We start from the raw sequence: 144,179 nt of genomic DNA, 5'->3' as shown, positions 1-144,179 counted from the left end.
GATTAAGCTAACTAATTCACTCATAAATAAAAAGGAACGACTGATTTTGCAAAAGTAAAACATTTGACTTTGAAATGTAAAGTTAAAGTCTCAGCAAATGTGAAATACTTCAGGAAGTACAGATACATGACAAAGCTACAGTGTTACTGTCCACTTTGTTACTGTCCACCACTGGGTAACAGTGCTAGCTATGTGAGCCAGACAGTTTCCGTTGTGTTCCAAAGCAGTGTGCCAGAAAGGTGTTTACTCTACTCTTCATAGACGACGAGTTCAAACGATCACCAGACTCTCCAGTTCCTGTATGCAATCAGATTTCAATTCAATGCTATTTTAAAAATTGACTGTCCCAAAGGAGCTCAACAGAAGTAAATAGATTATTTTACATCATTTGGCAGATTCCCTCATACAGACTGATTTACATTTATCTCATTCATACAATGAGCAGCTATGGGGTAAGGGGCCTTGCTCAGGTGAGCCTGGGATTTGAACACACAACCTTTAGAGCCAAAGTTCAATGCCTTAAATTTTAAGCTACCACCTCCCTTGTTATAGAAATTATAGAAATTTGATTATATATTATTTTATAAATTAGTCCAATTTAGTTTATCCAATAAGGATAATTCACAATTTTATACTTTTTCTAGGTCTCATTGAGCATGTTTTGGATGGAAGGTCAGATTGTTCCAAAGCCTGATCTCTTCTCTTTTGTGCACGTGTGAAACCAAATTTTTGTGAAAACAAAATTTTTCCAAGCTCATTACATTTTAATACTATTTCATTTTTAACTCTGAACTAATGGTGTATTTGTTAAATGCCCAATTTGGGGATACACACATTTTTAAGATTATGTTATTTGTTTTAATGAGTAATTAACATTAGTTATGAATGGACTCATATGGAGTATGTGATGGGAATGAAGGGCATTACTAAGAACTTTTGTCCACCAGTGTCCCCTGCAAATCAGATGACCTTTTTGTCTTTGTTCTCTGCCCTGAATCTTTATGTACTTGCAACCTTTAGACTGCCTCATTAACAGCTACAGATACTGATATAATTTATTTAAGCTTATAAGGGCTCAGTGTAATAGTATTGAGCTCTAACAACACTGTTGTTAGAGCTCAATATATCTACAAACAAAGGCCAACCTAATTCCATTCAGCAAAACAAAATTTTAAGCAGCATTTTGTATCATCTGTACATCTTTTTTTTTTGTATCATCTGTACATCTGTTTTGTACATCTGTTGTATCTGTGAAACCAAGATGTTGCCACAGTGTCCTTGCAACCTACAAGTGTGCAAATCAACGCAACAGAATCAAACTTGTTTCCATTCACAATGCGAAGCCATTTCCATTCAACCATAAGCGCATTCACATACAAGTCGTATTCAAAATCAAACTGGACATGTATACAAATCAGCTACCAAAGAAGGCACCTATGTCCTCCAACCAAGTCCATAAACATTTAAACAATGACACAATGTTGCCTTAATGCATTTGGATTCCAAAATAAAAAATTGCACTAGAATTTCAGATTTAATTTGAGGGGTTTGGGGGAAAACACTGTTGTATTGACTGTCCATCCAATTTAATAGGCTAGTAGTAATTTGAGAAACATAATCATATAATTCTTTATATTATATAATTTTTTTCATTTCTGAATGAGAATTCTGAATTGACATGGCAACTCAAATGAAAATTTTTACAACACCTTGTATGTGATGTTTTGTTAGAAGCGTATTTGCATATTATAATTACCCTATATTACTTTACTATATTAATGTTTTATAGGAAATGCAACACATAGAAATTCCCAAGAAAATGTAGACAATTATGAGAAAATCTTTGGCTTTTGTTTTTTTCTGTTATTGGTTTCCATTGATTTGCTATAGAATTTTAAATACAGCATCGAATTCTAAATATATTTTTATTTCTCGCAGTATTCACAAATCCCTGAATAAAAAACACTATGGCTATTGTAGATAGTTTATTTTAGTCACATTTTATTAATTAAGAGAAATCACTCATCCTGGAGGGACACGTCAGCACTCCACAAGACACGCCATTTTCATCTAAAAACGCTCATCCACACTTAAACGTCTGAAAAATGCTTACACCACTGTACTGTGCACGTGACCCTTCGACCTGCATCATTTCCACCTGACGTTTATTTACTTTCCGACTCTTTGAAACGTTGCGGCAATGACTAAAAATGCAAGCCTCTGTTTTCACAGTCCACACTGGGACGCCAAAACGGCATTTTCAAATCATATCCAGTGTTTCCAAAAAAGCCATGTTTTCGTTGACTGAAAACGCTGTCACAGTGTGCACGGAAGGCTCCAACGGAGATAAAAAAAATAGTCCCTTTCATATGAAAGCCTTTTTTTCCCCTCTTTCGCGTTCTGGTTTCTGATCTCGGTATGATTTCTTGTTCACATTCTTGCTTTCCCTAGTTCATGTTGTTGGTCATTTGCCTGACCTCAGCCTGTTTCTCGTTTCCAATTGGGATTTCTTTGCCTGTTTATTTTAAATAAATGTTCTGTGCACTTGCTTCCACTTTCACTGTCATGTTCACTTCCATTACATGACTGTTTAATTGATCCTGCTATATTATGCTTCTATTTTTACTTATGCAAACCTTTTGTATGAGAAATGTGCTAATAAATGTCCCTTGCCTTATTAATACTTGATAGTTTTTGCAAGGATTAACGAAGGATCTTGTCGTTGTGTCTTGCATTTTAGTAACTATAGCTATTGCGAGTCAAGTGACAAAATATATGGATTATTGACAAGGAAAAACATGGAAAACTATTTCATTGTTTTGTGAAAGTTTAAATGCACCTGATACAAAATTCCACTACTCCACAATAGCCTGAAGAGCCGAGGTACATACTACTTTACTGAGCTAAAGATGGTTTGAGATTGTTACCTTTCCCCCAGCTCATGATGTCATCAAGATTGCTGGGCACCCCCTTCCAGAGGGAGGCACTTCTTGGGTAGTCCGCATCTGGATGCGATACTATTTCCCCCTGATTCTCTGTGAACCTCCAAAAATGATCACCACTAAATAGATACGTGTGGCCATTATGGGCCCAAACGAATGCTGCGTCCACTCGATCCACCATCCTCCCATCGGGAGTTCTCATGCTCCATTCAGACAAAGGCCGTGGGTAACCAGGCAATGCCACAGTGTCCTTGAAAATCCAGTACTGTGAACCTGAGAAGTGAAAAAAAACATCTCTTTTCCATTAAAAGTCAATCAGAATATAACACATCTGAACCATACATTTCATTCAGTTCAATTCATTTTTATTTGTATAGCGCTTTTAACAATGGACATTGTCTCAAAGCAGCTTTACACAGATAGCACAGAGTTACAGATTTGCACTGGAAATTTACCTTTCACAATACATGCAATTAGATACCATTAGCAATCAAAAATTTAAAGACAACAGATTAAAAAGTGATCATCTCCAGGGAATTTAACACACAAAAGAATCTAGAGTCTATAAAGAAATTTAGCATAGTAAACAGTAAAGGTAAAGAGGCAAATAAAAAAAACAACACATTGTCTCCATCTAGTGTCTAAAGTTTATATTGTCCAAGGCCCTAGGAACTGCCCAGGATAGTGTCAGTGGAAATCCTGAATTATTTCTGGCTCAAGAATGTTCTGTGCAGCATAACCCCCTCAGTCCACTAAGAACTGGATGTGCTCACAGGCTACATGAGAGTCCAGTAGGCAGTGAATAGTGAAGCCAGACTGGCCAAGTAGGAGCCAGTTGAAGAGAAAAGATCTGGTGATGGGTTTGAGATGGGTAGCCTGCAAGGTGGGACACATCCACATGGACTGAAGAAGAAAAGACTGTAGATTGGTTGGACCGAGCCTTTGCAACACAATGAAAGGCTAGAGGAACTGGGGGGCCCAGTTTACAAAACTTGGAGGGTCCCAGGTGGAGAGTCAAACCCTTTGTCCACAACAAAGAGTTGGGTCATGTCTGTGTCACTTGTAGGTTAAAAAATGGGTTAGACAAATTTAACACAAGTGCATTGTCGTTTGAGCCTCATATAAATGAACCGGGAGATAAATCTCTTACCCAGAGAAGTTTAAGGAACCTCTGCTGAGCTGAAATCACCAGTTATAGCCCAGTATGTGCTGTACATTCAAATAAGAATGTATAGGCAAGTCCCTGCCTGCCATGGTCTTCCTGGGGGGCCACCTAGAGACTTCCATTATATACAGTGAGCTTCAAGAACTTTCACTTCTTTATCTTAACATACAAGGGAATCCTCAGGAGGCACTTCATGACCTAACAGACTGACATCTTAAAAAATTAGAAGTACATCATCTAAATAGAAAAAGAAACCACTGGAGAATTTTTCAGGCCAAACAGCACGATCAGGCTTCATGCAGATTTCCACTCATCTCCATCCTTGATATGCAGGTGGTAGGCATTCCTGAGGTCTAATTTGGTGTACAGACTGGCTCTCTTAGTAGTTTAAAAGCAGTGGCCATGAATGGAAGAGGGTAGCAAGTCTGGATAGTCATCTTGGTAGTAGGACTCCCATCTTTTTTTCTTACCACAAAATTATCCTGCCAGTCTAGAAGGTTGATTCCACCAGCAAAAAATATATTTTGGTGTTGCATACAGAGAGAGAGAGAAAAGATTTGTTCCCCCTTTGGGACCTGGGAGCAGGTCAATAGAGCCCTTAGGGTAGTGAGGAGAGTGCACATTTGTGCACAATTTCAGGCTCATTAGTTGCAGTGAAGAGAAATCACAATGCTACAGCGCACAAAGACATTTTAGACAATTGAGTGTTTGAACAATGAGGCAACAGTTAAAATAAGATGAACTTATGAGTGTATTGTGAAGGTGTCCGCATGCATTTTGCTCCACAGTATATTATGTAGATTTTTGTCAAATGTGACCAAATCTAAAATGTGACTTTAATGTCCATGAATTAAGCTATTTATGACAATGCTTTTGGAAAAACTTAAACTGCCTCAGCATAAAAAATGCTTTCATTTTAAATTTGGAAGATAACAAAGATTTTAAAAGTGTGGAACTGGGATGTATCTCAGTATGTTTTATTGCAGAAATCCTCTCTCATAGCTCCCTTGTCCAAGGTGCTGACTGTAAACTGCTAAAGAACTTGTGTCTCCATGATGTCCTGCAATTGATATTACATCCAGGTTAAATTATTGTCTTGTTCGGTTTCCCAGGATAGACAGAAGTTGGGGAAGTGGCAGCTCAGTGGCTCTTTGTTATGACCAGAAGAACAGGGGCATGTTACTCTGCAATCTTGCTGACTCTGCAATCTGACCCTGGTTGCCCACATTGCTGAGATATGTGAAGAATAACCATGTGGGATCAATAAAGTATTCTAGATAAAAAATTTAAACTTGAGATCCTGCTGTTGTTGGTCGCTGCTTGTGTATTATTTCATAGTCTTTATTGTTGAAAAATAGTAGAATATATATGAAAGAAAAGAAAATAATTCAGGTGGTAGCTCTGAGTTACTGATCGGACGGTTGGGGGTTCAAGCCCTATTATCGCCAAGCTGGCACTCTTGTAACCTTGAGCAAGGCCCTTAATTCTCTGTGCTCCAGGGGTGCTGTATCATGGTTAACCATGTGCTCTTACCACAGCTTTCTAACATTGCTAAATGTCCTAAAATGAATCCTAATATTAACAGTAAAACCAGAAATTGACTTGAAATGTCATATTATGGCATTTTAAAACACCGATTTCTCAACATTCTTACACACATACATTCTTACACATTATCACTGTACCGCTCTCACTGACCTATAAAGAAGATGATGCGACTGTCAATCTTTCGCTCATAAACAGCGTCTATCTTGTTTGCGTCGGGTGGCAGTCCAACCCAGAAGTTTTTGATGAAAGCAGGGGCGAGGGACACCAAAGATCCAGATCGCTGCACTCGCCAGAAATAAGGTCCTGACATAAAAGCGCAAATTAACTGTAACTGTGAATTTATTCGAACGCTATTTAAAAAAAAAAAACTTTAAATCCAAAAAACACACCTTTAAAAAAGAAGACATCGCCTCTGATGTTGGCGACTGCATCAAATCCTCCCTCACAGCGATCCTGGTAACCAGGGTTGGGCCTGGAAAAAAAAAAAATTCATACTTAATGATTTTACTTCTTGATTGTACCTTATGCATATAAGTCATAGTTACCATTTTGCCTTTCTAGAGAATAAACCATTACGTCTCAAATGCCCAAAGAATGCGTTTCTCAGTTGGTAGCTTAGTGGTTAAGATATTGTACTTCTGATCAGAAGGTTTGAGTTCAAGTCCCAGCTCCGCCAACCTAACACCGGCTGGGCCCCTTTAGCAAGCAGTGCTGCTTTCTTTATATGAACGATAAAATTGCAAGTTGCTCTGGGAGTCTGCTGGAATTTGTAGGCTTAGAGGTATAAAGCACAGTGAGTTTTATTGAAGCCTCATGGCTCCATTGTCCTGGCTTTGATCCTGACCCCAGGTTCAAGTCTTTCTACATGTTAGATCTAGGAGAAGCTGGATGGCAAAAATTACTAGCATACCACACAGGATCCATAACTGCCCGACAACCCGTGTTCCTGAGATAGACTCCATATTCAGTCCCAACCTTACTAGCCCCCCTAAACCCTACTATCCCTCCAAACCTTACTAGCCCTTTGCCCAAACCTTACTAACCACCCAAACTTTACTAGCCTCCCCAAACATTACTAGCCTCTTCCCTGAACCTTGCTTGCCCCTACCCCAAACCTTAGTAGCACCCCAAATTTTTCTAGCCCAAAACATTACTAGACACTTCCCCACACCTTTCTAGCCCACCCTTGCATTTTGTTAGTGTGGATCTATTGTGTAGATTCATGACATTTTATTGATTAAATGGTAATGAAATATTGTGTTATTGTCCTGTTTTCACTTGTTTGTTGCAATAAATTCAACACCGATGCATGGCTCAGTTTCCTGAAGATCACATTTTTGGACATATACTGCATGGGTTTCAAATATGAAACTCCAGAACACTTTCGCTATTGATGTGTTAGTGCATGAATCTTGTCTTAAAAATGCAGACAGTCTATCGTCTAGACAGTTACCAGACACCAAAAACAAGAGAGACACAGGAAAGGCGTGAGCTCTCGTATTCAGTTGTCATTACCGTGCAGTATTTACAGGAAGTCCCCGCCTTTTGATTCAGTTGCAAGTTGAATGCAACGTTACAGTTTCTTTTTCCAAGGACTTATTTAATTCTTTCCAGGACTTATTTAATGTGTAATTTTTATATTTTAAAAATGTATCTTTTAAAATCAATATTTTTATGATTCACTTACTGTACAGTCCCTTTGGTTGATGGAATTTTGGGCAGCTCAGGGACACCTGGAGTTAAATCACCACTAGGGGGAGGTGTTGCTCTGTTTGCTTTGATTCCTACAAGAAAATACATGCTCATCATCATCATCATCATCATCAATTCACTAATGGCTTGTCGTAAGTCATGATTATTCCCAGAGAACTAAAATTTAACAAATCGGATAAGCAAAAACGAAAAAGATTTCCAGCTTTTCTTGAAAATTCCATCTTGTGAATTTAAGTGTATCTGCAACCAAATCTGTATCTGTGTATCTGCAGCTATCGACTATTATAGTAATCAAGTATTCCATAGATTAATTGAGTAATCGGATAAGAAGTACTTTTTCTTAATTGAAGAGAAATAGTAAATGAACAAGAGAAAATAAGGCGGGCCTCTTAAAATGAACTAGTAGTTTGTTTCCTTTTAAAAAAGATGTAATGCTGAAATACAAGAATATCTGTGAAAATTAAACCCATTTAGTGCATTTAATTGCAATATTACTTCAAAATGCAAATACAAACATATAAACAAAAAAATCATAAATAAAAAAATTAAAATCTATTTCAAATTACTTTAAAAATGGTAAACGCAGGGTGTTTTCTCAATGTTTTAGTTTGAAAAATGATCCCAAACTTTGGAATCTTTCTGTCGTTTTTATTAGCCTGAATCTTATCCTCACACCATGCTGTTTTCCTCCATTGCTCCATTTTTCATTCTACAGCACATTTTGTGCAGTGGGTGTGTCAGTAATAATGGTCTGTGGCGAAACACAGTGCGCCGTGTGTAGTTAAATAGTCTAAACGAAGCATCGAGACAAATTATTTGTTTTTTTGTATTCCAATTACTCGAGGAATTGTTTTAGCCCTTATTAAATCCACACAAATATATTTGAGCTTGTGCAGTTTGTTACAGATGCGGTTCATGAGCTCTGACTAGTGCACGCTCTGACCATCCAATCAAAGACCGTGAAAATGCTGATGGTATTGGATACCTGCAAGATGGCCTCGGAGTCAGCAAATTGAAATCTGATTGGTTAAAGCAACAGTTTACATGATTTATAAGCAATTAGACACCTGCAGTGTTTACAGTGAAGTCTCAAGGCAGGAAGATACCTTTGACCCCGGAAACATATGATGTGACAGCTGAAATCTGATTGGATAGAAACTCTAACCGAAACATACACGCGGAAGTAAGAAACACCAGAGAAAAAAGCTATAAAATGAAGAGAATAAACTATTGGAATAATTTAACACATATTCATGGACCAAAATATATTAAAACATAAGCCAGTAATTCTGATAGACTTCAGCCAGAAGAGAAGGCCTTGCTAGCCCTGACGTCCCATCACTCCCCTTTAGCATCTATTAAATATATTTTAATGGGCAAACAGTGAATGAATAATACAAAATAATAAGAATAATCAGATCTAAATAATGCTTAGTCAACTTTTTAATATGATGACTTCCAAGAATTAAGTATCCTGAAGAAATATGTCCATGTTCACTAATCTGAGCTAATCTGAGCTAATCTAAACACATTTTCATCTATTCTAATCTATAAACCCTTCGGATTTATTGGCACCCTCGACTTATTTTTTCATGAATGAATATGGTATCACTAATATCAGCCCAAACATAATGCTATTATTTTCCAAATGTAGCTCTAATTAGCATATTTTTTTGCTAGTTAATATTGTTTGAGTGAACTTTTTTGGGATATTTTGAGTAATCAATAGGAGCATATTATACTATGATCATTTGTGTCATAATCCATAGATTTGACAGGTAGTGAATGAAATTGAAGAATAATAGTGATTGAAACACACAGAAATCCAAATGCTTTAAAATGTTCTCACCATACAGCGTCTGGATGGCGAGCAGGTCATCCATGGGAAGTGTGTATCTGCTAATGTCTCCCACCGGTCCTTGGTAGTACGGGCGCATGATCGAGGGACTAGCCGACGAGTGAGAAAGACCTAACGCATGGCCAAACTCGTGCACAGCTACAGTAAAGAGATCGGTTCCTTCTCCATCTGGCCGGCCGTACGTCCATGTCTCCTCATCATCGAAGTGGGTGTCCCCGTTGATGTCAGCCTGGCCAGGGAAGAAGGCATGAGCGAGTGTGCCTCCCTTCCCATCGAAAGGATAGCCGTCGTCATGGAGGGAGCGTTCGAAGGAAATTCGGATTTCGGCACGATCGGCCTCGTTTATGGGGACCGAGACGAATTCGAGGTTGGTGCTGTTGCTCCAGACTTTGAGGGCATAGTACATAATCGATTGCACATGTTCCCTTTTGAGTAAGGAAGGATTGGGGTAGCTCAGGACACTAAGAAAATAAGGAGTAAAGAAGTTACAGGTCCATTCACTGGCAGCAATGAGTCACCTTGTACAGATGGTCCCTGATTTACGGTGGTTTGATTATTCGACCTTACAATGACGATATGACAAAATTCGAAATAATATATAATATATGTATATATTATATACAGTAAAGTTTATACATTATGGTAGAGTAAATTGCTTTGTTTTGCAAAAGTATAAAGTATTTTGTAATTTATAAACAAATAACAGTATAATGCCCCATACTGATCATAATCATCAAGCCCTTCAGAGGGCCCAATGAATCATTCCACTCAGCTACACACTTTGGAGAACATTTACAATAAACGCTGTCTGCAAAGGGCGAAGGGCATCAACAAAGATACCTCTCACCCCAACCATGGACTGTTCACCCTTCTCCCATCGGGCAGACGCTACAGGTATGTCAGAGCCGCACAAGCTTTTTTTCTGTGGATGTTCTAATTCAATACTGCAATGTCACTTACTGTGTATTTTGCACTGCTTATCCAATACACTTTTTTTTTTGCACCATCCATAACTCACATTTGCACTACTGTACATTCCACCCATATCTACACTGTATATACAGTACAATATCATACATACTTACATACTTGTACATAACTATATCAGTGACTATATGTCAGTATATCATCTTCTGACATGCCTGTCTATGCATAATCTTTGCACAATACAATTATATATTACTATATATACCATATATTATTACCCACCTGCTGTACATTAATCACCCTCATCCCTGTATATATGGACCTCATACAATATTTATCTACTGTTATTTATTGTAAATAGGCCACTTATGCACTTCTGGTTAGATGCTAACTGCATTTCATTGGCTCTGTACATGTACTTTGCACAATGGCAATAATGTTGAATCTAATCTAATCTAATCTAATCTAATCTAATTTAATCTAATCTAATCTAATCATTCTTTAAGTCTCCGTGGGAATGGCTAGGCCTTATCTCGACTACGATGGGGTCATTGGAACACATATCCATTGTAAGTCGGAGACTACCTGTAATTATATAAGTATCTTGTACTATATACAAGGTGGCAGAATGGGAAATTTTTGAACTAGCAGTTGGCCATTGGTGTTGTATTTGGTGTTTTAAAGCCCAAATGTAGCTTTTGTCTCTTTCTCTCTCAACAGAGGATGTCCGGCTCCACCCTCCACTCGCACACCGCCCACTGTCACATATATATACTGTAACATTTATATATACGTTTGTACTGTAAATTGCTTTGTTTTGCTAAATTCTGTATTATAAAGAAATGATGGTAGGATGGTAGGACAGTGGTATTCTACCGTATCCTACAGTATTTACGTCATGAGTTTTTAAAAGTTACAATCCGGTCATCAGAACGCATCTCCATCGTAAGTCAAGGACAATCTATACTATATTCAATGAAATCGAATGAAAGTGAAATGTTTGATGTGACACTGAAAATGCGACATACTAGACGTGAAAGAACAAACCTCCATTTCAGACTAGTCGTTTCCCAACTGGACCCGGAGAGAGCATAGCGCTTCTTCCTCCTTCTCAGCATGTCCTCTGTGCCGACAATGTCCGGCAGTGAGCATCTAGGCAGCGACATCTGTTTTAGTGTGTCCCCATCTGGTTGGAGAAAGAGAACGAGAGAGAGAAAGAGAGAAAGAGGAGAGAGAGAAGAAAGTACGGAGTAAAGAAAGTACGGATCAATATATGGACTGCAGTAATGGAAACCCCTAATGCACTGCTGACAGAGCGCACTAAAAGCATGGGGCTAGACTAACGGATTATGAATGAAGCATTTCCACTCACAATGCGATTCCCTATCAACCGCAGCGCATTTCAAAAAACATCTTAGACAGTTTAAGGGAATCATAGAATACCAGGAAACTGGCGAGATGTTTAATGTTGAATAAACACTGTTTTCGTTCTTTAAGCAAAAGTGATTCAAATGACAAATAAATATCACGCTGCCGTGTACAGCATGCACATTTTTACCAAGTTTGCCCGTTTCCTTCAGGCCTGCGAACCTCTGCATCTGTCTGATGGCTTTCTCCATGCCTTCTTTGGTCTGCAATCTCCCTGTCCGTGGATCAGGAAGAGGGAGATACCCATATCTGCTCAGCCAATCCTGTGTAAGACATGAATCCAAGATGATTTTAAATAATATAATATCAAATACACATTACAGGGTTTATTCTTATTCCCAGAGTTCTGATCAATTACTTTCTTTATTTGTAAGTTCTATGGTAAGAACGATTGATCCAGGTATTTTACCACATTCTATATGATATAATCACAAGTTTCTACTGCACAAAACAAACAGCACTCAGCTTCCTCTTTTAACATTTAATGAGGCTAGAAACTATCAAGCATGCAGCGCCTTTTATATATCTTACATTTTATATACTTGTTCCTTGCCTCAGGTCTTTAATGGATTAAATTCTTGGGGCTAATAATTGCTTCAGGCAAAAGGATTAAATACTTAGATAATGGATTTTGTTTTGTAAGAACTGAAGTTGTAGAAAGAGGATGAGGTTAAACAAAAACCCATTATTTTTATGTAAATAATGGATTTGGACAAAAATGGATCTGATTTGGTGTGAGCTCAGTGTTCAAGGTTCTGGTTACTGATCAGAAAGTCAGGGGTTTAAGACCCAGTATTTCCAAGCTGCAACCATTGGGCCCTTAAACAAGGCCCTTAACCCTATGTGCTCCAGTGCGGCACTTTCCTGGCTGACCCCAACTTCCTAATATCACCAAGTTATACAAGGAAAGAATTTCACTGCACTGTAGGGAAAATGCACCTTTACCTATAATTTAGGGGGTTAAAAATACTGCAACAATCGTTTAAAAACTACATCCAAAAGTACATCCAATAGACGCTTCATTGATAAACAATTTAACAGCCAGGCCCATGGCATGTTTCCTCCTTATTTCAAACACAGCATTTGGTGATACTTATGAGTTTCAGAAATCAGTCATTGACTGTAAAGGATCTGATTCAATGTATTAGAAATAAGCCATATTTGTAATTATATTATTTTGTCCAATTACTTTCGAGCCTTAAAAATGGGGGTACTACAGTATGTAAAAATGGTTCCTTTCCTGATGAATGCAATATTTTAGGATTTTTTTAACCCCTTTACTAAAAACAAGCCCAACCACGTCTAGTTTAAAATCCAGGAAAGAAGAACCGTTCAAAACCAAAAAAAGAAAAGAAGGTGAATAAATGCAGTCAATATCATTCCGTTCCATACGTCAATTCCTTCTTTTCTATGTAGAACATGGTGACCATTGATGTACAGCAGAACACAACAGAAATGCCATTCACCAATGCACTTAAAAACACTGAAACATGCCTTTAAAGATACTATAAATATGAAAATATTCATGGAAAACCACCAACCATGTGTGCATCCTTCCCTGTACAATCCCTTTATTCAACTCATTTTTATTTGGAGATGCGTTTAAACAACAGACATCATCCTAAAGCAACCTTACAGTAGTAAGGAAGTAACTAGATTACTAATATAACATTAAATGTATAAATTAGGCAATATAAATGTATTCATAATGAGTGAGGAAGTGGTGACAAGGGCAAGGAAAAACTCCCTGAGATGGTATGCGGAAAAAACCTCAAGGAACCGGAAACAAAAGGAAACCAAAACACATCTGGCTGATACACACAGTATGTAGTAGATTGAATCACACATGACTTTAAGGCCAAAAGTATACGGACACCCAACCATCCAACCTACAGTATGCAGGTTCTTCCTCCATCAGTTGCTATAAACTTTGAAGCAAACCAACTATCTTTCTATGCTCTACAGCATTACAAAAAGAGCCAACAGCACTTCCAGCTTGATAATGCCTCTGTTCACAAAGTAAGGTTTACAAAGACACGTTTTGGCAAGTGGAAGTTTGGAAGAACTCCAATGAATTGCAATGAACCCTGACCTCAACTGCACTTAACCACTTTTGGACGAATTGGAACCCACTAAATCCCACCTTTCTGAATTTCTTAGATCTTCTAGGATGTGTAGAAGTCATTAAAACAGCAAAGAAAAGGTGTGGAGAATTGAGTGTTCAAATACATATCATATGGTGTCCACAAACTCAGTAGGTGTCCAACAACTTTGGGAATGAGATTGTACATATTGGTTGGTGTAGTTTTTTTTTTCTTTCCAAATTTGTTGAAAAAATAATTAACAATAAATCTGATTCAATGAAATAAAACCAAAGTTTTTCTTGGTAAAAAAAACAAAACAGAAGTTGTTTACAATTCACAAGGGTTTATTTTTTTTTGCAACCATTCATTTTCTGGTAATTTTACATGATCAGTTTTACATCAACATTCTGACCACTTCCAGCTTGGTTTCCTTATGTTCATTATTTGATGGGCTAAATATAGTTTCATTAGAGTCTAACTTTTTGTTTCAATTATTTGAGTTTTTCTGTGAAAAGAGAACACATTTATCAATATACAGTATATTTCAGTGTGTTTATATGATATTATGTCATATCTAGTGATTCATACCGTATAGAAAAATCATATGTATTTTCGATGTGCTGCATTTCACTATAGTATACCCTGAAATTGCACCTGTGAACTCAAGAAAAGATCATAATTTGCCATCGAGTGAGCATAACAATCACAATCACTGGAAAGTAGGGAAGTAGTGCATCTCCGTGACTGAGGCCGATGCGACTCGCATCTCGACGCATAGCTAACGATACGATACAATTCACCCCGTTACGATGCGGTGCGATCCGATTCCGATTCAATTGAACAAAATGCGATACGCTGCAATGGAAAACAAATATGATGCTACGCAATTCAATATTGAAAAACTAATCAAAACAGTTTACTTTTATTTCTTTTCTTCAAACAAACAGCAAATCATCAGTTGACATACTGTAGGTGCCTTCTGGCTTGTAACGCATCGCCCTTTCACAAAACAGGCGTTTGTGGTGCAAAAAAGAATAAAAGATGAAATAGATGTTTATTTCCTGTTCTGTCTCCAGCAGCTAAGAGAAGGTGCTTGAGAAATGCCGGAGTAGTTCAACACGTGCGCTCACTGTCTGAACTCTGAATCTGCATTTGTGAGTTTTCTCATTATTATAAATCACATTAGAACAGGAGATTTTTTTTGCTGTGGAAGTGCATAACTCACTTTAGACACAAGTCATGGACTGTAGTATTTTTTCTTTTATTGTTTTTAGACTGATTTTAGATTCTACTTCAGCACTTGTAACAACTGTAGGAAACAACAGATATCCTGAGAACCATAAACCGCAACCCCAATCATCACCTACATAAGCACACAAACAAATCAGAACTATTTTCCAACAAAATACTTGGGTCAAATGGAACACAAATAGAGCAGGTTTGCACCAATTCAGCTCGTCATGTTTGCAGGAACGAGGGTTAAATATATGCTTCCAAGACCCCCATCACAAAGTGAAATACTGTACCGGGGGTGGGGCATCGTGGTATACAGAGCGGTGTAGTTCTGCAAAGAGTGTTTCGATGATTATACAAATGACCACTGATGTTCAAGGGCTTATCAGAAAGGAACTTGGAACTGAATATGGGAAGATAATGGACATTACGCAACACCCCCACATATACAGGCACAATTACAAAAGAAAGCATTGCATGGTCTAGACAAACTCCTGACTTGCAGCCTATTGAAGATTTCTACAAGATTTTCAATCTGAGGGTTCATCAGATGGACCTGTGGAAACTCGGGGGAATGATTCGTCTGGAGGAATGGGCTGAAATTGTCAACAGCAACTTTGCAACAACGCTTATTTGTCTAAATTCTTATTTTTTTTCTTACAAGCTGATTTGTAGTTAAAACTCATAACAGGTCCAAGCATAAAAGGATTCTAGACTCCTCATTGTTATTATAGCTTCCCATCTTTTTTTCTTTTGTTTTGTTTATGGCAGCCCATAGAACATTTAAAATTTGGCACGTTGATTAAAAAGGACTGCCAAGACTCTAGCCCCACCACAGGGTCAAATTTGGAAGCACAGTTCAGTCATACCTTTTACACCAGGGGTCACCAGCCTTTTTAAAACTAAGAGCTACTTCTTGGGTACCATTAATGTGAAGGGCTACCAGTTTAATACACACAGTTTTCAGTTTGATCTGATATAACAAATTTGCTCAATTTACCTTTTATTATATGTTATTATTAATAATTAATGATATTCATCTATGTGATCATGTTAATGATTTCTCATAATAATTATCAACAATGATTTACCAAAGTAGGAAACAGCTATTTTTAGAAAAGGCCTGCGGGCTACTCATGTGGTCCTTGCGGGCTACCTTGGTACTACCCGCGGGCACCACGTTGGTGACCCCTGGTTATAACAACTTCAGGCACTTGGAAAAAACTTTATCAGCATCTTTAGGACTAGTGTGTGACCTCCAACAAACTTCATACCACCACTCATTAGTGAAAAGCTACAATAACTGGCTACAAATGTTTACATCTCATTGCTCTTATTGCTCCTCGTACTGATATTTTATCTGATCTTTACCAAACATGGCTCACTTTAACTCATCTCTACTTCCTGCTCCCCATTTGTTCCTCCATTAGTCCGAGAATTTCACCAGGTTCATTAGAGCATCACTGAATATGTAGATTTGAAATGGAGATACTGTAGGTTCTGAAAATACATTAAACCCTTTATACATCCATCAATGAGTACATGATCGATTTACTACTGCGAAACACTGCAGACCAGTAAAGCGATTTTCAACAATTAACCCAAAAGTAGTTTTGTGGCCATTGCAATCATTCAGAAATGATCTTTCATCATCAGCGTGAAATATTATAGACCTCAATGTTTTATAATCACATTTCATTCTTTCTTTCTTTCTTTCTTTCTTTTTCTTTCTTTCTTTCTTTCTTTCTTTCTTTCTTTCTTTCTTTCTTTCTTTCTTTCTTTCTTTCTTTTCATTTCTCACTTGCAAACAATTCTTTCTTTCTATCATTAATTCATTAATTCATTCTTACTTTCTTTTTTATTTCTGACTTGCAAACATTCTTTCTTTCTTTCTTTCTTTCTTTCTTTCTTTCTTTCTTTCTTTCTTTCTTTCTTTTTTCTTTCTTTCTTTCTTTCTTTCTTTCTTTCTTTCTTTCTTTCTTTCTTTTTCTTAATTTCTTTATTTCTTTTCTTTCTTTCTTTTCATTTCTGACTTGCAAACATTCTTTCTTTCTTTCTTTCTTTCTTTCTTTCTTTCTTTCTTTCTTTCTTTTTCTTTCTTTCTTTCTTTCTTTCTTTTCATTTCTCATTTGCAAACAATTCTTTCTTTCTTTCTTTCTTTCTTTCTTTCTTTCTTTCTTTCTCTTTTTATTCTTTCTTTCTTTCTTTCTTTCTTTCTTTCTTTCTTTCTTTCTTTCTTTCTTTCTTTCTTTCTTTTCATTTCTAACTTGCAAACAATTCTTTCTTTCTTTCTTTCTTTCTTTCTTTCTTTCTTTCTTTCTTTCTTTCTTTCTTTTCATTTCTAACTAGCAAACAATTCTTTCTTTCTTTCTCTTTTCATTCTTTCTTTCTTTCTTCTTTCTTTCTTTCTTTCTTTCTTTCTTTCTTTCTTTTTCTTTCTTTCTTTTCATTTCTCATTTGCAAACAATTCTTTCTTTCTTCTTTCTTTCTTTCTTTCTTTCTTTCTTTTTATTCTTTCTTTCTTTCTTTCTTTCTTTCTCTTTCTTTCTTTCTTTCTTTTCATTTCTCACTTGCAAAAATTCTTTCTTTCTTTCTTTCTTTCTTTCTTTCTTTCTTTCTTTCTTTCTTTCTTTCTTTCTTTCTTTTCTTTCTTTCTTTCTTTCTTTCTTTCTTTCTTTCTTTCTTTCTTTCTTTCTTTCTTTCTTTCATTCAGGGACAAACTTACTTATAAAGAACATATTCAATTTTTATCACCACATTATTTGTGTAAAGCTGCTTTAAAACAATGCTCATTGTTAAAAGCGCTATACAAATAAAAATGAATTTCTTTCTTTCTTTCTTTCTTTCTTTCTTTCTTTCTTTCTTTCTTTCTTTCTTTCTTTCAAAATAAAATAAACACGCGAACGCGACACACATCTCTTCTTGTCGCGTGTGTGTGTGTGTAATCACTCACCATACCGCGGGAGTACTGGTCGGGCGCGGGCGCGGGTGCGGGTGCGGCTCTTCCCGGAACGGCGAGCGCCATCACCGCGCTACTCAAGTAAAACACAGCCAAGTTCTCCATCCCTCAACTCGCACTTTATTCCTAAGAGAAATAATCAGGGTTGGTCAGATTGGAGCTCGTACACTATCTCCTCCTCTACCATCCACCAGCGCATGGAAAGCCTTTAAAAGGTTGAAAAGTGCATGGATAATAAAGCAATAATAATGAGCAGAATGAGATGGAAGGAGAAGTCACCAGTTGTTTGAAAATTCGTAAGGAAAAGATCTGGAGATGAATTTGTGAGCTCATACCCGTTATGTTTGATGCCTCCAGCTCTTCCTCCAACGACGAGGCAGAGCAGATCAATAGGAAGAGTGTTTCTGTGTGTGTGTGTGTGTGTGTGTGTGTGTGTGTGTGGAGAATAGGGGGGTGGGTAGGTAATGTCTTTTTATATCTTAGTGGAAACAAAAAGTGTTGGGGAGATTTTTGGGGGTTTGCCTTTGTTTATTTATTTAATTGTTTATTTAACTGGTGAAAATTTGTATTAAATTCTTTTGTATTATTTTTGAAAGAAAAAAAATAGCAAAATGTCGTTTTTAGATAGTGAGGTTCGGATGTGGCTGGAGATGAGGTGTAGCTGGAGGTCAGTTGATAAGGAGCATCAGTTGATTCCTAACTGAATTTATGATTATGTCAATGAAATGTCCTTACATGAATTGAAAGCATTTTTATGTGTGTGTGTGTGTGTGTGTGTGTGTGTGTGTGTGTGTGTGTGTGTGGAGGAGGAGATGGTGGAGGTAAGGGTTGGTGTGGTTGCAGGAAATAGAGATGCTTTTTCATCAGTTATGACTGATCATGCTTAATTCTTTCAAGTTATCATTACATGTAATCTGGCATCCCGGGAAACGCATACATTTCACTTTTAAGGTGATTTTATTAGAGTGAAAATACACTATATTCTGTTAAACCAAAACCCAGGGTGTCAACTTCCTTTTGGGTGGATGCTCTTAACTGTCACAAATCAATGTCAAAACCTGCCGTTTCTACATCTTTCCTGACTACGTTTCACAGATTATAAAAACATACCTCACTGGTTGCCAAATAAGGCTTTATAACAAAAAAGCTACACTTTAGATTGAAATGAATCTGGATTAATTTATTCTGTATTAATCTTAAATCAATATACACACGTAGGTTTAAAATTTTGGGTGGGCAGAAAGTCAAAAAAAAAAAGAAGAAGAAGAATGGAGAACATTTCTGCCATATTTGTTCACAGCTCTTGATGAAACTCATTGGAACAGATTTAGTATTAAAACGTTTCAGAATAACTGAGCTCATGGTGTTAGCGAATGTCTTGCGAAACACTGACATTATTCTAACCTCATTGTGGTTTTCTATGTATAAACGCCACTGTTGTAAAGCCCTGTGTAGATTCACACTTACGTCATGGGAGACAGACACATATCCATTATGTTATCTACATCTAAACTTGACAAGGTATCTACAGCACACGATTAGATCTTGGAAGTGCATGTTACGTGCTTCATTTACCCCAATGTAATGGACGTTCAGGATGAATGACCTCCTACTGTAATCAAGACTCAAAATCATTTTCTACATATGCTTTTTTCTTCTATTATTGGATATTTAAAGGCTCGGTCATAGAGTTGGTGTTGAATCTGTAATGATCTCAGATGTCGAACTAATTTATTGAGCCCCAGCAGACTGTTGAAGACTGTAGAAAGGACATTACTCATAATCTCACACTGCACTGCTCATTATATCCAGTGTTTGTAATATTTTAATGGTTTATAATCACAGTCTTTGTGTCACCCAAATGAGAATGGATTCCCCTTTTTCAGTAAGTTTTCTTCCTTAAACCATCTGTGGGAGATTTTTCTTGCCATAGCCACCCCAGGTTTTCTCATCGGGCATAAATACATATTTGAATATAAGTGAATTTTGTTCTATAATTCTCATATTGTGTAAAGCTTCTTTGAGACAACGTCCATTGTGAAAGGTTTAGAAATAAACTTGAACTTGATCTTGAATGTGTGTATGTTATTTCCACCAATACACTACATATACAACATAGAGGACATATAGAGTGGACAGAAAGTCTAAGTCAATTAAACTCAATTTTCTTTGTAGAAAGCATTTAAAAGTGGACATTGTCTCAAAGCAGCTTTACATAATAAAACATAACAATATAACTTTATACATTTCGAAATCAGTTCATATAAGTTTATCTAATATAAATGTATCTTTAATGAATGATCTAGTGGCAAGAAATACATTTCCTGAGATGGTAAAAAGAAAAACCTTGAGAAAAAACACCCTCAAAAGGGAACCTGTGCTAATCTGGGTGACACCAAATGTCCATTCATTACAGTTCCATCATTGTTATAGGTTATTAGATGTTCACTAATGGATGCTTATATTACACATCATTTGGACTTCAGCTTAATTGTGTTCAAATTAGTCTTCTTATTAAGAATAGAATATTATCTGATTACTGTGGGCTGGTAAATGAAAGCGAATCATACACATGTTTGACATTTCTCTTGAAACTGGAACTATACTGTTGATGTGATGTGCTTTGCTTAATATAACACAACTGTCTCATTTTTTTTCTTCAGATATTTATGCAAACAAAGTGCATGGTGTAGCAGTTCTGACTGTTCCAGAACACTTATAAAATCATGTAGGCTGTATGAGGATGACCATGTGAAAGAAACAGTATAATATCTCACTGTAATTCATAGTGTAGATTAATTTCAGGATTTCAGGATGTCCCGGTGACATCATGGTCCCAAACGGGCATCCTGTATCAATTCAGATATCAAATCAAAGTTCATGATAGATAGATAGATAGATAGATAGATAGATAGATAGATAGATAGATAGATAGATAGATAGATAGACAGACAGACAGACAGACAGACAGACAGACAGACAGACAGACAGACAGACAAACAGACAGACAGACAGACAGACAGACAGGTGGAAAAGAGGTCTACATTGCCCACACTGACCATGGACTGATAGCCAAAAAATTCCACCAGCTTCTCAATCCTGTCACAAAAGTTGCACAGAATAGAAGTGAATATGGCAACCCAGTTTCCATTGTGATTTTCCATTATGCAGACTTTTTTGAGAATAGGGTCAATTAGCAAATTAATCAAACATTAAACAATAGTCAGGAACTAAAATCAAATAAATAGGAACACTATATACTGTATATGTAGCAGACTGGCATTAAATAGAAAATAAATAAGGAAAAAAAAGTTTTTTATTTGGTATTCTGCATAGATCTTATATTTATAGAGACCTGTAATGTGTTTCTGTATGTTCACACATTTTTTTTACTGCATATTTATATTGATTAAAAAGGGTAGTGTGCAATACAATACATGTGTCACGCCTCTTATTTTACTTCCATGATGTCACAAGTATATATAGCGCTGTATGTGTATGTATTTACATATATAGTTAAACCTCACTCCTCACCTTTTCTTGTAATTTTCCTGTTTGGTTACATGACTGCTTTTAAGTTTGATTCAGTTATATTGAGAACCAGACCAGGAAGCCAACATAAACAGGATCCTAACTCAGCCTTTGACACACATCCACTCACCCCATATAAAAGCACAGGAAGTAACCTGTAGGTGGTCAGGAAGTATATATATCTGGAGCTACATGTTTGCATCACTTCACAAAGACAACAGTTATGCACGATTTCTACTTTTCTTCACATTTCTTTTGCGGGTATTTTGCGGGTAATATAATGTGTATATTGTGGGAACAATTAAAAAATATAAAAATATAGAAGAAAAAGTTTTGGATTTGTCATTAAAACGAGTTCATTTTAGGATTTACGTTCCAGGTTGTTCTGAAGTAAGTTTTGCTATATGTCATAAAATCCATGCATCAGATCTTTAACACCTCCACCAATTAACTATATTTTGGGATGTGGTCCTGCGTCACTAGTTACACATTGGAAAACCAGCAGAAGTGTAAAGAGTACCTGAAAATCATACATGAGTAAAAGTATAGGTCCTTACTGGAAAGTGTATTCCATTACAAGTTTAAAAGTCTCCAATTCCAACATGAACTGAGTGAAATTCTTCAAGCATCTGATTTAAACTGTACTTGTATTTGACTCAAATCATGCACTAGATGCACTAGACCTCGATTTGTGATGTGTTATTCCAAATTGTACACCCCAACAGATCGACCCAACAGCGTTCTCAACATGCCAGAATAAAACAAAGTCGGTCAAAAAGAAAATGACAAAGTAGTAAATCCATCTTTTTAAAAAGAGACCTTTAGTTTACAAATCAAATTACAGGATCATTTTACAAAGTATTTTATCCCCTTAGTATTTAATAGACAAATAAAATGAAAATATGTTGATAAAGTAAAACCAAATATTCAGAGCTGAATGTGATTTGATGGGTCTCTCAGTTTTAGAAAGACATTTTTATTCAACTTCAACAAAAGCTGGTTCTCCAAAGTTTTTTTTTTGGATTCAACTTTATTGTCATTCCACATGTACAAGTACAATGCAACGAAATGCAGTTTGTGTCTAACCAGAGTGCAATAACAGCAAGTGCAGGATATACAGTTTTTGCATGATTTACACAAATTAAATAGAATGGAATATAGACTATAAACAGTAATTTACAGATGTATATGTACTATGAATATGCAGATGAATATATATGTACTATGAATATAATATACAGGTAGAGGTAGAGGAGTGTAGAGCCTTAATGAAATCTTCAACAGAGTTGCAAAATGTAATTGTTAACGATCATTAAATTATAAATGTAGTTGAGTAGAGAGTAAATGTTGCTTATATCTGTGATACTCAGTAAAACTTTTAAATAGCTAAAAGTACAGTAAAAACTACAGTTACTCAAAAACTTCACACCACTGAAAACTAGTTGGTAAAAGAGAAATGGTAGGTCAGTGGATGTATTGACTGAAATGTCATGGGTTCAAATCACAGCACTACCATGCTGCCACTGTTGGGCCCTTGAGCAAGGCCCTTAACACTCAATTTTCTCAACTGATAGATAACAGTAAGTTACTATGGATAAGTGCATCTGCCCAATGCTGTAAATGTAAATAAATGCATTGTATGCATTTTCCTCTGTTTGACAGACTCTGTTTTTTCTATGTTTGCCCTAAAGAAAGGGAACGTGTTTAACAGCTATAATAAATATAATAACTTTTCTTAATAATCTTTTAAAGCAACCTTTTCTGCCTTTATTATCATTTTTTTATTTTTTTATTTATTTTTTTCTGTTTCTTCATTGATGTTCTCAAAGCTTACGGATGTAAGCAACATAGCAAAGCTATGAAGCAGGATTACGCAAAATAGTCTTGCATAATATAACAGGAAATGCATGCATGTGAGTTAGTCAGATGAGAACCGAGTGCACGTACGTCTCTGCGTGTAACTCATACGGTATCACGGGACGTTCATGATAATGTAGATTTGTAATTAAAACTATGAGTCCAGTTTTAGAGTAACGTTAAATCCCTTAACAATCGAACACTAAGGCAACAACTGTATATGAAGAGGATGAAATTTTCTTGGAGCATTAAACGGACATGTTTTCAACTAAATTAACTGATAAATGTAAAAAGAGGAAGTTATACAGCAGCACTGCAGCAAAGACTTCAGTGCTGATAGAAAGCTTGTATCCTCTGTCCTGTCTTCTCCACTGTCCAGCTTTCAGATCCAGTCTAATAATGTTATAGAGGGGGATGTGAGAGACAGAGAGAGAGAGAGAGAGAGAGAGAGAGAGAGAGAGAGAGAGGAAAGAGGGTATTGATTATTATGGTCAAGTGTCTGTATGTATGTGTGTGTGCGTGTGTGTGTGTGTGTGTGTGTGTGTGTGTGTGTGTGTGTGTGTTGGGGGAGAGAGAGAGAGAGAGAGAGAGAGAGAGTTAAAGATGATCAATTGTATGTGTGTTTTATGGGGAATATATGTTTATGTATTTGAGTGTGTGTTTGTATGTGTTTGAGAGAAAGAGAGACAGAATGAGTTTATGATGGTCAAGTATATATATATACATGTGTGTGTGTGTGAGTGTGTGTGTGTGTGTGTGTGTGTGTGTATGTGTGTGTGTGTGTATGTGTGTGTTATGAGGGAGAAAGAGAGAGAGAGAGAGAGAGAGAGAGAGAGAGAGAGAGAGAGAGAGTGAGAGTTTACGATGGTCAAGTGTATATATACATGTGTGTGTGTGTGTGTGTGTGTGTGTGTGTGTGTGTGTGTGTGTGTGTGAGACAAAGAGTTTATGATGACCAACCAGCATCATATCATCTTCTGCAATACAATCCCCCAGTACAAGCAAGAAGAAAAGCGATAGCATTAAACAGCTCTCTCTCTGGCTGCTGTTTTGACTTTAACCCTATTAATCAATACGCCATTTATTCTGGAATATTCTGTTATTGTCTTGTTTCTTTATTAAAAACAAACAGTGTATTTTACTCCAACTGTTTGGCTGTTTTGTTTTCATATTTAAAGAAATCTCTGTAAGCCAATAACACCTACTGATTGATCAGGGTTTACAATAATATAGAAATAAAACTTGGATATATTTTAGGAGGTCAGTGTGCAGCTTGTATAACAGTACAGATTTACTGGCCTGAAAGTAACTCCATATACAGCCATTATTCTTTAAATAGCTGGCAACAAAAGTAAGTACACCCTAAGTAATAACAGATGTATGTCATGTAACCAGGCAAAGCCACATGTCCTATTTATCATGTTCATGTTTTTGTCTGCTTTACAGGACCGAAATTTGTGTATCTTGTATTAGAGCAGTTACAATTTGTTGCTTTGAGTACAATTCTCTCATACTGATCACTGGATGTTCAACATGGCACTTCATGGTAAAGACTCTCTGAAGATTTAAGAATTTGAAATGTTGCTCTACACAAAGATGGCCGAGGCTATAAGAAGATCAGTAACAGCGCGGAACTCATGCACACACACTCAACTGTGTGACTGATCTGTACAACCCGGACTCAACACACACTCGTGCGTAAATAAGCTTCAGTTAGTCCAGAATGCAGCAGCAAGGGTCCTCACTAGATCTAGGAAATTCGACCACATCACCCCTGTTTTAATCAGTCTACACTGCTCCCAATCAAATCTCGCATTGATTATAAAATATTACTACTGACGTATAAAGCACTTAACGGTCTCGCACCACAGTATCTGAGTGAACTTCTGTACCAGTATGATCCTCCACGCCTACTTAGATCAAAAGGTGCTGGCTATCTGTTGGTTCCTCAAATAATGAAGACTACAGCAGGGGGCAGATCTTTCTCTTATAAAGCCCCACAGTTATGGAACAGCCTTCCAATCAGTGTTCGGGACTCGGACACAGTCTCAGTGTTCAAGTCGAGGTTGAAAACTTATTTATTTAGTCAAGCCTTTTATCAGTAGATTTTTCTTAGGTAAAGGCTCAGATCTGGAGGGAGCATGGATATAGAGTGTTTGGTGAACTGGTATATTTGTATGCTGTCGTCCCTCACATTCACACGTTCACTCAGGTTTGTTGACGGTGGTGTGGTGGGTCGTCTCTTATCCCAGAGATCCCTCATGTCTGTGTTACCTTCTGGTTCTCCCTTTTAGTTATGCTGCCATAGCGAGTCTTGCCGGAGTCCAAACTGCACAGTGACATTAACTTTCATACACCAATAGTTACACTTAATAATCCATATCCTTCTCTCTCTCTCTCTCTCTCTCTCTCTCTCTCTCTCTCTCTCTCTCTCGGTCGAGTTAAACATGCTCCTGAGGCTCCAGTGACCACTGTTCCTGCCCCTCTCCCTCCATGGATCTTCACACTTCTGTGCAGCTCGGACGGTCTCTCATCAACACCTTGGGTGGTTCCATATAATTCCGGAGTAGAACGGGTGCTTTTGAGGACGGATTGGACTGTAGTCGGTGTCGGCGGTCTGCTGCACTGACTCGGGAGTGCAGTTTGCTTCTGATCATCATCACTGTACCCCGCAACTTTGCATATATGCTTCAAATGGACATTTGGTGCAACCCAGATGAGGATGGGTTCCCTCTTGAGTCTGGTTCCTCTCAAGGTTTCTTCCTTATGCCATCTCGGGGAGTTTTTCCTTGCCACAGTTGCTCATCAGGGACAAACATACTTACAAAGAACATATTTACATTTAATCACCGCATTATCTGTGTAAAGCTGCTTTGAGACAATGTTCATTGTTAAAAGCGCTATACAAATAAAAATGAATTGAATTGAATTGAAATCGTGCTCACTTCACACATCCATGTCTTCAGTACCACCCCTATTATTACCTTATTACCTCATTATTACAAACTGTTTACATGCTGTTTTTGCACATCTTTTTGACTTCTGCTATTGCTGTTTTGCACAAACTATTTTGTTTACATTTTGTTTAATTTTGTGTAATATACAGCAGGTTTACTGGTGGTGCTATTTTGTGTTTTGTGTATTTATCCTACTCTGTCTTGTGTTGTCTTACACTGTCTTGTGTTGTGTTATACTGTCTTGTGTTGTCTTACACTGTCTTGTGTTGTCTTACACTGTCTTGTGTTGTGTTATACTGTCTTGTGTTGTTTACACTGTCTTGTGTTGTCTTACACTGTCTTGTGTTGTGTTATACTGTCTTGTGTTGTCTTACTCTGTCTTGTGTTGTCTTACACTGTCTTGTGTTGTCTTACACTGTCTTGTGTTGTCTTACACTGTCTTGTTTTGTGTTATACTGTCTTGTGTTGTCTGACTCTGTCTTGTGTTGTCTGACTCTGTCTTGTGTTGTCTTACACTGTTTTGTGTTGTCTTACACTGTCTTGTGTTGTGTTATACTGTCTTGTGTTGTGTTACACTGACTTGTGTTGTCTTACACTGTCTTGTGTTGTGTTACACTGACTTGTGTTGTCTTACACTGTCTTGTGTTGTGTTACACTGACTTGTGTTGTCTTACACTGTCTTGTGTTGTCTTACACTGTCTTGTGTTGTGTTATACTGTCTTGTGTTGTCTTATACTGTCTTGTGTTGTGTTATACTGTCTTGTGTTGCCTTACACTGTCTTGTGTTGTGTTACACCGTCTTGTGTTGTCTTACACTGTCTTGTGTTGCCTTACACTGTCTTGTGTTGTGTTACACTGTCTTGTGTTGTCTTACACTGTCTTGTGTTGCCTTACACTGTCTTGTGTTGTGTTATACTGTTTTGTGTTGTGTTACACTGTCTTGTGTTGTCTTACACTGTCTTGTGTTGTCTTACACTGTCTTGTGTTGTCTTACACTGTCATGTGTTTTGTTACACTGTCTTGTGTTGTCTTATACTGTCTTGTGTTGTCTTACACTGTCTTGTGTTGTGTTATACTGTCTTGTGTTGTGTTACACTGTCTTGTGTTATCTTACACTGTCTTGTGTTGTGTTACACTGTCTTGTGTTGTCTTACACTGTCTTGTGTTATCTTACACTGTCTTGTGTTGTGTTACACTGTCTTGTGTTGTGTTATACTGTCTTGTGTTGTCTTACACTGTCTTGTGTTGTCTTACACTGTCTTGTGTTGTCTTACACTGTCTGTCTTGCACTGTTTGCACCAGGTTGCACACGATGCACTTTATGTGGCGAGGACACTTACTAGTCTTTAGCTCTGTGTTTTCTGTTATGTTGTTAAATGTAGCACCAGGGTTCTGGAGGAACGTTTTTTTATTTCACTGTGTACTGCGTCAGCTATATATGGTTGAAATTACCAAAAGCTTCTTGACTTGATTTGACTTGACTCGAACTTAATTACAGTAAAGTGGCCAGTTTCATACAGAGGTTTTCCAAGACAGGTCCCACTCGGAACAGACCTCGCAAGGGTCCATATAAAAGGTGAGTCCTCGTGCTGTGCATCAGGTGCAAAAGCTGCCAGCTTTGCTTTAAAGGTTGCAGAAGCGGAAGGTCTGCTTGACAGTGTCGAGTCGATTTGTATGGCCGTCGTTCCAGAAGGAAGCCTCTTTTGAAGCTGGCTCACAAGAAAGCCTACAAACAGTTTACTGAAGACAACCTGTCCAAGAGCATGAATTACTGGAACCATGTCCTGTGGTCTGATTAGACTAAGATAAACTTGTTTGGTTTAGATGTTTTCCAGCATGTGTGTCGACGCCCTGTTGAGGAGCACCATAAAAATTGTGTCTCGCCTACAGTCAAGCATGGTGGTGGTAGCATCATGGTCTGGGGCTGCATTAGTGCTGCTGGTACTGTGGAGCTGCAGTTCATTGAGTGAAACATGGATTCCAACATTCTGAAGTAGAACATGATGCCCTCCCAACAGAAACTGTACAAAATGGCAGTTTTCAACATAATAACAACCCTGAACACATGAGGATGAGTATAGATTCTTTTTTTTAGTCTGATTCCTCTCAAGCTTTCTCCCTCATGATGTTTGAGGGAGTTTTTCCTCACCACAGTTACCACAGGCTCGATAATTAGGAATACTATTATAAGGAACAAACTTTTAGGAAGTAAACTAGTTTTTTCAAACTTCTTTATCTCTGTAAAGCTGCTTTAAGACAACGTCCCATGTCTAAAGCATTTTACAAATAAAACTGAATCATCGCAGTGTCCTCATTATCCTCATGATATTCTCACATTGTCTGTGCAGAATATGATTCCGGAAACCATCCAAGTTCGGTCATGGATCAAGTCAAATGTCACAGATTCAGGGAACTTGAATAGTTTTCCAAGATGATTAACATCCAGATGTTAGCATAACGTAGGACAAAAAAGTCCCAAAACATTATCGTAACGTTACAACACACAAAAACATGTTTTTTCAACGTTTTGACGATTCCACATACATTTTTATTAAAGGGTTCAGTGCATCCACAAAATAGGTTTACTGCAGGAAAAAATACATCGTTTTTTTTCGATCCTTAGACAAACAAACAATTTGCATCGCATTCTTGCCCTCCAACACACACACACACACACACACACACACACACACACACACACACATACAGTATGTACACATTCACAGACTTAATGAGGAAATACTAAAAGGAGTACACAGATCTGAAATTCTAGCCTTTACACATGGGTACACATGGCGTAAAACATGAACACTTTGTATTTTCTGTAATCAAATTACAGACAAAATGGTAATATTCAGGAGGGGAAATAAAGCTGCAATAAGAAACTTTGGAGTGACAATTCGGGATGCGTAATTGTCAGCGATTGTCATCGGCTTGATTTGTACTGATCACTGATAGTCCTTCGCTCTAGTGCAAGTATTTCAATGGATGTCAGCTTCTGACACAATGGCTCCGTTCCAGCGTTGTTTTTACAGCGCTTGTTGACTTCCTCTCACTGTATCGGTATGGTGGAATCCCCCTTATATGAATTTTAATCTACTGTATATTAACAAAAAAAACACACACTACATGCACTATATGTGGAAAAAATATTCATGGGAAAATGTGTGAAAGATTTTTTTATAAAGTGTTTAAAAAAACGTAAATTGACATATCCAGTTAGAAATTTATCAAAGTTTAGTTTCACAGTATTTTTTCCACTGAATTGGAGCATGAAAAATTTCCTAATTAAGTAATTATTCCGGTAAAGAAGTAACTACTTTTGTAAGCGAGATTGGATTTCCTTTTTGGGATCTTTGTGTAACACGTCTCTCAGTCCGTAGATAAAAATTTAATTCACTAATAAATGTATATAAGCCATCATTCTAATTAGGCTTAATAAAAGATGGTGTTCTAATGAATCCTGAATCTATGAAATGCTTCAATTAGAATCTGTTTTCTTAATGATTAATAGTATAAATATCAAACAGCCGAATTGAAAGAAAGACTAAATACCCCATAGCACATTACAACCGGTTCTTGGAGTTGACAATGCAATATAGTTTATGACTAATATTATTACTATTATAACACGTCTGCATCAAACTTGAATGCGAATTCATAATTTGTCTCCCTGTGAACTCTATACTATACTGAGTTATCAGCACGGCCGAGGTTTCACGCGTAAGCTTTCAGCTCAAGCTTTTGTTTCTGGTCCCATCGCTTCTTCACACACTTGTGACTCGCTTGTTCCTCACTGCAGTCGAGCCCAATACTGGCCCAAGTTCTGTCCCATGTTCTGCTCATTCCCTGGGACCTGGACCGGAACTGAAATGCCAGGAGAGATCAAACCTGCAACACAAAGCATTAATCAGCTCACTTTGGCTGTGTATTGACTGGGACATGTACAGAATCGCCAAAGCGAATACAGATGTCCGTAGAATCATGTGAAAAATTAATCACTATGAATTCTATGGTTTTATGTATCAAAACATAATAAAAACCCTTAGCAGGTCTTTGAATTAGATAAGTAGAGCCTCATATGATCAACAGCACATGACAAATAACATGTCTTTATTTATTTTTAGTCAAATGGTGACATCATACATGAAAAAACAAACAACAGCTTTACTGCTTCCTTAGGCTTTAAGAGGCTAAGTAGCAGAGGCTACTGCCAATCAAATGGCCATGATTAATAAATCATCATGAAGTGTGACCACCACTACAAAGGCCCAGGTGTGTCTCAGAAGAGGACACCCCAAGAAATTGTAAAAAAACAAAACAAAGATTTACATCTTAGACTCTACAAGCTTTAGTTAGCATGGAAGGGTTGCCAGTAGAAAGCATCTTATCTGTAAAAAAGAACATGGCAGCAAAGCATAGGTCTGCATAGTTGCATCTGAACAAACCACATGACTTCTGGAACGTTTGGGCAGACAAGACCAAAGTGGAGATGTTTTTTCATAATGCGGAGAGAAACATTTGTCAAAAACCAAACACATCATATCAGAACAATTAAATCAAGACACCTCATAACAACTGTCATGGTGGTAGAGGAGAGATGATTTGGGTTTATTTTGCATCCAATGGACCTGGGTACTCATGGCAATCACCGAGTTGACCATTACACCAGCAAATCTACAACACAACGACTAAAAAAGAATTGCAACGACCCAGTCAAAGTCCAGACCTCAAACCAAATGAAATGCTGGTGCAGGACCTTGAGAGAACTGTGCATAAACAAATAACTGCAAAACTAAAATGATTCATAGCTCTGAATGCCAAGATCAGGCTTCCTTCTGTGAAAAAGAGCCTTGGGAACATTTGTTGTATAAAAGGGTAAACCAACTTAAAGACCAGAGAGTTGTCTAGGGGAGAAAAGCAAGCCATTTTGAAAAGAAGTAAAGAGGAACTTAGACGCATTGCAGGAGCAATAAATAAAGCCAATACAACAATATGGAATGTGCTAAAAAGGATAGAAACCTTTGGCATACCAACGATAAGATATTAAACAGGTAGTTCAGAAAGAAAAGAAAACTAGTCGATGACAAAAAACATTGTGATAGCTGTAAAGAAAAAAACAAGGGTGCAAACCACTTTAGCAGTAAAAATTGCAAATCCAGATTAGAATTCGTGAAGTAATACAGAGATCAGCCACAAGCATTTTTAAACCAGGATGAACCTTTACCAATGTGAAGGAAAAGTCAAAGTATGGAGAGGGAAATTATGTGCTTATGATCCAAAACTTACAAACTCTTCAGTCAAGCATGGTGGAAATGGTTCCGTTCAATTCAATGGAATATTGATGTATCCCATGGTGTCCCTAGAGACTGGGACTGGGGTGTGTCCCAAAATGTTCTTTGGGACTGGGGGTAGCCCATGATAGACTGGGGTGTGTTCCATGGTGTCCCATGATAGACTGGGGTGTCCAGACATTAGAATATTAATCATCTTCAGCTGCTTCTGGGAGCACTAATCTTTACCGATGATGTACCTCATGATGCTAGCAGAAGAATTAATTTGTAAGTCAATATCATCAATTTGCATCATATTAACTGGAAGAGACTTCATTATGCAGCGAAACGATGACTCAAAACACACTGCCGTCTTAACAAAGGACTGGAAAAACTGTACTGGTTTGGAACTGTCCAAGTCATTCTCCATACAAGAAGTCTGAGAACTTACCCCAACCCCATAACCCTTTAGCCCAGAACAAAACATCACCTGAAAGAAGCCTGGAGCATCACCAAAAAGTAAGGAAGAGTTCCATGTCGGTTGATTCACAGGCATGATGCAGTAATTGCAAGCTAAAGATATGCAACAAATATTCAGTGTTATTTACTGAGAGTACTGTTCCAATACTTTTGCACACCTAAATAATGGCTGGTCAGCCACCAAAGGTACCACAATCTAAGTTGTTTAGCACATCTACTGTAGATGAAAAAAAATATCCAGCATGGAAAGCTGAAATTCTGATCTCGGAAATTAGTCTAAAAGCATTTTCAATACAAATAGATCAGTCTTCCCATTTCAATAGTTTTGGAGAAGACTGCAGATATGAAATGGAAAGGGGGAATCTGGATCTTAGAAGGTCACAAGCTCAAATCCCAGCACTACAAACTGCCACTGCTGGGCCCTTGAGCAAGGCCCTTAACCCTCGGCTGCTCAGTTGTACGTCGCTGTGGATAAGGACCATTGCTAAATGCTGTTAAATTAAATATATATTTAAAAAAATTATAAGTATAGGTTTATGTTCATTATAGATATACATTTTATTATTAAGATCTTAGACTTCTGGTCAGAATGTCATAAGTTCAAATCCCAGCACCACCTGGCTGCCACTTGAAGAACACACTTTACCCTCAACTGCTCAGTTTGTATAAATGAGATAATTGTAAGTTGCTTAGGATTAGTGGATAAATGTAAATGCAAAAGTGAAGGTCTTACCTGTGCTGGTGTTTCCAGGAGGTGGGCCTGGGAGGTGAGGGGAGGGGTAAGAAGAAGGCTCAAAGGATTGTGGGGCAGAAGGGGAAGGGGGCAGCATGCAAGGATATGAAGGGGCCGACTGACCAGACCATTCAAATTCATGCCATAAAACAGAAAGTCACCATAAAACATAACCGGAGTGAATATTAAGGAAAGGAGAGTGGGGTAGAGAAAAGAATTTTTTGTTTTGTAAGTATGAGAGAATGATTCATTAAGAATATACAGTCATTTATTACTAGAAACACCAGAGGGCAGCATTACCTTTTATTAATCAAGCAATAAAGCTGCTAAACATTGTATGCATGTATAATAAAAAGAAGAAGAAGAAGAAGAAGAAGAAGAAGAAGAAAAGAATTTCCTTGTCCATGCCAAATTTGGTTTTAAATAATGTCGTTCAAAATTTGTTTTCTCATTAGAGCCAAAAAAAATGTCAAAAAAAAAAAAGGGCATCATATGTCACATATGTAATATATTTTATATATTTTTTTTCTTGTAAAGATTATGTTCTGGTGTGGCATGGATATTATCTCCATATTAACTGTATTCATATTAATATTAACCATATTCATTACTTTTTTCTGCCCGATTCAATGGATTTGACTTATTTCTTGAATTTTCAATGATATGCTATGAAATGTAAAAAAATAAAACACATTATATATCTACAGTCCTGTAAAATGAAAGCACACCCCCATTAAATTCCATGGTTTTCCGTATCAGGATATAATAAAAAACTATCTGGTCTATAGTGGGTCTTAGAATTTGGTAGGTGGGTGTACTTTCTTTTTTACATGAGCATATGTCAAAATGCACAACATGAATGATAAACAATGGTACCTGTACTCCAGAATAGACAGAGAGGGAACTGTAACTGCTGAGAGTTGTCTCACTTTGATTGATCATGGAGCCTAAATGGGGACACACAAAATATAATACAATATTTATAGAGTTTGGATCAAGCTGAGAAGAAATATCAGTGTTCGTGGATAAATAAATATTGAATCTTACTAATTTGCTGTGAATTTGTGTGAACATGGTGTCCCATGATAGACTGGGGTTTGTTCAATGGTGGCCCATGAGACTGGGACTGTGGTGTGTCTCATGGTGTCCCATGATAGACTGGAGTGTGTTCCATGGTGGCCAATGATAGACTGGGGTGTGTTTCATGGTGGCCCATGATAGACTGGTGTGTGTTCCATGGTGTCCCATCGGCTAGGACTGAGGTATGTCCCTTGTTGTCCCTTGAGACTGGGACTGGGGTGTGTCTCATAATGTGTTTATGGGGTGTGTTTATGTTGCCCCATAATAGACTGGGGCATGTCCCATGATAGAATGGGGTGTGTTCTACGGTGTCCCATGGGCTGGGACTAATGTGTATCCCATGGTGTCCCTTGAGACTGGGACTGGGGTGTATCCATGGGATCCTTTAGTAGACTGGGGTGTGTTCCATGATGTCCCATGGGCTAGGATTGGGGTGTATTCCATGGTGTCCTATGAGAGACTGTGGTGTATCCTATGGGACTGGGGTGTGTCCCATGGTGTGCCCTGATAGACTGGGGTGTGTCCTGTGGGACTAGGTGTGAGGTGTGTCCCATGAGACAAGGACTGGGGTGTGTCCCATGGTGTCCTATGATAAACTAGGATGTATTCCATGATAACTGCGGTGTGTCCATTACATCGTTCCCAAAATATGCTTTGTGACCCTGACCAGGACACTTTAATGGTGTGCTGAAAAAATACACACCTGCACTGGTGCTGTGCTGCTGATAGAGGGCAGAGCTAAAGGAAGTGCTAAGCGGAGTATGTGTTTGGGCGCATGAAGTTCCGCCACCTGATTTCCTCTGGTTTCGCAGCTTCTCTTCCCGTCTCCATTTGGCTCTTCGGTTCGAAAACCACACCTGTCACAAAATCATAATGTGCAGAGACACAGATGTGGGACATGGAACCCATGAGCTGTTGTCTGTTGTAGAGGTAAAGCATACATACAGTAGTTATACTACATGTACATACAGTTTTATGAGAACCTTTGGCCTTTAGGCATTATTCTGTCTGAATTCTGTTACCATGACATTGACTCTGACTGACTTTGAAACCTGATAAGGATTAGGATTAAAGGAAATGCAAGGACAGAACTTACTTGGATCCGTGCTTCTGGGAGGTCTATTTTATTCGCTAGACGTTCTCGCGCAAAGACGTCAGGATAGTGTGTCCTCTCAAACTCTGCAGAAGAAAAGAAATGAAGGACAGATGCAAGAATGAACAAAATCCAGGGAAAAACATATGGCACACATAGCCTTATCTATCTAAGGTCCTCAGTGTACAGTTTACACACATTATGTATTTATTTGTGTTAATGTTAAAAGGTAGTGTTGGATTAGTTGTGAGTTTGTGGTGTAAACTCAAATCCTGCCCATAGTCATCACTCCCAATAAAAATCACAGCATCTTCAACACTACCCCCTCCAGCTCCACCTCCTGTCTTCCTTCTTCAGATAAAAATTTGATGGTCAGGTTGGAAAATTTGGCGAACGTTCATATGTCTGGTGAGACCTGCTATGGTTTACAGACCAGTGACAGATTTGAAGATGCTGTAATTTTCATCAGGAGTGATGAGAGAATTGCACTATGAACCCTAGTCTGGGCATCTATGATATAGATAATGCCCAGGAGGCCCAAGAGGAAAACACAGGAAAGGACGGAACATTGTATCTAGAGACACGCGTAAACAATGAGTGAACAAACACAGGTAGAGAAATCATAGAAAACTGAAATTTATCTTAAAATGAATTAAAAATTGTGAATCCAATAATGAATAATGGTTAGAAATTGCAAGAGTTACAAGAAAGCATCCTATTTTAAATATTAAATTAAAATATAATTATAAAACTATTTATGTTTCTATTTATGTGTAATGAACGTTGTCATCGTTTTGTGTCTATAAAACCAGTTTCACTCCAGGTATACAAGGATGTTACTGGATGCACATTTGGCTCCAGTATACAGTATGCATGAAGGCCTGACATTTCAGTGACGTGTCTCTTAAAGTTAAGTGATACCTAGTAATTAAAAAAGACTAATCTTTAAATTGGGTAAGGAAATCAATCCCTCAGATGCCTGAAATTTTCTGTATTTGTTTTTTTTTTTGTAGTTCTCGATTCTTTCTTGTTGCCATATCGAGCCAAAAGCTTGGAAATGTTTAATAAATTATGAGGATGGGTTCCCTTTTGAATCTGGTTACTTCCGCATGCTATCTCCAAGAGCCACTGGCTCACTCATTAAACATATACATTCTTTTATAACCTCTTTATCCCAGTAAAGCTGCTTTAAAACAAATAAAAAATAATTGAATCATTAAAATGTTGCATAGGTGGGTAGGTGGACCATAGTTGGCCTCACACCACTTGGTTTATTCTCACCAAAAAGAAGTCTTTCCTATCTTTTTGTTAACATTACAGCACTATAAATGGTAACCACCAATGTGTGGTGGATAATACCTGTTACTGTGCCTGTTCGTAATATTCATAACTGCCCTATACAAATTCTAGTGTTGTAACATGGACAAAGAAAATAAGGCCTTTTGAGCATGTACTAGAGCTGAAACACATTCCAGAAGTGTATTATGGGTCTATGGCTGGACCTCAAGCGCTACTGATTGAGTATGTACATACCTTAATTGCAGAAACTCGTTGTTAGCATTATTGCTAATGCAGGACATCTAAAGTATTTCTTGACAGTACATAGCCATCTTTGGTGCGATAAGGTCAAGGCACATATTAGTTCATTCTTGCCTTTAATCTCTTCTAGACCAAGTCATATGGCATCTGCACCAGAGCTTGGAGAGGTTTGGTCAGGCACATCTAGAGCTTTCACAAGTGGCCAGTTAGTTCAATGTCAATGGTAGTTCTTAGTCTACTTTCGACTTTTAGCAACTAGCTACAGCATTCTGACCAACAAGACTACTTTTAATTTTACTAGTAACCAGAAAAACACTCTCAAATGACAAAATTTGGCCTCTCCAGCCAGAAGTAGAAATTGCATGTAGTGTTTATCTCTTTTTGAATCCAGTGCATTGGCCATTTCCAAGTCTCCTCACCTTTCTACAGATAAAAAACTTTATTTCGTGTTCTCCCATCAGGGGTCGCCACAGCGGATCATCCGCATGTTTGATTTGGCACATGTTTTTATGCTGGATGCCCTTCCTAACACAACCATCCCCATTTATCCGGGCTTGGGACCAGCACTAAGGCTTGTGCAACCCTAATGGCTGGGGTTGGTTCCCTTACAGGGGATCGAAACCGGGCCACAGTGGTGAGAGCGCCGCATCCTAACCACTAGACCACCAGGGAGCCCCATCAAATTTCTACAGATACCCTATGGTAAATCCTATTTATTGTCAATAGGCCACTTATGCACTCCTGGAAAACTGCATTTGATTAAAAATTTATTTTGCACAATGACAATAAAGTTGAATCTAATCTAATCTTATATAGATAAATCTAATCTAATGGTGTATGTGTCTGCCACTGCAGTCTGCCACACTAATGTAAAATCATCTTTTTAGGATAATCGCTCTGAACATTTGTCATGTTAAATGTCACCATTGCTTTACTATCACATTGAAAAATAATGGTCTGGCTCAAGTGTTGAATATTCCATCAAATTTGCTTGCACAAATACTCCTAATAGCCACAATGCTAATACAACCCTCCTTAAAAAAAAAAAAATGGTGACTTCTACCTTTCTCCAAAGCCTCAATCTGCTCCTGCGTAAAGCTGGTCCTGTTCCTCTGCAGTTTTCTCTTCAGCTGCAGTCGCAGCTGCGATTCTTCACCGTCGTCCCTCTCCATCTGCACTCGTCCTCCTCCTGTCCCCATGCCTGTGTCTGTGTCCACCATGCAGCCATCGGAGACTACCAGGAAGAGCATTCGATTTTAAACTTCTAGACCTTTCGCTCTAATGTGCATGAGTCATTATTTTTTATACTATACCCTTGTAAGGTGGACAGACCAAAATTGCAAGTATAGAGTTTAAATATATAAATTGAATACATATTGTATTTTGTACATCGTATGCTGTGGCACTGTGTTTGAAAAAGTGGGTAACACTACAAATATTACTATTATTATTACTAATAAAAGTATTACAGTTTTTCTCAGTTGCTTTGGATCATTTCTCAAATCATTCGGAATAGTTGCATTTTAAAAAACAACTTGTACAAACAGCAAAACACAATAGATTTCGTGCAAAAGTCTGTACTTTTCTAAAAATCCTTAGTTTATATCTAGTTTCATCATTGGTTGATCTTGATTCCGTACAATCGCCTTCATAGTGATATTTAAGATTCATCTGCACAATTCATCAATTCACAAAAAAAAAGTTAAAATAAAAATTTAAGCTCGGCTTTTTGACAACTGTTTTATCTTTTTGTATTACAGTTTTTTCAGCTTCTTTGAAGCATTGGTTGAATCATCCTTAATATTTGCAAACCAGTAAGTGCATTTCTCAAAACAATGTGTACAAACAGTGCAACACATTGGATTTCTTGCAAAAGCCTGTACTTTATTTGAAATCCTTAGTTCATCTATCAAAAGAAAGTGTTTGTGTCAATGAACATGTCAATGCCATCAGAATGAAAAGACATATAAAGATCGTCAAAATGGTTGTCATGCTGTCAGTATGATGGTGCACAATTTTAGCATTTCTTGATATAAACCACGGTTTGGATTACATCGACTGAAAATACCCAACGATGTATTTATTCTGTATGGCTGTCAGGCGGAAGAAGGTGCCAGAAACCGAAGTGAAAGCCACAAAGGTTTTTTAATGAAGCGCAAAAGGGCAAGGCAGAAAACGGCAAACCAAACGAAACTCCAGGTTTACTAACCCTGGTGAAAGCACTAACTAGACAGTTCCAAAGAACTATACAGAGTCTCGCAAACAAAGATAATCCAAACTAGTAACAGGTGCAGCTTGGGTAGTCTGACTATGTTCCTTAGCCTAAGCTGTAGAACGGACAATGAGCTGGTGGGGGAACTGAGGTTATGTAGCGTGAAGACTGATGGGTGCCAGGTGTAGATGATTAGTAGGTAGGAGAACTGCTTGGAGTGATAAGTGGGTTAGGTGAGGGTGTGGATGGTGGATCCCTGAGAATGGCATCTATGTATCTATGAATGTGATGCTAAGATGTTTTGGGGGTTAAATCTATTTAGGTAAAACCAGTATAATATATTTTGATCAACATGAAACAAACAACTGATGATGTAGGAAACAGCAGACAATTGTACACAATCCATTTAATTAATGTACTAAAGCATTTGCAATTTGACCAAAGCAACGAGAATTGTATTTATGATGTGCACATGTGACTAAATGATGTGGAGGTTGAACTAGAAATTTGTTATCGGAGTGTACCGTACTACACAAATGCTCTTGTTTTCGTCACCTGTACTGTGATGGGTGCCAGTGGTGTTCTGCTGATGGTACCAGTCATTGGGCATGTTCCAATTCGAGCTACTCTGCAAATTCAGCATCGTTAATGTTTCGTACATCATATGCTCCAACCTTTAACCTGGAGAAGAACACAGAGAGGAGCGTGTAAGCGACAAACCCTTGACCTCTAACTACTGCGGATCAGTAATGAGAGAGAAAGACAGAAGGAAAGAGAGAAACAGACAGAAGAAAAGAGAGGGACAGACAGAATGAAAGAGAGAGAAGGCACGAAGCTTCACGTTTGGCATTTAAAATAATTAGCATCAACCTGACAGATTTAATTTGAAAACCATAGTGGGTTCGTTCTCGTCCATATTTGAGAGATTTGTGACTAAAAAGAAGTGAACCATTTAAAGTACTCGATGTGGATACGCCTTCATAGAACCATTTTTAAAAAATGTAGTTTAATTCAATTCATGATGTAAGTAAATTTTACAAGGTTGTAAAAATGGAACTGTAAATGCAATTGTAATTCTTGTTTGAAAATTAAAAAAAAAAATGTTTTTGCCAGAATAAATCATTCTACAGTCTAATAAACTCAAAAACATGTAAAAATAAAAAATAAAAAAAGGGTGTGCATGCCATTGCACAATCTGGTTTAGTAAAACAGGTCAGAAAGTCTTATTAAAATGGGTCTCATAGAAAACAAACAAAAAAATAGATAAAAAAAACAAAAACAATACAAGTTCAAACAAACTCACCGAATGTCGATTTACACACAAAATGGACTGATATGTGGTGCTGAAGTCATCACTCTTCCTAAAACACACAGGAGGATTTTCCTGCGTGTTCAGTTTGTTGACAATGGACTGTATGTTTCTAAGGATGAGGGTGAGAGAGCGGGGTGACAAACGACAGAGAGAGAGAGAAAGAGAGAGAGAGAGAGAGAGAGAGAGAGAGAGAGAGATGGAGAGAGTTAGACGGAGTGGAAGAGAGTGAGATGGAGGGAGGGCTCCGGAGAGAATTGCGTCTGCGGGCACTTATGTCCTCCCAGCGAGAGAGACAGGGAGAGAGGGAGAAAGGGAGTGGGAAAGATAGAGAGAGAAAAAGAGAGAGAGTAGGTGACACAGCGAGTCAACATCAGTGTCAAGTTTAAACTTAATGTCACAGAGGGGAGGAAGGGAAGAGAAAGAGGAGCAATGGAAAGACGAGAGATAATGGAGAGATTGAGGGAGGGGAAAAAAGTATATGAATAATATAAATGTATAAAAAAAATGGAGATTGTGAAAATAAGTTCAAAATGAATATTTAACCTTTTTACTAATCAATTAGGTACAGTACTCTCGCATCGTGTTCCCAGTGTGGCGGAAAACAAATCAGAAGGGTCCAGATGAATAACATCGCAATCGAGTATCATGATATTTGTATGATTGTTTTAATCACATGTCCTTTGGAGGGCACCATGTGCATTGTCACTAATATCAACACTAGCCATGGTTCCTGGACCCTGCTTTTTTTGTTTGCTGGTTTCTCCTGTGTGTCTTCAATGTTCCTTCTCTTTATAGATCCTTTTTAAACGCTTCTCGTTCTAGAAAGCTGATCCTCCCATTATAAGCCTTATATGAATGCCGGAAATCTGCACGTCGACAAGCCTGTTAAGCTGACCTACGTCTCCAGTTGCTGGTTTTAACGCTATTCACGCTTTTACAATGAAAAATAGAGGGAACATACACTACATTGCCAAAAGTATTGGCTCACCTGACCTTTCCTGCTAAATGTGGTTCTTTTCCAAACTGTTACTACAAAGCTGGAGGCACTAAATTGTACTTTGTCTTTAGATGCGCTATAATAAAAATTATGCATTCACTTGAACTTGAAAACCCGAACCTGTTCCAGCATGGCACTGCCCCTGTGCACAAAGTGAGCTCCTTGAAGATCTTATTTACATGCTTTGGAGAGGAAGATCTTGAGTTGTCTGCTATAGAGGTCTGATCTCATCCCTACTGAACACCTTTGGGAGGAATGTGAACGCTGACTGCACCCCAGGTCTCCTCACCTATATCAGTACCTGCCTTTTATAGTACCCTTGTGGCTGATGAACTCAAATATTCAAAGGCGCACTCAAAATCTAACAGAACATCTTTCCAGAAAAGTTGAGGGAATTATGAAAATTGTAAGACTAAATATGGAATGCAGTGCTCAGAAATCACATACCATACTTATGACCAGGTGACCCAATACTTTGGCAATATAGTGTAGAAACCAGCAACCAGTGTACCTCTCCCATTTTTCTCAGATCTGCCTGGTTTGTCTCCACCGCCCTGCCTCTGGACGAGGTTCTCTTTGAATGGAAGCCACCCTATGCAGCTGGGAATGGTCCCAGATCAATGGCCAGGGGATCCATCAGATTAGGGAAGCTTTGAGAATGGATTTGGACTGTAATTAATACCAACAGTATTCTACAATGGCTCAGGATCACAGGCTGCATTTAAGAGCCCATCAATGCACACCTTAACAACAATGGAAATGTAATTAATGGATATTTTTTATTGAGGATGAGAATGGGGTCCTTTTTAGAATCTGGTTTATCTCAAGGTTTCTTCCTCATGAAGTCTCAGGGAGTTTTTCCTTGCCACAGTCACCACTGACTCCAGTGCTCGCATTGAGGTAAGTCTCCAGTTGTTGTGTAATTCATATACTTTTTACTAAAATGATCTTGGGGACCCCCTAAGTCTATTTTTTTATTGTCATCGGGGGGTCCTTTGAAGTACTTTGCGCTGTCCCAGAAATTCTGCAATTTCTGGAAACAAAAAATCCTCATGCATATTTGTTTCTCCTGGATTTTCTTCCCAGGTGGCGACTCTTTTCGGAAACAAAAGGACGTCTCAAAGATCTTGCGAAGACACGACTCTATTGTTAAAAACGTATCGGTCAATGGTGGTGTGTGTTGCAGGTGCATTTTCCCATTCACGCTCTCCACATTGTGCAATACAATAAAACATGCGCTCAATAACACTTTTACTAATTTAAATCTGTATTTTGTTGTGCAATAATACGCTATTTATTATCTTTATTAAAAATATGCAATAACTTTTTTATTTTATTCTTCTTTATTTGTTTTTTAATTTATTTTCACCTTAGAAAATGTGCAACTGGAAGTCTCTGTCACCAAAACAAATACCTTGTAAGTGCAAACATACTTGGAAATAAACCTCTTTCTGATTCTGATTCTGATTCTAATTGTCATGGTGTAAGATCAGGTCCTCAGATTTACTTTGAGGTCAAAGGATTTTAGTGCAAAAATCACTGCAGTTATTTACAGTCAATCCATGAGAAGAAAAATCTATCCAGTTCTTTTCTATCTGAGCATAAAATAAGTATGTTTTTGACTATGAGCATAGCAAAATTCAAGCTACTTTTAAAGGCGCTATGAAAAATAAAGATTCTTCTTCTTCTTCTTCTTCTTCTTCTTCTTATTATTATTATTATTATTATTATTATACATACAAACACAACAGACTGTAGAAAAAAAGTTGTGACTCGCCCCAAAAGACAAGAATATCTATTTATTGTATGTTTAAAAACAAATATCTGTGTCTTAAATGTATAAATTAAATGATATTTCACTGTTTTTCACACAATAAATGCAGCCGGACATCTGAGGGCATCTTTATGAGCGAATAAATAAAACAAATAAATACGAATAAAATGAAAGGGGGTGCCACGTTATTTTAGATCCACTCGACTTGTTTCCTGTCTCGCTCGATTCCTCATGCTGTTACACACATACAGTACAGGCACTCACCGCTGTCTGGAATGAACTGTTTCTTTTTAGTGCACTAACCATGAGCTGTGTATTAGATGTGTAGTATGGTTAAATACTGGCTTATTTCAGGCACATAATATAAAATAAAAAAAAAATTGCAATTTTAATTTATATATATATATATATATATATATATATATATATATATATATATATATATATATATATATATATATATATATATACTGTTAAGCACAGTTCCTCCTGTGCTTAATAATAATAATAATAATAATAATAATAATAATAATAATAATAATAATCATAATCATAATAATCATAATAATGTTTTATTTGCTGTTTCATTTTGGACAATATGCAGCCTTTGTGTGTGCTTGTTTGACTGTGTAAATGTGTGTATGCCTGTGTATCTCCTCACAGAGCTTCATATAGCTGTAGGGCATGTAATTTTTTTTGGATCTCGTTAGTTCATTCCTGTCACCCTCTTTTTCTCTTGCTTCATCTCTTTCTATTCCTCTTTGCCTCTCTCTCTTTCTCTCTATCTCACACACACACACACACACACACACACACACACACACACACACACACACACACACAAAACACACCATCCTTCTTTCTCTTGGTCACTTGTTTTATTCCTATTGTTTCTCTATTTATCCTGCAGTCAATTTATTCTTTTGTTGTTGTTGTTGTGCTCATAACCACCATTTTGTTTCATTTGGTTTTTCACGCAATCCCTCTTTTTTCCATTCCTCACGATCCCTTTCGTTTTATTAATTGTTCTTTCATTGCATCATACGCTTTTCGTGTCTTTCCATCCTGCATTCTTTCATTTCCGAACTTTTGCATGTGTGTTTGTTTGAATGTTGGGAGAGGTTGAGCAGAAAGGAAGGGGGTGGGTCTGGGTATTAGGGGTGGAAGAGGGCAATCACCATGGCAACACTGCCATGACAAATATTCATCAAATCTTTAAAATGAAAAGAACTAAGGAAAATATCTCATCAGGTACTGTGAAAACGTGACTTTGAACGAATAAGCTGTGCCTTTACAACAGGCTGGGTCGTGTTTTGTGTTTTACAATATGTATTTGATTTTTGAAGATTCAGGACATCAGCTCATGTCTTGAAAAAGCATGTCTTGTCCCTTTTCGTAGACGGTTTCGCAACTTTTTGTCATTTCCCTTTCCGGAAAATGTTCTTCCTGCTGTTGTTTCTCTATCCTATTCTCCCTTTTTGCTTCCTCTTCCATGATTGTGTTGCCGCAGGCGACACAGTTGTGCATCGTCCCTCGCCTTCCCCTTCACCCCACTAATCCCCCCTGTCCCTGTCACCTTCAATTGGGTTGTGAAAGAAGATGCTGAGCCTGGGGCTGACAGAGAGAGAGAAGGGAGAGAGAGAGAGAGAGAGAGAGAGAGAGAGAGAGAGAGAGAGAGAGAGAGAGAGAGAGGAAGAAAGGTATATATATATATATATATATATATATATATATATATATATATATATATATATATATATATATATATATATCCTTTAATTGTGCATACAAAATATACAAAAAGGGAAATTAAAAAGACAAATTTTTACTCTATGCCTTTTTGATCTGAACATGCACATCTAGTACTTGCACCTGAAACCTGAAAAAAAGGTAAATAAATAAAGCGAGGTGTTTCTAAATTACAAGAGAAGAGAAGGGATGAGAGAGAGACATATAGAAGGAGAAAAACACGGCATGTACTGTGCTGATCTACAAAATAGAACATGGTTGGGAAGACTTTCATCAACATAACTAGTGAAGATAGCTAACAATTGAGATACAGGGTCATTATAAGGGGCCTTCAGCATCCCCATGAACATATTCTACATTCTAAATTGATTTTAGGAAATTGGTTCAACATTGACTAATAATTGGGTCCTGGATGCTAATGTTCCTTGCTTGTTCATTGTGCCATCTGCTACCGCTGACCGAGTCCGATGACTTCAAAGATGAAGACGACTTGCATATTCCTGCAAGATTAAAAATTTGTATTTGTCATCAAAATAGTTATACACCAGTCAGGCACAACATTAGGACATTATTACATTATAAGCACTGAAGTGAATAACTCTGATTATCTATTCATCATGGCACCTAGTTAGTGGGTGGCAGCAAATAAACATTTTATCCTTGAAATTGATGTGTTAGAATCAGGAAAAATGGGCAAGCATAAATATTTGAGCGAGTGTGACTAGTGCCAAATTGTGATGACGACTGGGTAAGAGCTTCTTCAAAACTGCAGCTCTTGTGGGCTGTTCATAGTCCGCAATAGTCAGTAGCTATTAAAAGTGCTCCAAGGAAGGAAGAGTGGTGAACCCGAGACATTGATGTAGGTGAGGAGCGAAGGCTGGGCCGTGTGGTCCGATCCAACAGACGAGTTTCTGTAGCACAAATTGCTGAAGATGTTAATGCTGTTAATGCTTAATTTGTCAGGGCTGTTCAGGCAGCAAATACACAACAAACACAATATTAGACACAATGTTCTGCTCAAATGTGTACCTGATCGACCATTTAGAAATTTGTGCATTAGATTGAAGGAACAATAAATATAAAAGAAAATATATATTAATATATGAAAAATTTGAAAAGAAGAAAACAATATGTTCAATACAGATAGAGTGGTATTTAATAAATAGTGCAAATATATTTAGATAAGATAAAAGGTAAAGAGGTATATTTAATTAAACCCCCATTGCAAAACTTTACCCATTTTTCCTTTGAGGTAGAGGGTAGAACGGAAAAACAAATGCTCAGAGAGCGCTTTTAACAATGGACAATGTCTCAAAGCAGCGTTACAGAGATAAAGCAGCAATAAAACAGTGTATAAGTTTGTTTCGTGTAATTGTAAGTTGTATCCTGAATGATTGAGTCAGTGGAGACCGTGGCCTTGAAAAACTTCCCTAGATGGCCTGTGGAAGAAATCTCAAGAGGAATCAGATTTAAAATGGGACCCCTCCTCATCCTCAACACCGAATGTCCATTCTTTACAGTTCTATTATTATTGAGGTGTACTGCTTAGTAATAGATGCTGAAATGCAAAACTGTTCATGCAAACGGTGGTCCTGAACCATTGTATCAGACTGTTGATATTAATTACAGTCTCAAGATTCTTGACTTTTCATCAAATCATCAACTTCATGGCTCTTTAGGCTGTTGATGTTGAACCATCCCCAGCTGCACAGAGTGTCTCCAATGGAATGGAACTCCATCCAGAGGTAGGGCATTAAAATGAATCAGGCAGATCTGAAGAGAGGAAAGAGACAGGAACATTGATCTCTGGTCACACCTGGATATGGTTATGTGGAACCAACGTCAAAAGAATTTTGAGTTTAATTCAAATATAGGTTTATGGCCAAATTAGACTTTTCTTCTCATCGAAATAAAATGTACACAATATGGCCAACACATGATCATCACAACACATGTTCTTCTGAACATTTCAGACTTGGTCCACCTCTTGCATGATATAATAGAATCAACGCTTATGTTAATTCTATAACTTCTGCGTAGCTTTTTTACGATTTTGAACTATGGCTGTGAGGATTTGTGTTGTGTTGTGATATGTTATATTTACGTAGTAACAGTGGTGTTTAGAGAACACACTCATGAAACAGTTTAGCGGGGAAAGGCCATCTATATATCAAATATTGGTCACAATTTATTGCCGAATTTCTAAATAATAAAAGTATCGCTATATACAGTTTAATGCATAAAACTCATATAATTCTTGGTGCAGAAGTAAAGTTATATTCTAAAATCTATGTTTTTATACTTATAACCCCTATGTTAAGCTTGGTTATACATTCTATCAATTTCACCACTAAGTATCTATACATGATAAGTGTTAGATTACAATTACTACTGAGATTAATAATGCTGAAATTAATGCTGAATACTAAGTAATGCTAGATGATACTGCTAAGTAAAGCTAAGCTAAATTCATAGCTCAAAGATTTCTCAACATCATCCTATACAAACAAAAAACAACACATCTCTGCACAGTGTTGGGTAAGAAACGCTCTGCCCCATAGCAGAGGATGAAACGTGTCTTTCTACTTGTCTCCAGATTTTTTATGAGGTCTACTAACCTAGACCTGACCTCTCAGATCAGCCCATTCTTAGATTCGCAGATATGGAAACGTTTTTCCACAGACAGAATCACGGGTCAGTAGAATTTGCAGTTGTAGCACAACATGTCTTTTACTCAGTGGTAAATTGCTTTTTAAAGCCTGTAATTTGGCCTCTGGTACAACCGAGACTCAGGTTATGCACTCGGTATTGTGCATGACAAGGACTTGTGATTGTAATAATGGCACCTTAAAGACAAAATGATTGAAAATAAATAGGTTCTTTATGGGTTAAATGCTACAAGTGTAGCTTAGGTCAGACACACTCCTGATTCTATGCAGAGATTTTGTGCTAGTTTGTCCAGAGTTACATTTTCTGGTAAAAGAAAACAATGCCACCTGCAGCCACATTGACTTTTCATAATTTAGTACTAATTAAATATCAAAGCAAAGTTGGGTCCAGGTTTTGCTGACCACTGCAATGTCTGTAAAAGTCCCTTGGGTCCAAGGTTTGAAAGATCTGCTATTAAACAACACAAGGAAGGGGTAAAACAGCACTCTCTTCTGTCAGTAGCATGCAAAGCTTCAACAAGCAAACTAGGTGGTAGGTTAATAGTTAAGGCATTAGACCTTGGAGCTGAAGGTCATAAGTTAAAATCTCAGCCACACCAAGATTCCAATCCTGTGCCCTTGAGCAAGACCCTTAAACCCCATAGACATTTACATTTACATTTGCGGCATTTAGCAGACGCCCTTATCCAGAGCGACGTCCAAAAGTGCTTTAAATCTCTAGTAATGAATAAATCTACACTGGTACGCGAGATTACAAACTTAATATAAATATAACTCGAATTCTACAAACTTGGAAAGTGCTAATTTAGGTATTTCAGGAAGATGTAGGTTTTCAGTCGTCGTTTGAAGATAATCAGGGACTCTGCTGTACGGACATCTAGGGGAAGTTCATTCCACCACCTCGGTGCCAGAACAGAGAAGAGCCTTGAAGTGTACTTACCTCTCATTCTGAGAGAAGGTGGTACCAGTCGAGCAGTGCTGGAGGATCTCAGACAGCGTGGTGCAGTGCGAGATGTGATGAGGTCACTGAAGTAAGATGGTGCTGGTCCATTTTTGGCCTTGTAGGCAAGCATCATTGTTTTGAATCTGATACGTGCAGCTACTGGAAGCCAGTGAAGGGAGCGCAGCAGTGGGGTGGTGTGGGAAAACTTGGGCTGATTGAACACAAGTCGTGCCGCTGTGTTTTGGATCATTTGCAGTGGATGAATAGCGTTCAGGGGAAGACCTGCCAGCAGAGAGTTGCAGTAGTCAAGTCTTGAAATGACAAGAGACTGAACAAGCACCTGGGCAGCCTGTATGGACAGAAATGGTCGAATCCTTCGGATGTTATAGAGAAGAAATCGACAAGAACGAGCAACATTATATAGCTGTAAAAGAGAACTCACATGATTATTTGCAGGGCTTGGGGATACTGTATAGCCATGTTTCCATACGAGAAAGCAGTATTGCCTCTTAGGATGGTCTTTATTCTACACTGGTAGAAGCTTGTGAGAATGTAAGAAGAAAGCTTCATTTTTTCAACACCACATTCTCAGTATTTCTCAGTACTTCCTCACTACTAATGATTGGCCCTATCACAATGGTGTCTTCAGTCAAATCAGATAAGAAGAGCAGCCAGGGGCTCTGGACAAAGAAGAAAGCTCTACTGGGCCCCAGGCATTTAAAGCCTCCGGAGGTGTGGGCTACTAAGCAAATATTAAGGTAAGCTGAAATCTGCCTTGATAACAAGGCAGATGCCAACTTTCAATCTGAAGTTTTGATTTTTAAGGGTCAAATAAACACTGAAGCTATATACTGAAATAGTTTAGTGGTTATGACATTTGACTTTCAGGGTTACGTTTCCGTTGACTGAAAACGCTGTCTCAGTGTGGACGGAAGGAGAAAACAGAGAGAAAAATATGCAATTTTGAATGTTTTCAAAAGCATTCTGATTTAATAGTATTTAATGCACTCTAAAGGCTTCAGTGTTTAATATGTGTAATGTAAAAGATAGGATTTCTCATCGCATCCATGCTGATCACAAGGTGTTTTGGCTACAAAAAGGAGGCTTAAATTTCTCTCATCGTAGTAGTTCATTGGTTAAAACATTGGACTTCTGATCTAAAAGTTCGAACTGCTGCGAAACTGCCACTGCTGGGCCCTTGAGCAAGGCCCTTAAGTTGTATAAGTCGCTCTGGATATACAGCAGGGTGTCTGCCAAATTCTATAAATGTAAGTTGTGAAATCAATCTGGGCAACTTAGCATTTCCTGTTTAAGGCTGTGCGAGTTTGCTTTCACTTTTAAAACTGATAGAAGTGGAAAAAACCCCAGTTGTGCAATGTAACAGGTTCTTAGGAGCGCATTTGAAAATTCTTGCTGTAATCAATGCTGTAGCTTCCATTATCAATCATTAACAATTCAGATCAGAAATGAGGGAGGAGGAGGAGGAGGAGGATGAGAAGGTGGAGGAGGAGGAGGAGGAGGAAGAAAAAAAGAGGGAGTGGCAAATAAATGTAGTGTCCTCATATGACTTCCAAGAACGAAATGAATTAAATGAAAGTGTAACCAAACAGAAACTGGAATAAACAAATGGTCCAATTCAAGTCAATTGTATTTGTATAGCTCTTTTTGAACAGGCATCCGACTGTGGTGGGGAAAATCTCCCTGAGGTGGTATGAGGAAGAAACCAGACACCAAATGTCTCTTCATTACAGTTCCATCATTATTGAGGTTATCAGCTGTCCATTGTTGGAGACTCAGCGGTAAAACATGTTCCTGGTGAATGTATAGTGTAAGAATCGTGATCATATGATCATATACAATACACAATATAGCACAATAGGCTAGCACGAATCATGGTTGTGTCATGGGGAAACTCTTTATATAACATTAAAGTATTAAATTTAATTGTTTTGTTCTTTAGCACTTTTAATCATTGACAGAAACCTGGATGTTGATTTACATATTGAAATCTGTAATGGCACAAGACAGAGCTGACGGCATCATAAAAAACTTACTTGTAACGACATTCCTGTAAGGAATCCAGTTCTGTGTACCCGTGGCAGTGGTTTTATACGTCACTTTTCTTCTCCAGCTGTAGAACTTCAAACAACATGAAGTGCTCATGCTCATCATCATCATCTTGGTGATGACAATATCAGTTATTAGTTACAGTATGAAGGAAGGTAATGATTTACATTTATTTCTTTACTGCCCACCACTGCTCATACAGTTCAGCATCCGTTTAACAGAAAAGAATAAATGATGGAATAAACTCCTGACTTGAACTTGCCACAACACCCGTGACCTTATATGTGTGATTATTGTGAATCTGAAAAAAAACAGAATTTGGGATTTGTAACTTTCCTGTCTGTCTTAAATACACACTGGTTGCCAGGTGGACTGGTTTTTCCAGCTCTGATGAGACTTCCCTTTTGCTGACTATAGATCTGTGTACATTTCTTTGTAAACACACATGGAGTCATCTCCCACACTTGTGAGGAACTCTCAGCAGCAGGTCATGCATCTCTATTATGCAAATGGTCCGCACAGTATATCCGGAGAAATATGTACTATATATATATATATATATATATATATATATATATATATATATATATATATATATATATATATATATATATATATATATATATATATATATATATATATATATATATAAAATCAACACTATAACAAAATGTCTTCCAAAATAAGTCATACCAATTTGATATTCTAAATTGTGATTTTATATATATATATATATATATATATATATATATATATATACTGTGTGTGTGTGTGTGTGTGTGTGTGTGTGTGTGTGTGAGAGAGATTATATATATATATATATATATATATATATATATATATATATATATATATACAAAACACTATATATATATATATATATATATATATATATATATATATATATATATATATATATATATAGTGTTGATTTTATTTCTATCCAGTGAGAACGTCCCACACATCAAGGTGACAATGAAGGTATGCGCCATGGTGCTTCATGGTGCTCCTGAATAAGGGCTCAGTCTCAGTCACGTGGTGTGAAGGTGAGGAAAAAGAGAGGTGGGCGGGGTTTCGTTTTTTAAACCTGCGACAGGTATTTTTGTTTTTTTGGGTCTGCGCTCAATCTCCAACGCCTCTTGGTCATGTAGTGCACTTCAAAGAGATACAGGCGCGTGTTCCTCTTTGGTTAGGGAACCTAAACAGGGAACAGGAAGGTATTATGAATTGGACCTGCAGCCGAAACTCACTTAGTTCCCTCGTTCCTGCTTGGCATATTTTTGAGCGAAACTTGTAGTAGTGTGAGTTTCACGAGCTGCTCTCTCGGAGTTTTGGGTTGTTTGTTTGGTGTGTTTTTTTTTTAGTACTTTTTTATTCTCTCACCAAACAATTTGGAGCTTTTCTTAAACTTTTCTGCGAGTCCGAGGATGCAGAACTTCGCTTGGACCCCTTGCTGGTTGTTATTGGGTGAGGATCCTGTTTGTTCCTCATATTGATTGTGTCTAATTAACAGAATTACAGATCAAACAAACATATTTTCCTGGGCAAAAGTTTATGTAACTTATTTAAAGTTATACATGTTAAACATTTGAGAAATTAATATATATATAAAACTTTATTAAAAGTACTTTTTTTCCTTGTGATTTGGGTGACCCTCGAGCCCGATTCTTTAGGGGTGTTCAAAGGTGTGTGCCCGCGCGCGACAATATACATGTTGAAATATATGCAAATCTAATATTCAAATATATTTTTGTATATTTACATATGTATACACATAAATAGGCGAGAACGAGACGAGTAGCTTACAGTTTGGCTAGATTTTTATGTTTTGTATTCTAATGAGAATACCAGTCATGTGAACAAACAAGATCATGTGTAAATGGAATTGTTTGTGTATGTGTGGTGCATTTCTATCTATATATAGTGTAGTGTGTGTATATATGTAAATATATGCTTAGAAATATACATATATTATTGGAGAATCCCTAGAAGAAGCACAAGGAGCAAGAAGCATATCATTTGGATGTAAATGTAATCAAATCAATCTTTATTTGTCACATACACATTTATACATATATAGACATGTAGTCAAAAGCTTGTTTTTATATATATATATATATATATATATATATATATATATATATATATATATATATATATATATATATATATATATATATATATATATATGTGTGTGTGTGTGTATATATATATTATTTAGTTATTTCTATGTGTGGCATAATATACTTGCCTCTGACTACGAGTTATAATATTAAAAATGCTACAATTATTTATTAAAGGTAAACTTAACACATTCAAGTTCAGTCTAGACTCCCAGCAGAAGTTATTTCTCTCATCGCACTTAAGATATGACTGTAAATATGTAGTTTCTATGTTTTTCTTTAAAGAGTTACATTTTGGTATCAGTGCAATATTTTATACAAGAGAAATGATGCTTTTTGTGACTAGAAGTTGAAACAAGTGGGTGGGAGTTTCTGTGCTTTTGGACAGTTGTTAAAAAGATTTATTTTCTTTATCTCTTTTTAAGGTTTGTGGACAAGTAATGCACAAGGTAAGTGTATATCTCTCTCTTTTTTTCCTTTTTTCATTGTTTTGAATTGCTCAACAACTTCCAGTTTAGGAATCACACCGGAGGGATTTGTCAGCAGCGGCGTTCATTTGAATTCGGGTTCGAAACTTTCTCTCTTTATTTGCATGCGCTTAACGTACGCAGGGTCCAAGAAACGTCATGCAGACGTGCTACTGTTTAAGACGATTGCAGTCGATGAAATGAAAATGCACAGAGATCAAGTAAATCTGCTCCAGTTTCACTGTGACTGTTCACCAACGTGGTGACACTACCTGACGTTTAGGACTATTATTTCTAAAGTTAAAATTACTGATGTACAAAAAAAAATAATCAAACCTTTTGTTTGAACAAACAATTCAGTGATTTATGTTGGGGCAGTATTCAAAATGAGTATCTAATTTATAAACACAATAGTATGATTTATGATTGATTTTTATTTATAGTTGTATAGGCAGGATTTTTGATAATCATTTTTTCTTCCTTTTTTTCTTCCTTTTTTTTCTTCCTTTTTTTTGGTCATTGTTTCATTCAACCAACCTGGGGGTTGTGGACGCTTTAGCTGAATATAACAATTTGAGAGATTTTTTCCTTTTCTTTTCTTCTTTGAAATTTGGATGACAGTATGTATATATGCTGTATCTCAGAAAAGTGAGTACACCCTTCACCTTTCAGCAACCATTCATTATATGTTCTCAAGGGACAATACTGTAGAAATGAAACTTGGATATGGAATTCACCAGAGCTGCACATGTTGTTGCTGAGATCCTTATTCACTCCTCCATAATGACATCACAGAGCTGCTGGATGTTGGACACATGATGCTTCTTTACCTTCCAGCTTGAGGATCCCCACAGATGCTCATTAGGGTTCAGGCCTGAAGGCATAGTTGGTCAGTTCATCACCTTCCTCAGCAAGGCAGTTGTCATCTTGGCGGTGTGTTTATTAGGGGCGTTATTATGTTTCTGTTGCTGGACACCATCTGAGCCAAAAAAGTTTATCTGAGTCTCATCAGACCACAGGACATGGTTTGGAGTAATTCATGCTCTTGGACAGGTTGCAGGTTTTCTTGTTATCCAGCTTTAGAAGATGTTTCCTTCTGTGATTAAGGCCATGCAAAATGACTAGCGGTGTATGGTCTGAGCACCGACAAGCAGACCATCAGCTTCTGCAACCTCTAAAACAATGTTGGCAGCAGTCATGCGTCTGTTTTTTTAAGGCAGCTTCTGCACCTGACGCACAGCACGAGGACTCGACTTCTTTGTTGGCCCCTTGCGAGGTCTGTTCCGAGTGGAACCCATCTTGGAAAACCTCTGTATGACCCTGGCCACTGTACTGTAACTCAGTTTCAGGGTGTTGCTGATCTTCTTGTAGCCTCGGCCATCTTTTTGGAGAGCAACAATTCTACTTCTCAGATCCTCAGAGTCTTTACCATAAGGTACCGTGTTGAACATCCAGTGGTCAGTATGGGAGAATTGTACTCAAAGCACCAAATTATAACTGCCCATACAAGATATACACATTTATATGGTTCTGTCAAGCAGACAAAAACATGAACATGATGAAACGGACATGTGGCTTTGCATGATTACATGATGAACACTTAGCGTGTACTCCCTTTTCTTGCCAACTATTTAGACACTAATGGCTGTATGTTATTTTCAGAGGACAGTAAGTCTGTACTGCTATGCAAAGCTGATTTACCGTGGTTCGAATCTCGCGCTCTCAGTTTATCACGGAATTGCATTTGCCAGATAACTAATTAGTCTGGCTGATTTTCCTGGTCTCTAGAGGGTAGCACGATAGACCAAAAAACGTATATAGGGAATTGTTTTTTTCATAGTGTTTTATGTTGAAATAATGAAATTTATTAATAAAATATAATTATTAATTATGAAATGAAGTAAAATGTTATTACAGTACAGTCCAGGAAGTAAAGAATGAGGTGACGTGTATATTTAACCCCGCCTCTTTTCTAATGTCATAGGACACTCAACCAATAAACAGGCAGAGAAACTACACACAGGCTACGTTACTACAGAACTGTATACTGTACAGTACATCTACTCACTATAAATGTGATGGTGTACTCTATGTCTACCAATTTACACAAAATTCATCTGGCTATATCCTCACGAATAGTTTGTGTTTAAAGTGTGTGAGAGAATGATTTACGGTTTAAAATAAAAAAATAACTAAAAAAAAAGCATTTTCCGTTTATTGCGGTTTTTCGTTTAGTGCAGGTGGTTTTGGAACGTAACCACCGCGATAAATGGGGGATTACTGTATATCCCGCCTGTATTAGTCACGGGTCATGGAAAGTGTAACTTCATTCTGTCACAGAAGGGCTGGATTTATTCACGCATGTTGAAAATATTTATTAAAATCTTCTTTATTCTCACATCTTTAGTTAGAGAATTATTATAATAGGCTGATTTTACTCAAATTTTTTTTATTATAATTTTTTTATGTTTAATGTTAAAAGTGCCATACAAATAAAATGAGGTAATTAAATAAAGCTTTTTTTTTTTCTTTCAGTTTACCTACCATATTCATAGATTATTCATTTACTTGGAATGTCATTCACATGCCAGAGTGACGTTGCCTTAACGCTTTCTAAAGCACAAAGAGAATGTCGAATGTAGAAAAGCGCTATGAGTTTCAAAAGAGAGGTCACCGAGCTGGTGACTCCGCATACCACCGCTTAAAGAGCTCCTCCATACCAACTGGCCCAGTGTAAAAACGTTCAAAAAGCCATCGGTCTGCATTTCTGCTTCTGCCATTCTTTCAAAATTGTTCTTTTTTCCTGCTAAAACGTACATGGAAAATCCTCCAAAATGCCAAACCTGTCAAATCCCGATGTCCATTAAGCATGCTTTGATAGACTGTAATACTTATAGCCTTGGAGAAACTTGTTTGACTATGACACTCTTGAAAAGGTTTTAAAGCAAATAAACCCAAATGTAGTATTAGTTTTTAGAGAAAAGTGATCTTAAACATCTTATTTCAAATGTTCTAATTGTGTAACAAAACCAAGCTTTCACCTTGAGCATAACCATAGAAGTTGGTATGAAGCTAAGAAAAAAAACAAAAGAAACGTACATGAATTAAGTAAATATGGAGCTGATATTGTAGCCATGCTTTCTCAAAGTCAAGTGTGGTCTTACAAGCTTTTTGTAAAGCAAAATGCCTTGGGCAATGGGTTTGATTCAGTTTTGAATGAGCGTAACAGATTTCCTCTTTTTGTTGGCAGGCATGTTCAGGAAGATTTTCAATGGCCTACTTAGATTGTTTGTGCTCTTTATAGGTGATTTTAAGCCTTGGTGGAATCGAATTATTATTAGATCTTCACGATTATAGAAAAACTACTCTTAGAATTCTGCTGCACGAGAAAACCATTTGCTTTTATCACCTGCCGATTGACGAATACTGAATACAGTCTAAGTGAAACTTTTACATTTTTTACTCTCCCTGTTTAGTAGAGGAGAACGCCCTGGTAAACCAGAATTCGCCATTGTTTATATTAGGGAGAAAATCTGAAATGGGGAAAGTTATGAAAGAGAGTGAGAGAGCGATTTTATATCTTTCCTTGTTTACAATAGATCCTTTAAAACCTCACAAAGAGATTCTGCTTTATTCTGCATTCGCTGTTCAGACAGGTTTTGTGCCCATGGGCAATGATGCAACCGTAACCTCAATTATTAGCAAGTAATTATGACATATGTATATAGTGGAATTAAAAAGTATATGATGTACAGCTTTACTTGTGTAGTGTGTATTGTGGTAAACATTTGATTTGCTATGGGTGTAACTAGAGGTCGACACCGATAGTTAATAACTAAGCGCCCTCTAGAGGTAAATCACTAGATTAGATTAGATTAAACTTTTAGTCATTGTGCAAGATACATGTACAGAGCCAATGAAATGCAGTTAGCATCTAACCAGAAGTGCATAAATGACCTATTTACAATAACAGTAGATCAATCGGGTATGAGGTCCATATATACAGGGATGAGGGAGATTAATGTACAGAAGGTGCGGTAGGTAATAATATATGATGTATGTGTAAATATAGTACTATACAATATACTGTGCAAAGAGTATGCATAGACAGACATGTCAGAAGATAATATTTTATTTAATTTGAGTAATATTTTACCTGGATTTTATTTTATTTTTTTGGGTCTAGTATCCATTTAAAAAATGGATCGGTTGACTAATCGGTTATCAGCGAGTACCATCTAACCGAGCTGTTTTAACTATGTTTTAGTAGCTGAGCTGTTTTAACTATCAGCTATCAGTATCAGTAAAATTCATTATCGGTCGACCTCTAGATGTAATTACCATTTTGACCATCAGTATTTTTGCTCATGATGAGGAGAACCTGTTTTTAGACACAATTGTATTTTATTTAATGTGATCTATTCAGTACTATGTAGAAATCTTTTTGGCAGTGTGTCTTTTGGATACACATCCGTGAGCTTTTTTTACTCTTGGATTGGCTATTTAGGCCATTTATCCCATTCTTCATTCATGGCAGATCTTCTCAATCATCATCAGACTTGATTCCAAGGTTTCATGAACTACTGTCTTCAGGTCTCTTCATAGATATTTGTTGTTCAAGTCTGTGCTTTAGCTGGACCACCCACTGACATTCAGAGACTTGCCCAAGAGCCACTCTGGGGTTGTTTTTAGCATTAGGGTCATCGTCGTGTTGAAAGGTGAAATGTTGCCCAAGTCTAAGTTTGTGTCCACGTTTTTTTCCCCACACATGTTCCTGTATTGCAGTGCATTCATCTATTGTCACTAGACTCCACTCTCGGAAGCACCCCTATACAATGACTTCTATTATGTTTGTGACAGAATAGCATTAGTCAGGTGATCTGCTGCGGGTTGTATTTTCTATTATTGTTTTTTTGCCAGGTGTAGTGTTACTGTTTTGTAACAGAGGTCGACTCTATTTTACAGATACCAATAGCTAGGTTGGATCTTAAACATCTTATTTCAAATGTTCTAATTGTGTAACAAAACCAAGCTTTCACCTTGAGCATAACCATAGAAGTTGGTATGACGCAAAGAAAAAAACAAAAGAAATGTACATGAATTAAGTAAATATGGAGCTGATATTGTAGCCATGCTTTCTCAAAGTCAAGTGTGGTCTTACAAGCTTTTTGTAAAGCAAAATGCCTTGGGCAATGGGTTTGATTCAGTTTTGAATGACGGAAAAAAAGCGTAACAGATTTCCTCTTTTTGTTGGCAGGCATGTTCAGGAAGATTTTCAATGGCCTACTTAGATTGTTTGTGCTCTTTATAGGTGATTTTAAGCCTTGGTGGAATCGAATTATTATTAGAACTTCACGATTATAGAAAAACTACTCTTAGAATTCTGCTGCACGAGAAAACCATTTGCTTTTATCACCTGCCGATTGACGAATACTGAATACAGTCTAAGTGAAACTTTTTACATTTTTTTTACTCTCCCTGTTTAGTAGAGGAGAACGCCCTGGTAAACCAGAATTCGCCATTGTTTATATTAGGGAGAAAATCTGAAATGGGGAAAGTTATGAAAGAGAGTGAGAGAGTGATTTTATATCTTTCCTTGTTTACAATAGATCCCCTTTAAAACCTCACAAAGAGATTCTGCTTTATTCTGCATTCGCGCGTGTTCGTACAGGTTTTTGTGCCCATGGGCAATGATGCAACCGTAACCTCAATTATTAGCAAGCAATTATGACATATGTATATAGTAGAATTAAAAAGTATATAATGAACAGCTTTACTTGTGTAGTGTGTATTGTGGTAAACATTTGATTTGCTATGCGTGTAACTAGAGGTCGACACCGATAGTTAATAACTAAGCGCCCTCTAGAGGTAAATCACTAGATTAGATTAGATTAAACTTTTAGTCATTGTGCAAGATACATGTACAGAGCCAATGAAATGCAGTTAGCATCTAACCAGAAGTGCATAAATGACCTATTTACAATAACAGTAGATCAATCGGGTATGAGGTCCATATATACAGGGATGAGGGAGATTAATGTACAGAAGGTGCGGTAGGTAATAATATATGATGTGTGTAAATATAGTACTATACAATATACTGTGCAAAGAGTATGCATAGACAGACATGTCAGAAGATAATATTTTATTTGATTTGAGTAATATTTTACCTGGATTTTATTTTATTTTTTTGGGTCTAGTATCCATTTAAAAAATGGATCGGTTGACTAATCGGTTATCAGCGAGTACCATCTAACCGAGCTGTTTTAACTATGTTTTAGTAGCTGAGCTGTTTTAACTATCAGCTATCAGTATCAGTAAAATTCATTATCGGTCGACCTCTAGATGTAATTACCATTTTGACCATCAGTATTTTTGCTCATGATGAGGAGAACCTGTTTTTAGACACAATTGTATTTTATTTAATGTGATCTATTCAGTACTATGTAGAAATCTTTTTGGCAGTGTGTCTTTTGGATACACATTCGTGAGCTTTTTTTACTCTTGGATTGGCTATTTAGGCCATTTATCCCATTCTTCATTCATGGCAGATCTTCTCAATCATCATCAGACTTGATTCCAAGGTTTCATGAACTACTGTCTTCAGGTCTCTTCATAGATATTTGTTGTTCAAGTCTGTGCTTTAGCTGGACCACCCACTGACATTCAGAGACTTGCCCAAGAGCCACTCTGGGGTTGTTTTTAGCATTAGGGTCATCGTCGTGTTGAAAGGTGAAATGTTGCCCAAGTCTAAGTTTGTGTCCACGTTTTTTTCCCCACACATGTTCCTGTATTGCAGTGCATTCATCTATTGTCACTAGACTCCACTCTCGGAAGCACCCCTATACAATGACTTCTATTATGTTTGTGACAGAATAGCATTAGTCAGGTGATCTGCTGCGGGTTGTATTTTCTATTATTGTTTTTTTGCCAGGTGTAGTGTTACTGTTTTGTAACAGAGGTCGACTCTATTTTACAGATACCAATAGCTAGGTTGGATCGTACTTGCCGATGACCGATTTTAATAATAATAAAAAAAAAAAACCCACTTTAAAATCGTACTGAACTTTATAATATTAAAATAAATAAAAAAAGTACTAAATCTTGAAAGTGTGAAATTAAGATACTAATGTTAATAAATATAAAAAACATGCATTCAAACTAAAACAGGAAGTAACACTCCAAATAAATAAAAACACAACTAAAATTAATAAAAAATACACTTTAGATAAACAGAACGTGGCATCTTTCTGGAGGCCGCTTTCATACTGTTTTAATGCAACCTGGAAAAACTATCGGTATGGATCTTTTGCCAATAGGCGATATTTCACTATCGGTGAAAACCTCTATTATTTAGGCCACTTTGGTCTTGGGAAGATTCTCATTCACAATATCTTTGCCATCATATATGACTTACCACATTTGGAACACAAAGATCCACAGACAGTTCCAGGGACTTCATAGTATAAGATTTTTGTCTGGACAGTGCACTGGCAGGACCTTAAAGACCCTGGTGTGTGGGTCTCCTATCGATGCTGATTGCAACAATTCCAAACACATAAGTCTTACATTTGTGTATGAGAGGTTAATTAACTAATCTGCGCAAGTTTTTACAACTTATGTAACTTATTAACGCAGGTTTTCTCCTTGTATTATAGATTGCTTAATATGATTGCATTCAACACCAAAGGTTTGTAGCTGCACCGCAGGGACACGGTGATCTACAGAACTGTATAAAAGTCTTAGGTCAGCAGGCCCCAACCTTTTTTGCACCACATGTGCATAATTAACCACAATAACGTGCAGATTGTATTCCTATCCTACGTTATATGATTTAATTACGAAAATCTGCTAATTTTGGATGCAAATACCTTAGTGAATTCATCTAAACATTGTAATTTTAATATAATAATGTGTTTTTATAAAGTTTTATAAAATTTGTTAGTGAAAACATAGTTTAAAATGTCATTCCTAACGTTCCTGAGCATTCGGTCCAACTGCGGATTCCAATGCTGTTAGTTTTAAATGAAAACCTGCGAATTTATTGAGCTGCAAGTTTCGAACCGTGAATTATCGGGGGTTGACTGTATAAAGAAAATCTTGCTCAACTCACTATAATGCAGAAACAGTGGGAGCTGGATTTATAAAAAAAAAAAGAAATAAATGCCTTAGGAGGAAATGGTTATTTGTTTATTTAATTGATTAAATAACACCCTGCAGATTGCAAAAGTCGAATAAGAATGAACAAGTTGTAGTCTTAGGCCACCACCACCTTTTGTTATTGAGTGGCCTTGCTAATGTAAAAGTATGATTTTGCCAAATTCTGCGATCTTTGGCCTTTTGAATGGAATGATGCGATTAAAAGTTGGTTTTATTAGTAAGTTTGCAGTGAATTAAAATTGTACAGCATGTGTATGTTGCTCGAGCAGGTCCTGTATGAACCTGGTGTAAAAGACCTTTCTCACAGCAGTCATTTTGATATGAAATCGTAGGACAAATGCAGCTGTTAGCTTTGACATTAATTATGGTCCCATTTTATTTAGATTGACAAGAACCAGGTTCCTGCTATTGCTCAAGGTCACACTGAATGCTTGCCACTTTAGCCTACAGAAGCTGCAGACAAATTTTGTGTATTATCTGCTTGTATTCCATTAAAAAGAAATCAAATAAATCTGCATGGTCATCAAATTACTGCTGAAACAACGAATCTAATGGTGGCCTAAGACTTTTACACTGTACACTTATGTAGGTATACTGCATAGTTTTATGTTTTGATGAATCATTGAGCAACATGCTATTTAAAGTGATGAGCATTTTATTGGACAGGAAATTCTACGTACCAAATATTTATTTTCGTAAGGTTTGGTAGATTTTGAATCTAAGTACTACTAAAAGATTTACAAGCGACCCTGCTAACAGATCTTTTTTAGGATATTTCACAATCATTTAAAAAAGAAATTTGAATATCAAATAATTTTTATCGTCCTCTACGATGTTTTTATTTTTTTTATTGCCTCATGTAACAAGTATGTTTTTAAACCCTAGCTTAAAGGTACCTACTTTTCAAAATGTGTTTCAGAATGCGGTCAGCCGCCTCTCCAGAGTCGAATAGTTGGAGGATTTGATGCAGCTGCAGGTCACTGGCCCTGGCAGGTCGATATACAGGTACAGTAAATAATCCAATGTTCAGATTAGACTACCGTAATTTCCGGACTATTAAGCGCACCCAAATATAAGCTGCACCCACTGAATTTTACAAAGATTAAAAAATTTTTATTTCTAATTTTTTACATTTTATTTATTATACGCCGCACCTGTCTATAAGCCGCATGTGTCTTCATTGAAACTAATGAACTTTACACAGGCTTTATCAAAAGACAGTGTCTGTTACACGGCTTGTATCTAAACAGTAGTCTACCAAGAAAGTCATTGTTCACTGTCTTCCTCCTTCCTTTCACAACTATTTCTCTCGGGAGTTTTTCTTTTGGCATCGTCGTGCGTTTAAAAATCACCATCGGTGAAGCTTTTCTCCTGATGCCGTGCAGGTCAAACGTCAGAGGAACCGCATTCATATTTATAAAGTAGTGCGGCCCGATTCAGTGGGAGCAACATTCATTGTTATACTGAAGAATTTCATTGGTTCACCTAAACCCGTTCTGCAATTTCATTGGCCTAATGTCATGGGGATCAGTTTTTTGTCTTGAAGCTTGTGAAACCGGGAAAACCCCCGGAAAAATCCATAAATTAGCCGCTTTGTTGTTTAAGCCGCGGGGTTCAAAGCGTAATGATGGATGATCCGATGTGGTGACCCCTAATGGGAGCAGCCGAAAGAAGAAGAAGAAGAAGAAGAATATCTGTCTGATCCTGATCTGCTGGCACAGGGAGTTCCATTCAGTTTAATCACTGTTCTAAATGAATGCACTGCCATATTATTAACTGTAATCATAGAAATAAACAATCTTGTTTGCATACATAGTGAAAGGTTAGAGCTCTTGTGAAAATTTTCCTAATGATATTACATTTACATTTGGTAGATGCCCTTATCTAGAGTGACGTACATTTATCTTATTCATACAACTGAGCAGCTATTTAAGGACCCTGCTCAGGGGCCATAGAGTGGCAGCATGGTGTTGCTAGGAACTACTTAGCTATGTAGCAGTTCCTGAGGCACAAAATAAAATTCATGAGGAGACGATAAATAAAAACGATACATGAAAACAATTGACACGAAGAATTGACACCGACTGCTTCATTTACATGACAGACGTATTATTCACTCTTTCTTTTTTCTCATTTGCTCTAATAGCCTCATTCATTTGCATTTGTTTTAATAAATAATCTTGCCACTCTACTTTATCACGGTGTATGATTTACAGCAGGCACACTTTTAGATCGGTTTGTAAAATGAATGGATAAAACTAACGGTTAATTTTTGATAGTTTTGCAAATCATTAATTTGTCGCTCCTTGAAATGAATGTGGTATACGCTCAACGACCCATAACTAGGTGTAGGTTATGCATCCGCGTTTACTTTCTCAAAAACACGTGCAAGCGACCTGTAAAAGTCAGAAGTATAAACAGGTCCCAGTCCTGACATAACCATGTGCATGACTTCAGACTGATATCATCGTAGGTGTGACCTACATACATAATCATACAGTGTGAGCCAACACCAGGTGACCCAATACTTTTGGAAATGTAGTGTATTTTAATAGCTGATTTTTGGTGACGGCAAAAACCAGAAATTTTTGTGTTACTATACACAATATACTATATAAAAATGTAAATTTACACATTTTCTGCCCAATAATCAGAATTTTGCGAACATTCTAAATGCAGATTAAAAGACACTCATTCGCAGGAGTCTAAACTATTAGAATTCATCACATGGTATATGCGTGCACACTGTAGGTGTGTATTGGTTTTGCGATTTACTCATATATTGTACACCACTGCCTTCTTATGTGGATTAGAAGTGTATGTGCCAATTATAATATGTGTAAAGTATATCAGAGTATTTCGTGTGGCTGATTATCAGATACCCGAGATGATAATACTCCAAACTGAGAGCTGTATGGAATGTCAATTGAGAGTAAGAGATTTGGTTACATAGTCGCAAGAAAAGGGCTCCCCCAACTGGTTTTTCTGCTTTGTTCACCTGCCCTCTAAACAATTCCCTAATTTCCATTTTGCATCCAAACACGACCAGACCATGTGTACCAGACGCCATATTGACCATATTGACGATCAATTTTTTTTAATCAATCTGCAGATTTTGCTGCAAATTAGCCTGAGTAAAAAGGATTAAGGCACCCGATGAACAAAAAACACCCAATGTTCAGCTTGGTCTGTCCTGAGCTTTGTTCTTTTTATTCGTTCTTAGTCTAGCGTTATATATTTCATTGGTTGAATATGACGCTACATTTGGAGAGAGAATGAGAACATCATTTTGAAACTAAATACTGTAGTTAGTGAGCCTTTAAGTAGCTGTAGTTTAGGTTACAGGTAGGCATGGGTATCAAAACCTGCAGCAAGTGCACCGACTGGAGAGGTTTGTGTTGTCCATTGATTTTAAAAGTTCACCCATGGCTTCTTATTAGGATCTTCTAGAACCACCTTTAAAACAATAACTTGAAGTAATCGTGTTTTGTAGGACTATAAGTTGCTCATTGTGCAGTGTAGGAATTTCGGCTTGCATTGAGCATTACAATCCTACATACAGAAGGACCCAGCACACAGTCGCCTAAAAATGTAGTGGAATAGCTTTGGGTACTTGTACTGATGTTTACTTTTAATCGTGCCATCTTTTGTTTGAACCATTCAAATATTTTTTGGGAAATCCTCAACCAAATGACTGGGTATGTTCTCTTAGCTTTATTGATCAAACTATTAATAGCTCAATTAAAAAACTGTTCGCATGGCAGGAAAAACTTAATTTCTAGTTCATTGAATTGCGATGTTTCAGGTATATTCATTGCTAACAGATTCAACACACAGACCTGGAATTGTTGTACTGAAGCTAACTGATCTTGAAGGTAGTCTTGTCATAGGATGCTTTTTAACAAGTCAGTTTGTGGAAGATGCCCTGCTTGATCTGGAAGAGCTATGATTGTGTGATGGAAGCATTTAGGAACGACGGTGGTAAACTATGCCAGATGGCAGCACAGGGCTGCCAAGCATAGAGTAGTGTAAAAGCACACAGTCATTGGACACTAAAGCATTGAAAACATGTTCTCTGGCAGCCTGACCAAAAAGAACAGCCCTACACAAACCCCTGACAACCCAAATGAATACTTTTGGTATGAATTGGAACATTGATTGTGAGCCAGGCTGTCTCTTCCCACATAAGTGCCTGACCTCACAAGTGCTCATAGAACTGAATGGGCATGTATTCCTACAGACAAGCACCAGAATCTTGTAGAAAGCATTCCCGATATTGTAACCGCAAAGGGGGCGACTCTGTGATACGGTCCATGGGTTTGAAATTAGTTTTTTGACTGTGATGGTCCGGTATCTGCATACGTTATTCTTAAATGGTGTGATGATAAGGTCTCTATGTTCGAGGTCAACTGTGGATTTTACTGATAGCTAGGCTGGGTCGTACTTGCAGATAACTGATTAATCAACCAATTTGTTTTTAGATACTGGACAAAAAAACAAACATAACACTCCATGTAAAACTTTACACATGAACATCTTATTCATTCTTTATCACCAGATGATCTGTATAAAGATGTTTTGAGATGATGTTCATTGTTAAAAGCGCTATACAAATAATAAGAATTGAATTTAATTAAAATAGAACTGAACTTTACTACAAAAAAGTACTAAATCATGGAAATGTGCTAAATGAAATAAATATGAATAATACATATTGAGGGAAAATAAGACATGCATTCAGACAGAAGCAAAAAAAAAAAACGCTCTAAATAAATAAAAAGTTACATTTCAAAATTAACAATAAAAAAAGTTTTAAATAAGTGATTCGCCTCTAGAGGCCACTCTCGCACTGTATAACGGAAACCGGAAAAACTTTCGGTATTTATTTTTGCTCTATTTTGTCACTTTCTCGTATTGATTGTGGGCGAGAATTCTGGAGATAAGGAGCAGCCCAGCTAAATGCCCTAATATTGACTAAACGAGCAAAGTACAGTGAGGGAAACAAATGAGGAAGATCTGAGAGTGCTCTTTGGGGTGTAGGTATGAAGCAAGTCAGTAGGTATGAGGCTACAGGATTATGAAGCGCTTTGAAAGTTAGAAGCAGAAGCTTGTACTCTTCGATATTTGACAGGAAGCCAGTGTAGATGATAAAGAACCGGGGATGTCTGCTCGATGGAGGAGATTCTAGTAATTAAACAGGCAGCTGGAGTTTGTGAGGTAACTCAACCAGAAGAGAGTTACAATAATCAATGCACGAGGTAACCAGAACATCAGCAGTCTAAATCCACAGCTATTCTTATACATGCTCTAAAGATGGAAGTATGCAGACCGAGTACTATTGTTCCCATTCCTTTAAAAAAACGAGTTAAGTTGCTCAGGAGCTCCTGGATCCACAACCCCAACTGACTGTATTGGACTGTAGAAAGGACATTAGTTATCACACACTTCAGTGCGCATGATATTTCTCTCTCTCCGGGGTTTGTAATGTTTATGTATTATAATCACACTCTTGGGTGATAGATGAGTTTTCAGTCTGGTTCCTCTCAAGGTTTCTTCCTCATACCATCTAAGGGAGTTTTTACCTGACAGTTGCCCCAGGCTTGCTCATTAGGGACAAATACACAAAAATTTTAATATATGTGAATTTTGTTCTATATTTCTTAAAAAATTTACTTGAATCAACTATCCGTGCCGATTAATTGCTAAAAACCGATGAATCAGTTGACCTATAGTACATATGGACCATATTGAAATTTTACTTCCTTTTTTAGGAACTTTTTGGCTTGTTCTGAATAAATTGCTAAAACATTGCTTCAACTTAACCCAGTAAACCATTTATTCTCAGAACGCTGAAGGACATATATGTGGAGGAACAATCATTGCTCAGACCTGGGTTATGTCTGCAGCTCACTGTTTCCCAAAGTGAGTTTCGTTCTTTATTCTTTATTCGATCTTTGTTATTCTTTATTTCTGTGCAGTCTAATTTATTCGATCTTGCACCTTTGCTGATTAGATCATGCTTGATGGTCATGTTTGGCGCATCTGCCTTTCTATCTTGTCGTGTTTCCAGTCCTCAGGACATTTCCCAACATACGATCTACGCAGGCCGTCTAAAGCTGAACGGTTGGAACCCAACCGAGTCGGTTCATCGGATTAATCGCGTGGTGGTGCCGTATGGCTACACGGATCCGCAGCTGGGCCAGGACATCGCTTTAGTGGAGTTGGCTACTCCAGTCACGTGGTCTGATCACGTCCAACCCGTGTGCCTCCCAAACGCAGACGTTACGTTTGCTGCAGGAACGCAGTGCACTATCACAGGCTGGGGAGACATCAGAGATGGAAGTAAGTGTGGGTAGGGATGCCGGTTGAGAGGGTTGAGAGGAAAATATTATTAAAATACAGCTGTAGTGTGTTTCGGTCCATGTTTGCAGTATTATCAATATTTTATTTAATCAGTAATTCTGGTCATATATGAACATTAAGCTTTTCATGCATATCCTGGCCTTGGGACACTGATGCACTTAAGACTTATTGACAAAAGTGAGGGTTCTGTAGCCTTATCTGCATTTTAGTCATTTGTTCTTTACCAAAAACAAAAGAAAATAGTCATGTAGAAACAGGGAAAAAAAATAGAGGCCAGAGGACTTTCCTCTGTAAAACAAACAAACAAACAAACAAAAAATTGTAGGATATTTTTAGAGAAAACAAAATAGAAATGTGTGTGAAGAGATATGGCTTACTGTAACATTCTAATGTGTCCTGTTTTGGGGATAGTCTCTTTGCAGGGGGCGGGAAATCTACAGCAAGTGCAGGTGCCAATTATCGATCAAACCGCCTGCCAAGAGATGTTCCAGATCCAAGCCACAGAGCAGGTTAACATTCGCTACGACATGCTCTGTGCTGGCTTTCAACAAGGCGGGAAAGATTCCTGCCAGGTAAGTGTGTGTCCTTTTTTATAAATATATATATATATATATATATATATATATATATATATATATATATATATATATATATATATATATATATATATATATAGTGAGGAACATAAGTATTTGAACACCCTGCTATTTTGCAAGTTCTCCCACTTAGAAATCATGGAGGGGTCTGAAATTGTCATTGTAGGTGCATGTCCACTGTGAGAGACATAATAATAAAAAAATAATTCAGAAATCACAATGTATGATTTTTTTAACTATTTATTTGTATGATACAGCTGCAAATAAGTATTTGAACACCTATGTTTACAATTACAGAGGTCAAACATTTCCTGTAGTTTTTCACCAGGTTTGCACACACACTGCAGGAGGGATTTTGGCCCACTCCTCCACACAGATCTTCTCTAGATCAGTCAGGTTTCTGGCCTGTCGCTGAGAAACACGGAGTTTGAGCTCCCTCCAATAGATTCTCTATTGGGTTTAGGTCTGGAGACTGGCTAGGCCACGCCAGAACCTTGATATGCTTCTTACAGAGCCACTCCTTGGTTATCCTGGCTGTGTGCTTGGTCATTGTCATGTTGGAAGACCCAGCCTCGACCCATCTTCAATGCTCTAACTGAGGGAAGGTTGTTCCCCAAAATCTCGCAATACATGGCCCCGGTCATCCTCTTCTTAATACAGTGCAGTCGCCCTGTAACATGTGCAGAAAAACACCCCCAAAGCATGATGCTACCACCCCCATGCTTCACAGTAGGGATGGTGTTCTTGGGATGGTACTCATCATTCTTCTTCCTCCAAACACGTTTAGTGGAATTATGACCCAAAAGTTCTATTTTGGTCTCATCTGACCACATGACTTTCTCCCATGACTCCTCTGGATCATCCAAATGGTCATTGGCAAACTTAAGACGTGCCTGGACATGTGCTGGTTTAAGCAGGGGAACCTTCCGTGCCATGCATGATTTCAAACCATGACGTCTTAGTGTATTACCAACAGTAACCTTGGAAACGGTGGTCCCAGCTCTTTTCAGGTCATTGACCAGCTCCTCCCGTGTAGTTCTGGGCTGATTTCTCACCTACCTTAGGATCATTGAGACCCCACGAGGTGAGATCTTGCATGGAGCCCCAGTCCGAGGGAGATTGACAGTCATGTTTAGCTTCTTCCTTTTTCTAATGATTGCTCCAACAGTGGACCTTTTTCACCAAGCTGCTTGGCAATTTCCCCGTAGCCCTTTCCAGACTTGTGGAGGTGTACAATTTTGTCTGTAGTGTCTTTGGACAGCTCTTTGGTCTTAGCCATGTTAGTAGTTGGATTCTTACTGATTGTATGGGGTGGACAGGTGTCTTTATGCAGCTAATGACCTCAAACAGGTGCATCTAATTTAGGATAATAAATGTAGTGGAGGTGGACATTTTAAAGGCAGACTAACAGGTCTTTGAGGGTCAGAATTCTAGCTGATAGGCAGGTGTTCAAATACTTATTTGCAGCTGTATCATACAAATAAATAGTTTAAAAATCATACATTATTTCTGGATTTTTTTTTTTTTTAGATTATGTCTCTCACAGTGGACATGCACCTACGATGACAATTTCAGACCCCTCCATGATTTCTAAGTGGGAGAACTTGCAAAATAGCAGGGTGTTCAAATACTTATTTTCCTCACCGTGTGTGTGTGTGTGTGTGTGTGTGTGTGTGTATATATATATATATATATATATATATATATATATATATATAAAATATTATTACAATTTTTTTTTAAACATATCTGCATCGGTAAAAAAATATTTATTTGTATGTAAATATTGTTGCTATTAGTCGGTGCACTATATGTTTGTGTATGTATGCGTGTATATAAGGGTAAGAAAACTGTCATTCGTTATTCTTAACATATTTGCATTGGTAAAAAACAATTTATTACTATATAAATATTAGTAGATGCACTATACTTTTATTATTTAGAAAGTAACCGATAATTTGTGACCAATATTTTCTATGTAGATAGATTTCTCCTCGTTTCTCAAGCACGTTCTCTCAGCACCACTGCTGCTACGTAAATGACGTGTCACATGGTTTATAGATTAACATGGCAGAGGTAGAGCTGCATCTTCCTAGAGACAGAACAGGAAAAGATCGTCTGGTTTTATTCAATGCACTACAAAGGTCTGTTTGTGAAAGGGCCATGCGTTAGAAGTCAGAAGGCCCTTTGAAAGCAAATTGATGATTTGCTGTCTGTTTGAACCAAAGACATCCGTACCATATTAAATTGGATAGAATCATATTTTTTCCATTGCATCGGATCGCACCGCATTCTAATAGGGGTGAATCGTATCGCATCGCCTTGATAGTTGCTTCATATGTGTCTTTATTGTATTGTATCGTTTGCCATGTTAATTGTGTATGTATCTGTCTATACTCCCTCAAATAAAATTTTTTTTTTCCTCCTTAGGGGGATTCTGGAGGACCGCTGGTGTGCCAAACATCTAGTGGCTACTGGATACAGGCTGGTATTGTAAGCTTTGGCCTGGGTTGTGCCCAGCCTAACCGGCCCGGTGTCTACGCTCGAGTGTCGGCATTTTCCAACTTTATTCAGAGCAACATTCAGGGAATACAGCTGCGTGCCGCTGCAGATCACAACTGGACCGGTTGGCTCGTCATCCTCACTAGGACTGTAATAGCGCTAACATTGGCCCTGCTACTGAGATAATGCCACCTATAGCTAATACCATCGGAAGGATAAATTCACAAACCTCAGATGACTTACAAAGAGGCAATGCAGACCATGATTACTGTTTATATACTGTATATGGAATGTGATGTTCTACTTGCCTTTGCCTACTCAGTGGGATTGTGCATAAACAGAAGTGATATGTGCTTTCAACTTCTAAGCATTTTATAAAACCTGCTCCTAAGTATTTTATGAAATATCTGTAAATTGCAAGATTTGACAATAAATTGAGGAAAATAGATAGGTTCCTGTGCTATAATGTGATCCAGTATTTATTGATTTTTTCTTTTTAAACTTAGCTTGCCTTTTTTTAAACTTTGTTTACTTTGATTGTTTAAAATAAAGAATCATGTATAGTGTGTCTGCATGTACACGTGTTCCTGGCTTTTTCATGTTAATCAACTACAAGTAATCGTTCTTTATTTGAAACACTAAAACCCACTCGTGTTTTTTTTTTTTTTTTTATTGCAAACAAACGTTCTGTTGTCATGCTGGTGCAAAATCATTTTATCTGCTCACTAGCCAAAAAAACACTCATGAAACTCCCAATCGAACCTCAAGCTCCTGCTCCTTACCCTGTGCTCTTGTCGTTTTCAGCCATATGAAGTGTGCATGAATTGCGGTCGTGGTTTAGTGATTTCTGTTCCAGTGCAATGCTTGAGCTCTTGCAGTCTTTGTTCATGGTGTAGTTTGCACCTTATGGAGCACAAGTACAAACTTTTGTAGTGTTTGTTTCGGCAAGTTCTCTCTCTGGATTCTATCTAACATTAAGATTGCAGCGCATTAAAAAAAAAAAAACCCTGTTATATAGTTTCTCTTTTTTATTAAAATATTGAGATTGTATTTTTGAACTAAAATCATACTTTAGCACCAAATTAGCACCACAATGCTAGCTAGACCTTCATTTTTTTGGTCCTGAATGGTAGCAATTTTAATGTTAGAATTCCTAAAAGTAAAACTTGACCCGAATGTATACGCCAAGAGGAACTCGCTGATCGGAAAAGTAATTTGGCACTTGTTTTGGAGGTATAGTACATAATCTTAAGTAGAATAAATTAAGGTGCCATATTGCCTTTATGGAAATTGAGGAGGATTGAGTCAAGTCCTAGTCTAAGGAAGGTTGGAGTTGTCTGAAAGAATCATAGGAGATCCAAGCTGAAGCTCCTGCTGAAGGGATTCCAAGTCGGCTGGGGTCATTCGATGTACTTCCAGCCAATCGGAGAGCAGGGATGCTGAGAGCGGAGCCGAGTCGTTGTGACTGTCAGGGAAGAATAAATCAAAAACTTAAGCACACAGGTACCATTTAAATAGAAGGAATGACAGAATACAACCCCAATTCCAAAAAAGTCATTTTAAACATGATTGAACTGAGAAAATGTACAATTTTCAAGGGAAAAAATGTCATTTTGAACTTGATGACTGCAAAGTTGGCAACAAAAAGTAAAAAATTAAATAGTTTGAGAAACATTTTGCAACTAATGAGGTTAATTGACAACAGGTCCATAAGATGATTGGGTATAAAAAACGGCATAGTTTAATGAAGTGCTTTTGTGTAAACAGTTTGTTTGTAACTTATGGACAGTTGCACTGGATCGGTTCTGTCGTGACTGGCGAGCATCGGGTTGCGCAATCAGCTCGCCCGCGACATGGATTCAATTAAAACGAACAATGATATATATAAATTATATATTGTTTTACTGTGAATAAAATATGGGTTCATTTCATTTGCAAATCTTTGCATTCTGTTTTTATTGACATTTTACCCAGTGTCCCAATTTTTGGGGAATTAGGGTTGTACATCTGCGTTTTAAATGCGGCTTGACTGACCTGAATTCCGAGTGCTGGAGATCTGAGAGCGACTGAGTAAGGAGATCGTCTAGATCAAAGCCGACACCATATCCAGCCCCACTACCCTTGGGGGTCACCGAAAAAACTGGGGGCAAAATATCGTCAACCTGGCAACAAAAATAAATGAGCAAAATGAACAAAAACGCCTCAACAAGGTCTTACAAACTGAATCAGAATCTAAGAAAACCGTTAAAACCCTCCTGTTTAGGTTGTTTACCTGTGACTTAGATAGCTGTAGTGTGACTGTATGGATGTCTGGGGCTCTGCAGCTGCCTGGTAGCCCTGTCTCTGTAAGGCAAGGTTGGGCTAATGATCCAGATGTTTCATGAGAAGTACCATTTGGTTGCTTGCCAAATTTCTCCAGAGGCTCAGAAGCACCTACAGAGTCCTGGTGAGCAAGAGATGTATTGGTGTCCTGAATTCCGCCTCTTGTCATCCCGTTCTGAGTCAGTGCTAAAGGTTTTTTGCTGAAGGAGTCTGATGGGAAGAGTTTGACCGGAGGGTTAGTGATGGGCATATCAATGCTAGGAAGAGTCTGAGTTTGGTGGGGGTGGGGAAGAGGCTTGGTTTGAGAGAGTAGAACTGACTGCTGGGGTAAGCCGACATGGTTTAGCTGTGGAGGAGACAGCTGAATCTGCTGAGACTGATGTGGGATTTGTGCTTGCTGCTGCTGCTTTGCTGTTTCTCCACTGGTCTGGTTCCCTGTCCAGCTCCCTACTGTAGGTATAACTGTTCCACAGCCCTGGAAGGAAGCTGGAGGTTGGGGCTTTAAGGAGTCACTTTTGGCAACGGTACATGGGGTTGCAACTACACCAAGAGTCCCACCTCCAACTAAGGCCAAAGTCCCACCTCCTGTAACTGTCACCATCCCAATGTCTGCGTTTTGAGTGGGGCCTAAGGGTATGGGCAAGGAACTAAACATGGCAGGTGGATGAAACATTCCAGATGCCACACACTGGCTAACCTGTGGCACTATTTGGGGTGGTTTGAACCTCTGTAACTCACTTTTGTCAGGCACTGATTCCACAGTATCAGATGGCATCTTTATCTGGCCTTTCCCCATGGCAGCCTGTATTCGGCAAGAACCCGAATTACTGGGGTTGGCAGGTTATTGTCGACGACCTGTGACTTGTCCATCATCCGTCCCCACCGTTCCAGAAGCTTCTTGTCGTTGTCACTCAGCATGACGCCACCCAAGGACTCGCCTGATTTGCCTTCCTTTTTCTCCTTTTCTCTAAGCTTTTTCTTTCGCTCCATTGCCCGTTCCTGACGTTTCTTTCGTTTCTCCTCCCTCTCCCGCTGCCTCTCTTGGGCTGTAATGGGTCTCTTGTGTTCTGGACCAGAGGATGGCACCAAGGAAGAAGAGCTCCCAGTCCCGCTGGCCAGGTCTATACCCAGGGCCGCAGCACTCCCATCTGGATATCAGAGAAATACGATAATAAAAATATTTTAGAGATCTATTTTTTCTATAATGACGGTAAAGTGTATTTCTGTTCTCTTTCTGTGGCATGAGGGGAAGAGTTAAACCAAACAATATTTGCATATGTTAGAATAGCTATGATAATGTTGAGTTTACAAAGGCAGCACATTGGAATAACAGTTTGATTCTGAGCTCAGGCTTGCAGTGATATCTCGATGGCTAAGATGTGAGTTTATCCCAGCCCTGTTAAGCTGCCACTCCTGGAGTCAATAATACTTTGAAAACTATGAATTAACACGTGGAATTATATACATAACAAAAAAGTGAACTGAAAATATGTCATATTGTAGGTTCTTCAAAGTAGGCATCAAGAGAATGGCAAGAGTGTGCAAAGCAGTAATCTAAGCAAAAGGTGGCTACTTTGAGGAACCTACAATATGACATATTTTCAGTTGTTTCACACTTTTTTTTTATGTATATAATTCCATATATAATTCCACGTGTTAATTCATAGTTTTGATGCCTTCAGTGTGACTCTACAATTTTCATAGTCATGAAAATAAAGAGAACTCTTTGAATGAGAAGGTGTGTCCAAACTTTTGGTCTGTACGGTATATGTGAGGTATACAGGCTGTGGCAGCAGAAAATCAGCACATACAGATGTAGAGGATACATACATACGATACACAATTTCCTACTTCCTATATATATATATATATATATATATATATATATATATATATATATATATATATATATATATATATATATATATATATATATATATATAAAATATATATATTTTGTCTCGCTCAATGAACAGTAAGTACTTTATTCACAAACTATACCCACCTTTTCCACTTTGTCTGAATTGTCATTGTGTTTTCAGATTTGTTAATGTGGTTTCGGATTTCTTAATGTAATTTGTTTTCTGATTTGTTTATTAATTTTGGATTTGTTCATTTGTTCTTTTTTCTTCTGGGATTTGTTAATTTGTTGTTGGATTTGTTAATTTGTTGTTGGATTTGTTAATGTGTTTTCTGGTTTGTTATTGTATTTTTGTATTTGTTAATTTGTTGTTGGATATGTTAATTTGTTGTTTTTTTTTCAGATTTGTTTATTTGTTGTTGAATTTGTTAATGTGTTTTCTAATTTGTTAATGTGTTGTTTTTTTTTTTAAATCTGTTAAATGTTAATTTAAGATTCCAATCTGTATGGGTTTCCTCTGTTTTCTCTGGTTTCCACACAAAAACATGCAGACTGACAATTCAGATTAGTCCTATGTCCATGGTGCCCACCCAGTGTGCCCGCTTAGAGTTCCATATTCTGGAACCACTTATCCGGATAAAGAACACTCTGAAGACGAAAGAATAAACTAAGTCTAGCACACACACACACAAAAATGCACATACCTCGTGCTTTTTGTCTTAGCGCTGATTTGAGCAAAGCTGCTTTGAGTGCTGCTTTGGTATCATCTGAAATGGCTCCTTCCTTTCTCGTAGTTTCTCCAGGCATTCCTTTACCCCCTTTTGCAAGTGAACGAGAGAGTGACTGAGACAGAGACTGAGCTTGGGTCTGAGATAGCGAAAGAGAGACCCCGGATTTTGCAAGACTGGAAGGAAGGGCTGTTGATGCTGGTGGCTGATGGAGCACCTGGCTCTGAATTGTCTGTCCAGCATGAGTTTGACAAGCAGGAGCAAGGTCCTCCCTTTTTGGACAGTCTCCAGTTGGTTCACAAGGTGGTGTGCCTTGGCTGGAGGTGGGAGTGGTAAGGTCTATAGTCTCTGGTTGTCCATCTGAATTTGCACTGGGCATGTCAACATCCTGACAGCTCCTTGTGAATGGTGTCAAATAATTGGCAAGATGGGTAAAATCAGGTGGAGGAGCTTGCTTATTTAATGAAGGAGTCATGGAGACTGAGCTCTGTGCCATGTCCAGATTCTGCCCTGCTTTTTGCTGCTGAGGGTGTGTCATGTTCGGCTGGTGTTGAGTACTTGGTAACATTTGGTAGGCATGATTACTTGCCACTTGTCTCAATCTCTGAAGTGGTTTAAACTGGATCTTCCTGCACCCTTGTTTCCTCTGGTGGAAGTCCTGAATTTCAGCAAGTATGGCCTCCTTAATCTGCTCTCGCCCCATTGGCTGCCGGTCAAACTCGAAGTCGAAGGCAGGCACGCACACAGGCTCATCGTCCGGGTCATGGTACTTGGCAAGATAAGGGTGCTCAAGTGCCTGGCAGACACTAATCCTTTCGTGAGGGTCAAAACGGAGCATTGCACCCAGAAGGTCTAGTGCAACAGGTTCTGCCTGTGGGTACAGTTTGGCAAGGGGCACGGGTGCCCTTGAGGGCAAGCTTTGGACGTAAGAGCGCACCCTTTCAGCCCCAATAGCACCGACCACACTCTCGGGAGGTGTACCCAAAACAGAGAGAATAAGCTGCAGCTGGTGCACATAGTGCTTGCCCGGGAAGAGCTGCTTCCTCCCAAGCATCTCGGCAAATATACAGCCCACTGACCAGAGGTCGATGGCGAGGCTGTAGTGGTGAAGTGAGAGCATGAGCTCAGGGGCACGATACCAACGTGTGGCCACGTATTCTGTCATAAATGAACGCAACTCCTCGGCATGGGCCGCACTCAAACCCCGGGCCATACCAAAGTCTCCGATCTTCAGCTCGCAGTTCTCATTTACCAGCAAGTTAGACGGCTTGAGGTCGCGGTGAATCACGTTAGCCGAGTGGATATATTTCAGACCACGCAACAGTTGGTACAGAAAGTACCGGGTGTGCTCGGAGGTCAGAGGTTGTTTTGAGTGGATAATCTGATGGAGGTCACTCTCCATCAGGTCGAGGACTACATACCTACAAAAAGTAGAAAATCATTGAAAAAACGAAAGGCAGAAACATTTAAAAAACGTAAAATTTTCTGACACCAATCGCACGTACACGGATTTGAAGGCCGAAGTGGGCACAGCTGGCTGTAGTATGTCCTTAATTGCAATAATGTTGTCGTGTTTAAAGTGTTTCAAAATCTTGAGCTCTCGAAGTGTCCTTTTGGCGTTTGTCACAACTTCGAAAGCATTCGGGATCTTCTTTATTGCCACCCGCTGTCCTGTATTGCAACGGTTCAATGTAAGAAATACAAAAGTAAGACAAAGAAGTGTCTGAAAGTAAAATGTTTTAGCTAAATATCACAATCTTTTAAAAAATTTAGGTAGGAGTGTAATGGTATACATATTCATACCAATCTTTTTTACTCCATTGCTTCCAGTTTGGAGCACCGAATGCAATCCTTTTTACATGCGGAACATAAATAAATCCGAGTTCCCTTACAAACGTATTAATTGGTGGATCTCAAGTTTATTCAGTCTCCACCTTACACTTTGAGCGCAGTGTCACTGTTTTATTATTATTATTATTATTATTATTATTATTATTAAACTCAACTGTGAGTTTAATAGTGTCACAAGTGTCACTAATGCTACTCACTCCGTATCGGAAACATGATTTGTAATAAAGTGTAACACTCAGATTTTGGGTTGCGCATACGTGAAATCGCTGCCACTTCCTGTCACAACATTTTTAACGACAGTCTAGTGATTTGGATTCTTTTGTGATTTTGTGATTTTAAGAGTTTCTATTAAAAGGAGAAAATCCTGGTAATTCTGCAAATGGAGGGAGTAAATGAATGAAGGATGAAAGAAATTAAGACATTTGTTAAAGTATGCTGAAATAGGTAGAACAGTTAGGTAGAACATATCTTTAGAAAATTTTATATTTAAATGTAAAACACACATACAGACATCTGTATTATCCAAATTGGGTCAGACAAATGTAAACTATTTAATAAATTTTTTTCATTTATTTAATCCATTTAATTTGTGGCAATTTAATCAATCACTCAATGTAATCAACATAATAAAAAAATATCACATTAATTTGATTTATTACATTTTATTTGTATATATTTCATTTATAAAAGTTCTTAAATATTATTTTATATATTATTTATTAAAGCAGGAATTTTATTTCAAATTGTTTTAAAAATATAAACTGTTGATGTTTACAAATGTTAAAAATAATAAATTGTACACTTAAAAAAAAAAATTATACGCAATTTCATACTTTGCAATTATTCCCTATAACTGTACCACAACTGAACTGAACCGTGAATTTTGTGTACCGTTACACCCCTAAAAGGCCATGCATTCATCTCATACCCAGGTGGTGTTTCCATATCCCAAACAAAAACCTTTATAAATACAGATACCAGTTTTTTGTAGGTAAGCGCGTTTACGTCAAAAACATTTCATGAGTCCTACCGTTGTCCCGCCTCCTGGCAGATGAAACGACACCATAAGCCCCCGTGCCAATGGTCTCGATGATGTCGTACTCTTCACCGACCTCAAACTTGACATCTAAGGAATGGGCTTTAAGTAGTGCCAGGTTCTTCGCAGCCACGGTGTTCGCATCCGCATTAGTCGACACATTGCTGACAGGTTGCGAGTGATGCTCCCCCTGTTGATTCTTGTCGATGTTACTCGCCCTCGTACCGTCGGCTACGGAGTCTTTCGATTTCTCAACTTCAACGCCAGACATCCTGGGCCTTTAACCCACAAAGGAAAGTAACACGTGGACAGGTCATTTACACCAAGTCAGTATCATACACAATAGAACACGATATATACGCAATCCCATCAATGCACTTTAATCTACAGTCTCTTTGCTTGCCCACCTGATAGCACTGATATGATGTACATTTATTCTCTTATTCATCAATAATACAACCTGATAGTGTAAAGTTCCCACCTGTATATACAATCATCTAAACATAGGAGGAGTAGTAGCTTAGTTGTTTTGGACTTTAGATTAAAAGGTCTTGAGTTCTAATTCCAGCCCCACCATGCTGCCCTGTCAAACTGCCACCCCTGGGCCCCATGAGCAACAACCTTACCCCACAACTGCTTAAATGCAAGTTGCTCTGGATAAGGGCATCTGCCAAAATGCAGTAAATGTGTAATGTATATAATTATAAATTTATAGTTATTTTGCAACTTTTTTTTACCATGTTAATACACTTTGATAAGGGAAGTGGTAGCTCAGTAGTTAAGGTTTTGGTTGTTGGTTCAAAACCCAGCAGTGCCAACCTGCCTCTGTTGGGCCCCTGAGCATGGCCCTAAACCCTTTCTGGCTTGCCCCTAACAAGTTCTTTACATGTCTGCACTCCTTTTTTTTCTAAATAGTAATTTGACCCTCTTTCTCATTGTAAACCCGGATTTGAATTTCAATTGAACCTTAAATATTCTTCTAGACATTGTGCTTTGTATTTTGTCTGCAAACTGGAACCTTATAATTTTCTTTTGGGATTAGTAAAGTACACTCTCTCTCTCTCTCTCTCTCTCTAATATAAAACTGGTTCAGTGACTCAGTAAACCGTGAGAATGAATTTGCCTACTAAGGAATCAGGTATAACATTAAGACCACCTGTTTAATATTGTGTTGGTCCCCATTTTGCTGCCAAAACATTCCTGATTAATTGCAGATTAACAGCATTAACTTTTTCAGCAAAATCAGCTACAGTTGCTCGTCTGTTGGATTGGACCACACGGGCCAGCCGTCGCTCCCCACATTCATCAATGAGTCTTGTCCATGTGCACCCATGACCCTGTCCCCAGTTTACCACTGTTCCTTCCTTGGAGCACTTTTATTAGATATTGACCACTGCAGAACAGGAACACCACAAAAGACCTGCAGTTTTGGAAATGCTCTGACCCAGTCATCTAAAAATCACAATCTGTCAAACTCTCTTAAATAGCCCATTTTCCTACTTCTGACACATCAACTTTGAGGACAAAACGTTCACTTGCTGAATAATATATCCCACCACTAACAGGTGCTATGATGAAGAGAGAATCAGTGTTCACTTTGCCACTAATTATGTTAAAATGTCATAATATTATTCCTGATTTGTGTGTTCTTACTTGTCAAATGTACATGTGAAGTATTTTCTTTGCAAATCCCAATGATGTTAGGAATATACAGCATTATATATATATATATATATATATATATATATATATATATATATATATATATATATATATATATATTGATACAGCACACCTGGATCACAGAGGGTTAAGGGCCTTGCTCAAGGGCCCAACAGTGGCAGCTTGGTGATACTGTGGTTGGAACCCTCAACATTCTGATCATTAACCCAGAGTCTCTCTCTCTCTCTCTCTCTCTCTCTCTCTCTCTTTATCTATTTATCTCTCTCTCTTGTACATTACCATTTCCTTCTATCCCTAAAAAATTCATACTCAAGTCAAATAAAGAGGGTGATTTTTGTATTATTATTTGTTCAAGACTCACTCTGTACATTATCTCATGTTTAAACGTAAGATCTTGTAAAATTATTATTTTAATATAACGTCAAATCATATAAAATGATTTTGAAACAGAAAGTGGTCCTATGGGATCCATAATATAAACCAGACCGAAGACACAGGGGCGTGTTGTCCCTCTGTATAATTAATCCGGGTTATAATATACGGATTTGTACTTAAAAAAATAACAACCACATATAATTATTAATATATATACATACATTTTACCTTGGAATGATCAGGATAACGGTGATCCTGAGGACGTTTCTGTCAAAGCATGCCTGCGTCGGCTGGCTGGCGCAAACCTTCTCTCACTTCCTTCTGAGCTTCCGTGTTGTTTCTGAGTGACAGCGAGATTGTCCAATAAGGTGTGAGATGCGCCCGAAACATCCAATAGTATTTAAGATATGGTTAAAGGGGCGGGATATTTCAGCTATTGAATAGAACCATTGTTTGGGCGGTGCCGAGCTGAAATGAGTCGCAACCGAACGCTTTGAAGGATTTAAACCTTTATATTATTTATTTTACATTTTTGTACATACTGTAAGATAAATTGATTTACTTTGGCGTCTACTTTGGATTAAAATCCTCAATACTTAAACACATCTGCGCTTGTTCACTGTTTACACTGCCTAGCCCCTCCCACTTGTCTGCTGATAGTGCAGTGTAAACATAACACAGGGATCACTTACACACACACACACACACACACACACACACATTGCAGTATTGCATGATATAAGCTCTAAGCATTATAAGCATTATAAGGTGTATTTTACCCCAGAACTTCAGTGAAGTCCTACCTGAACCAATCCACTTCATAATATCATCATTATGACGTCACGTCTATACAAAGCAGCAATTTTATAGAGAACGCTGTACTATAACAGAGCACTGCATCACACACACAATTCTCATACAGCAAGAATAAATGTTATCACTAAAGCAAGAAACCCAATTAACACAATTTTAACAAGTCTCCTTTCACTGGAGTCACAGGTGCACTGCCTACATGGTCTTTGGGCTTCTGCTATAATATAATATAATATAATATAATATAATATAATATAATATAATATAATATAATATAATATAATATAATATAATATAATATAATATAAGATAAGATTTTTTATATAATATAATATAATATAATATAAGATTTTTTATATAATATAATATAATATAATATAATTAATATAATATAAATCAGGGGGTCACCAACCTTTTTAAAACTAAGAGCTACTTCTTGGGTACCGATTAATGTGAAGGGCTACCAGTTTAATACACACAGTTTTCAGTTTGATCTGAAATAACATTTGCTAAATTTACCTTTTATTATATGTTATTATTAATAATTAATTATATTCATCTATGTGAAGACACTGATCATGTTAATGATTTCTCATAATAATTATTAACAATGATTTAACAAAGTAGGAAATAGCTATTTTTAGAAAAGACCATGTTGGTGACCCTGATATAAAATAATATAATATAATATAATATAATATAATATAATATAATATAATAATATAAATAATATAATACTATAATACTATAATATAATAATATAGTTAATATAATGTAAACGGTGTGTATATATTAATTATATTATATTAATTATGTTATAATATAACATAATTAATATAATATTATTAACTATATTATTATAATATAATATAATATAATATAATATAATATAATATAATATAATATAATATAATATAATATAATATTAATTATATTATATTATATTATATTATAATAATTACATAATATAATATAATATAATATAATATAATATAATATAATTAATATAATACATATAAAGAGGATTGACTGTCGCGTCCATTAGCAACTAGGGAACCTATTTTAGCATATTAGCATATTAGCAAAGAAGTATATATAAATGAACACATCACATTTCAGCATTTATAGAAATTATTATCTAGAACTATCCAAATAACGGGATTTAAATTCTTATAAATTACAGCCTATCCAACCGACCAATCAGATTGCCAGGTTGCCCCGCCACACAGCCAATCACAGAGCGAGGTTCAGATTTTTTCCCACGTCATAAGAAGTTTCTCCAGCTGAAATATTTCCGAGAGAATTCACGGTACGAAATAAGAGGTTGTGTCTTATCATGTCCTCCAGCAAGTCTTCTAACGGGGTCCCTAAATGGGAAAGGTGGGCTCGAGTCATGCTTTGTGCTTTAGGGTTAATACTGTCGGTTTATGCGCTTCATGTGGAACTGTCTAAGGAGAACGACCCGAATTACCGGGCAATGTGCGACCTCGCGGAATCCGTCAGCTGCTCCAAGGTTTTCACCTCCAGGTAAAGAATTAATTCGATTCAATTTAAAATGTAATTATTTTACAATAATAAATAATTAACACATTTCCAGAAATCTAAGAGAAGCAGAACACACACACACACACACACACACACACACACACACACACACACATCGCTCCATGTGCCACGTCTCAACACTTCCACGCAGGTTTTTTTTTCAGGAGAAACTTCTGCAACTCTCATGAGTGCTGGCTATCTGACGTCACGGGCTCATTTGCATGTCTGTTGCAACGTCAGAATCGTTTGCAGAAAATTAAACGAATAAATAAATTCAGAATAAAACGATAGAAAATCAAATCTAGTGAGCCTAAGGTATTAGATCACTATTTGTTTTATTTATTCCAGATAAAATGAAGTTGTGACATAGCAAAGAAAATATTTATTTATTATTTGTTACTGATGGTCATTTCAATTCGTCCTAGTTACTCAGATCTTTAGATTCCATGTACAAAAAAGATTAGTTGAAATTTAACGTAATGCATACAGCTTCTCTCAGTTCTACACATTTAAAATGTATGGTTCAACCATCATCTTCTGTCATGAAATACAATTACCACCCATGCTAAGTGAAGAACACCCATACTGAGTAAAAGACACCCATACTGAGTGGGGAACACCCATACTGAGTAAAGGCATACTGAATGAAGGACCCCTATACTGAATATAGGGCAGGCATACCGAATGAAGGACCCCCATACTGAGTGAAGGACCCCCATACTGAATGAAGGACAGGAATACTGAATGCAGGACCCCCATACTGAATGAAGGACAGGCATACTGGGTAAAGGACAGCCATACTGAGTGTAGGAACCCCATACTGAAGGAAGGACCCCCTTACTGAGTGATGGACAGGCATACTGAGTGAAGAAACCCCATACTGAATGAAGGACACCCATACTGAATGAAGGACACCCATACTGAATGAAGGACAGGCATACTGGGTGAAGGACAGGCATACTGAGTGAAGGAATCCCATACTGAATGAAGGACAGGCATACTGAGTAAAGGATACCCATGCTGAGTGAAGGACAGGCATACTGAGTGAAGGAACCCCATACTGAGTGAAGGACCCCCATACTGAATGAAGGACAGGCATACTGAGTGAAGGACAGTGGTTTAGTGTAGCAACAATACTGCCATGTTTTCTTTACTCCAACACTGAAAGCCTAACCTGTGTATGTTCTTTTCAGGTGGGGACGTGGATTCGGACTCGTCCAGTTGTTTGCGGAAAAGGACAGCCTCCTGAACCAACCAAACAGCATATTGGGAATCTTGTTTTACACTCTGCAGCTGGGCCTTGGTGGGTTTTTGTGTTCACATGCAGCAGAGCTTTTTATTGTACAGTGCTAAGATTACTGCAGTAACCCAATTATGCTACATACACATATAAAACCTCTCCAATGGGCTACAAAGATGCTCCGCCCTCTTCTGCTCCTGTCCTCAAGTCTCCTATCTGAACTAAATGTCTGACATTGTTCATTTTGTTCATGAAAGTCTTGGTACCATCATATCGGTCACAAACTAACATCAGTATGTACTGAAACAGAATAATTACTGCTCATGTTCAGATTCAGATCTGAGTCTCGTTCAGTAAAAGGCGTGTTATTTCAGTAGTTTTAAGCATAAGCTTTTTCACAGCAACCAAAGCAGTCATGTGATCCAAATGAGTGATCATTGATATGTGGTAATCATTTACACCCGTTTGCAAGGTATTTGTTTTCCTTGTAATTTCTTGTGTACCAGATTTTGTGATGATGAATAGCTTTCAAATTTTCCCATCACATTGTGTAATATAAATTGCCAAAATGTTCAAATCAGGGTGTTTTGCATAGTCATGGGTACGCCTGTTTAGACAAACTACACAAACCTTGCACTTGGTAAAATATTCCTCCTGTAAAAGTAAAATACTTCCTTGAAACTTTCACTTAAGTAAAAGAACAAAAGTATTTGCCTTCATATGTACTTAAGTATCCAAAGCACTATGATTTTATTATGGCTTTAATGTTCCTATTATCATTTTTTGTCAAACAGGGACTTTGCTTAAACAACTCAGTTTATGTGAAAAGTCTCTAATGTCACTTTTAACACACCGATCTATTAAGAAAATAATATTGATTGATCAAACACTGATTGATATCTATTACATCAATCATGAGCCCAAAACTACTTTAAAAAAAGTCACATAAATAAGATCATGTGTCAATAAAGAATCAGGAGTATGATTTATTTAATTTCTTAAACACAGTGGACCATCCGCATGTTTGATTTGGCACAAGTTTTTACGCTGGATGCCCTTCCTAACGCAACCCTCCTCATTTATCCAGGCATGGGACCGACACTAAGAGTGGCTGGGGTTGGTTCCCTGACCAGGGGTTGAACCCGGGCCGCAGCGGTGAGAGCGTTGCGTCCTAACCACTAGACCACCAGGGGCTCCCTGTTTTATTTATTGAATTTATTTCCTCTAAAAAAGTTCTGCTTACTGTTGAACTGATACTGAACTTTACTGTACGTTTGTGCTTTAGAGATACCACCAAAACGCCAATCAAAACTAGTTCAAAACAGCACGTGGTCGATCCTGATTGGTGGCTTGTTATGTGATTGACCATTCAAGATATTTGACTTTGAAATGTAGTGGTCAAAGTCCCCAAATGGAAATACTTCAGTAAAGTACAGATACGCAAAGAAGATACTTAAATACAGTAACAAATTACGTTTACTTCCTTACTGTCCACCAGTGCCTTGCGGGAGCTAATTGCAAGTGCAATTTATGCCACAGACTCACTTAGCTCAAATAAAGCAAGGAAATCGGTCAAGGACAGAGATGATCAGTGATTAAACATAGCGATCAAGAGTAACCTCAGAGCTTTGCTGTTAGAAGCTTTCAGCATTGAGTAACCCTACACAATATATTATTAAATGCTTTAACAAACCATTGTTCTTCACTTTTACAGGCCAAATGGTGTCTGTTACAGCAGCACATTTCTTGGTCATGGCATCCTGGTTGTCGGTGGCTGGTTCGCTCTATCTAGCTGCTATTCTAGTGCTGGTGCTGGGGGATTTCTGCATGGTGTGTGTGTCAACGTACATCATCAACTTCGCTCTCATGTACATCAACCTGAAGAGAAGGACAGGTCTTAGTGGAAAGCAGAAGAAGAAGACGAGATGAGATCTCTTCAAGTGTGTGTGTGTGTGTGGGAGTGATGTTTCAATTGCAGGTGTCTTATGATGAATCCAAATAAAATGCATAAGAGTTGTTTGTATTAATATAAATGGTTCTCTCTGCCGAAGCAACGCCAACATACAAGAATGCAGGTTTATTTGCTTGTAGATCAGACTGTTACAGAACACGAAAGCTTGCCTGTGATACGTCAGAGACCTTCACTTTAAATAAACGTGCATTCAAAAGCTAATTATATAATACTTGTAGGTGTTTTTATATGAACAAACCAATTACCAAACAATATGTTATTTGGGGTCACCTGGTTTACAAATGGTCAGAAAATCTCCTTGTAACAAGCAATAGTTCATCAAGCAGAGCTTTCTTTATTTTCTCTCGCGGATTCACTCACAGATGGCCCATCTTTTCTTGCTGTCCGCCTGAACTCCTTCGAACATACCTCTCTTCCAGCAAGGGCTTTTGGCAACAGGGTAGGAGAGCGATTTCTTTCTTTCGAGGTGACCTTGTCTTAGTCCTCTTATTCTATTACACACTCACTGCTAAAGAAAACACCGATTAGACAAATTCCCAACAGGTGTGAGATTCTTAACGCTTGTCTCCTCCGGCCTCACCCTCCAGTCACAAACATGCGATCGGCCATGCCCCCGCTGTTACACCCCTCTTCTGCGCACAACTTATTTCCGTGTTTTTCGCTAACACAGTGTCTTATTGAGTCAACACTCCATACTGATCAGAGTAACACGTTATCATCATCATCATGATGCTTTCAAGGACACAACAGATCTGCATTATGTATCAGGTTCTGCGGTTTCCAGCGTGAGAGAAGGTTCGCTTTGCCGCTCATAAAACAACAATCACCATGATGGAGGAAGGTTTTAATCAAGGTGTTTAACGTTGCAGTGCTTGAAATCACGAAATTTATTTGACAGACGTCTGAGCTCCGTGGGAAAGATGTTTTGATCTGTAGGTCGTAAGTTCCAAGCTGTCATAGCTGCTCAGTTGTAAATAAGATCATTCTAAGTCGCTCATGCTAAGGGCTTATGTGTGTAAATATTTGAGAAAACTGGGCAATGCATTGGCTTTAGCATCTCCATTAGTTTTAGATGTTTTTAAGCTGCTTGCTTTACTGCTAAGCTAAAATCTGTATAATCTATACTCCTGAACTTCATGTCAGGGGTAAATCAAATCATCCTGGCATGGACTGGACCAGAGGTTGGAAGTAACGGAGTACAAATACTTCGTTACTGTACTTAAGTAGATTTTTTCGGTATCAGTACTTTACTCCACTATTTATTTAGTAGTATTTATTAACTTTTTACTTTTACTCATTACATTTTTACACAAATATTTGTACTTTATACTTCTTACATTTTCAAAACAGACACGTTACTTTAGTTTTAATCCATTGATTTGGTGAAATATTTTTTTTTTTTTCACTGCGTGCCGATTTCAGCCGAACAACCGATTTCCTGTTACTGCGCGTCTTTTTCAATCCGCTGGTGTATAAAGTCCTGACTCTCCCTTACCACAGAAGGCAGTAAGAAGTTTGGGGTTAATGTGGATGAGACAGAGGGAGTCAGTGATGTAAACATGACTGAGAACAGACACATTCCTGATCATCATCATCTTTTTTGGATATATGTGGATCTTCAGCCTTCACATTCATTAGGTAACAACATTTTGAATTTGTTTTGTATTAATATATATATATATATATATATATATATATATATATACAGTATATATAGTGAGGAATATAAGTATTTGAACACCCTGTTATTTTGCAAGTTCTCCCACTTAGAAATCATGGAGGGGTCTGAAATTGTCATTGTAGATGCATGTCCACTGTGAGAGACATAATCTAAAAAAAAAAACCAGAAATCACAATATATGATTTTTAAACTATTTATTTGTATGATACAGCTGCAAATAAGTATTTGAACACCTGTCTATCAGCTAGAATTCTGACCCTCAAAGACCTGTTAGTCTGCCTTTAAAATGTCCACCTCCACTACATTTATTATCCTAAATTAGATGCACCTGTTTGAGGTCAATAGCTGCATAAAGACACCTGTCCACCCCATACAATCAGTAAGAATCCAACTACTAACATGACCAAGACCAAAGAGATGTCCAAAGACACTAGAGACATTGTACACCTCCACACCTCGGGTCATGACAATGACCCGAAGCACACAGCCAGGATAACCAAAGAGTGGCTCTGTAAGAAGCATATCAAGGTTCTGGCATGGCCTAGCCAGTCTCCAGACCTAAACCCAATAGAGAATCTTTGGAGGGAGCTCAAACTCCGTGTTTCCCAGCGACAGGCCAGAAACCTGACTGATCTAGAGAAGATCTGTGTGGAGGAGTGGGCCAAAATCCCTCCTGCAGTGTGTGCAAACCTGGTGAAAAACTACAGGAAACGTTTGACCTCTGTAATTGCAAACAAAGGCTACTGTACCAAATATTAACATTGACTTTTCAGGTGTTCAAATACTTATTTGCAGCTGTATCATACAAATAAATAGTTACAAAATCATACATTGTGATTTCTGAATTTTTTATTTAGATTATGTCTCTCACAGTGGACATGCACCTACGATGACAATTTCAGACCCCTCCATGATTTCTAAGTGGGAGAACTTGCAAAATAGCAGGGTGTTCAAATACTTATTTTCCTCACTGTATATATATATATATATATATATATATATATATATATATATATATATACGAAATTTTCCTTTCTTTACTTAGATATAAAATAAATTAATTAACTCCAGATAAAAATATTTTTAATCAGTAAACTTTTGTTTTATTTCTGAGTCTTAAATCAAACACCAAAATCCGCCATGATTCTCACAATTTACATTTTTGTGGGTTTTTCCCTCAAAATGGCGACAAAAACTTAAATTACTGTCTTTATTGATCGTACAGATAAAAACAATACATCATTCAAATCTGTAAAATGTCTATAATTTTATATATATATATATATATAAACGCTTCCTGACTTGACTTGAAGAGATGCAGTTTCTCCCGTATCACCTCATTAACTGTCCGTGTGGAAACATGGCAAAGGCTCTAAATGATGTCCAAACGTCTCTGCACTGATATAGCCTTTATATTTAATCACTGTACACATGCTTACATATATATCACATGCTGTACATATGATACATGTTTAAAACCTCCAAGCTATATCTCGCTATTTTCTCTATCTAATTGTCTCTGTGTTTTAGTAAATGTCTCTGTCTCACTGTATATGTCTCTCTCTTGCTGTCTCTATTTGTTTCTCACTCTTTCTAAAGCTGTGTCTGTGTCTCTTTGTCTTTGTCTCTGTCTTTCCTGCTTATTTACATGTCTAACAAAGTTTTGAGTTTTGAAGTAATGCCATTAGTGATCTATGATGAAAGACTTCCCTGGTTCGATTCTTACCTCTAGTTTCATATTGAACATTATAAGAAGTTTTTAAAAACAGAACAATGAAAGATCATTAAAATTGGTTGCTGGCAAATCATGGTATATCAGTGGTGCAGGTGTTGGAGATGTGGTTCTTGTACCTGAGTCACTTCTCATAGACTTCGAGTTACTGAGAGAATGTACAGGAAGGAGAAGTTTTGACCCTCTACCATCATGATCTAAGAGAAAACACTGGTCTCCTAACTATAGAAAAGCCAAGAGTCCAATAAACCAAGGTTTCTTTGCCTCTCCTTTGTTGGTGTAATGGTCAGTGAAGTGGTTGCTGCTATCTGACTCCCCTGGTTCAATTCCCACCCCTTAGCTTTCCTTTAAATTGTTTAAAAAGTTTTTAAAAATAACCAAAAAAGGTCCTAATAATCAGGTTCTTTCAGGAGATCCTGTGGCTCAATTGGAAGCGCTTTACCTCTGGGTTTCAGAGGTTGCCGGTTCAAACCCCAGCCAGGGCTCAAAGTTAAGAGTGGGGAAGGTTCCGGTGGCTGTAGTAAGGAAGGTGTCAGAAATGGCTGCGTGGAAGGTTGGATGTGGTTTCAGAGGGCGTATCCTGAAGCAGGGGGGCAATATCCGGGCATCTGCCCCCCGTGCGTCTGAGAAGCTGAAAACAGGGGTTATGAAGCAAAAACGTTCAAAAAAGTATCGACTTAGTTTTGCATATATAGGGAAAAATTCTGCCAAAAACCTATCACCTTCACTTTTTATGAGGCTGTGAAGCAGCAGGTCTTTACAGCATTTGTTTACAGTCAACTACCTCATTGCTCACCAAACACTACTTTCCACACAGCTTAGCCAGTGTGGGGACAAGCCAGATTTGAACCAGCAACCTCTGAGCTCAGAGGCAAGGCTTTTATCACAAAGCCATCAAGTCCCACACTGCACCTTCTTTTTTTGGGGGGTTTATCGTTTGTTTCATGCTTCAAAGCAAGAAATTCAGACCAGACAGAAACACAGAAAGCAAGATTCGAACCCTGAACCCCACCAACAGCGAAATACCAGTCTTAACCCACTGAACCATCAGGAAGGACAGGCTATGCTAATTGTTTGAGCAGGTCTATCTTTTCTTTCAAACCATCAACACAAGAATATAATGCTAAAGACAGACTTAGGAAGCAAACCCATAATGTGACTAGCAGGGACAAAGCAGGACTCGAACCCTGATTCACACTATTAGCAAGGAACCAGCATTAACCCACTGAACCATTAGGAAGGACAGGCTGGGAAGCTTGTTTAGAGCAGGTCTATCTTTCTTTTTAACCTATCAAAACAAGAATATGTAGATGTAGGAATCAGGAATTTAACCTACCTCATGACTAGCAGACAGAAAGCCAGGTTTGAACCCTGACCACCAACATTAGCAAAGTACCAGCCTTAACCCACTAAGCCATCAGAAAAAAACATCAATGCAAGAATTTAACAGTAAAGAAAGATGTAGGAAGCGAATACAGATGTAAGTAGCACAAGTTGCACTCACATTGTAAATAACAGGAAGAAAACAAGATTCAAACCATGATCCCCACCACCAGCGAGATAACAACCTTAACCCGTTGAACCATTGGCGAGGACAGGCTAGGAAGCTTATTTACAGCAGGTCTATCTTTCTTTTCAACCCATTAAAAACAAAAATGTATCGCTAAAGAAAGATGTAGGAAGTAAATCCTGATCGTGACTGGCAGACAGAAAGCAGGATTCGAACCCTGAACCCCACCAAAAGCAAAAAACCTGATTTAACCCACTGAACCATCAGGGAAGACAGGCTAGGAAGGTTGTTTAGAGCAGGTCTATCTACCTTTAAACCATCAACACAAGCATATAAAGCTAAAGAAAGATTTAGGAAACAGGAACATAAACTACATCGCAACTAGCAGGCAGAAAGCAGGATTCAAACCTGGATCCTCACCATCAGCGAGGCACCAGCCTTAACCCACTGACCCATGGAAGAGACCAGACTGGGAAGCATGATTAGATGAGGGCACAAGCCTTAAACCACTGAGCGACCGCTGCTGAAAAGCATGTGTGCTTTTTGGAGGGTTCATACTTTGTTTCATGCCATCGCAGTAAGAAGGAAGGCATGTAGAACTGGCTTTGAAACCTTATCACCAGTGTGGACTATATTAAGGACCATGTTCAGGCACAAGCCTTAACCCGCTGAGCTACCACAGAATTGAAATGGTTTCAGAGGGGACAAGGTCCAGAAGTTTTATTTACCAACACAGCAACCAGCTCGACCAGGAATCAAACTCTCAAACTCATCCTTGTGGGGATGCTGACATTAACCCAATAGGCTATCACATCCATCTATCTATCTATCTATCTATCTATCTATCTATCTATCTATCTATCTATCTATCTATCTATCTATCTATCTATCTATCTATCTATCTATCTATCTATCTATCTATCTATCTATCTATCTATGATGTGAGGTCCAGTTAACAGCTAAAACAGGTAGAAGTAATAACTACTTTTTACTTAAGTACATGTCAGAGCCAAAACTTCTTTACTTTCACTTGAGTAAAAAAGTTTAATCAGTACTTCAACTTTTACCCGAGTATTTTAAAACATGAGTATCTGTACTTCTACTTAAGTAAAGGATGTGTGTACTTTTGCCACCTCTGGACTGGACTGGAAAGACCAGGAATCATTGGAGGCCGTGTATTTCACCCTCAAACCTTCGTTGGTGTCCTGCCTCAATTAATCCACCTCTTAACACCATTATTATGTCGTCAATATAGAATATAGAAACTAGAAGTCGATCATTAGTGGATTTTACCGATATTGATATCTAGGTTGGATCGTACTTGCCGATAACCGAATAATCAACTGATAATTTTTTAATGCATACTAGATTTTAAAAAAACAAAAAAAACAATGTAAAATAGTACCAAACTTTACAAAAATAAAATATTAATTTAATTTCAATGCTCTGGACTTTGTGCCCATTTTGAGCATTACTGTTCGGATTTATGTGAAAAATACATTTTAAAATAAGATTCTATATGTAACGAACTCAAGTTAACAAATGCTTTAGAAGTATTTGTTTGTTTGCTTGTTAATTACATTTACTAATAAATTTCTATTAAATCACGTGTCATAACAAACAGCACGTGGTATCAGGGATTCGCCGCTAGAGGCCACTCTTGTACTGTTTATTTGACAGCAGACCTTTTCAAGAAACTCTAGGAAATGAAGAGAATAGACTATTGGGAATAATAATAATAATAATAATAATAATAATAATAATAATAATAATAATAATAATAATATATATATATATATATATATATATATATATATATATATATATATATATATATATATATATATATATATATTCACGGACAAAAGCGTATTAAAACGTAATTCAGTGATTCTGAGAGGGTTTAGGCCTGCTGTTTGTGGGACCACATGAAGCCAAAGACCAGAAGAAGAAAATGCTTTTTTGTGAACTATCCAGTGTTTACTGTAGGTAACAGAATTGCTCTGAATATCTTACCAACAGCTTATACTTATTATTTCTAGAATGCTCATCAAGTTATTGAAATGCCTTGGTGGATTCAGTAATGGGACTCAATTATGCTACATGCACATATAAACTTCTCGAATGGGCTACAAAGATGCTTCGCCCTCTTCTTCCCCTGTTGAGCCAATCAAGTCTCCTAACTGAACTGAATGTCTGGCATGTCTTTTTTGTTCAATTCGTTCATGAAGGACAAGTCTTGGTACCATCATATCGGTCACAAACTAGTTGCATCAGTTTATACTGAAACAGAATAATTACTACTCATTCAGATTCAGATCTGAGTCCCGTTCAGTAAAAGGCATGTTTTTTCAGTAGTTTTAAGCATAAGGTGGCATTCTTCATGATTTCCTGACCCTACTATAATATTCATCCACTCTGTCATAATCTGCATATGAGGCTAATGTGCTTTGAATTGAAATAAAAATGATATCGATATTGATGAGCTAAATCAGTTAAATGTAAAAGAAATGTGTCCATGCAGTTATGACCACAAGGGGGCAGTGTAGTTTCGTCAAAATTGAGATTAGACTAAAAACTTTACTAAAACTACATTTTATAAAACTTTGTATAACTTAAATAAAAATAAAGTTGCCTTTTCTTGCAGTTTATTTACAATCCAACATTGCGCTTAATGCCAAATGATTACATATACAGTGCCTGTGAGAAGTTTGGAAACACTGAAACACTGAGTGTTTTATAGTTTTTGAGACACAAGCATTCCTTTTGTTTCAGTAAAAGGAGAAAAACACACAAAAATTGTACCGTGAATGAGTGGAATAAATTTCCAAATGGGACATTTGAAAATGGGAACGTGAACGGAATCCTGAACCAACATGACCACTATTCCATATTTTAACACTATGCAATTCCATCTGGACTGCGGCTCATTGGAACCGACTTTACCATACAACATGAGAATGAGCAGTAGCATCCATCCAAACTCTGTAAGCATTATTTAGAGAGTTGTCTGGAGTGTAATTTATCATAGAATGGCCTGCCCAGTCACTAAACCTAAATCCCATTGAACTACTCTGGGATGAACTGTCCAGGTGCTTAAAGTGTGTAAAGCTGTTCTTCATGCTAAGGAAGGATTTTTCAAAGCAAATAAAATCTGTACATTAATAGATTTGTTTGGTCGAAGATAATCTTTATACCGTTAAGTATATAAGTTTGCTGCAAATAAATCAAAAGGAAGCATACACGTATTATACTTTTTTTTACATTCGTTATCATACTTTTTATGCACTTCAAATGTTCAACTACAGTAAGCATGTCGACATTAACATATTTGTACCCAGTGATTTCAAAACCTGATTACTTTGTCTAATACAGCTCTAATACCCCCCCCCCCCCGACATGCTTCCTCCTTCATATGATCACACATCTCTCCACATCTCTATATATATATATATATATATATATATATATATATATATATATATATATATATATAAATCCAGTAACTTCTATCATCATTTCAAATAAAAAGCGTGTATATATTTCCATCAAGACACACTAGGCTACATCTTTAACATGCCTAAACAACACAATACATTTATATATCATTAGATTTCTTAAGAAATAGTCAGCATTATAACAAATACAATAATACAAATATGTCTGTATGATACGGAGGCCATGCATTGGAAGATTTTTGCGTTTTTGTTTTTTTGCGATCCCGACTTTATTTTCTCTGCATATTGAACATTATTGCTCGTTATCACAACAATTTTCTCATGATCTCGACATAAATGTTGTTTTCTCATGATCACATCTTAATTTTTGTTTTCTACTTATCATGACTTTTTTTTCTCAACATAATATTTTTTTTTTCCCTCGTGATCTCACAACAACACAAGTTTTGTTTTCTCGACATAAAAAAAGTTATTATTTTTTTGAGATCATGATCTAGTTTTCTTGTGGTCTCAATGTAAAACACATTTTTCAAGTATAAAATCTTGTGCCTTGTGAATATTTCTGGTGTATGTCCCGGAGAACATGTTGGTGTCTCCAATCTCTATCATAAAATTACGAATTTCCCGCTGCAAATATTGACTTCTTCTTTGCATTGAGAGAGAGGGATGTCCCAGAGGGGAACCTGACAAAAAAAAAGGTAGAGAAGGTAACTTTAAGGTTTACAGCAAATAAAAATCAAACATGAATGCTGGTAACCACAAACTTCACACTGTATTTGTAAGCCTGTCCAAACATTGCCTAAATTTGCAGGAGCTAAAAAAGACAGCTAATGCTAATGCTAATATTCATCAAATTACTATCACCGTGTCCTCTCTTTAGAATTACAGAGAGACCTGACTCTAACAAGCTAAACTACAGATGAAATTAAATATGGCTCTGAAATGTAGAGCAAAGCCATCAATCTTTAGTTGGTGCCTCTGCGCCATTTTCGGTTCCCTCAGCCCCTGCTCCGGCTTCCTCCAACATCTTCTTATAGTTGCTTTTGAAGAACCCGGCCTAGGCAAGATCAAAAAATAAGTGACATATTACTGAGCACAGAATATCTTAAGGAAAAAATAATAATAAAGGTAAAAAAACTGATAATATATTTACTGACCTTGTAGAGACCAGCAGCAATTAGAGCCAAAAGCACAAGCCCTCCTATGACACCTCCAATTGTCTCCTTAAGAGGGAATTTCTCTTCATACACCTCCACCTGGGTATCAATCTGCAACACCATTACATTAAGAAGTCAGTCTGGATCAAGGGTTCTGGATCAGGGTAACAACCCAGTAACCTACTGGGTTGGAGGAACATTCTGGGGAAAATGTCCATAAATACTTATTGTGCATTCTGCCCTTTAAGAGCCACTATCCAAATTTTCAGAAAACACCATCTACTTGTCTGGACGTTTTATTATTGCAAGGAAACAAGCCAAAAGCTTCCATTTATTAAGCATTAGAGGTGTACAGAAGGTTGGTGTCAGAGAACTATGCCCCCCCTCAAGCTCTCACCCCTCACACTCAGCCTCTCCCTCCTATTAATCTCCCGCACCTGTTTTCCCTTAATCAGCCCCCCTTAAAAGAGCTCTTTCCCTTCACTCGTCCGATCTTTTTCAGAATTTAGGTTGTAATTCTACACAGTAATTACAACCCAAATTCTGAAAACGTCCGGACACTGTATGTAAAATTTTGGAAAATGTAAATAAAAAACACAATGCATTGATTTGCAAATCTCATAAATCTATATTTTATTCACAATAGAACAAAAAAAGATATAAAGTGAGAATATAGACCATTTTATGGAAAAAATTAATCATGAGTAGGACAGGGCCATGTTTGTCACTGTGTAGCATCACATCTTCTCTCTGTATGGATCTGGGAACTTAAAAAAATGAATGTTGTCCCATATGTGTCAGATACAGGATTCTAGCTGCTCAACAGTTCTGGGTGTCTTTTGTTGTGTTTTATAATGCACCACATGTTTCAAAATGGTGAAAGGTCTAGACTGCAGGCAGGTCAGTTTATCACCCAGACTCCTATACAACAAAGTCATGCTGTTGTAACAGATGCAGTATGCAGTTAGCATTGTGTTATTGGAAGCATTTGTTGCTCTGTCCAGCAAACAATTTTCCACTTTGCCTCAGTACATTTTAAACGAGCTTTGGCCAAGAGAAGATGGTGGCACGTCTGTCTCAAGTTCACACATGCCTTCTTCCTTTTATGACAGATTTACCCTGCATTTGCAAATCATTTCATTCTGTTTTTATTAACATGTTACACAGTATCCCATCTTTTTGTAATTAAGGTTGTATAATATGTAAAGGAATAAGTGATTTTATGTACACACTAGAAGCTGGCATTAGGTGTTGCTTCAATTCCCAAGAAATTATCATATAGAATTAATTCCATATTTTACAATTTACAATTTTTACAATTTCGTTTTATAATTACATTTTCAGATGACTTTTGTAGTTGCACTGAAACTTTCACCTGGGTATGTAGTTTCCTACATTACCCACAATGCCATTCAGCTGGGTAATCATCATGGCACTGGGTTTAAATTCTTATTTTATCTCTATGTAAAGAGAGCAATGCAGCAGCTTTAGATTTCATTGTATAGATCATTATACAGTCTGCATTGTAAAGCTACTTTATCCTTTACACTGACTCTCATCACTAGTGGTTCATAAAATCATGTGACTTAAACTCATTCACTTGAATGCTACTTCATAGTTTCGTCGCTTAGTAAATAAAAGAAATAGTAACAATCTTTATAAAATAGATTAAAAATTAAATTAGCATATCTGGCTTTGATAGAGTCTTATCAGTTGCTGTACCTTGCCAGTAGGTTCAGTGTTTACAGAATCAGAGGCAAAGTAAATGTATGCTGTTCTGTTGTAGTCCATTGTTGCTGTAGAGGTGAGCATGAAAACTGCTGATCGCAAACCGGTCTAAAAAGTTTAGAAGGTATAAAGAATGATTAACGCTACACAATTAAAAAAAAAAAAGGTGTAAGATCATTAAAATAATGCACGTTTAACATATTGTACCTGTTCGATCCACCCAGAGCTGACATTACCAAAGATGTTGTAGAATTTCGGCTGCCTTCTAGTGAGACGTGCAGCACATTTAAAGACTGCACATACGGCTATAGAGCAATTCTAATAACAGAGAGTTCCCATATACCACAAACAAATCAATTCATTATATTAATTCACTCATTAATGTTTAGTAGACAAATGATGATTCACTGTTTTTGCATGGTACCAGGCAATACTCACCACCTCAGGGTTTTTGCAGTGCTAACACAAAATCCTTGATATTTGGTATCTCATGTCTGTCTAGATTGCAGCCAGGAATCTAGAAAAACATAGCAAGAAGTTCCACCCTCACAAGAACTGAAGAATTTACCTACTTATGTGTGCATTTTTGCATGAATTAAATTCCCATTAGGAAACAAGTTAATAGGGATATATATATACATCTTTTTAAGAGGTGGTATCAAAAAGTTTACACACCATCACCTTCAAAATACTCGCCTTGCATAGCAATATAGCACTCCCACCGTTATCCCGGAAAGAGTCTTCTATTAGAAGAGTGTCAAGCACTTTCTGTTTTTGCAATACAAATAACTTTTATTTGAATTGAGATGCTAAACTGAAAATCTGTTCAATCCAGTTGAGTTTAAACAATGAATAAATGGTGAGATTTGGATGTAGATGTTTTTTTCTTGTGAAATTTTCAGCCAGCACTGAAATTGGCTAGAAACAAAAAACTGTGATGTATAAGGAAGAAACCCTGAGAGAAACCAAACTCAAAGGAGAACACATCCTTATCTGGGGGACCCCAAATGTCCAAGCATTAGAGTTCCATCATTGTTAAGGGTATCAATTGCTCAAGTATAAAACTGTTCATGTAACCCAAAGCCATTGTAGCCAAACTCTTTATATTAATTACAATCTAAATCCATCTTAATGGTTCTTGAGTTTAACAGCATCCTCATTCAAAACTTACACACATTCTCAGCAGTGTAAGGTTTTTTCCAAACTGAAGAGAACCAGATTGAGAAGTAACGCATCAGGAATAATCAGAATCCAGAAATGATTGCAGGATCTTCAACTGGTCAAATACACTTTCTCGAGTGATCAACCACAACAGCAGAAGTTCAGTCAAGTGGAATTTCCAAGCAGAAGCAGTTCATCATAATCATAATTTTTCCTTTGAATGAACTTTCGAGGCTTCTATTTAACATTCTAAAAGTGTTTTCTTATGAGGAACAGTCAACCGATCCCACAGGGACTCCTTCACCGAAGAAGTCAGGAGGAATAGTTGCTTTTTCTAGCGTTTCTCAAATCATTCTTAATACTTGCAAACCAGAAAGAGCATTTTTTAAAACAATTGTACAAACAGCACAAAACAATGGATTGCCTGCAAAAGCCTGTACTTCTCTCAAAATCCTTAGTTCATCTCTCAAAAGTAAGTATTTGTGAACATCTCATTACCATCAGAAAGTCCTTCAATGTTTGTTCACAAACAAGATCGTCAAAATGTTTAGTCATGTTGTCAGTATGAAGGCATATGGTTTTATGGTTTTCCTGATGTAACTACAGTTTGGATTCCAGTAATTAAAAATGCACAAGACTGAATGACATCTATGAATTTCAACAGAACAAATGTGCACAGTAATATATTTGGGATATTGATTTGCAAGAGACCAGATAGGATTCACACTTTTACTGTACTGTACTGGTGTACTGTACTGGTTTATAGAAATTGTTATTCTGTGTTTCACCCTGTCTAGTTCATGAGATTCACCTTTGACCTATTTCAGAGAACAAGCTGATCATTGGTTGATCTAATGCTATAACTCACCTTCATTAGTGACATTCAAGTTTCTGCACAATTCATCAATTCACGAATTTTGACGGATTCTGACAACTGGTTTAACCATTTTATTCAATGAACTGATGCCTAGGTGTTTTGGGGGTTAAGACTATTCAGGTGAGAGCCAGTTATTTATATTTTGATCAACAAACAATTGATAATGTAGAAACAGCAGACAATTGTACACAATCGATTCAATCAGTGTACCAAAGCATTCAGAATTTGTTCAAACCAATGAGAAATTGCTTTTATGATGTGCACAAGTGACAACATGATGAGGAGGTTAAACAGAATTTCATTTCTGATCTGAGAAACATTCCAGTGCAACTAAGGATATATTTTAACACATAATCTATTATTTGCATTTTTTAAAACAATATCAGTCTACAGTACCTGCACAGTATCAGTCCAGATGTCCTTATCTCCTAATTTTACAGGCACTCGCATGAAAATGTCCAAATTCAAATCCCTGAGGTCATTCTCCACCTGAGAGGAAATGAGGTTGTCATTATCGCACTTTGTAACTCTTTCCAGATAGTAGCATATCAGATGTTTTCTTGTATTTTTTTTATGATACCTTTAATATTTGTTGGATCGGTTTCTGGAGGTCATTTTTCCCTGCAGTTAAGTTTATGTGGATGGTGGAATTCTGGTGCCTTGACAAGAGATCGTAAAAAATTTTTTTTAATTATGTATAACTATGCATATTTGAGTCTACTCTTGGCATATTACACTATTTGGCCATTTACTGAAATGAGAATATGGCAAACCTTAATAACATTTATAACTATACATATCTATTTTAGCTAGAAATCAGAAAATTCACTCACCTGATCAGTGCGACGTAGATGGCATATTTAACATCAATGGATTCTTCTTTGAACAATTCATTATCCTGTTCATGCTCGTCATTGTCACTGGAAATTTCAGGATATTTGTGTCAGTTTGGTAAATAACTGTTACTAAACAAAAATAACTGTTTTATTACAATATTTTTGATGTGATTAGCAGTGGTGTGGAGTAAATGTACTTTGTTACTGTACAGAAGTCATTTTCTGCCTACTTTTACCTTAACAACATTTATGATTCAATAGATGTATCTTTTACACTCATTATATTTTAATGGACGATGAGCGTTATTAATTACATTTTACACCTCTGTTGAAGATGTCACTAAAACTCAACACTTCCCTACCCGCATCTGAGCAACTTTTTAGCACCACTGCTCTCATTTTCAGTCCAAAAAGTGCTTGAAAAAATCCCAAAAATCTTCAAGAACCAGCTTAAGTTGACGAATAAAAAGATCGATACTTTCTGAGACTGATAGGTGCATCATATTACAGTCAGCTTTGAATATTAGTTTTTTCTTTTTCTGAAATGTTTATTAATCGATTTATCTATTGAATACTAATGGTCCTTCTATTTTGTGACATGATTCTGTAATTTTATTGGTTGAATAAAGATTCCTTTTTTGAAAATTTGTTTTACTACTTATTATTTCTTTGTCTTGTTTAAGTTTTGTTTTATTCTGCCATGTTGAAAAGGCTGTTGTGTTGATCTTAATGTTGTTAATGCAGTGTTGAGGTGTACAATTTGATTTGTATTTGAGGAAATAAAATCTCAAATCAACTGTTTTTGGCTTATCACTAACGTGTCGAGGACTAGTGCATCTTTGAGACTACGTTCAATATGAGTCGAATACTCAAGTACTGTTCAAATCAGATACTCGAAGACTTTTACTTAAGTATTATTGGAATTGGTGACTTTAACGTGTAATGGAGTAAGTTTTGCAGTAATGGATCTATACTTTTACTTTAGTAGGATTTCTCTTTACACCACTGATGATTAGTTATCTATGTATATTGCAATTTAATTTGGAATGAATAGACATTATTGATCTTATCTATTATGTTCAAGCCCAAACCTACTGTATGTCATTTAAATGCATGCATGCAAAAGCAATTACGAGTGGTGCATCATATGACAATTTGCATTACCAGATTGAAGAAAGAGAATTTTTTTTCTCACAAATATCTGCACCTTTTTAAATTTTTTTATCAAAATATAAATAAATCTAAAATAGGGGAAGTTAAAACATTCAGCGAAACACACATTTATTCACGACATTCTTTCAAATATTAAAAAAAAAAAAAACTCCTTTATTTTTTAATAAGTAAACGTTTGATTTACTGATGCACCAAGTCTCAAATCAGCACCAAAATCCACAATTATTCACACAATAATCGGCAAATGCACCGGCGTGTTTTGTGGCATTTTTCCTCATAACGCAGAAACTAACTTAAATTACTCTGTCTTTTTTGATCGTACAGATAAGAGCAATACATTATTCTAATTTGTAAGGGGTCTACTTTTATGTTTATGTATCGCTGCTGTCTCTGTCATCTCTCTTCACATACACATAAATAAAAAAACCTGAATCTCAATGAACACTTGTCTCACAGACATAATAAATATATAAATAGAAAGCGTGAAATGTCTACTTTCAAATAAACCAATTCACATCGAATACAAATATTCTCTGAATATGTAATCTGTCTTAAAGTTAGAAGAGAAAAAAATCTAAACAAATAAAACTTAATTGTGTTATAATGAATGGAATGTTTCTCATTAGACAAAAGAAATTTCCGGGATTTTAATAGATACAAATGCAATCCATCTAGTGGAATGTACTGGTTAATATGATATAAGAACAAACCTGGAAGCAGTTGCAGTGATTGTCACCTTCCCTTCAAAATTACTGTCTTTGTTTATGTTATACATAACGTCAAATACAGCCTGTTGTGTTGATCTTAATGTTAAGGTGTACAATTTTATTTGTATTCTAGGAAATAAACATGACAAATCAACCGTTTTTGGCTTTTCACTAACGTGTCGAAGACTATGTTGAATCTACATTCAATATATGTCAAATCCTCAAGTACTGTTCAAATCAGATAATCAAAGACTTACTCATATCATATTGGAATTAGTGACTTTAACTTGTAATGGATTAAGTTTTGCAGTAAGGTACCTATACTTTTCTATACTTTTACTCAAGTAGAATTTTCAGGTACTCTTGACACCAGATCACTAAACACTAAACACACACTTTAGACCACAGGTGTCAAAATTCCGTTTCATCTTGCCATTTTATGTCGCCGGCAAGGGATTCAAATGTGCATGATTACTTTAAATAAGGTATATGCTAATATCCCACAATGCACATCAATTTATTCAACAAATGGAGATCTGAAATATCAACAATCAATCCCAAAATGTCCAAGAAAAATAATTTTTTACGCAGAAGAAAGAAAATTTTTATGAAACATGGGAAAGCGAATATATGTTCATGCTTCGAGAAGACAATCAAGTGCGTATTTCTTTGTTATGAGGCTGTTTCAGTTGTGAAGGAGTACAATACACATCGGCATTTTAACACAAAAAAAGTCCAGTATGCTAAATATACCCTTTAAGAAAAACATCAAATTGTCAGAGAATTAGAAGGCAGACTGCAAACACAGCAGGAAATGTTTACTTAAGCTCCAGCCAAAAATATTATAATCAATTTGGCCCGCAACTTAGACAGTGTTTTAGATTTTGGCCACTTATGTTGAGTTTGACACCTGCTTTAGAGTGTAAGGACATATTTTGGGATGAGGGTGGAAATGTCTCCAGGTTACATATATAATGATATAAGCACAAACCTGGAAGCAGTTGCGTTAAACGTCATTTTTCCTTCGAAGTTACTGTCTTTGTTTATGGTATACGTAATGTCAAATACAGCCTACAGAGGTGATACAGGAAGTAAGAGATCGCATAATTTTTCGAAAGTTACCACAAAGAAAAAATATTATCCAAATCCTGATATCTAAATTTGTAAATGTATTAAACAACCTTGACTTGTTATTCCTGAACTCTTCACCCCAATTCAAAAAAGTTGGGACAATATGCAAAATGTAAATAAAAATAGATTGGAACGATTTGCAAATCTCATAAATCCATATTCTATTCACAATAAAACAAAAAATAAACATTTAATGTTTAAACTGAGAATATGAATAATTTTAAGGAATCATTTAACCTATAAAGTTTTACCTGTTATAGGTTACAGTTTAACCTATACCAGTTTCTCCAACTGTTTAATTTCGATAACACTCACTTTTTATAGATTTTTGTTGCCCCATCCCAACTTTTTTAAGACATTGTCGCAATTCAATTCAAGATGGCCTTAACTGTTTCTTATAATGATACATTTATCTTATAATGGTCCATTCCCTACATTTTTATTAACATTTTACACAGCATCCCAACTTTTTGTAATTAGAGTTGTATTATTTATTGGATAGATAAATAATACAACTCTAATTACAAAAAGTTGGTAGGCTGTGTAAAATGTAAAATGTAAAACTTTATTTGGACTCACCAAATCATTTTTTTTGAAGATGGGTTTACTGATGTAACAAGTAGTCTCCCCCAAGACAGCTTTTTCATCACTGTCCACAGATACACACTCCAATCTGCCCTGCTCAGAGAGAAACCAACATAGACATCTTTTTTCATTTGCTACAGTCCAGTCCAGTCTAAAAATCCATCCCTCCATCCATGCAATCATCTTCTATCCCACATGTTCTACACACGGTTTATAAGGAAGCCTGGACTCTATCCCAGAGAATTAAGATGACAAATTGTGGGACACCTGACGTGGAGGACCAACCTAGCACCCAATCACACACACACACATACACGTGCACACACTCCGATTCACACACTACAAGCAATTTGGGAATGCCAATAAACCTACAACAAGTCTTCAAAGAAAACCAGAGTACCTCTAGAAAACCCCTGAGGCAGAGTGAGAACATGCAACTCCATGTACATGGGGTGAATGTAAGATTTAAGCCCCCAAACCCGTGGGGAATGGGGTTAATGTGCTAATTACATACCTAAACAATACCAAAGGATCAAGTTTTTTATAGGCACTTTATACTATCCTTCATGGCACATTCATAAGATCAGTATAAATACTTTTTATTTTAAATTTTTAGGTTTTTATATTATCTGGAGAAATAATGACTGTTGTTTTTAGTTTACTGTATAATATACTGTTCCTTGCCTTTTGCATCATTTTTGCTTTTTGAATATAATTCAGCTGATGAATGATTTGTTTTGCAATAAGGTATGTATACATTTTTCCAACTATGATTTTGAGGTATTCTTTACACCTCTGTAGACTAAACATGATGTGTGGGTGTGCGTTTATAGTTATGTCCTTCAATACAGGCAAATCTAAACACAGAATGCTACCTGCTGCTCCATGTGTGCAATTTCGATAATCATTCCTTGTTATATAGATATTTTCCAACTAGACTATAAATAAGACTGAAAACATATCATTCTGTACTTCAGACACTTGCCTGTTTAGTGGTGAATCGTCTGAAGGAAAGTCCGAATGGGTATTTGAGAACGACTCGACTGTTATAGGAGTTTTCCCCTCTGTTCTGTATGAAAACTGTCACATTCATCTCCTGCATTATTCCAACCTGTATAACTGAGTGTCTGAAAAAGTAAAAGAAAAAAACAAAACACAGTGAAAACACCGACACGTCAGGATTCTGATGAGTGTTTCTGCTAATCATTTAGTCCACTATTTTGCCTCCATTGGTTCTCCCCAATCATCTTACCCAGAAAAGTTAAAATCCACTTTGAGATTATCGATGCAGACATTATCGGTTCCGCAGTTTATTTCAAAATCCAGCTGAGAAAATAGTTCACAAAGCGATGTCATGTGCACAGTCTAACATTTCCATAACTGATATAAAAAACTTCAGAAAACAGAACTGATATAATTGTATATACAGATATTTCAAAGCACAAATAAACAATGTGTAATTATTGACAATATGTTTGATACATTTAGAACCAATAATAAGAAAGCAATAAGAAAAAAACATGATACTGCTTCAGTTCTAATCTAAAAAATCTGTACACTCGCAGGACTTACATTATAATCCGCTGTGTACTTTACGGTAGGAGGGAGCATTGGACGTAAATTGCCTAATTTTTGACTAGGGAGACCCTCAAATGTATACACTAACTCAGTAATTATTGGGTTTAGTGCATCATTAGGGCAGGCCTGTAAAAGCAGGTGGAAACAAAAAGCAAGATTTAAGGTGAAAGTAATCATCTTCAGTTTGAATAAATTAGATCGAATGACTTAAAGACACTGAAAATATGTACAATATGAAGATATGTCCTGATTGTATATGAATGCGAGTAGAAAACAGATTTTTTTTTTACTTGTAGTAGTAAAGCAAAATGTAAGGAACTGCTATAATTTACACAAGAAATGTTGTAGAACTATGGGGAAGATGTAGAATGATCTAAAAGCAGAAATTTTAGACAAATAAAAAGTATATTGATTTTCTGTCAGAGACCAAAAATGGTACAATTTACTTCTTCCTCAGATTATAATAATAATAATTTTCATGTTAACACAAATTAAAGAATATATTTATCAACATAATATAATATAGGAGCAATCTAATAACATTTTTATTTTAGTTTAGATTAAATGTGTGCACATAAATACACTTTTATAAAGTATTTAAAAGGAGCATTTTAAATACCTCTATAGAAAAATTATGTTCATCGCACTTTTCCTGCAGCGACACAGATATCATACGAGAGAGATCACGGATTTTCTCTGAAAAGTAGGCCCGGTAGCTTTGTCGTTTGGCATCAAGTTTTATGGTATAGTTTATATTTGCATTCAAGTCTAAATAAAGAGAAATAACAACAATCATACATTGTGTGAAGACAAACATTCCTTGTTATATAGATATTTTCCAACTAGACTATAAATAAGACTGAAAACATATCATTCTGTACTTCAGACACTTGCCTGTTTAGTGGTGAATCGTCTGAAGGAAAGTCCGAATGGGTATTTGAGAATGACTTGACTGTTATAGGAGTTTTCCCCTCTGTTCTGTATAAAAACTGTCACATTCATCTCCTGCAGTATTCCAACCTGTATAACTGAGTGCCTGAAAAAGTAAAAGTAAAAAACAAAACACAGTGAAAACACCGACACGTCAGGATTCTGATGAGTGTTTTTGCTAATCATTTAGTCCACTATTTTGCCTCCATTGGTTCTCCCCAATCATCTTACCCAGAAAAGTTAAAATCCACTTTGAGATTATCGATGCAGACATTATCGGTTCCGCAGTTTATTTCAAAATCCAGCTGAGAAAATAGTTCACAAAGCGATGTCATGTGCACAGTCTAACATTTCCATAACTGATATAAAAAACTTCAGAAAACAGAACTGATATAATTGTATATACAGATATTTCAAAGCACAAATAAACAATGTGTAATTATTGACAATATGTTTGATACATTTAGAACCAATAATAAGAAAGCAATAAGAAAAAACATGATACTGCTTCAGTTCTAATCTAAAAAATCTGTACACTCGCAGGACTTACATTATAATCCGCTGTGTACTTTACGGTAGGAGGAGCATTGGACGTAAATTGCCTAATTTTTGACTAGGGAGACCCTCAAATGTATACACTAACTCATTAATTATTGGGTTTAGTGCATCATTAGGGCAGGCCTGTAAAAGCAGGTGGAAACAAAAAGCAAGATTTAAGGTGAAAGTAATCATCTTCAGTTTGAATAAATTAGATCGAATGACTTAAAGACACTGAAAATATGTACAATATGAAGATATGTCCTGATTGTATATGAATGCGAGTAGAAAACAGATTTTTTTTTTACTTGTAGTAGTAAAGCAAAATGTAAGGAACTGCTATAATTTACACAAGAAATGTTGTAGAACTATGGGGAAGATGTAGAATGATCTAAAAGCAGAAATTTTAGACAAATAAAAAGTATATTGATTTTCTGTCAGAGACCAAAAATGGTACAATTTACTTCTTCCTCAGATTATAATAATAATAATTTTCATGTTAACACAAATTAAAGAATATATTTATCAACATAATATAATATAGGAGCAATCTAATAACATTTTTATTTTAGTTTAGATTAAATGTGTGCACATAAATACACTTTTATAAAGTATTTAAAAGGAGCATTTTAAATACCTCTATAAAAAATTATGTTCATCGCACTTTTCCTGCAGCGACACAGATATCATGCGAGAGAGATCACGGATTTTCTCTGAAAAGTAGGCCCGGTAGCTTTGTCGTTTGGCATCAAGTTTTATGGTATAGTTTATATTTGCATTCAAGTCTAAATATAGAGAAATAACAACAATCATACATTTTCTAAAGACAAACATATCTTGTTATTTTGTTGGTGCAGTCATTGGCTATTGCATTAAATAGATATAAGAATAGACATAAAAACCTGATTGGGGATCATTTTTTAATCTATCCATGGTGAAACACAATTTTAGGGTGTTTCTCAAAGGACTGGTGCAGTTAGTGTCTCTGGTGGGGATTTTGGACGGGTTGTAGGTTAGGGTGTTCTGCAAATCCACGATGGGTCTCGATCTGAGCAAAACAACATGCAATAAAAATAAAACATTGAACAAAGCATTTTCACTTATTGTGTTGCAATACTAAATCTAAAATGGACTTAATTGGGATTTTGAGCTACGTCATTGACAAAATGACTAAAAGCCAAAATCAAACTAATTTAGAAATATAGGTTCTGTCCTAGTGCTGGGCTCAAACTGTACAAATTTGTCTACAATTTGTTTGTCTGAGACAAATTTTAAAAATACTTAAAGATTCCTATAATCTGAGGTTAAAATCTGTAGTCTTTAATCGCTGGTTTGTTCACTGACAGCTTATTAATGGTCATTGTGTAATTTTCTTTTTCTCTGATAAAATTCTGGGATGTCAGAAGATTTCAGACTCTTTGCTGCAGTGTAACTTCTTTTATGACAACTGTTAAACCAAGAACCAGTAGAAACTGATGGCACAATTAGCGCAACAAATACAAACCCCTTCAAGGAATGTGGAAACTAGTCAGGTGGACAGTACAGCAAAAAGAGAAACTTATTAAGTTATGGAGGTAAAAGGAGTGTCTGTATGGAGTTTTTATTATCAAGGCCTGTCATGAACAAAATTAACTCTACAAATTGTTTTTGTTTGCTGCTTGCTATCATTAGTGAGAGAAAGCAGGTCTGAACGGGTCACGGATTGATGACGTAACAATTCGTACAAGTCTTTTTCTTGTGTGTGGCAGTTTTTGACATTATAATCATTGAGATCCTACAGTGTGACATGGAGATCATGTTCGCTCGGTCTGACAAGCAGCAATCACAATAGACAATCATTGTTGAAAGATTAATGATCAAACTCTTGATGTCACCCAAATGAGGATGGGTTCCCCTTTTGAGTCTGGTTCCTCTCAAGGTTTCTTCCTCATAACATCTAAGGGAGTTTTTCCTTGCCACAGTCGCCACGGCTGCTCATCAGGGATAAATGCACACCATTCACCTTGACTGTTGAATTCTGTAAAGCTGCTTTGAGACAATGTCTGTTGTGAAAAGCGCTATACAAATAAACTTGACTCGACTTGACAATTAAAAATCACACAGTGTGCACCTGGCATGACACGATGCCTACAAGAAAACCTGTTCTGGTCAAAGGCTTCAAAAAGGCCATATGGTCACATACATACTGAAATGGTTCACAAAAAAACATGAATGTGTTAGAATTATTGTAAAATTTGGCAATTTTACAAAGAACCAGCAAACATACACTATATTTCCAAAAATATTGGGTCACCTGGTCATAATATGATGTGATTTTTGAGCATTGCATTCCACATGTAATCCGAATTTGCTCTTATAATAAAACCCTAACCCTAACCCTATTATCAAAATAAGGAAAAATGTATTATACAAATCCCATTTAAGTCTATGTCAATATGCAAATATACCAGAAATTTCTGTTATTTCATTCACATAGTACCACATTGTTATATTTACTTAGCTTATGAGGCCACTCTATAAATGATCTATATACATATGCTATGTAGCTGTTGCTACTATTTGTGTTAATAACTCTTTAAGTAGTCGACTACAAGTGTTGCTGATAGACTTGTGGTTAGAAATTAGTTTTTGGTTTGCAGCATGTTTTTAAACCCATCAGTGAAAACTGCTGCTGCTGCTGATAATATCACACCAGCATCACACCAACTATTGTGAGATTCGAAATGCCAGACCTTAAAAGTGTGACTGCTCCTTTGGAACCGACAGCGAGATCTGGCAGCTGGTCTTGACTGTGGTCCAGAGAGGACTGACTCAGAGAAATACCAAAATATTGCAGCCCGGAGCGTACAGACGAGCCACTGATTCTCTGTCAGAAGAGAAACACAAAACAGAATTAATTTTGAATGACTGAACCTTTTACTGTTGTGTAATTTTCTGTATCGTTTACATCAGCTGCCAAATGTAGATAACAATGTAGGATTGTGCAGAGAAACATTAAATAAAATACAAGAAGATATCAAGGGACCAAAAATGCTGAATCAATCTGCATAACATCTAAAAATGGCAGGATTGGTATTGCCCTACAGAGCATGGTACACCTAGCAAAGCCTATGCCCAGGTCTTCTTTCTCCTTTCTGTATAACTTATACACCAAGTGATGCAGAAAAAACCCAAAGCTACCAAAGATTTAAAAATGATCAACACAGATATATCTATAAAATTAGACAGTAATTAAACACTCCAGTGAAATGCACAATCTAAGAAGGAACATGTCAGGTTTTTATTTACTTCACTGCAAGTTATGAGGTGTTATCAAAAGATTACAAGACTAGCTCTGTTCAAGTTCCGGGTCAGTGGCCATCTTGCTGTTTTTCTATTTAAGGTGTCTATTTATCAGGTGTCTATTTAAGACACCTGAGACTTTAGCTCAGGGCCAGATTTTCTCACCAGCTTCCTAAAGGCCATGGGATTATTCTTGCCACCCTGCCTGCTCCTGCTCCTGACCCCTGTTCTGCTCTGTTTCTGGTTTTGTACTCTGGACTATGTTTGGATTGTGTTTTGCTCTGCCCTGTATTGCTCAGTTTGCTAGCTTAGGTTTTTTTTTTTTGGTTTTGGTTCTCTCCCTGCATTGCCCTGTTCGCCTGTGTTAAGACCCTGGACTGTTTTTTTTGGACTTTGTTTTTGCCTGTGCCCCATTAAAACCTGTATTTTCCCTACTCCATGTGTGCATCCTGCATTTTGGGTCCTCACTCATCTAGTCACACCTGCAAGAGTCTCTGACAGGATAATCTAGCCGTGCACCCTGTCCCCTGCTCTTCTGAAAAAATAATCTGGCCTTGCACCGTGTCTCTTAAGAGCTTTCCTGACAGAAAGTACTTTATTTATCTTTGTTTACACACTATAACCTTCAAAATAGTCCCCTTGCACAGCAATACATCACTGGATCTCTGCAGTGGTGGCAAAACGTGACCCCTGAGCTATATCTTCATCTTCGTGAAAAGGGCAAAGTCTGCTGGAGCCAAATCTGGCAGGTAGGGTGTGTGCAGAAGTGAGATGATGCTAAATTCTTTGACGATCGTCACTGTTACGTCCCATTGGATGTTCGTGTGTGTGTGGGTGTTTGTCTCTCTCTATTGGTTTACCTTCCTGTCAATTTCTCAAGGTTCCGCCCTCTTTGGACTGCTATTGGCTAGGGAGATAATCAACGTGTGTGACCTGACTGCGCCTGTGGCCAATCCGGTCAACTGTTTGGGTTTAAAAAGAGGACTGCAGGAACGTTGGAGAGAGCACCATGAGCACCATTTGTTTTGCATTGTTGTGTTTGAAGCATTGCTTGTTTATTGTTTGTACTACAATTGTTGATTCGTTGACTGTTATCTTGTTTGTTTTTGAGTGGTTATATTCTGACAACAACCCTTGTATTTTCCCCAGGAGTGTTGGGCAGGTAGTATGTCACGTGACTTACATCTTGCAACACGTAGGTGATACTATGTATAGAGACACTAGCTAGAAGTGTGCGCTACTTCTGTATTTTTGTTAGTTTAGAGCAGGTAAGCTAGGGCGTGTAGAGGCGCCGGAAGAATTTTTTTTTAGTGTTAGGTTAGTGGTTTATAACTGAGGTAGTTGGGTTGGTTTTGTTGTGTTCTTTTCTTTAGTGCCACTCTCCGTCTCTCTCTCCTGGGGGATTAATTAATAAGCTTTGCTATACTTTGCTATTCTCGCCTGTTCCTCCTTGTTTGAATAAATCCTTTTATATTATACTTGGTTTACGTGTCCTTTTCCCTGGCCCATTCACAGAATGGATCACAGTATGAATGTTACAGCTTCAACCCTAGACATTTAAAAAGAAGTCGTAACAGTCACGCACAAGTTGCCAAATGGTTTTGACATTTCCGGGGGTTGAGCTCCCTTGTTAAATTGTCAATGACCATTGTTTGAAACATTCTACAATTGAAAAAGGAATTTAACTTAAATATTTTATATGAGTTGGCATGGTTTTATCGTATATAATCACATGGATTCCCAACACTCTTTCCAAAATTTGTAAAAACCCTTAGTTGTGGACTTTTCGAAGATTATCATGCAAAAGTTGCCGAATGGTTTTGACATTTTAAGTGGTTGAACTTCTTGAAGGTCTTCCTGGTCAAGTTCAAACAATCTCAGCCTTCTGTTCATTACAACACATTTTAAATAATGAAATCTGAATGACAATAGGAAGTTGTTATATAGTTTTTTCTGACCTGTGAATGGGTGGGGGCAATATCTGCATTTCTTCCATTAAAGATGTAGATGCTGCCCTGGCCATGGTCCTCTAGAGGAGCTCCTACCACTATATCCATCTTACCATCCCTGTTTAGATCTGCAGGGCTGGCCAAAGTCATGCCAAACCTTCCTCTTTTTCCTGGAATTCCTTTTAGTACCTGTATGTATATTACCTGTAAAACATGCAGAAAAACATTTGTGTGTTGCTAAAGAACATAACGGAAAGTCGTGGTTCACTTTTAAAGTAAACATGTCCTACAAGAGGAACAGAAACAGGTACAATATCCCAAGCCTACAGGAGATGCTTAGAATAATGCCCCTGCCAGTTTTCTTCTAAAATTACATGGCATCTAATGAAAATAATGCAGTTTACAGTCATCAAATAAACCAAGTTAAAAACTTAACATTGTTTAATTGATTACTGTTAACTGCAATATATAGTCAGTTATTTATATTTGATGGCTTTTTTTAGATTATTCCTTTAGTAGACATTTTTACAAAGTGCCTTTACATGTTCCTGACACACAATACTGTAAAAAACTTTCTTTCGGCTTCTCCCGTTAGGGGTCGCCACAGTGGATCCTCCACACATTTGATTTGGCACATGTTTTACGCTGGATGCCCTTCCTAATGCAACCCTCCCCAATTTATCCGGGCTTGGAACTGAGAGCAGCTGGGGATGGTTCCCTGACCGGGGATCGAACCAGGGTCACAGCGGTGAGAGCGCTGCATCTTAACCACTAGACCACCAGCAGACCCTAACACACAATATACTGACACACAACACTGTATGCCAGCCAATTGTAATACCACTAAATAGACAACAAAATGTAAATTTCTCTTTGTGTTTCATCACATTAAAGCAGGAGAGGTCTAGATTCTAGATTAACCCAGCCATTAGGGGTGCACAAGCCAGTGCACTCTTAGTGCTGGTCCCAAGCCCAGATAAATGGGGAGGGTTGCGCTAGGAAGGGCATCCAGCGTAAAACATGCAAAATCAAACATGCGGCTCACAAACCAGAATTTTCATTGGGAGTAAGGAAGATATACATAATTCAAAATTAGTTTGTTAAAGGGACCGTGCATGCAGGATGTTTTGAAGACAAAGTGAGAGAGGCCCGATTGAGATGGTTTGGACACGTGCAGGGAGGGACATTGGGTATATAGGTAGAAGAATGCTGAGGATGGAGCCACCAGGAAGGAGGAAAATAGGAAGACCAAAAAGGTTTATGGATCTGCTGAGGGAAGATATGCAGGTAGTTGGATTAAAAGAGGCAAATGTAGAGAACAGAGTATTGTGGAGACGGATGATCCGCTGTGCCAACCCATAATGGGAGCAGCTGTTCGAGGAAGATAGAAGTTCTAGATTCTCCTGAATCCAAGCTATACCACTTTAAGAAGTACATATATAGATGGGATTTTGATGTGCCATTGGAAACCCAGGTTTGATGCCTTTGGAGGGCGTAAGGCATCCCTGCTTCAGCGATCCCTTGTGTTCTGCCAGTGGCCTCTGATGCAGTCCAGGTCTTCCTCCTGAAGCGGCTGCTCAGGAGAAATGCACTGACATGGGCAACAGTACATGGGCCATATGTTGGGGGTTTAAGTCTTGGTATCACCAAGCTGCCACTCTTGGGTCATTGAGCTCTCTGTTCCCTTACTGGCTTTGATTGATTCTGGGGCAGAGAACACCTTTTTGGATGTTGAACTAACATCACAGCATGACCTTCCCACTGAAACTCTGGATCCTTTCATCTCAGTCTATTCCCTGTACGGTAAACTCCTTGTACTCTCTGGTAATCACTGTGAACAGGTCTAGCTTAACCTGATACCCTCTCCAGCCAGCCCGCTAGTGCTGAGACACTCCTGACTTTAACTGGCCTGTTGGGAGAGTCATCAACTGGAGTCCTTTTTATTACTCCACCTGCTTCCAGCCAGTCCTTCCTCCCACTGATTACAGAGATCCACCTACAGATCTATCATTCCCCAACTTGAATATCAAGAGTAAGGTGTTCAGCAAAGCATATGCCCCTCCACTGCTCAAATGACTGTTAATCAATCTGCTGGAGCAGATTGATGAACCTTGCAATTGAGTACACACTGAAAGAGAAGTACATTAGTTAGTACCCTGCTGCTGGCATAATACGAACTGTATTATGCCAGCAGCAGGGTACTCACTAATGTACTTCTCTTCATCTTCCCCATGTACTGATGTTTCGTTATGGCCAACAAAGGACAACACACAATTATGTTTTGGCTACCCTCTTTAACTCAGTCACTGAAACCCTCCAAGGTGCCACTACATAGGTGTTCACATCACACAGGTCCTGTCTTGGTCCTGCCACATCAACACCGTGGTGAAGTAGGCCCGGCAGCATCTGTACCTCTGAGACAATTAAGGGACTTTAAACTACCCTTTCAGGTGCTAAAGGCTTTCTACACCTGCACTCTTGAGAGTGTTCTGACGGGTAGCATCACTTCCTGGTTCGGGAACAGCACCATGCAGGACAGGCGAGCCCTCCAGAGGGTGGTGTGGTCAGCTGAACGTACCATCCGCACCGAGCTCCCTGACCTGCAGGACATCTACAGAACGCGGTGCCGGACCAGAGCCAGGAAGATTGTGAAGGACCCCAGACATCCCAACAATAAACTCTTTTCTCTGTTGCGTTCAAAGAAGCACTTCTGCTCCTTGAAAACACAGAGAGAATGAAGAGGACGTTCTTCCCTCAGGTCATTCAGAGTTTAAACCAGGAAACACCCAGGACTAGTTCTAGACATCCCTCTCCATCATTACTCAATTCTGCACAACTTTTTTGGACTATGACAATTTAACTCTGTGCCACTTTATACCACACCACATGGACACTTTCAGGGCAATCACTAATCACTTTCGTTTGTACTGTCAATATCTGCCATAGGCATCCATGTATATAAATATATTTTCATATATTTTATATATTTTATACTTTTGATTTATTTTCCCTTTTTGTTGTTTTATTTTTATCCTTAATTATATTCTTTTTTATGCTTAAATGCTGGACAGACGTTAAAAGCATTTCATTGCATGTTGTACTCTGTAGGTGTGTGTATGTGACAAATAAAATTTGATTTGATTTGATATCTTAATGCTTCAATGCCTGCCACTTGATTAGAATAAGGAAGGAACAAATGGAAAATAAGTTTTCATATTATGCTGATCAAATTTATTTTCAGTAAGTGTCAAATGTTACTAAGTAAAGACTCCTGAGATTTTTTGAAGCCTGAGATTGAGAATCTCTGGTATAATGGTGCAATTCAAAGTTGTTAAAATTCCTCTGAAACAGGCATTTTCAGATAGATCTTAAGAATAAGAGGAAAATTCTTATTTGTTACTTTTACACTGTTGTGGTTTCACTTTACCTGGGATTGCATAAAGGTGTAGACAAAAACCTTTCCTTCCTGATCCCCCTCAATTTGCAGTGGAGCAGAAACAAGTAGAAGGTCGGACAATGTGTTTGAATCCAAGTCCACCACACATAACTCAGCACCATAATAGGCACCAATTTGAGGCTGAAAAAAACAAACAAACAAGATTTTTGATTTTGATTCAGGAGAATGCACAAATTACATCCCTAGGATTAAATACTGTGTAGCAACAATTCACTATGTGATGTATTGCAGTGCACATTTTATGATATAGGAGTAACAAATAAGATCACCTCAGGAGAATCCAGTGAATGAACGGTGCCTGTAGTGTCTGATATGATCACTTTGCCCATGTGATTATGTCTTGGAGCTCCCTGAATAATGTAGTTATTCTGTGTTACATTTGCTACTGTCATGGAATAACCTGTGAACACACCAGAGGCATATTTACACAAAGATGTATTATAGCACTATATACAGACATACAGTACATACTAGTTGGTATCCAACTATTTCAAGACTAGCTCTGTTCTAGGTCTGTCTCTTACGCCGAATGTTATCCCTCAGATTTGTTAAAACTTCCCCAGGGGACAAATTCTTGATGCACAATGCAGAGAATGACACACATTGACTGGACTCTTTCGAATGACATACGACAGCTGCAGCAATTTTGTGGATTGTTTTCCGACTATCATCATGCACAATTCCACCTCATATGAGAAATACAAACTTTCACAGATAAACCATAACATACATTTTTTGTAGGTCCCACTTTTGCTCCATAACAGCTTTGACCCATTGAGTCATGAACTCCACAACAACTCTAAAGGTGTAAATTTTGCACTGTTAGGCCCTTGAGCAAGGCCCTTCACCCACTGTGGTCCAGAGGTGCAGTCTCATGGCTGACCCTGTGCCCTGACCCCAGCTTTCTAACAAAACTGGGACATGCGAAGAAACAATTTTGCTGTGTTGTAAAGTACATGTGACAAGTAAACACATCATGGCATCAGTTCATTAGATCAGGTTGAGAGGTAAGGCCTGTGCATTCTCCTGTTGACTGAGGCCACTGACATTGTGGAACACTGTTGCTATGAAGCGGTGGGTTTGGTCTTCAACAATGTTAGATAAGTGAAACAAAAACACAACGTTTTCCAGAGCATCACCCTGCCTTTCTGGTTTGCCTTTATCCCATTGTTCATGAAAAAGAAATGTGCACACATCTGTCTTTCCACATGACAATACACAATTTTTTTGTAACATGCCAACAGGACATCACAAGGCTGCATAAAGTCACATGGTGCTTCATAAGTCAGTGTGCCAAAAGACATTGTCCTGTGTAAATCTCAAGCTGCACAGCTGGTGCTATTCCTACCATGGCTCCCTTTTCAAGCCTGCTGTTCTGAACATGTGCGCACCCTGTCACACCCTCTCCTCACATGTGAGTTTATTACAGGAAACAACATAATCTCACTTCCCGCACCCACCCTACTCACCATACTTGCCTCCTTTGGCCCTCTTTACAAAGATAGGAACTCGAGCTGCCTCAACAACACTATGGGAATGACAGTCCAAAACTGCCAAATTGACCAATCCTGCCTAGGGTGTGGGGGCACAGCTAGGCCAAAGGAGAGTGCTCGCTGGAGCTGGCCATTCCCTGAAGCACTGAGCATTGCAGAGTTAATGGAACAGGTCCCTGGGAGTGTCGGGGCAACACTTTCCTGCCTTTTCCCAGCATGGTCCTCAGAACATCCTATGTCACGACTTTTTGGCCGAAGCCCTCTTATTGAAATTTGAGAAAATTGAGATCTGTCATCTCCTAGAACTTCAGCCCAGAGCATCACACAGGATCCCTCACAGGGATGTTCTGTTTCTGTTACTTCAATGACGAGAGTTACTGGGTTGTGATTGGGGCTGCACCCGCCAAGCAGCTCCATGAGAGCGGGAGTTGGAGAAACCGCTAGAATGCCATCATCGGAACCATCTCCATTGTAAGTCTTTTTGAGATTGGATCAGCTGGGCTGGCATTTATCATGCATATTAATGATCCTTGGATGGCCATGACCTTGTCACTCATTGTCTTTTCTAGGTACATCTTTTTTTGTTAAGTACTAACTACTGCATGCTGGGAACAAAGTCTTTACTTGCCATATTCAAGTTAATCGATATTATAATCGCTAATATAATTGCATTGCCATAGTCAAATAATTTTTTATTCCAATCAAGGACATATGGTTGTGAGGGTCGGGTGCCCAAAAACCTTTGACTATGCAGTGTTTTGGCTTCTGTACAAAATCTAAAAAATGACTTCAATGGCTTAGGTTGAGTTTTGAAGGAATCTTACCTAAATAACTGTCATCATTGTCACCCATATTAAAGGATCCTGAAGGTGCTCCAAAGTTGTACAACTGATAACCACCTTTCCACTGAAAGGCTCCAACTGCACCCATTATTATTTGACCCTAAAGACACACAAACAAATTTTTATTTCTGTTGTAGCATTTGAATAGTAGAAGTATATGTGTATGAAACTTGGTGTTATAATTTTTACTTATTTTTATTGCATAGGTAATATCACAGGATTTGTTGAACTCACAATGCAGAAATCTAAAGCAAATACTTTAAGGATGAATACATGTTTCGTATACATGTATACATGGTTCAGAAATGCACATTTTATATTTAAATATATTGTCAAAAAAATACTAGGCCAATGTTTGCTTTATATCCAAATTCTTGTAAAAAGAGTGATGCTCAACCTTTATATAAGGTTAGATCTGTTTGCTTGTTTTATCTTGATTTCAGTGAAAGTTTTTTAGAATAAAGCAATATTCCTTTAGACAGAGTATTTTGTGTTTGAGGTACTGGAATAAAAGATACTGGAGCTTATAAAATGCTAAAGAATTTCCTGGATCTAGATGAATAGTATGTGACTGAATACTGCCTGTAATCCTTTACATGACTGTGCATACAAAATTTAAGATTGCTTTTTCCAAGCCTCAGTTTTTTCTCTATCTCAATAAAAGATTAGCTATTTTTTACCTTTTGTCCACACTCAGACAGCGTTTTCAGTCAACAAAAACATAGCTTTTTAAAAACGTTCTTCAAATGAACTTTTCTTGAAATTAAGCAAGCAAAGAAAATAAAATATATTTAAATGCTATAAAATAAGTATTATTGTTTCAAATTACTCTTTCATAACATGAATTTAATGTATCGAATACCAACCTAATTAAATTACATACACTTTACCTGATTTGCTGCCATAAGGCGCAAATGTAGATGTCGCAACTCGCAAAAAAGGTGCCTTACAGTCGCAAAAAAAAAACAACAACTAATATGGTGGCAAGTCTGGGCGAAATAGCAATACTAACTCAGTGACAAGGATGATTTGGATAAAAAGATGTGGAGCTTCTACAAGGTAAGGTATTTATAAAAAATGTATGCTTCAAATAATTTAACCAACAACTATTTTTGACATTTAATCAGTCTTGATTTAATAAATATCGTAGTTTTGCCGTGATTGCAGTAATGGGCGAATTAACTATTTCCCGCCTTCTACTAAAATAAATAAATATATATAATTAGAGTAACTTTGATTGAGATTTTCTTTGGGAGTGGCAAGGATGGACAGAATTCGAAACGAGTTTATTATAGGGACAGTGCATGTACAGTAGGACGTTTTGGGGACAAGGTGATGGAGGCATGAATGAGATGGTTTGGACATGAGCCTGGAGAAGTGGAGGTATGTGCTGGAGAGAAGGAAATGAAAGTCAGTAGGAGTAAGACAGAGGACAAGTGTGTGAATGAGAGGGAGGGCAATGGAATGGTGCGGTTGCAGGGAGAAGAGGTGAAGAAGGTGGAGGAGTTTAGGTACCTGGGGTCAACAGTGCAAAGTAATGTAGAGTGTGTTAGAGAAGTGAAAAAAAGAAAGAAAAGAGTGCAGGCAGAGTGGAGTGGGTGTATTAGAGTGGCAGGAGTGATTTGTGATAGAAGAGTATCTGGTGAAACCTGCGATGTATGCGATGTTGTATGCTGGAGGTAGCAGAGCTAAAGATGCTAAGATTTTTATTTGGAGTAACGGGATTGACAGGTTTAGAAATGAGTTTATTATAGGGACGGCACATGTAGGACATTTTGGGGACAAGGTGAGGGATGGTTTGGACATGTGTAGAGGAGGGACATGGGGTATATCAGTAGAAGAATTCTGAGGATGGAGCCACCAGGAAGGAGGAAAAGAGGAAGACCAAGTAGATGGTTTATGGATGTGGTGAGGGAAGACATGCAGTTAATTATTTTGAAAGAGGCAGATGTAGAGGACATGTTATAGTGAAGACAGATGATCCGCTGTGGCAACCCCTAACAGGAGCAGCCAAAAGAAGAAGAAGAATATTTCCAGTAACTTTGATCATTTTAAAGGGTACTGTCAACTGGCAAATCATGTTTTACAGATTACATGTTTATGTCTTTGTCATCTCCATGTACTTTTTACTTTGCTAATATGCTAACTCTCAAACAAACATATGGATGTTTTCTAAATGTAAACATTTATAGAATTTCTTATTAAAACAAAACTGTTAGCAAATATTCCTAACTTGAATCATTGTATGATTTTCGGCCACTTATGCATGATATTTAAGCAAATTACCAGTGTATAATTTATGTCAATGTTCATTTTACTTTGCTAGATTGTTACATTGCTTACATTGCACAAACACATTAAGTTGACTGTATATGAATGTTATCTACATTTAAATGTTAGATTTATTCTTCAACTTGTGTACATGAAGTGAAACATGTATTTTAATGCTGAGTTTAAAAAAAAAATTTGCTATAATCTTTTTTAACTATTTCAGAGACCTCATCTGTGTTGGACAATCACTAAATTATGGTATGTATCTCTTTTTATTTTTAGATATGTGAGTTTTAGGAGAAACATTTTTTCAAAATGTTTGACTCCAGTTTATGACAATCACTCGAATGCAGTGTTACAATTTTGCTGCGTTATGTGTAATGTTTGATTTGGTTCCTTGTTGATCCCTGTTACTTGTTGGCAAACAGGTTTTAAACAATTACTGCATTATGTCCTGCTGCTTGTTGTTTTTTTTGTTTTTACTCTGGAAGCAATTGGATTAGTGCGGATGTAGCCAAAATGAGCCAAAACTAAACCTTCCAATGAGCTTATTGATCTCTAGTGATTTACAACATGGACATGTATATTTGTTTTTCCTACCACCAGGAAATTAAACAAAATAAAGCCGAAAATAATTAATTTGAAACAATATTCTGACAACACTACATTTGAACTTGTGAACTGTTTAAATATTACATAGAACAGAATAGGTTGTAGAAGATGCAAGATTGGTGGAATTTTATTAAAAATGTGAAACATAACTTGTGGTATTTAAAAGAAACTGAAAGGTTTAACCTACATTTGTGGAAAAATCTGCACTGAAGCCATCCTGTGCAAATTGTAGCTTGGCAGATTCTCCTGTAGTCTCAGTTCCTAATACAGCAACAATAGCAGTTAATGTGAATTCTCCCAATTTCATTTTTTCAGCACCATACAAGTAATTATTTGCCAGAGGGCAAGATGGAAAATTGTACAATACCTTCAATTGCAATGATAGTCTCTTCTAGTGTGTCTCGAATTTCCTTCAGTACAGAAAAGTCATTCACTTTAAATACATGTTTATTAACTGGATCCGATGCAATAGTTTTCAACTCATTCTCTGCTGATTGTTTTTTAAAGGCACTGCCGACCTAGTGAATTAAAAACCAGCATGAATAAAGACTTTGGCAGTTCAACAGTATTCCATATGCATTATTTTGTATGCTGAAATCTATATGTGACTGGTTGAATGTCTTTAAAATTAAGACAAATAGACATGCATAAATAATGGGTGCATTTTTAATCCAAAGACACGCCCACTGCTGTGGAGTTGCGCTTTGACATTGAGCACACCTGTGCCACGTAATGATTTTGGCGTGTTTGTGGCTTTATAAAAAGCACAGTTGAGTGGGGCACTTTGATTCCTTTCTTATCTGTAGGCTGGGTGGCTAGAAAAGGGAGGCGTGCATGAACGCAGGTAGCATATAGTGATAATAGTTTAACCCCGTTTGTGAGGTCCAGCCAAAGAGCGCTAGCTGCTGTTTCGTACCTGTTTCGTACCTGTTTTTACACACTGTTTCAAAACCCGAATTAGCTTGTTGGTATACAGTTTGGACCAAGTTCTGTGCTATGTTTGAGTAAGGACTTGGATATTTATCTTTTGCGCAGGTGTATTAAATTAACAGGCTTGGTATTTTTGCTCCATAAACCGCTTGGACGCTTTTTAAATATTGATCGGGAGTTTTCCTCTTTTTAACGTGTGTAAGTACCGTGATTTTTTAAACTTAAACAGAAGGGGAGATTGTTTGTGTGTTTTTGGGTTTATTTTTGGGTTATTCTTGTTTTTAAGAATTATGCACTGATTTGCTGTGTGCTCTGTCCCTTCTGTTGCAAAGAGGATTTAATCTAGTCTCTCCGATTGTGGGTAATTAACTGGTAAGCTGTAAATGGTATTTTAAAATATTTTTGAAGCATTTTTTTGTTTAATAAATTTGTAATATTTTTGGAAAGTCACGTCTCTGTCTTTAATCCCATCCGAACCAGCGGGGTCCTTTATATTTTTGTAACTTTTTTTGGTTCATTATTCTTTTGGGTTTAATCTATTTTCCTGGGTGAATAAATAACCCAGGTGGCATAGTCGGTTCCTTTTAATTTTTAATACCTTTTAACCAAAGGTTACATATACATATCAAAAATCATATAAAAAAAATCATATAAAAAAATAATGATTTTTATTTTTAAAGCTTTCATCCACTGAGGATCATCTGTCTCCATACTACCCTGTCCTCTACATCTGCCTCTTTTAAATTAACTACCTGCATGTCTTCCCTCAACACATCCATAAAGACTTTCTCTCTTCCTTCTCCCTGGTGGCTCCATCCTCAGCATTCTTCTATTAATATACACCATGTCCCTCCTCTACACATGTCCAAACCATCTCAATCGTTCCTCCCTCACCTTGTCCCCAAAACGTCCTACATGCGCTGTCCCTCTAATAAACTCAATTCTAATCCTGTCCATCCTTGTTACTCCATGAAAATCTAAGCACCTTCAGCTCTGCTACCTCCAGCTCCTGTCTCTTCCTGTCTTTTAGTCAATGCCACTGTCTCTAAATGATATAAAAGAGCAGGTTTTACCACAGTCCTATAAACTTTCCCTTTCACTCTTGCAGATACTCTTCTATTACAAATCACTCCTGACACTTGTAAGAATTACAGACTGCCTCAATCCAGATTCCACCCCACACTATATCAAATTCAGCTCATCCTCAAAATGGCTTAAAATTGATAAAAAGTAATTATGTAGTTTGATGTAGAATTTCAGTTGTATCAATCTTAATCATAGACTTAACTGAATCAGTCTGGGAGAGGCAGCAAGCCATCAAGGACTATCTCTAAACAAAAGGTATCTAAAACCATGCATCCTGACCTGCTGGGGGGCCGGTGCTAGCAAAGGTGTGAATACCGGTGATTACCGGTCTATACTTCAAAGGGATGAACAATATAAAATATCTGGGCTGAGTTTGCTCTGGGTTCTTTCTGACTCAGATGAACCCAAAGTGCTTTGTGTATTTTGTCACTGCTATGCTGTTATAAACTTCTTCATTATGATCTTCGTTGTCCTCATCATTTTTTTCTTACACACTCTACTCCACACACTCCACCCTGCCTGCACATTTTTCTTCACTTCTCCAACACACTCTCCATTACTTTGCACTGTTGACCCCAGGTACCTAAACTCATTCACCTTCACCACCTCTTCTCCCTGCAACCACACCACTCCACTGCCTTCCCTCTCATTCACACACATGAACTCTGTCTTACTCCTACTGACTTTCTTTCCAGCACCTACTGCCACCTCTCTAGGCGCTACTCATCCTGCTCCCTACTCTCCCCACAAATCAATATATCATCTGCAAACATAATTGCTGACAAAGACTCCTCAATTTTGTTAAAACCTCCCCTGCCATCTCTCATGTCATCTGGTCCAACCAGCTTTTCACTCCTCATCCTCTTAAAAGCTGCTCTCACTTCCTCCTTACTAATCCTATCCACTTCCTTCTTCACCATCTCCACATCATCCAAGCTTCTTTCCCTCTCATTTTTGTTATTCATCAGCTGCTGTAAGACATTTGTTGCTCTAACTTGTAGCACATTTTCCCAGCTTGGTCCCTCTGCCTGGCCAATCAATATAAATCCTTTTCTCCTTCCTTAGAGTCCAACTTCTCATACAGCTCCTCATATGCCTTTTCCTTGGCTTTAGCCACATCCCACTTTACCTGCTGCCATATCCCCTTGTACTCCAGCCTAATTTTCTCAGCTCTGCTGCTGATCCCAATTCTGTTTTGCCAACTTATTGCTGTTTATGCTTTCCTGCACTTCTTAATTCCACCACCATGTTTCTTTGTCTTCCTTTCGGTTTTCAGAAGTCACACCAAGTACATTTCTAGCTGTCTCTCATCACTTCTGCAATAGTTGTCCAATCACCCAACACCTCTTCACCACCACAGAGCCCATGTATGACCTCTTCCATGAATCTCACACTACAGTCTACCTCCTTTAGTTTCCACCATTTTATCCTTTTTTCAGTCCCTACTCTCCTCCTCATCTTCTTCACCTCCAAAGCCATCCTACAGACCACGATCAGATGCTGTCTAGCTACACTGTCCCCTGCCAACACCTTACAGTCCCCAATCTCTTTTAGTTCGCATCTCCTGCATAGAATATAGTCCACTTGTGTGCACCTTTCTCGAATCTAATATGTCACTCTAAGCTCCTCCTTCTTCTTAAAATAATTATTTACCACTGCCATTTCCATCATTTGAGCAAAATCTATCATCTGCCCTTCCACATTTCTATCCTAAAGGCTGTATACCTACCCATCACCTCCTCATCACATTTGTTTCCTTCACCTACATGTCCATTGAAGTCTGCCCTAATCACCAATCTTTCATTCCTAAGTACATCATCTACCACTTCATCTAACTCACTTCAGAATTGTTCCTTCTCCTCCACCTTACAACCCACTAGTGGAGCATAGACACTGATGACATTTAGCATCATCCCTTCAACTTCCAGCTTCTTGTTCATCACCCTCTCAGAAATTCTTTTCACCTCTGTTACACTGTACTCTTCCTTCAGTATCACCTTTTTGCAATTTCTCTTTACATCCACACTATGATAGAACTGTTTAAACCCACCTTCAATGTTCCTGTCTTTACTCCCTTTCCACTTGCTCTCCTGAACACACAACATATCTAACTTTCTCCTCTCCATCATATCAGCTTCCTCTCTCCCTTAACCCCATTTATCCGTGCTTGGGACCGGTGCTAAGAGTGCACTGGCTTGTGCAACCCTAAAGGCTGTTTTTTTAAACCTCTTATACAAACTATTATTAGTATTGCATTATGTTACCAGCCTTTATGAAGAGATTTATATGGTCTTCATAAAAAAAAAATCTGACATTTATCAGCATATGTTGCAGGGTTAGGGTTAGGTTTAGTATGCTTAAAATGGTACATTCCTCAGTTTAAACATGTGATGTTTGCTATGTTTTATTGTAAATAAAATATGGGTTTATGAGATTTTCACTTCATGGGATTCCTTTTTTATTTACACAGTACGCCAAATTTTTGGGAAATTATTTATAGAATGTGCTTGGTGGCTGATTCCCAGACTCTATGTTAGCTATCAGGTGGCCACAATCACCATGTTGGAGACCACTGTTATTTGAAAATAATTCTTAAGAGCATTTACACAAAAACATATTGCAATTTACGAAAAAACATACTTAATTGATAGTTAAAGTTTTATTAATTAAATGTTTTCCTTATTTTAAACAAGAGCAATCCTGTAGAAAATCATAAAAAGACAAATCAGTTAATCAACAGACCTGATGTGGTAATGTATATTAATGTGTGGAAAAATCTTACCCCTATAGCATAGCGAATAATTTTCTTCTGATCTGCAAGCCAAGTTGCATTTCCTAGCAGATTCCCATCTTGTGATTCACCATCAGTGATGACCAACAACACTCTGTTAGCGTTTTCTCTGGCTCCTGCCTGAATGTTAAATACGTCTTCCCTTTACAAAACAAATAAATTGATTATAAATATGTTATTCACTTTGTGATAAAATGCAACATAAAACATTTGAGATATTTATGCTTACACAACTGTCTTGATAGCAGCGGCGGTTTTGGTCAATCCTTTAATTGTTTGATTTTTTGTATTTGATCTGTGCTTGAAAAGGTGTTAAATTTGATGTGTATTTTACAATTAGTAGAAAACTGTGCAACTGCAAACTGAAAAGATAAAATGTATTTAATATTTTCACAGCAGATTTCGAAAAGTCTATTTAGCAATGTTGTTCAAAAGTAAAATTTTATAAAGTCACATACATTTAAAAAAATTAACCCAGCCATTATGGATGCACAAGCCAGTGCACTCTTAGTGCCGGTCCCAAGCCCGGGTAAATGGGGATGGTTGCGTTAGGAAGGGCATCCAGTGTAAAATCATGTGCCAAATCAAATATGCGGATCACAAATGAGAATTTCATACCGGATCGGTCGAGGCCCGGGTTAACAACGACCGCCACAGGTATCATTAGCCGACAGGGTACCGGTGGAAATTGGGCTACTGTTGGCCGAAGGAGGAGAAGGAGAGGAGGAAGACGACTACAGAGACGGCAGGGAAAGGAGCAGTATAGGAGAGTGGAGGTTCGGGTTGGTTCTTTAAATCTTGGTACTATGACGGGTAAAGGGAGAGAGGTAGCTGATATGAGAGGAGAGGAGAAAGGTAGATATGCTGTGTGTATTTGGAGGTGGATTTAAACTGTTTTATCATGGTGTGGATGGAAAGAGAAATGGTGTAGGGGTGATTCTGAAGGAAGAGTACAGTAAGAGTGTAGTGGAGGTGAAGAGAGTTTCTGATAGGGGGATGATCGTGATGGTGAAGGTTGAAGGGATGATGATAAATGTCATCAGTGCCTATGCTCCACAAGTCGGCTGTGAGATGGAGGAGAAGGAAAAATTCTGGAGTAAATTAGATGAAGTGGTAGATGGTGTACCTAGGAAAGAACGATTGGTGATTGGGGCAGACTTTAATGGGCATGTAGGTGAAGGGAACAGAGGTGATGAGGAGGTGATGGGTAGGTATGGTTTTAAGGAGAGGAATGTGGAAGGGCAGATGGTGGTAGATTTTGCTAAAAGGATGGAAATGGCAGTGGTGAACACTTATTTTAAGAAGAAGGAGGATCATAGGGTGACGTATAAGAGTGGAGGAAGCTGCACACAGGTGGACTATGTGCTATGCAGGAGATGCAACCTGAAGAAGATTGGAGACTGTAAGGTGTTGGCAGGGGACAGTGTAGCTAGACAGCATCGGATGGTGGTCTGTAGAATGGTTTTGGAGGCGAAGAAGAAAACGAGGAGAGTGAGGACTGAAAGAAGAATAAGATGGTGAAAACTTAAGGCGGAAGAGTGTAGTGTGAGGTTCAGGGAAGAGGTCAGACAGAGGCTCGGTGGTGTTGAAGAGGTGTTGGATGATTGGGCAGCTACTGCAGGAGTGATAAGGGAGGCAGCTAGAAAAGTACTTGGTGTGACATCTGGAAATAGAAAGCAAGACAAGGAGACGTGGTGGTGGAATGAGGAAGTGCAAAAGAGCATAAGGAGAAAGAGGTTGGCAAAACAGAAGTGGGATAGAGAGAGTGATGAGAAAAGTAAACAGGAGTACAAGGAGATGCGGCAGCAGGTAAAGAGGGATGTGACGAAAGCCAAGGAAAAGACATATGAAGAGCTGTATGAGAGGTTGGACACTAAGGAAGAAGAAAAGGATTTGTACCGATTGGCCAGGCAGAGGGACCGAGCTGGGAAGGATGTACTGCAAGTTAGAGCAGTAAAGGATTGAGAGGGAAATGTGTTGACTAGTGAGGAGAGTGTGTTGAGAAGGTGGAGGGAGTATTTTGAGCAGTTGATGAATGAGGAAAATCAGTGAGAGAAGGGGGTTGGACGATGTGGAGTTGGTAAAGCAGAATGTAGATAGGATTAGTAAAGAGGAAGTGAGAGCAGCGATTAAGAGGATGAAGAGTGGAAAGTCGGTTGGACCAGATGACATACCGGTAGAAGCGTGGAGATGTTTAGGAGAGATGGCAGTGGAGTTTTTGACCAGGTTGTTTAACAGGATTTTGGAAGGTGAGAAGATGCCTGAGGAATGGAGAAGAAGTGTGCTGGTACCGATCTTTAAGCATAAAGGAGATGTGCAGTCTTGCAGTAACTACAGGGGAATTAAGTTGATCAGTCATGCAGGACATGTATGAGGACAGTGTGACGGCAGTGAAGTGTGCAGTAGGTTCAGGGTGAAGGTTGGACTGCATCAAGGATCGGCCCTGAGCCCTTTCCTGTTTGCAGTGGTGATGGACAGGTTGACGGACGAGGTCAGACAGGAGTCTCCCTGGACTATGATGTTTGCGGATGATATTGTTATTTGTGGTGAAAGTAGGGAGCAGGTTGAGAAGAGCCTGGAGAGGTGGAGATATGCGTTGGAGAGAAGGGGAATGAGAGTCAGTAGGAGTAAGACAGAGTACATGTGTGTGAATGAGAGGGAGGGCAGTGGAGTGATGCGGTTGCAGGGAGAAGAGCTGGAAAAGGTGGAGGAGTTCAGGTACCTGGGGTCAGCAGTGCAAAGTAATGGAGAGTGTGTTAGAGAAGTAAAGAAAAGAGTGCAGGCAGGGTGGAGTGGGTGGAGAAGAGTGACAGGAGTGATTTGTGATAGTAAGGTATCTGCAAGAATGAAAGGGAAAGTTTATAGGACTGTGGTGAGACCTGCGATGTTGTATGGATTAGAGACAGTGGCATTGAGTAAAAGGCAGGAGGCAGAGCTGGAGGTAGCAGAGCTGAAGATGTTAAGGTTTTCGTTGGGAGTGACGAGGATGGACAAGATTAGAAATTAGTTTATTAGAGGCACAGCACATGTAGGATGTTTTGGTGACAAGGTGAGGGAGGATGAGATTGAGATGGTTTGGACACGTGCAACGGAGGAACAAGAATTATATTGGTAGGAGAATGCTGAGGATGGAGCCACCAGGTAGGAGAAAAAGAGGACGGCCAAGGAGGAGGTTCATGGATGTGGTGAGGGAAGACATGCAGGTAGTTGGTGTAAAAGAGGCAGATGTAGAGGACAGGGTGGTATGGGGACGGCTGATCCGCTGTGGTGACCCCTAATGGAAGCAGCCGAAAGAAAAAGAAGAAGAAGAAGAAGACATACATTTAAAAAAATTACAAAAGTGAGTACACCCGCTAAAACAATAAAATAAAACTTGGATATATTTTATAGTAGCCAATGTGCAACATGTATAACATTATATATTTCCTGTCCTTTGAAAATAACATACAGGCATTCTTCTAGAAATAATTGGAAACAAAAGTGAGTACACTCTAAGGGAACATGTCAAAACTGTGTCCAAAGTGTCAATATTTTGTGTGAGCATCATTGTTGTGTAGCACTGCCTTAATCTTCCTCGGTAAGGAATTCTCCAGAGCTGCACGGGTTGTTGCTTGGATCCACTTCCTTTCCTCCATAATGACATCAAAGAGCTGCTGGATATTACACACATGAAGATTGTCTACCTTCTGCTTAACTCATCATGCTTGACATGCTTGCTAGGCAAGATACAATTTTCTTGGTACTTCTCACCAGGGTGTAGTCACACATGCTGGAAACCATCTGAGCCAAACAAGTTTATCTTAGTCTCATCAGACCACAGGACATGAATCATGTAATTCATGCTTTTGGACAGATTGTCTCTAGCAAACTGTTTGCAGGCTTTCTTAAGAGCCAGCTTCAGAACCAACTTGTTGCAGAGTGTGGCATATGGTCTGAGCAGTGACAAGCAGACCTTCTGCTTCTAAAACCTATAAAGCAATGTTGGTACCACTCATGTGTCTGTTTTTTTTAAAAGCTTCTGCACCTGATGCACAGGACTCAACTTCTTTGATGGACCCTTGCGAGACCTGTTCCCAGTTGAACCCATATTGGAAAACCTCTGTATGCCAGGGTACACTTTACTGTAACTCAGTTTTAGAGTGTTTCTGATCTTCTTATAGCCTCGGCATCTTTGTGGAGAGCAACAATTCTAATTGTACATTAACTACTCTAAAATATATGAATTTCTTTTCTATAGTATTGTCCCTTAAAAATATATATTAAAATAATTGCTGAAATGTGAGGTGTGTATTCAATTTTGTGAGATACTGTAGGTCCAAAATACATTTATGTATTAAAAATAAAATAATCTATGGTTTTTAATGCTAGTGCGTTTGCCAAATATCTATTTTTGTTGGACTGGTCGCAATTTAATAACTTGTCTTTACATGTGTGACACTGAATTAAGGATACTGATAGTATATTTTTAACCAAATGAACTTAAAAAACATCAACTAAAGCTTCCCTTTATTGAGCATGCTATCATAATAGTGAGCCACTGAATAATTTAGATTAGTTTGTGCTGTTATATGAGATCATGAAATGGTCATAAAAAGTTATTTGCAAAACATTTATTCTGTCTTTGGATTCTTACACTGCTAAACTTTCTTTCGGCTTCTCCCGTTAGGGGTCTCCACAGCGGAGCCTCCGCATGTTTGATTTGGCACATGTTCTTACGCTGGATCCCCTTTTAAACACAATCCTCCCTAATTTATCCGAGCTTGGGGCCGTCACTGAGAGTGGTTGGGTTCCCTGACCGGGGATCGAACCCGGGCCGCAGCGGTGAGAGTGCCGCATCCTAACCACTAGACTACCAGGGAACCTGGATTCTTACACTGCTACCTCAGTTAAAACCCATATTATTGATAATTAATTTTCCTTAATAGTTTCACCTTGGCAGCTAAACGAGTATACATATACATTTGCATTCATTATATAAGTGTAGGGTGATATACATGTATAAAAAATAGGTTATAAAATGCTATAAAAGGCTTTAATGTGAATGCTCAGTGTGCACCAATCCACTTCTCCATTATAACATAGGAAAGGGGTTCTAAATAAGAACCCTCGCACTGGTTCCAAGCAATTGGCGATGCCCCTAGCTCCAAAATTTCTCATAACCTTAGAAGCATTTAAAAAATAAGTTTTCTTTAGGTACCTGAAAGTCCCTGTCCTTTAATCCGTTAACCATGCTTATAACCAAATCCTTCATTTCTGAAAATTCCTTATCAAGTACACTGTAAGAACCATCCATCAAAAAAGCAATGTCTGTTGGTAATGGGCAATCTATAAGTAAGGCAAAAAAAAGAGAATAATGTAAAAAATACAGAAGGTGACAAAGTTTTAGCCTTTTATTAATGTTACCTCTCATAAGAAATACCTCTTAATTGTTTGGGTATAGGTTCTGATGGAAAATTGTTGGAATTCAGTGTAAAACACATGCCATTGTATGCAGTAAATTGCTTACAGTCCTTGGGAATGGTTGGGCCACAAACCTAAAAAAGAATTCCTTTTTACTTAATATCAGATTGAGATAAAATATTTTTTAATAAAATCTAATGTACAGTAATGAAAAACAAAAACTTCATAATCTGTTGAATTTTTACAGATCATTTAATTTTAAGCTTTGTACTAACACAGAAGCAAAAGAAAAAAACACCGATCAGGCATAACATTATTACATTGTGAGTGGTGAACTGAATAACACTGATTATCTTTTCAACATGGCACCTGTAAGTGGGTGGGATTTATTAGGCAGCAAATGAACATTTTGTTCTTAAAGGTGATGTGTTAGAAGCTGGTACAATGGGGAAGCGTAAGGGCTAAATTGTGATGGCTAGAAGACTGGGTCAGAGCTGCAGTTTTGGAGATTGCTGCCTAATTTGTTCATTTGCTGCCTAATAAATCCCACCCACTAACAGGTGCCATGATGAAGAGATAATCAGTGTTAACAGGGTCATGGGCAGCCAAGGCTCACTGTTGCATGTAAGGAGCAAAGGCTGGCCCGTGTGGTCCAATCCAACAGACAAGCTCCTGTAGCTCAAATTGCTGAAGAAGTTACTTACTTAAGTACGGTTAATGCTTGACTGTTCAGGATTGGCAGCAAAAGGGGACCAACACAATATTAGGCATGTGGTCATAATGTTATGCCTGTTTGTATTAAACCACACTATCAATCCTTACCTGAATAGAAATACAAAGAGCTTTAGCTTACCACTGTATTTGAAGTCTGTGGATCTTTAGTCATTGAAAGTCCAAGAGACATGTTGACAGCCTCGGGGGGCACTGTGACAAGATTCACCATGAAGGTAAATGGGATACTTTCTGAGAAATATCTTTAGAAATATTTTATGACTAATAAAGTGTGTATGCATTATTACCATTTATTGTTATTGGTGAACAACTTCCTTGATTAACATCACATTTGTACACTTGACCTCTTTTATTCTGACTTTGAATAAGAGGATCACCCACAATCAAACTGAGAAGAAAAGGAAAAAAGAATCATTGATGTCACTGTCTTTTTTGTTCATCCAGCGATGCTTAATTGACATGATTTTTTCCATATTAGCAAACCACATATTTTAAAAATGTGATAGATTAACTTAATTTAAAAAATGTTATATATAACAAATAATATATATATAACATTATGCATATATATATATATATATATATATATATATATATATATATATATATATATATATATATATATATAACATTTATATATAACATCTATAAATTTTTTCCAATTAAATTCATGTCATCTAAATTAAAATCACGTCAATTAAGCATCATTTGATGCGAAACGTAAACAAAAGGTTTTTATGTCGATAAAGCAAGAAAGTTGTATTATGCATTTGCTAATGTTGATCCAAACCATGCCCAAACATAAATATTATTAAATAAATAAACATTAGGTTTTAAAATACATATATAAGACAAATACATTTTATATATATATATATATATATATATATATATATATATATATATATATATAACATCTATAAATTTTTTCCAATTAAATTCATGTCATCTAAATTAAAATCACGTCAATTAAGCATCATTTGATGCGAAACGTAAACAAAAGGTTTTTATGTCGATAAAGCAAGAAAGTTGTATTATGCATTTGCTAATGTTGATCCAAACCATGCCCAAACATAAATATTATTAAATAAATAAACATTAGGTTTTAAAATACATATATAAGACAAATACATTTTATATATATATATAACATTATGCATATATATATATATATATGGCTATTTGTTCCTGGTTCTTAAAGAACACTGTAAAGGATGGATGTGCACTTACAGACCCTTCGGGTCAAAGTTTATTCATCCTTGAAAAAAAAAAAAATAGCTTTTTTTCCCTAAAGATTTTGTGTCTGTGGGGCCCCAAAAGGTTGTTTCTAAAAAGGTTCTTGGACTTGACATTTGTTGCTTTGACATTTCTTTGGTGGAGTTGCTTGAAATTGTGTATTGTATCAGGGATAAATAGCCATTGCCGGCGGAGGCCGGAGGCAGAGCGGCGCTTCCGGTGAAGGATCGGCGACCTGAGGCGGCGATGACCACCCGGCAACCTGGAATGGATCGCAGTCACCCAGAAAGGTCTGGAATGGAGCCTCTTTACCCACGGGACCTGGAGTGGAGCGATGCCCTCAGCGGAGACCGGTGGCAGAGTGCTGCCCTCGGCGGAGACATGGTGCGGGACGACGCCGGCGGAGGCCGGAGGCAGAGCGGCGCTTCCGGTGAAGGATCGGCGACCTGAGGCGGCGATGACCACCCGGCAACCTGGAATGGATCGCAGTCACCCAGAAAGGTCTGGAATGGAGCCTCTTTACCCACGGGACCTGGAGTGGAGCGATGCCCTCAGCGGAGACCGGTGGCAGAGTGCTGCCCTCGGCGGAGACATGGTGCGGGACGACGCCGGCGGAGGCCGGAGGCAGAGCGGCGCTTCCGGTGAAGGATCGGCGACCTGAGGCGGCGATGACCACCCGGCAACCTGGAATGGATCGCAGTCACCCAGAAAGGTCTGGAATGGAGCCTCTTTACCCACGGGACCTGGAGTGGAGCGATGCCCTCAGCGGAGACCGGTGGCAGAGTGCTGCCCTCGGCGGAGACATGGTGCGGGACGACGCCGGCGGAGGCCGGAGGCAGAGCGGCGCTTCCGGTGAAGGATCGGCGACCTGAGGCGGCGATGACCACCCGGCAACCTGGAATGGATCGCAGTCACCCAGAAAGGTCTGGAATGGAGCCTCTTTACCCACGGGACCTGGAGTGGAGCGATGCCCTCAGCGGAGACCGGTGGCAGAGTGCTGCCCTCGGCGGAGACATGGTGCGGGACGACGCCGGCGGAGGCCGGAGGCAGAGCGGCGCTTCCGGTGAAGGATCGGCGACCTGAGGCGGCGATGACCACCCGGCAACCTGGAATGGATCGCAGTCACCCAGAAAGGTCTGGAATGGAGCCTCTTTACCCACGGGACCTGGAGTGGAGCGATGCCCTCAGCGGAGACCGGTGGCAGAGTGCTGCCCTCGGCGGAGACATGGTGCGGGACGACGCCGGCGGAGGCCGGAGGCAGAGCGGCGCTTCCGGTGAAGGATCGGCGACCTGAGGCGGCGATGACCACCCGGCAACCTGGAATGGATCGCAGTCACCCAGAAAGGTCTGGAATGGAGCCTCTTTACCCACGGGACCTGGAGTGGAGCGATGCCCTCAGCGGAGACCGGTGGCAGAGTGCTGCCCTCGGCGGAGACATGGTGCGGGACGACGACGCCGGCGGAGGCCGGAGGCAGAGCGACGCTTCCGGTGAAGGATCGGCGACCTGAGGCCGAGCGATGACCACCCCGGCAACCTGGAATGGATCGCAGTCACCCAGAAAGGTCTGGAATGGAGCCTCTTTACCCACGGGGACCTGGAGTGGAGAGACAACCCTGGTGACTACCGGAAGTAGGGCAGAGCTCACAATGGGGCTTACCGGCTGGCAGACCCTCTGGCTGGAGACCGGAGATGGAGCGACGCCCCTGACTGAGCGCAGAGGCTGAGTGATCATCAACACCTTGGGTGGTTCCATATAATCCCGGAGTAGAACGGGTGCTTTGAGGATGGATTGGACTGTAGTTGGTGTCGGCGGTCTGCTGCACTGACTCGGGAGTGCAGTTTGCTTCTGATCATCATCACTGTACCCCGCAACTTTGTATATATGCTTTAAATGGACATTTGGTGCAACCCAGATGAGGATGGGTTCCCTCTTGAGTCTGGTTCCTCTCAAGGTTTCTTCCTTATGCCATCTTGGGGAGTTTTTCCTTGCCACAGTTGCTCATCAGGGACAAACATACTTACAAAGAACATATTTACATTTAATCACCACATTATCTGTGTAAAGCTGCTTTGAGACAATGTTCAATGTTAAAAGCGCTATACAAATAAAAATGAATTGAATTGAATTGATGACCTCGGCAGGGTTCATCGGTGCGACTTTACTCTCCAGGGAGCTCAGGGGCGACCTGTCACTGTCCAGGGAGCTTGGAGGCAGGATGTCGCCATGAGAGGGGTCCTGAGGCGAGCTATCACCGAGGGAGGAGCTCATAAATGAGACGTCGCCATGGGAGGAGCCCTGTGATGTGACTTCCTCTTCTGAGTGCTCGGGGGCAAGCTGTCACCTTTTGGGAGACTGTGGTGCGAGCCGTCGCCTTCCAATGAAGCCAGGGGCAGCAGTTTGACGTCCCTTTCGCAGTCTAGGAGCCGAGTCGAGAGCTCTGGGGATGCCTTGAGTGAAGCGGAGCTCTGAGAGGTGGCGTCGCCCTCCGGGAGACTGTGGGCCGAGCTCTCACGGAGGTCCTGGGACGGAGCCGAGCTCTCACGGAGGTCCTGGAGCAGGCTTAGGATCCCCTGGAGGCCCTGGGGTGGAGCGGAGCCATCCTGGAGGGCCTGGAGCAGGGTGGAGACCTCCTGGAGGACCTGGGGCGGAGCGGAGCCGTCCTGGAGGGCCTGGAGCAGAGTGGAGATCTCCTGGAGGTCCTGGGGTGGAACGGAGCTCTCCATAGAGACCTGGAACGGGATCGAGCTTGAGATGGAGATCTGCTGTGAATAGCCCGAGTTTCCTCGTGAGAAGTTGTACAAACCGGGCACACGAGCCGAACTCGCCTCCAGTCGCGCTCCACAACTCACTAGCGAGACAGAGGGATTCTCCAGACAGCAGAGAGATGTATGTAGAGTGCGATCCTTGCTCTCTCCATTGGGTAGAAGGACGGATTTGACTCCATATAGTCCTCTATGCTCCGTAAAAACGCGCACCAGTCAGCCCTGTTGCCGGAGAAGCGAGCCGGGAATTCCGTGACGTCATCATAGGGGCGTGGCGCTGTCGAGCACGGCAAAGAAACGGCGGCGAGTTTCCTGGGGGCGGAGCTTGGCCGTCACTTGATCGTGGCCGAGCGAATCCTACCTCCGAGGTTCGGCGGTAATCCGATCATGTTCCTCCCTTTTCTTTTTCTTTCTTTGTCCTTATATTCCCTTTCGGGGGTCCGTTATTCTGTCATGCGGGAAACGGAGGCAGAAGCCGTAGTAACAGCAAACAGCTTTAATTAACAAAAGGCAGGAAATACACACACAGGTAGTGCAGCTATATATTCCTGTGAACGAAAACGGCAGTTCGTAATAAAGAAATCCACAATATCGCGCTGGCAGCAGCAGAGAAATGCGGTGCCGACAGCGTGACGTACGGAGAAACACAAAAACTTGCGTTCGCAGGGATAATACAGAAATCAGAGTCCGGGGAAAAGGAAGATTTACATTTACATTTGTGGCATTTAGCAGACGCCCTTATCCAGAGCGAAGATAAGGGCACGCACGGGAGAAGGAGCGAGGTGCTTTGGGGAAACCCGACGTTTGACAGCCACCGAAGGGGGCGTGGCAGGGGCATTCCTGACACCGTGTAACAGGCACTGTCTTTTGTTAAAGCCTGTGTAAAGTTCATTAGTATCAGCTTATAGACAGGTGCGGCTTATTTATGTTCAAAATAAAAATCTTTGTCAAATTCAGTGGGTGCGGCTTATATTTGGGTGCTTAATAGTCCGGAAATTACGGATAATAATAAGCAAGGAAAAACTCCCTTAGACGGCATGAGGAAAAATTATTTGAGAGAAACCAGAATCAAAACTCATCCTCATCTGGGTGACAGCAAGAGTGTGATTATAAATTATGTCTAAATTAAAATTGCAGTATATTTAAGTGCAAATGTTTTTTTTTTCATTATTATTGTTTTATGGAATCACACATCAGCATTGTGGAGTTAAAAAGTGAAATTGTGTACACCAGTGTTCAAAAATCTAAGCCACATACATGCACTGCTTAAAACTTTTTATTTTATGACAGGCCAGCTATTGATATGACAAGAAAAAAGGAACCAAAATGTATATACTGTTTAATGCATTTCAATTATTCGTAAATCAGCACTAAGCCCAATCAATAGTGTGAAGGCAGTGTGTTAGATATGTAATGTTCAGTGTGTGAATCTGAAACATGAAAAAGCAGAAAAATTGTACAAAAAAATGTAATATTAATCTTATCAAATTATGAACCTAAAACTGTATTGTTTACCAAATAAATGTATATCATTATATACTTTGGAAGGCAATAGCTCACTGATTAAGGCTCTGGGTTCACTGCCACTCTTGGGGCCGCTAAGCAAGGCCCTTAGCACTTAATATCATGCCTGACCCCTCTGCTATATGAAGAAAGAATTTCACTCTGCTGCAAAAGTTCATGTGATAATTATATAAACTGACTATATGGCTGACTTATAATGGCTTCCTTAAACATAAATCTCTCCCAAAATCCAGTTGTGCAACCAGCTACCCATTGAGGAAGAAGTACCTTAAAAAGTGGACAGCATTTATTGTACTTCACTTCCCACATATGACAGTGTTCAAAATCTCCACACCTGGTTAAATCGTTGACTTCATTTTCAAAATTTACATTCAGTTGTTCAATTCTCTCTTGTTACCAAGCTCTGTAAAAAAACTTTTATGAAAAAATACTGAAATTTACTGAAATGTCAACTCATACATATCATCTGAGATATACATTCTGCTCTGAGATATACACACTGTCTCAAAGCAGCTTTACAAAATGTAACAATTATTGAACAAAATTCACTTATATTAAAATCTTATGAGTATTTATCACCGATGAGCAAGCCTGGGTAATAGTGGCAAGAAATTTCCATAAATGGTATGAGCAAGAAACCCTGAGAGGAACCTGGCTCAAAAGGGGAACCCATTTTCATTTGGGTGTTATCAAGTGTGTGATTATAAATCATTAAACCATTACACACAACGGAGAGTGAGAAATACCATGATTACTCATCATGAGTGTGTCATTATAAGTAATGTCCTCTCCAGAGATTTCTACAGTAAGTTGTCAAACCAGGAGGTGTTAATGTAAGGATGTAAAAAAAATGATGTAACACTGATACAATGAACGGTTTGATATGTCAAAAGATGATCTGTGTTTAAAATACTATTTTATTTACATTACAATATGCAGTGTTTGCTTGTTTGCATTTCACTTTCTTTTGCTGTAAGCTTAATGATCTCTCTGTGATCGATTGCTAATGCCTCGTTCAGCCTGTGTGCGGCGCGTGCAGCTCACGTTCGTCCATTACAACATTGGACGTGACTGAAGCTACATCGTGTCCGTGTTTTATTTTCATATTTCCTCTTATACAGGTAAGAAAGAGGGTTGTATATTGTGTGAACAAGTCATATATGTGTTTAATACTGTAAGGAACATGCGGGGAGTAAATACTAATGATTGTATTTATGTAAGCGCATTTAGCAGACTAGTGTGAAGTGTTGGCCAGTGTAGCCTGCATGCTAGCTGTGTAGCACATGGTGGAGCACGTTGGATTTAGGTTAACATCGCAGCCACCATTTCTCTGTGTCTGTATATGTTTATATCATAGGGATGAGTTAAAAACGTTTTATTGTTGAAGTGTAAGAAAAATTGTGTTTAAAGAGTGTTTAATGTGAAGAGGCAAGTTAGTTTATTTGTGTAAGCACAATGCTATTACTGAGGATAAAATGGTGTGTATTCTGGATTAATAATAACTATAAAACAGCATAAATAATATCTATTGTACTGTTTATTGTTCAAAACACTACAGAGTAAAGTTTAATCTATTTTGTTTAAATAATCTTTTATTAAATGTACTTTTTCAAGGTTATTTTTCAATACTGTTTTAAGATGCTGTAAATACATTTTGATATCTACTGTTTTATGAATGTTTTAAAAATGAATGCTGTTAACACATTTGGATCTGTGTTTTGGTAACTCATGTTAAAGGTTAACTCAGGTATTTTAGTAAGATAGAGTTATAACTTACCAGCTGATATTTTTCCTAATCGTGAAGTTTCTCAGAGGGACAATATGTCATGCAAAGGGAAAATAACATGTGTAAGTGTGATACTGTGTAAATGTTTTATGCTGTTCATGGTAAATACATTACAACATTGGACGTGACTGAAGCTACATCGTGTCCGTGTTTTATTTTCATATTTCCTCTTATACAGAGGCGTAACATTAAGCAACTCAAAAATTTGCTTTATCATCATAAATTTAACACCAACACCAACGTCAAATGTTCAGTAATGGAGAAACAGCATATGTAGAGGGTTGTTATTGATTAAGAGGTTATTAATCCTCAAAGTCCAAAGTCTTCATAAAATAAGACACAATTGGAGCTGGTACAACTGAGTTAAATTAAACACTCTAAAACAGTGCCTCTAGTGTGCCTGAATACTGTGTAGCCTTATTAGCCATCTCACTACACACTCTACACTACACTGTATCTCTTTGCTCACTTTACATGATTCATAACATTCATATTAAACATGCTTGAAATGACCAAAACAGAAATCACATTTATATGTGTCTCAATCTATTATACTGTTTAGCAATCAAAACATACGGTTAGAAGAATCGGATATCAGAAATATGTAATTACATTTATTTTTGTAGTGTATTTATTTATTCAATACTGGATTTTATTATATTGCTTTGTTATGAAAGTAATTTAAGGATGTAATTTCTTGTCCTGGAATAAAATCACTGTACCCAACAATATTGCATGGTTTAAAAGTAAATAATTTGAACTACTAATGGAACTTCTGTCAGACAACTGCCCTTAAGAAAGATAAATCAAAACCTTCTGACCAAAATCAATAAAACTTTCTTTATTTTTAACATTGATTTGGCGATACTGTGGATATTTACGGTATTTAGCAGCCGGACCTCTCATTACAGATAAAAACTGCAAATGAGTGAGGGATCGAAAAAAAAAAAAAAAGTAGAGCATAAGAGAGAAATAAGGAGGTATAATTTTATGATCATCACCTGCCGAAAAAGGGTATTTTGAAGTTTCAATGCTGTTAAATTTCCTGCTGTAAATCTATTTTCATTCCACTTATCTTAAAAAATTGTCTTAAAAAAATTACCTTATGCATGTAAAAAAAAAAGACCCAAGATGTTTTAATAATGTCTTAATAAACAGTATATGATAAATATACATATACATATAAATATAATCCATAACCAAAATGAGCAATGTATTTAATTAATTTTTAAGTATAAGATCTGCCTCCTCATGAACTGGAATAAATTTGAAGATTAAAATGCACCTGATCCTGACCATATGAAAAAAAAAGAGATTTGTGTGAAAAGAGATTATGTCAGCAAAAAAATACACTTAGTTTGGTTTTACCAGAAAGGACGAAGATGTACACCAGAAGATTCCAGCCCATTTTAAGTGCAGCCATCAGATTCAGAATGACTGAGGTTGGTGGATACAATAAAGTGACTGTTGAGGAAGTAGATACATAAGAAATGTTTTAAAAAACATTTTGCGCAACCAAAGAGTAAACCTACACACAACTGAGGGAGTAGCAAATTTGACATTGTGAAATTTTTTTTTCCTGTTTACCAAGATAGAAAGGGTACAAGAACAGACACAAGTGCATCAGGGCCTTCTGGGTAAGGGGCAGTGTAGCAGCAGATCCAACTAAGTGCCCATGGTGACCCCTGTCCAACACCAAACACACTATAATGCACATGAGCTTCAAAACAGGACCATGGAGCAATGGAAGGTCTGGTATGATGAATCACTTGAGATGGTATCAGGATGGAAAATACCACCCCATTATGGGAAAGGAAATATCAAATGAAAAAAATATCAAATTTTATTTGTCACATACACATACATACAGAGTATGGCATGCAGTGAAATGCTTTGTACAACTGTCCAACATTTAAGCATAAAAGAGAATTTAAGGATAAAAAATAAAGTAGATAAATACAAAAGTATAAACTATAGAAAATATATGTATATACAATAATCTAGACAGGGATGGATGCGTACAGCACATATTGACAATACACATCAGAGTGATTTAGTGTGATTGTCCTTAAAGTGTCCATGTGCAGTATGGTATGGTATAAAGTGACACTGTGCTGTGCAAGTTCAAAGTTGAGTTGTCAATAGTGCAAAAATGTTGTGCAGAAATAGGTGAAGATGGAGAGAGAGGTCAAGTACTAGATCCTGGGTGTTTCCTGGTTTAAACTCCGAATGGCCTGTGGGAAGAAGCTCATCCTCATTCTCTTTGTGTTTGCTTCCAAGGAAAGGAAGAGCTTCCCTGAACACAACAAAGAAAATAGTCCATTGTTGGGATGGCTGAAGTCCTTAACAATGGGATGGCTGAAGTCCTTAAGTTCCTGGCCCTGGTCTGGTACCGCGTTCCCTGGACCCTGCAGTTCAGGGAACTCAGGGCAGATGGCACGTTCAGTTGACTGCACCAATTCAATTCATTTTTATTTGTATAGCACATTTAACAATGAACATTGTCTCAAAGCAACTTTACACAGATAATGTGGTGCTTAAAAGTGACTATGTTCTTTATAAGTAAGTTTGTCCCTGATGAGCAAGCCGGTGGCGACTGTGGCCAGGAAAAACTTCCCAAAGTGGCATAAGGATGAAACCTTGAGAGGAACCAGACTCAAGAGGGAGCCCATCCTCATCTGGGTTGCACCTTATGTCCATTTAAAGCAGATATACAATGTTGTGGGGTACAGTGATGATGATCAGAAGCGAAAAAGTAGTCCTGAGTCAGTGTAGGAGACTGTTGACATTAACTACAGTCCAATCCATCCAGGAACAGTGGTCACTGGAGCCTCAGGAGCATGTTTAACTCGACCGAGAGAGAGAGAGAGAGAGTGACAGGAAGAGAAGGATATGGATTATTAATTGTCCTTATTGTTGTATGAAAGTTAATGTCACTGTGCAGTTTGGACTCCGGCAAGACTCGCTATGGCAGCATAACTACAAGGGAGAACCAGAAGGTAACACAGACATGACGGATCTTTGGGATAAGAGACGACCCATCACACCACCGTCAACAAACCTGAGTGAACGTGTGAGAGTAAGGGGCCGACAGCATACAAATATCCCAGTTCACCAAACACTCTATATCCATGTTCCCTCCAGATCTGTGCATTTACCTAAGAAAAAAATCTACTGATAAAAGACTTGACTAAATAAATATGTTTTCAACCTCGACCTGAACACTGAGACTGTGTCTGTCAGGGAACCACCTGCCACGCCCCCTTTGGTGGCTCTCTATGCCTCCACTCTCCATAGAGCTCCAGGTTAAACCACGCACACCTGGAGCTCATCATCACTCATGCCTCCACTCTCTCTGAAGCTCCAGGTTTAACGAGGCACACCTGAAGCTCATCATCACTCCACCCCGCTCCTACATAAGCCCCTCACTCACATTCACTCCCCGTTCGTTATTGTTTGTGTTGGACTTCCCGTACTGCATGTTTTGTCGTTCCGGCTTTCGTACAGGACTTCTGTCATCCGTTTCATCCGGACTCCAGAATCCCGTACCGGCTGCGCTTCCCCTCCCTGTGCATCTCGGGTCAGCTACGCTTCTCCCTATGCGCCACTCGGACTGTCTTTCTCAACCTAAGGACTGCCGTGTGTGTATGTGTGCGCGTGTGTGTGTGTGTGTGTGTGTGTGTGCGTGTGTGTACCTCTCTCACGCATGCCATTAAAACCCGAGCGAGCTGTACTCCGGCTTCCGCCTTTTGTTTCGCTCACACCGTGACAGAATAACGAACCTCCTGAAAAGGATATAATTTACAAAAAAAAAAAAAAATGATCGGGTTGCTGCCGTGGTCCCGGCGCGAACCGAACCTCGGAGGTAGGATTCGCTCTGCCATGATGAAGCGGCAGCCAAGCTCCGCCTCGGGGAAAACCCGGAAGTCCGCTGCCGTTTCACGCGGATCATGCTCGGCAGCGCCACGCCCCTGTTATGACGTCATGGATTTCCCGGCTCGCTTCTCCGGCGACAGGGCTGGGTGGGGCGGATTTATACGGAGCGTTGGTGAATATATAGACTTTTATTCATCCTCTTACCCCACTGAAGCAGGCAAGATCGCACTCCACATTTCTCTGCTGTCTGGAGAATCCCTCTCTCTGGCCAGTGAGTTGTGGAGCGCCTCTGGTGGCGAATTCGGCTCGTGCGCCCGGTTTATCCGGCTTCTCACCCGGGAACTAGGGATGGTCACCGCAGATCTCCACCATCTCTCTCCCGTTACCGAAAGCACGACTCCGCTCCAGTGTTTGCCGAAGAGCTCCGTTCCGCACCAGAGTTTCCCGGAGAGCGCCGCTCCATCCCAGGACCTCCGGGGGATTTGCACCCTGCTCCAGACCCTGCACCAGACCCTCCAAGAGGGCTCTGCTCCACCCCAGGACCTCCAGGAGATCTCCGCCCTGCTCGAGGCCCTTCAGGATGGCTCCACTCCGCCCCAGGGCCTCCAGGAGATTCTCAGCCTGCTCCAGGACCTCCAGGAGAGCGTAGCTCCGCCCCAGGACCTCCAGGAGAGCGTAGCTCCGCCCCAGGACCTCCAGGAGAGCTCAGCTCCGCTCCAGGACCTCCAGGAGAGAACAGCTTCGCTTCAGGGTTTCCAGGACAGCTCTGTTCCACTCCAGGGTTTCCGGGACAGCTCCTTCCCGCTCCAGGGTTTCCGGGACAGCTCCTTCCCGCTCCAGGGTTTCCAGGACAGCCCAGCTCCGCTCCAGGCCTCCCCAGAAAGCTCCTCTCTGTCACAGAGTGTCTTTGAGAGCTCCTCTCCGCTTCAGGACCTCCAAGAGAGCACAGCTCCACTCCAGTGCGTCCCCGAGAGCACCCTTCCGCTCCAGAGTTTCCGGGACAGCTCCTTTCCACTCCAGGATCCTGAAGAGAGCTCGGCTCCACTCCAGGATCCCCAGGCGAGCTCCTCCCCGCTCCAGGACCTTCAGGCGAGCTCCTCTCCGCTGCTGGACCTCCAGGAGAGCCCAGCTCCGCTCCAGTGTGTCCCTGAGAGCACCTCTCAGCTCCAGCATGCCTCCGAGCTCCTCTCAGCTCCAGCATGCCTCCGAGAGCTCTCTCCGCTCCAGCATGCCTCCGAGAGCTTCTCTCCGCTCCAGCATGCCTCCGAGAGCTCCTCTCAGCTCCAGCATGCCTCCGAGAGCTTCTCTCCGCTCCAGCATGCCTCCGAGAGCTCCTCTCCGCTCCATAGAGCCTCCGAGAGCTCCTCTCCGCTCCAAGGCCTCCAGGCAAACTCAGTTCCGCCCCGGAGCTTCCCAGAGCACTCAACTCAGACCCAAGGCCGCGAAAAGGACGTCGTACCGCCGCCTCACGGTCTCCCCGAAGGCGACGGCCCGCCTCACGGTCTCCCCGAAGGCGACGGCCCGCCTCACGGTCTCCCCGAAGGCGACGGCTCGCCTCACGGTCTCCCCGAAGGCGACGGCTCGCCTCACGGTCTCCCCGAGGGCAAC

The 144,179-nt window shown here is 38.3% G+C and overlaps 7 protein-coding genes and 1 long non-coding RNA gene across 10 annotated transcripts in view; 3 read left to right on the top strand and 5 right to left on the bottom strand.

The window, feature by feature from the left end:
* mmp25b (matrix metallopeptidase 25b) overlaps positions 1-18,284 on the bottom strand; it is a 20,139-nt gene extending 1,855 nt beyond the window's left edge. The window contains exons 1-9 of the mRNA XM_046852990.1: positions 18,193-18,284; positions 17,852-17,983; positions 11,712-11,844; positions 11,201-11,339; positions 9,218-9,687; positions 7,343-7,439; positions 6,045-6,127; positions 5,806-5,958; positions 2,928-3,215 (exon numbers count right to left, since the gene is read on the bottom strand). Of these exons, the coding sequence (XP_046708946.1) occupies positions 2,928-3,215; positions 5,806-5,958; positions 6,045-6,127; positions 7,343-7,439; positions 9,218-9,687; positions 11,201-11,339; positions 11,712-11,844; positions 17,852-17,962 (1,474 nt within the window). The 5' untranslated portion in view covers positions 17,963-17,983; positions 18,193-18,284. The remainder of the gene's footprint in view (positions 1-2,927; positions 3,216-5,805; positions 5,959-6,044; positions 6,128-7,342; positions 7,440-9,217; positions 9,688-11,200; positions 11,340-11,711; positions 11,845-17,851; positions 17,984-18,192) is intronic.
* Positions 18,285-28,737: 10,453 nt separating this feature from the next.
* On the bottom strand, positions 28,738-40,071 carry LOC124389046 (paired box protein Pax-6-like). Of its 3 annotated transcripts, XM_046854253.1 has the most exons (8): positions 39,916-40,071; positions 39,168-39,293; positions 37,464-37,634; positions 34,865-34,947; positions 34,472-34,625; positions 33,565-33,635; positions 32,689-32,806; positions 28,738-30,093 (listed from the first exon to the last, which is right to left on the bottom strand). In XM_046854253.1, the coding sequence occupies exons 2-8, from the start codon at positions 39,274-39,276 to the stop codon at positions 29,996-29,998; spliced, it is 804 nt and encodes a 267-aa protein (XP_046710209.1). In that variant the 5' UTR covers positions 39,277-39,293; positions 39,916-40,071; the 3' UTR covers positions 28,738-29,995. The 3 variants fall into 3 exon arrangements, with proteins under 3 accessions (XP_046710209.1, XP_046710212.1, XP_046710210.1); XM_046854256.1 differs by lacking the exon at positions 32,689-32,806; XM_046854254.1 differs by lacking the exon at positions 39,168-39,293 and having other exon boundaries at positions 39,916-40,069.
* Positions 40,072-51,346: 11,275 nt separating this feature from the next.
* Positions 51,347-70,908, top strand: zgc:92313 (uncharacterized protein LOC436869 homolog). Its single transcript, XM_046853750.1, has 7 exons — positions 51,347-51,590; positions 52,672-52,695; positions 61,793-61,878; positions 66,719-66,795; positions 66,944-67,215; positions 67,648-67,808; positions 70,263-70,908. The coding sequence occupies exons 1-7, from the start codon at positions 51,551-51,553 to the stop codon at positions 70,518-70,520; spliced, it is 918 nt and encodes a 305-aa protein (XP_046709706.1). The 5' UTR covers positions 51,347-51,550; the 3' UTR covers positions 70,521-70,908.
* Positions 70,909-71,347: 439 nt separating this feature from the next.
* On the bottom strand, positions 71,348-80,551 carry mapk7 (mitogen-activated protein kinase 7). Its single transcript, XM_046853749.1, is given in 8 exon segments — positions 71,348-71,799; positions 72,369-72,496; positions 72,607-73,496; positions 73,499-73,804; positions 75,222-76,666; positions 76,751-76,916; positions 78,127-78,410; positions 80,412-80,551. Coding segments are annotated over 8 exon segments (3,369 nt in total). The 5' UTR covers positions 80,414-80,551; the 3' UTR covers positions 71,348-71,651.
* Positions 80,552-82,258: 1,707 nt separating this feature from the next.
* On the top strand, positions 82,259-85,961 carry vkorc1 (vitamin K epoxide reductase complex, subunit 1). Its single transcript, XM_046854236.1, has 3 exons — positions 82,259-82,530; positions 83,742-83,851; positions 85,503-85,961. The coding sequence occupies exons 1-3, from the start codon at positions 82,340-82,342 to the stop codon at positions 85,715-85,717; spliced, it is 516 nt and encodes a 171-aa protein (XP_046710192.1). The 5' UTR covers positions 82,259-82,339; the 3' UTR covers positions 85,718-85,961.
* An 8,226-nt stretch (positions 85,962-94,187) lies between these two features.
* LOC124388805 (integrin alpha-M-like) lies at positions 94,188-131,874 on the bottom strand. The gene is given in 32 exon segments (XM_046853835.1): positions 94,188-95,198; positions 95,299-95,409; positions 97,021-97,134; positions 97,234-97,344; positions 97,472-97,543; positions 99,461-99,553; positions 99,645-99,723; positions 99,898-99,984; positions 102,772-102,851; positions 103,491-103,589; positions 104,482-104,623; positions 104,749-104,822; positions 105,069-105,200; positions 105,694-105,893; positions 106,095-106,110; positions 107,193-107,326; positions 107,444-107,589; positions 109,274-109,407; positions 111,782-111,976; positions 115,200-115,349; positions 115,499-115,629; positions 117,547-117,664; positions 120,635-120,708; positions 120,815-120,965; positions 125,246-125,396; positions 125,484-125,526; positions 125,529-125,616; positions 130,452-130,579; positions 130,674-130,788; positions 131,508-131,578; positions 131,674-131,774; positions 131,870-131,874. Coding segments are annotated over 32 exon segments (3,444 nt in total). The 3' UTR covers positions 94,188-95,099.
* On the bottom strand, positions 105,974-106,684 carry LOC124389258. Its single transcript, XR_006926542.1, has 3 exons — positions 106,555-106,684; positions 106,236-106,309; positions 105,974-106,110 (listed from the first exon to the last, which is right to left on the bottom strand). It is a non-coding gene; the product is annotated as an uncharacterized LOC124389258 (long non-coding RNA).
* A 10,552-nt stretch (positions 131,875-142,426) lies between the features above and the next one.
* The window catches only part of LOC124388804 (mucin-17-like), a 7,326-nt gene continuing 5,573 nt past the window's right edge, over positions 142,427-144,179 (top strand). The window contains exons 1-4 of the mRNA XM_046853834.1: positions 142,427-143,352; positions 143,383-143,744; positions 143,950-144,042; positions 144,174-144,179. The exon at positions 144,174-144,179 is cut by the window's right edge and continues 144 nt beyond it. Coding sequence (XP_046709790.1) covers positions 142,515-143,352; positions 143,383-143,744; positions 143,950-144,042; positions 144,174-144,179 — 1,299 coding nt within the window. The 5' untranslated portion in view covers positions 142,427-142,514. The remainder of the gene's footprint in view (positions 143,353-143,382; positions 143,745-143,949; positions 144,043-144,173) is intronic.

This window comes from Silurus meridionalis, chromosome 7, assembly GCF_014805685.1.
Source record: "Silurus meridionalis isolate SWU-2019-XX chromosome 7, ASM1480568v1, whole genome shotgun sequence".
Classification (NCBI taxonomy): domain Eukaryota; kingdom Metazoa; phylum Chordata; class Actinopteri; order Siluriformes; family Siluridae; genus Silurus; species Silurus meridionalis.
This window is presented reverse-complemented; position numbering and strand designations above follow the sequence as displayed.

Coding starts and splice junctions, on each gene's coding strand:
- LOC124389046 (XM_046854253.1), bottom strand. CDS start 39,276: ATGATGTACGAAACATTAACGATGCTGAATTTGCAGAGTAGCTCGAAT. Junction 37,635..39,167: donor TGGCACCCATCACAGTACAG/GTGACGAAAACA, acceptor TCTTCCTGGTAG/TCTCCGATGGCTGCATGGTG. Junction 32,807..33,564: donor CTGTCTATTCTGGAGTACAG/GTACCATTGTTT, acceptor TGGTCTGGTCAG/TCGGCCCCTTCATATCCTTG.
- zgc:92313 (XM_046853750.1), top strand. CDS start 51,551: ATGCAGAACTTCGCTTGGACCCCTTGCTGGTTGTTATTGG. Junction 52,696..61,792: donor GTGGACAAGTAATGCACAAG/GTAAGTGTATAT, acceptor AATGTGTTTCAG/AATGCGGTCAGCCGCCTCTC. Junction 61,879..66,718: donor CCTGGCAGGTCGATATACAG/GTACAGTAAATA, acceptor ATTTATTCTCAG/AACGCTGAAGGACATATATG.
- vkorc1 (XM_046854236.1), top strand. CDS start 82,340: ATGTCCTCCAGCAAGTCTTCTAACGGGGTCCCTAAATGGGAAAGGTGG. Junction 82,531..83,741: donor TCCAAGGTTTTCACCTCCAG/GTAAAGAATTAA, acceptor TGTTCTTTTCAG/GTGGGGACGTGGATTCGGAC. Junction 83,852..85,502: donor CACTCTGCAGCTGGGCCTTG/GTGGGTTTTTGT, acceptor TCACTTTTACAG/GCCAAATGGTGTCTGTTACA.